At 34.9% G+C, this 119,013-nt stretch overlaps 2 protein-coding genes across 26 annotated transcripts; one reads left to right on the top strand and one right to left on the bottom strand.

Moving 5' to 3' along the window:
• Positions 1 to 58,594: 58,594 nt before the first annotated feature.
• LOC18438190 (alpha/beta-Hydrolases superfamily protein) lies at positions 58,595 to 78,519 on the top strand. Of its 24 annotated transcripts, none has more exons than XR_016057596.1 (14): positions 58,595 to 58,869; positions 59,078 to 59,132; positions 59,510 to 59,565; positions 59,816 to 59,916; positions 60,110 to 60,179; positions 62,476 to 62,545; positions 63,172 to 63,228; positions 63,321 to 63,368; positions 63,475 to 63,555; positions 63,846 to 63,916; positions 64,028 to 64,183; positions 67,808 to 67,960; positions 68,955 to 69,092; positions 78,134 to 78,519. XR_016057596.1 is itself a non-coding variant. In XM_088869561.1 (13 exons), the coding sequence occupies exons 1-13, from the start codon at positions 58,708 to 58,710 to the stop codon at positions 78,212 to 78,214; spliced, it is 1,143 nt and encodes a 380-aa protein (XP_088725687.1). In that variant the 5' UTR covers positions 58,595 to 58,707; the 3' UTR covers positions 78,215 to 78,519. The 24 variants fall into 24 exon arrangements, 4 of the variants coding, with proteins under 4 accessions (XP_088725687.1, XP_088725685.1, XP_088725688.1 ...); XR_016057587.1 differs by having other exon boundaries at positions 63,321 to 63,391; XR_016057589.1 differs by having other exon boundaries at positions 63,321 to 63,391; positions 67,801 to 67,960.
• Positions 78,520 to 96,292: 17,773 nt separating this feature from the next.
• Positions 96,293 to 101,110, bottom strand: PIN5 (Auxin efflux carrier family protein). 2 transcript variants are annotated; one of them, XM_006848377.4, is made up of 5 exons: positions 99,001 to 101,110; positions 98,491 to 98,576; positions 98,022 to 98,179; positions 96,769 to 96,845; positions 96,293 to 96,462 (listed from the first exon to the last, which is right to left on the bottom strand). In XM_006848377.4, exons 1-5 carry the CDS (start codon positions 99,702 to 99,704, stop codon positions 96,390 to 96,392), a joined length of 1,098 nt encoding a protein of 365 aa, XP_006848440.1. In that variant the 5' UTR covers positions 99,705 to 101,110; the 3' UTR covers positions 96,293 to 96,389. The 2 variants fall into 2 exon arrangements, with proteins under 2 accessions (XP_006848440.1, XP_088727048.1); XM_088870922.1 differs by lacking the exon at positions 98,022 to 98,179.
• Positions 101,111 to 119,013: the final 17,903 nt, after the last annotated feature.

The raw sequence follows: 119,013 nt of genomic DNA, 5'->3' as shown, positions 1-119,013 counted from the left end.
TCCATACAATTAACTTTTGACGAAAAAGTCCTAACTTAAGTATAAATTGAAACTAAACTCCTTAATTTTAATAAAAATATCTAAAAAGTCCCTAGAATTCCTAGAAACTAAAGAACCCTATAATTAAATCCTAAAACTAGAACTACTATATACGTCCTTGAAATTGAATAAAAATACAAAATAAGGAGAATTTTGCCTTTCATCATTCTCCCTTTGTTGGAGAAAACTCTTCATCGAGTTTTGAAGTGTGTTAAGATGAACTCAATATTAGAATCACCTTCTTTAACCTTATTTTTATTTATCGGCTCGAATATTATTTGAGGTAAAAAAAATTCCTCAAGAAATAGGTCTTGATATGGAAATTGAGTAATCCATGCAAATTTTTCAAATTTATTTATTCGTGAACTCCCATTGGCAATCATGTAAGTTACTCCAAACTCAAATTTTTGGCCTTCAAAGATTTTCTCAACATTTATTTGATCACTTTCTGAAATTAGGGCCACAATTTGTAGATTCAGAGTCGACCACACTTCCATTGTGCTACTTTGATTCCAATGCTCTAAATCTCCTAGATGCTCCAGATTTTCATATTTTTCTTCATCAAAGGTTGGTTAACCCACGAAATCTTGATCACCATCAAAGATTAGATCTCTTCCAAAATTTTGTTCATCATCTAAGTATGTATCAAAAATTGATGGCAAATCCCAATCTACAACCTTCTGACTATCAATATGACCTACACCAAGATCAACCTCATTCTCCTTCAAATTATGTGGATCAACTAAATCCCATGATTTATTCTCCCATACATGAGGCTCCCAACACGGAGCATGTGCATAGAATGGGTGGTTGAAGGCAGCTTCATCATTCCGCTCCAACTTTCAGTCGAACTCTGATTTGTGGCATTCTCCATAAAAACCCCCACGATTTGGATCTATCCCTGTAGATTCCTCTTCGTTTAGGGCACACTGTTGCTGGCACCCCTTACACAGCAATAGTTATATAACCTTCACAGTCAAGTTGTTGATTCAGTCGGATCAGATCGACATCCCAATGGCTAACACCTTCATGACAAGGCATCGCAATCTCCAGCCATCCTCGAACCATGCTCTGATTCCCCTTGATGTAGAAGAAATTGAGAGAACAATAAAATTAGCAATTAATAAGCCAAACACAATATTTCTCCCTCCTAAGTCTCAACCTTTAGGTTTCCTTTATAAGACAAAGTTTTTCTTTTCTTAAAGATGAATACATGAATGACTCTCCAGCCCATTCATGTTCTTATTTATATTGAAAAGTTATTGCTTTAGACAATAATTTTCCATATAATTAACTTTTGACCAAAAAGTCTTAACTTAAGTATAAGTTGAAACTAAACTCCATAACTTTAATTAAAATATCTAAAATGACTCTAGAATTCTTAGAAAATAAAGAACCTTAGAATTAAACCCTAAAACTAAAACTACAATATACATCTTTGAAATTGAATAAAAATAAAAAATAAGAAGAATTTTTCTCTCCATCAGTACCTATGGGCTTGGGTCATACCCGCCTCCTCTATTATTCGACCTGGGGAGTTATTGCTTTAAAAATACACACAAACAATGATATTTTCAACTTAAGGTAGAAATGTTGAATATATGAGGGACTCGAGTATATGGGATACAAAATGATTAATATCACATTTTGGTCGACTATGACTGGATCCTAGTGATAAACCCTTACTCCTTTTAAATTTATAAGTAGTTTTCCTCATTAAAAGCAAATTCTAGAACAATTTTTTGGAGTTACAAACTTCTATTGGGTGTATTTTTAGTCACCATATGGGGGTAAGTACATTTCGTTAGATGCTTAATAAATTGAAGGTGTAATTATAAGACGAGTGTCTAAGGGATGCTAGATAAATATCTTAAAAGTTAGTGGATAGGATATGTAAGCTCAATTAACATGATTCTTGAAGATAGTTTTTAAAATATGCCCTTAATATGTTATGAATGATATGATATATCCAGGACTCAACATATGAAAACTTACAACCAATGATAACGAGATAACGAGAGGAGTCAAATCAATGATAACGAGAGGGGTCAAATCATCTTAATACGAGACAAGTTCTATAATACATATAGTCATAAGGCTCATATATGCCTGTCCATATTACATTGAAGGAATTTGATATAGTACGATATGCTTTCCAATCTGACGTCAGTTAAGTGTGTTCATCTTGACTAACGATTGATGATAGAAGATATCGAGCCATCTTAATGTGAGACAGATTCTAGGATACATATATTCTTAAGACCCCAATATGCCACTCCACAAGTTATTGAAGGAATTTGATATAGATTGAAACACTTCTTAGTCCATCGTCAGTTACATATGTGTAGCGTGACTAATGATTGATGATAAGAGACCATCAAGCCATTTTAATTTGAGACAGTAGAAAACATATACTCTCATGGCCCATATATGCCTCTCCATATGATATAGGAGGAGTCTTATGCGGTACGATAATCTTTTGAATGCGTCATCGGCCAAGGATAGAGTGCTTGGTTGGCGGAGCATAAGCACAACATCTTCACATGGTATCACGATGTGGTGCATCCTTGCAATATGTTTCATAAGGCCTCATATGCCTCTAATTCCAAAAATTATACAAATTGGGTATTATTTGGAGTTGGGTTAAGCCCAACATCCATACTCATTAGCGGTCAAGACATGCCTTGACTAGAACCCCAAAACGTTATGTTTGGGATTGACTCTAAACTTTCAGGGATATATATTTGAGGTATTAAATCCCTCAACTTGAAGTTTTATATCATTCGGAGTTGGCTTAACCTTAGCATGCGTAGTCATTGGTGGTCAAGAAATGTCTTGATTGATACCCCAAAACTTAATGCTTGGGAGTGGCCTGAAACTTTCAGGGATTTACATTTGAGGCATTATATCCCTTATCCTGAAATTTCACATCATTTAGAGATGGTCTAATCCATCGTCTGTATCCATCAACAGTCAAGAGCATTATGCACTATCTGTTAAAAGCCGAGATGACCTCTGGTCACCAAAATTGAGATTTCTCCCTATCCAAGAGGAATTTTATCATGGCACCAGGACCATTGGATTCTTGTCTTAATACTCTATCACCATTAAAGGTGATGCATTTTATTAATGCCTGTGTTGAACACGGTTAAGCCAGTAATCTCCTTCTCGTGCTGATATAATTTCCAACGGCGATGGGTCGAGTTCGATGAATCATATCTCTCTCATACCTGATCCATTTGAAGCGAGACTTGGATCATTATGTTCGTCTTTGAGTTTTCTATCATCTCTCAAAATTTTAGAATCAAAAGGTTCGTCATTAGGGAGTGGTAGAAACAATACGAATACAGAAAAGAACTGTGTTGTAGCGGTTTGACCACGATGGATAAGAAGTAACATAATCCCTTATTTTTCTCATGCGGTGTTCTTGCTGAATCTTGCAATTGTGAGTTAAAATTTGAACATCAAATGGATAAACATTGACTAGATATGTGATTATCATCAGAATCACCAGTGAGTGTATTTAAATTTAGATGAAGCTAAATGGTTATCATCTCAAGCTAGATCATAAAACATAGAGTATGTGGTCAACAAGTGGATAGACATCACAATATTTTGTGATTATCAACCCGTGGATCATCATATAAGCTTCGTTTCTTGATGAGGAAGGGGTTCGATCAGTAGTTTCCAGTTAGAGAGGAACTAAGACATACACTCTATTCTATATGATATTTGTGTGACAGAGAGAAGATAGTGATTGGAACAACGGCTAGTTAAAGAACAACGCATTGATATTGCTGCTTTCTGAACTACAGTACATGAATATGATAGAGAAAGAAAAACTATTGAATTTAACTCACTTGAGGCCCAATAACAAAGAAGAAGCACGCTATATGGACAATACCCTTCTGAATTGTCAGGTGTATGGGCCCATATTGCTATTGGTAATGATATGTTTTCCGTACCTCTGTATGTTTTCCTTTCTTAAAATCGTATGTATAGGTTTCAAGGCCTGAATTAAGGGTATTTGGAGTAGTTTTTAGGCTGATCTAAACTATAAAAGATGATTAAACTTCTAGACCTCTTTCGTACCCATTAATATATTTAAAAACCTTATGCTTCTACAATGTGAAATGCACATGAGAATTTGGCCTCGATTGTGTTTGCCCTTTGGTTATCCATTTTGGAGTCATTATGTTTTAAACATTTTCCATTAAAACAAGCACATTTTTGGAGCGACGAACTTCAAAGATCAATTTTCAAGGCAAACAACACAAAAAGATAATTCCTTTAAATTTTGTTATTCATTTATACTATTTATTTTTATATTTCACTTATTTTTCTTTTCTCCTAGATTACCTCTTGAGAATATCTGAAATGAGAAAGCTCGTTGAGGAATCATCTTGCCAGAATTACTAAACTAACTATTCACTTATTCAATAATATAAACATAACAAAGTGTGTTTGTCAATTTTTGTTTCGATTTTAGTACAATAATTCTAATCAAGAAAGGAAACCGTCTTGTGCATTACAATTCTCAAATAATAAATGGTATCTCGCTAAACCTATCGCATTTCCACAAAAAAATAATTACATGTTATTTCAAAATAATATGTTCTAAAATCATAGTCTTTTGGAAAGTTTATTTTGTCGTATAATAAACAAGAAAAAAGTGGGTTTTTTATCCTCTGTTGGTGAATGAGAAAGAGAAAATGGTTTTTTGTCATTCACCGATTAATGAAAAAGGGTGAATCAATTTTATAAAGAGATTCACCCTCTTCCTTTGTGTTCATTTAACAAAGGAGATTGAAGTCCTATGTGGAACATGCGATGCTTGCAGCACACAAACACATGTGTGGGCACATGGAATTTGCACTTTGCAATTGCTCTCATTATAGTAGATGCACCCTTAGCTTGTATGTGGGTACAACTCGAATGTACAAAAGTTCTATCTAGGATGGTGCACCATGATAGCTGGAAAATATCATAGAACACTCACGTAATGAAGTCATCTGATAGACATCGTGCACTAAGGTATAGTCAGATTATAGAATTAGTGCTCGGGCGACCGACCAACCAAAGTGAGCAAGCTAGTGCACTATGCATTTAAACATGTATGACAAAACTAAACTTTGAGTTATTGACTTTCGCTTAGGAACTAAAAGGTTAGATGTGAATTGTTGTTTATGATGCAAATCGGAAAGATCTCAAGATAAAAATTGACCAGATCCGAACCACAAACTTATTTTTAAAAGATTTGATAGCAAGTGGGGGGCAATTTGAATCCCAATATGAGCTTAGATATATTTAGAAATGAGCAGATCTGCTATCAGATCAATGGCAGGGACATCATTGATCCCAAGCATGAAATATTAAAATAAACCAAATAAAGAAATCCTAAATCTCATTAAATGACTGAAGGTAAAAGAAAGATAGGGTAAGAAGAATACCAGGTTGGACTAGATGGCCTGGCAAACCCAAGGCCTCGCTCGTATTAAGATCGCGACTGTAATTTCTACCGTAGATCTTTCGTGTCTTTCTTCAAAGTTGACCAAGCCTTGGCTTGATTGAAAGGGGTTTTCTTGGATCTAAGCTTGAAGGTTGTAGGCTAGGGTTTAATGGCCTAGGTTTTTCTAAGGTTTGCCTAGATCTAGGGTTTCTCTTGTCTCACTGTTCTTCTTGGTCTCAAAGTCTCAAGGTTTTCTCTGATTTTCCTAGCTTTTTCTCTCTTTGATTTCCCTGGCTAACAATATCTTACGTTCTAACTCCAAAATGGTTGACTAAAACCTACTTTTAATGGCCAAAATTGGTTGGAACGGGTATATTCTAATAACAAAGAGATATGTCAGGATACTGGATCATAGTATGGAAACCATGGACTACGAAGTTCTATGATTCCAAGATCTTATGGAATAGTATGATACTAAGGGTTGTCTAAAGTTAGAAAAATTATAAAATTTGCTAGTTTTTAAAAATAGGGTGTCTACAACTTTATGTACTGCTGACTATTCATTTGATTAAATCTTTGTGACTAATGAGACGTTTATAACTAGCAGTAGTGAACAAATAAAGAATCACAACTCTTCAATTTTGAAGTACTTCGAATGGTCATGGCATATGAAGTTGGAAGGGCTTATGTATCTACATATGTTAGACTCCATTGCCTCATTCTTGCACACTGTTTTTAAAACCATTACAGACTTTATCTCTCAACAAACAATACATAAGAATGAATTGATCGAGTCTAATCATACAATTCATCAGTGCTCTTACCTGTTGTGCGTGGAAGCTCTAAACCCGATGGGTTATATTAATGCAAATAAAGTACGAGAAATAAAGCGTGAAACGGATACCACAAGAACACAAATATTTACATGATTCACCCCAAAAAGACTACCATCCACGTGCACGGAAAACAGAAATCCACTATACCAATGAAAGTTACATTAATGATTTTGGAACAAACCTCGACAAAAACCTAAGTCGAGCAAACCCATTTAAACCACTCTCCCTTCATTCTCAAACTAAAGTAATATATCAAAGAGTCCTAATCTTTTTGGATTTCAATTTCTTTTAGGAAATTTATCAATATCAATTTAAGTCCTACATAATATGGGAAATATCTCAATCCCACGTAATATGGCATATCAAGTCCTAATCTTTTTCGATTTCTATTTCCTTTAGAAACTTTATCAATATCGTTTCAATCCCACATAATAGGGAAAATATATCAAATTGACATAATATGGGAATATCTCAATCCCACATAATATGGCATTTCTTTATGTGGGTGATTTTGGATAGCACCAAATCCAACAATCTCCACATTGATATCAAAATGACTTGTCAACCATGCCAACATCCATTGGATAGCTTTATGGATTTTTCATCTTTTGCTAAATAAATTTCTTCGTCATTCTTGCTGAAAAATAGTATTTGCCATCAAATTTCTCCACCTCGAATTTTGCATTCGAAACCTTTACCGCCATACTGAAAACCCCAAACTGAGGCTTTGATATCACTTGTTGTGTGCGGAAGCTCTAAACCCGACAGGTTTACTTTTTTGCAAATAAAGTACGAGAAATAAAGCATGAAACACATACACAAGAAAACAAATATTTACATGGTTCACCCCAAAAGGGCTACATCCACGGGCACAAAAAATAGAAATCCACTATACCAATGAAAGTTATATCAAAGATTTTGGAACAAACATCGATAAAAACCCAAGTCGAGTAAACCCCTTTAAACCACTCTCCCTTCCTTCGCTTTACTTCTGGCGATAACACCAGATAGAGATGTGAAAGCAATGCGAAACTGAATTTATCTTTAACTAAAATAGAAAATCACCCAACATCTCCATGAGAACCATTTCTCTATACGAAACAAACCTCTCAATCTTCGAGAGTCTAAAAGACGCATCATCACAATGTTTCTCTCCATTGTAAGTTATCTTCTCTCCAAGAGGAAACCTTGCATCTTATGCACACGAGGCCTTGGCCCCATCTCTCTCTAGTGGAAACTACCTTTCCCATATGGTGACCCAAATAGGGCACACCAATTCTCTGCATTTTCATCTCATATATATAAGGTTATGGATCTATACAAAATAGAAAATTTCCTAAAGATGTTATGTAGTTTCAAATTAAAGAGATATATTCAAGAGTCATAATCTTTTTGGATTTCTATTTTCTTCAGGAAGTTTAACAATATCAATCTCAATCTCATATATTATGAGAAATATCTCAATCTCATATAATATAAGAATATCCTAATCCCACGTAATAAGTGATTTCCGTATGTGGGTGATTTTGGATAGCACCAAATGCATCAATCTCCACTTTGATATCAAAATCACATGTTAATCATGCTAACATCCATTAGATAGCTTTATGAATTTTTCATCGTTTGCCAAATAAATTTTTTCATCATTCTTGCTATAAAATAGACTTTGCCATCAAATTTCTCTGCCTCAAACTTTGCATTCAAAACCTTTACCGCCATACCGAAAACCCCAAACCAAGGCTCTGATACCACTTGTTATGTGTTGAAGCTCTAAACCCCTACAGGTTGATTTTTTAGTAAATAAAGTACGAGAAATAAAGCTTGAAACACATACACAAGAAAACAAATATTTATGTAGTTCACCCCATAATGGCTACATCTACGAGCACGGCAAACAGAAATCTATTATACCAATAAAAATTACATCAAAGATTTTAGAATAAACATCGACAAAAACTCAAGTCGAGCAAACTCTTTTAAACCACTCTCCCTTCCTTCTATTTACTTCTGACAATCATTACTGATAACAGTAGATCGAGATACGAGAACAATGAGAAACTGAAGTTTTTTTTAACTAAACAGGAAAATCACCAAAAATCTCCATGTGAACTGCTTCTCTACAAAAAACAAACATCTCCTGCTTCGGGAGTCTAAAAGAAACATCATCACAATGTTTTTCTCTATAGGAAGCTCTATTCTCTCTAAAGAAGAAGCCTTACATCTTTTTCACATGAGCCTTGCTCCCCTGTCTCTAGAGGAAACCACATTTCCCATATGGTGACGCAAATAGGGGCTAATTCTCTGCACTTTCATTTATATATATATATATATAAATAAGGTTAGGAATCTATACAAAATAGGAAACTGCTTAAATATATTACATATATCTTAAACTAAAGAGATATAGCCAAGAGTCCTAATCTTTTTGGATTTCTATTTGCTTTAAGAAATTTATCAATATTAATCTCACTACTAGGAAATATCTCAATCTCACATAATATGAGAATATATCAATCCCACATAATATGAGATTTCCTTAGGGGGGGGATTTTGGATAGCACCAAATCCAACATTACCAACCCCACATGTATGCTTTAGTTATGGTGGCAAAGGAGAAATAGACATTATCGGAGATTATATCGCACCAAAAGAAATCAAGTAACGGGAGGCTCTCTTGATTTCAAATTTTTTGGACTTCAAATTTATTTAAAATAAGCAAACACCCAATCAAATATATAAGTTACAACTTTGGATAAGTAAATATAAAGGACGTGAAATAAGATTACTCTCATAAAGAAACTACCAAAATAAAATGAAATATAAGAAGATTTGTGTTGATATGATTAAAAAATCACTTCAAATTGAAGTACATAATAGATTTCAAAAGAAAAAAAATGAAAACTTTGATTCACAAGTAACAAGGTACATTCAATCCAAGGCAAAACTTATAGAGCACAAGTGTGACCAAGCTCAAAATAAGAAATCTTCATTTCAGAAGATCCAAAAGCATATTTTTGAGGATAAGTACTTAAGGAGAAATAATGTCAAACAAATACATTTGTGGGAGATCAAGGCATTATTAGGAGTGCCAACGATATTAATACCTCAAAACCAAGCAAAAACGACATAATTACAATGTAAAAACTATTACATACAGGCTATAGAGCATTGGAAAGAGGACATAATTACAAAGCACCAACTGGTAATCGGCGTCCTACAGGCCTAAACCCTAATAGATGAAATTAGAGTCCTTTAAAACCATAACTCTAAAATTCTTATAATACACCAAAAATGGTGTATGAGATATTATGATTAGGGTGAATTAAAAGTCAATTTCAATTGAATTTGCTTCCAAAATCACAAGGCTGATTTTACAACTTTGACACAATAAATGACTCATATCTCACCAAATAAGGCGAGTTTTCAAGCGATTTTTATGCAAAAAATATTTGTAGGATGGAGGCGCATCATTTTCCAATCATGAGGCTTCAAGAAAGTGATAAAAAACAAGCAATATAAAGAAAATGATTTTTGCTGAATTTTGGATTCAAGAACACAAAAAGGTAGGATCTTTGATTATTTAGATGAATTTATTGGAAAAAAGCAGTTAAAGCCTAATCTATGATTCTGCAGTAACCGATCATCTGTTTTGGGAAGAAAAGATGAAAAAAATAAGACCCTCATACCAGCAAGGGATGTGGAACCTCTTGCGCGGACTATAGTGAAATTTTCTACATTGTGAACCTCAATTTTTATTAATTTTTAGTCACACAAAATTGATTATCCACCTACCTTTCGCCCTAAGTATTAATAATCTATTTCTAAAGGGAAAAGTTTATCCAGAGCCGAGGCTCCAAACAATCAAATTTGAGCCTATCTAAAAAATTTCACTAGAAGATGTTGTTTTGATGTCCAAATATCATCAAATTGATCATCTTAACATCAAGATGCATGGACATGAGAAAAAAATGGATTTCAAGTTTTGAAAATAGTGTATTTTGTAATGCATTTTTGGACAGTTAATTTTCAAGATTTTCGAGTTTTCATAGATATATCGATCTACACTATTTTTATAGCTTTAAACTTTATAAATAAAAATGGAAAATATATTTTAAGGCTATTATAAAAAAATTTAATATTAAAATCACATTTCTCGATACTATGTGAAAGTACGCTCTAATTTAATTGTTTAAAGCCTAGGCTCTATACAAACTGCACCATTTCTAAAAGAGGAGAATCTTTTGTGTAGTTTTTGCAACTAAGATGTCTAGAAGCTAGAGTAAGAAACCTTACCCTAAGTTAATGCTCAACACTTAAACCTTAACCCTATAAAGCAAAAATACAATAAATTACCTTGCAACATAGAAACAAGGAAAAATTACATATATATCCGTTATACTTTGTGTTACTACAGATGTACCAAATAGTTTATATTATTACGTGTTTGTTCGTTTTTTACCTTTTATAACATAAATTTTTTAAAAATATGATTTTACCCTTTTTCGGGTGTTGAACAACCGAATTGAAAGATTTTTTGGATGTCTTCAACATCCGAAAATGTGACTGCGAAATTTCAAAAGATTTCTTGAATTTTGCAGTCATATTTTCGGATGTTGGACATCCAAAAATATGACATTTTTGGATGTCCAACATCCAAAAATGTTAAGTTTTCGGTCGTTTAACAACCGAAAACATGTTGTGTATATAAAAGGGGCAGTCACGTTTTCTAACAAGGAAGAGCAAATATGCTCGAGTATATCAAACAACTTCAACATGGGTTGCATCAGGTGGCAATTCCCTAAAATTAGCCATCAACCATGTATGCTTCAGGACAGTCAGGTTGCCATCAGGGACTATACCCAAATTATGATATTTTTGGATGTTGAAAATCCGAAAATGGTTTCGGACGGACATCGAAAAATGTCACATTTTTCGATGTTCAACATCCGAAAATGGGAATATGAATATTAAATTTTTGGGCTATTTTCGAATGTTGAACATTTGAAAAACCCTTCAATTCGATTGTTCAACACCTCAAAAAGGATAAAGTCATCTTTTTAAAAAAAATGTATTGTAAAAAGTAAAAAACGGACAGAAATGTAATAACATAAACTATTTAGTACATCAGTAATAACACAAAATATAACAGATATGTATGTAATTTCCCTAGAAACAAAGTACAAAATTACCCACCCTCCAAAACCCTTTGAAATGCCAAGACACTAAGGTAGCCATGTCCACTCGAAAACAGGTACTTCAAGAGCTACTAGGGGCTAAATTGTCCCCCTTTTTAGATAAATTAGGGTACAATGTCCACTCGAGAACAAATACTTCAGGAACTCCTAGGGGCTAAATTGGCCCCCTTTTTAGATAAATTAGGGTACATTCTAAAGGTCGCTACTAGGGGCTAAATCTCCCCCTTTTTAAATAAATTAGGGTACATTTTAAAGGTCGATTGTCTAGAAAAGTTTGTAACAAAAAAATAGAAAGGTCCTGGAGGGTTCCAAACTGACCGACGGCGTACAAACCCTTTAAATTGTGACATAATTGTCTTGTTTATTTGTATTATTTTACTTGGCACAATGAAGGTGCTTGATTGTGTGCGTACCATTTAACTTTACTTTTCCATAACGTATAGGACCACTACAATTATTTGGGTGGGGACGTAAGAGGAGGAAAATATATTTATTGACAATTTCTTTAAGTACATGAATGTGTACTACCCAATGGTTTCAAAAACGGATCGGTGACCCGGATCGGGCTCCCAAAAAACCGATCCGGATAATCGAATCGGCGATCCGAATAGGGAATCGGGTGAATAGGTCAAAATAAAACTTAAAAAAAATCCAAAAAAATTATTAAAATTCATTATAAATATTTTTTTTTAGGAATTCAATAAGAAATGAAGGTACTCCGTTAAGAATTTTCATGTTTTTGAATGAATATGCGAATATTGATATGTTCTTTCCCTGTATGAACCGCCATTCAGCATTTAATTTACATCACACAAAAGGATAAACATAGAATTATCATGGAATAAGTATATCAATATACATGGGCTACAATAAAGCATAAAATTAGTAACATATGATCTAAAAATAAAATGATAGACGACGTTATTGTTCTTCTTGGTCACGTTGGTACCATTGATTGAATTCGTTTAACAATTCATTGATTCGATCTAAAAACGAATCATCGATATTAGCAGGCGTCTGAATATTTCCAAATCCCTGAGTATTAGTGTTTTGTTGTGTTTCCAATCTAAAATCCCCGAAGATTGCCCATCCTTCATACTCACCTGCACTGTCGTACTCATCCCTACACTGTTGCTGTTGGGACTCGATATGTGAATAATATGGCTGGGATAGGGTAGCCTCAGAATCATCATCTCTCTCATTTTCTCTTTGAATAATATGGATTAAAAAAAAAATAACAAATTTTCAAAAAAATTGATCATGGATTAAAAAAAAAAAATCACAAATTTTCAAAAAATTCTATCATGGATTACAAAAAAAAATTCGATCATGAATTAAAAAAAAAAAAACACAAATTTTCAAAAAATTCTATCATGGATTACAAAAAAAAAATTCAATAATGGATTAAAAAAAAAAATCACAAATTTTCAAAAAATTCAATCATGGATTACAAAAAAATTCGATCATGGATTACATAAAATTCGATCATGGATTACATAAAATTCGATCATGGATTACAAAAAAAACAAACAAAAAAAAACAAAAAATTTGATCGTGGATTACAAAAAAAGAAAAAAACAATTCGATCATGGATTACAAAAAATTCAATCATGGATTACAAAAAACTCTATCATGGGTTACAAAAAAAACAAAAAACAAAAAATTCGATCATAGATTACAAAAAAAAAAACAAACATTTCGATCATGGATTACAAAAAAAAACAAACATTTCGATTATGGATTACAAAACATTCGATCATGGATTACAAAAAATTCTATCATGGGTTACAAAAAAAAAACAAAAAACAAAAAAATCGATCATGGATTACAAGAAAAAAAAACAAACATTTCGATCATGGATTACAAAAATTCGATCATGGATTACAAAAAATTCTATTATGGGTTACAAAAAAAAAAAAAAAAAAAAAATTCGATCATGGATTACAAAAAAAAAACCAATTCGATCATGGATTACAAAAAAATCAATCAAGTATTACAAAAAACTCTATCATGAATTATAAAAAAAAAAAAAAAGCAAAAAAAAAAAAAATCCATACGGGACTCGCCGATTCCGTACAGTGAATCGGCGAGTCACTGTGCAGAATCGTCCGGTTCTCTCTAGAACCGGACGATTCCCGTTTTTTTCGCCGATTCGATCCGTCCATGGCGATTCCCGAGTCGAACCGGGCGAGTCCAGTTTGACTCGGCGTTTTTTTAAACACTGGTACTACCTAAAACATGGGGAAAATTACAACAAACAAAAAACCAATACCACACTTTATATGCAACTTACTTCCGACCTAATGTTTTTTTCACTTTTTTTCCCCAAAACAAACTTCTATGCAAATACCCCCAAGGGAAAAAGATTATTATTTTTAGACGAAAATACCTTTTGCATACACAAAAATCATTTTGGCTAGATTTGACGTTGACTTTTGGACCCCAGTAGCAATTTGCTGGAGCGCACTATCACATTGCAGGAACGCACAAGTACCGAACCACCCTAAGACAACTACCAGACCGAAACTGAGTATTGTCGGACCGCCCTTTACATAGTGCCAGAGCCCTGGAATCCAGTAACATCTACTGTCAGACCGCCCTTTACAACTGTCGGACCGCACTTTACACAGTGCTAGAACCCTACTGTTAAACTGCACTTTACACAGTGTAGGAGCCCTACTCCCAAACCACACTTTATACAGTGTTGGAGCCCTGATGTCCGACCACACTTTACACAGTGTCAGAACCCTGCTGCCTAACCACACTTTATACAGTGCTAGAGCCCCTATTTTGGTAGGATAGAGCAGTGAGACGCGTGGGTAAGGTAAAAGTATGGGAGGGTAGTTTAGGCATTTTGTTAATTTTATTTGGTTGGGGGGTATTTGCATAGAAAGTGTATTTTGGAGAAAAAAAACGAGAAAAGGTTGGGTTGGGGATAAGTTTCATAAAAAGTGTAGTCTTGGGGATTTTTTGTAATTTTTCCTAAAATGATGTTTTTAAAAAGTCAAAAAGCGAATAAAACTAAAGTGGAAAACCAAGACTATATTTGAAATACACTTTTGCCAAAAGGGTATTTGCCCCTGTTTTTTAAGTTACGTGTATTTAATGCTCCATGTTGGAAAACTAGCCCTTAAAATGGGTCAATAAAACTCACGCTCCACTTAATTTATCCCAGCGTACTTCCTATTCCTAAAATTAAAAGAAATACAAAATAAAAATTAAACAATCCTAATTTTATGCTTTTCAACATGAAGCATTAAATGTCACTAGTGTGTTCCACGTGTGTGATATCACACCTCATGTAGATGACATCACATCCCCTCCTAATGATATAAAATGCTCTTATTAAAATATTCCATGTACAATACAAGGATATAGAAATGTCCAAACTTTATTGAGTACAATGATAAATCACTCCATAGTGTGAGCACCCTAACACAACCATTTATTTATTTTCTAAGTGTATTTAAAGGGAAGAAATCCATCATTATAAATAGAGGGAGATTTGAATTGAGTAAAGTTAATTTTGTAAAAATATCTTTTTGGGGTGGACTCTTTTGTACACCTAAAGAGATTGTATATTCTTTCAAACTTTTCTTTTATTTTTATTTTTCTGGTTTATTATTATTTTTCCCTGCATCAGTTGGAATCAGAGCCTTGAAATCAAAGATCCATTCACTATATGGAGTATTTAAATCAATTTAAGCAATTGGATCAACAATTTGGTAGACACATGAAAGACCTGCGCCAGATCAATATAGCAATATCTATAAGATCGACAATTCGATAGAGACATGGAAGACCTTCGCAGATCAATACAACAATATCTACAAGGTTGATTTAGTATATTGCAACAAGAGAAAGAAGAATATGAAGAGGTAGATCTCGATGCAAAAGACAATGTTGATAGCCCAAATGTACAACAAATTTTGAAAATCAATTGTGAAGAAAATGATACGTGCGTTGCAGCTTATGAAATATCACTTTGCAAGCCAGGAGAAATCGAGATTTACGGCAAGGATGCTAATAATACGTCCTTGTCTTTTTTAGAAAATTGGTCTCAAGCGAGTATCTTAGAGTACATAATCAATTTCTTTCTCCTTTCTCTTTCTTGTCTCTTTTCTCACTCTATCTCAATACTTGATCCACCTCTGAGATATGATCTCTCAAAGAGTACTTATATCTAAGAAAGATATGTGAACCCCATTCTCATCTATTCACCTGGCTTTTATAACATTCTTCGGATGATCACGTTTAATATTTTTTTGACAACCACCAAATATCATCTCCATCGTTGATTTCTTGATTATGCTTATCCTCTTCCTCATCTTCATGCTGAATCTTTATTCTGCCCTTATCTTCTACATGAATTCGAATTTGTAAGCTGGTCCTCTAGTTGAAACGAACGGATTTTATGGATTTGGATTTGAACTCAAGGCTTTACACGGATTTAAAACCACAGGTAAATCTCTCAAGCCCGATCTCATTCACACGCAAAATTTGAATTTGTGGTTATCCTTTGCGGTCAACGCTTAATCATACGTGAATTCAAATTCTTGCCTATCTGATGTGGCTAACCATTTCTCTTTTGAATTTTGAATATGCAATCTAATGGATTTGTCGAGTTGCTTAATGAGAAAGACCAGTACATATCTTCCTTGTTTATTACTCGTTGGTTCACCTTTTTGTTCATCCTACTAAATATACTTTTTTCTTCTTGTATTGAACACTCCCACACCTTTTAAGGGTGTTCAGATCAAGGACCCAACGATCTTAATTTCATAGGAGCTTCCTCACATTAAAGGAGAAATTACAACATCAATAGTCGAAAGTTGTTATGCCTGAACGCACGAAACATAGGGCTTTAAAGCTCCAAACGTCGAGCTATCCAACCTTCAACTGATACAAAACTTCAAGGAAAAATGGTTATAGCACTCTGACATGACTTTTTAAGAGTTTCAATTTAGTCTTGAAGGCATCAAGCTTCGAGGTATCGGTTAAGGCATATCTGAACTGACGGTGGATACGGAAATGAGTTAAGCCAGGTCCAAATATCGCCCAACTTATATGACCCTTGGACCTTAAGGCATATGAGGCCTTAATATATATATATATATATATATAGGAATTCACCCAATATATCATGACGATGTTTCTTTTAAGGTCCATCAGTCACAACCCCATTATTTAAACCTACGATGGATTTTTTTAGAGAGTCACACATCTCACTCAAAACTCCTCCAGTATCCAATGGAGAGGCATTTCTTTTAAGGTTCTCTCTGCAAAACTAATTATTAATCTCCTCTTTCTTTCTTTAGAATTAGTGTCTCGAGAGCTCCTCTTTCTCTCTGTAGAGCCAGTGTCTCAAGAGCTCCTCTTTCTCTCTCTAGAATCAGTGTCTTGAGAGCTCATCTTTCTCTCTCTATAATGGTGTAAAAATATTACATTATGACCTGCCACATGAATACGAGAAACAAGATAGGGTTTCCAGTTATCTTGTGTGTCGATGACTGAAAGGGTTTTTAGGGCAGAGTCTTGAGAAGAATCGAAGCCTGAGGGCTTCAGAATTTTACAATCGAAGCATTGTAAAAAGATTGTTTTGAGCTTCGATGAAGCCATCCATGGCTGGCATTTTGCTCTTTCTCAATCTAGCATTTTTGTCGTGGCCTACGTTATCGAATTTCTTTGCCACGGAGTTGCCGCCTTAGAGCACTCTCTGGTCTTATGAAAAGCCCAATAAAACCAGTCTCTCTCCATAAAATCCAATTTTGTTCAATATTTTCCTCACTATCTGCCTTTTCTCTCTCTGTAACTTTCAGAGTTAAACAAACATAGGGCTTCTACTTGTAAATCCCCTTCTTGTTGAGGAAGAGAATCACATAGAGAAAAATAGACTTTAAAACCCAAACAATTTTATAAGAAAAAAAAAGACTTGGTATTTTTTACAATTGTTATTTGAGAAACTGTAATTTTATTGGATAACAATTTCTTTTAATTGATATCCAAACTAGCCCTTAATCTCTGGGCTTCTCAAGTTCTAAAGAGAGAAAATCCAATCTATCAAACCCTAATCAGGGCATATCTCAAAATCAACCCAAGGTTAGTAAAAGAGAGAACATCAAAGCTTCTCCTAACATCCAAAGATACACCGACTTAAGAGATTCCAAACCCATTAAACTTCTATGCATTTATTTGCTTTAATCGAAAGATATTTGTGTTGCTTATTTGATTGTGTTTGCTTGCCTTTATTCTGGAGTCAATTTTATATTAATATTATTACACACATGAAATTCATCAAACACTAATTTGATATTTCAAAATAGTATTTTCCACAATTTCAATTTCAAACTTTCAAAATAGTATTTTCCACTATCTCAATTTTTTTGAAAGTTGTTTTGTCTTATTTTAAAGAAAAATAAAAAGTTTTTTATCCCACATTGGTGAATAAAAAAGAGTAAGCAAATTTTATATCACTCTCTTACTTTGTATCTATTAAGCAAATGGGAGAAAATGTCTATGTCGACCATGGGAAGCATACCATGTGCACACTCGTGGAGTAAAGGAGTTATTTGAAAGACATTTTCCACTTCGCACGCTTTCGTGGTACAAAGGTAAACAATTCCCCGTACCAAGTGGTACAAGCTAGAAACCAAGGCTGCAAGCTTGTGACCAATCAAAGCGTGCTATCTGTTCGAATGTGTATATCTAAGCTGTTCTTTAGAGTGGCCCACAATTTAGCTTAGAAACCCAATGGACAGATGTGAACTATCTACATTATTTACCATCCCATTGCTTCAATCATTTTTATGAGCTTTAAGAGACTCAAAAAAAAAAAAAAACTCAACTTAAGTTTGAAATATTTTGAACTAAGTATGGTTGAAAGATTAGTTACTATATAGAGTAATGATCTTATGGACCTTGTCAAAACGATGGCAAAGGACTTCAACGGATAACTATTGTATTTTGATCTTAATCTCGAGATAAGTTATAAATGTCATCGGCTAACAAGAAAAAACCCCTCTCACTTTCCCTTACCCTCGAGGTACTTTGGAAGTATTTTGAATTACCGTATTCAGTATGGTTAAAAGGGTAGTTTCTATATATTGGGTTTGACTCTATTCTTACACTACTTTTAAGACCGTTACCTCTCCTTTTGAAAACCAAAGCAATTGTGGTGTTTTAGATATAGTTAATCTCGTGCAATTGCAGTGAAAATAATTATAGGATCTTTTAATGTTTTGTATTCAAGGAGAAATTTGTTTAGAGAACTCTTATGTCCGTTAATATAAATGCACCAGCAAAAATGTTGTTCGGAAAATATAATAATTCATGGGGAAATAAGAAATCTTGTGACCTCAAAATGTATGTCAATTGTTTAATTAACTTTCTGCCTTCGTTTCATTCGCCATTCAGCTGGAGTTTCAGTTTAGGTGGAGATATTTTTGAGAGTGAGAGAGAGAAAGAGAGGAGGGAACATGTTGCATGAAGGTGATGGAGAGGGTTGCAACTTGCTTGTGAATTCAGTGATATTTTGAGAGAGAGAGAGAGAGAGAGAGAGAGGCAGAGATGATTCTTGCATGAGAGATAGAGAGAATTGAAGTGGACTTGTAAAGGGGAGCCGTTTATGAGTCGATAAAGTTGGGGCGCGCGTTGTCGCTCAAAAGTTGGAAGGAGGGAACAGCAACATTTGTTGATAATGAAGGGAGGGGACATACAGTCTTTTGTAAGGGCTCGCCACTTTTCTACTTCGTTTCCTGAACCACCCGCTTTCCGAAAGCAACGCCTCTCTCTCTCTCTCGCTCTCTCTGCCCGGAACTAATCTCTCTTTCCCAGTTACCTGCACGTATTAACATTTACGTCGTCCCCTCGGCCCGACTTGTTGACCCGTAGGATCCGGTTCTGGACCTATACAATGTACTTGGCGGGTCGGTTGGGTCAAACCCGACCTAACCTAGTATTTATATGTGTAAAGTACATATAAATATATGATAAAAATATATAAGAAAGTATATAATGAGACTATTTACTTTTAGTATAAGGTGGTCATAATTGAGTTTGATCATTATATATAAAATTAAGTGGCTGCATTTATCTCATTGACCAAGCTTTAAGTTCAAAAGAAGTTCTCTCAAACTTTGTGACCACCCAAGCTATTAGCTTTCAGGTCACATAATTGTAAGTAATTGTGACGTTTTTGTACAAAAAGTCAATGTTCTCATTGTATACAATCCCCTAATGTATTATTAAAACGATATAATATACTTTTTTATATTTGTTATTTGTCAACTTGATGGACTTGACCCACTAGCCTGACCAAATCTGATGGGTCAGGTCCAAGTGCCATTGATTTGGACCCCCGGTTGGGTCCAAATCTAACCTAAACTTAGTTGAGTCATGTCTAGGCCGAGACCCAATCCAACCCATTCCCAGCCTCATTGGCAAATTCCCCCTTTCTCTCTCTCACAATCTCACACACGAACATGGCACTAACACTCAAATGAACTGCCAAACGCAGAGGTGCCGAATTTGCTTGGAATTATATCCAAAATGGGTCCGGATCGGTTCCAAGGCAGTAAAGTTATTTCACGACTTCGGCATCCGGCCGAATTTTTCACTGACTCGCCTGGTTCATTGTTGTGAGCCTAAACGAATCGCCCGAGTCCCAAGTATATCTTAGACTAGGCCGATTCTTGTATGTTCAATTATTGTCTCGCGTTCAATTATTGAACAAAACTTTTTCATTTTCAAAGAAGCACCATCCAAATTTTGGTTTTTTTCTTAAATTTGAGGCATTTTGTCCATCTTTAATTACTCTATTGGATCTGTGTCATATTTTTTGGATCGAATGAAAGCTCGAAGATATTAGAGAGAGAATTTTCAGAGTCTTTTGGGTCCAATCTGCCAATTTACACAGCTTTCTTTCGTTTTTTATCATTGGGGTTGTATACTATGCGACTATTATCTTTGTTAGAAGGAGATCACAATTACGTATAACCATCTGATGTGAAATCTGTTAGCTTGTATGTGTCTTGAAATTTAAAAATAATTATTTTTAAAGTTCGAGCTTAGTCAAGGGAGTACATGTAAGCGAATAATTTCAGTTTAAGATTAATCTTGTCCTCTACGTACCAAATATAAATGGTTTTCTTGTTTACTTTTCGTTCTTTTTTTGTGTTAATCTTGAGGTATATTGTTTGTTTCTCAATTCTCTAGAAAACCTAAAAAAATCTTTTGTGATTTGAGAAAAAAAAAAAAAAAGGCAATCTAAAAATTTATATGATTGTATTGTGGGTATGTTTCCCTTTTTCAGCACCAATCCGTCGTTTTGTCCCCCATTCTCTTTTGATTTGAATAAACTTCAAAAATTCGTTTATTTTAAACCTTTTTCAATTGCTCTATAAGATCTGTATTGGACCTTTTTTATCTAAACTCTCAATTTTCTTTTACAAACGAAAATAGCATGGTTTTTGGAATTTTTTCATGAATTTCCCAAAAAAATTGGAACGCAACACTTAGATGTAACGATCTCATTTGAGCGGATTGGAATGACATGGTCGAATCAATTCAGCCCATTGTTTTTAAAACCCAGCTATTTTTTTATTTGGATAAGAATTAGTCAGAATCAAACTAGTTCCTGAATGGCACGTGTCTTTGCCCCCACTCTCCTTTTAAAACCCTCCTATTATTTTATTTTTTATTTTTTATTTTTTATCTCATGTTATATAAAGTCCTCTTAAATCGCCGTACAATAACCCACCTTTTTAAAAATATATATATTTTTCCATATAACCAATTCGGACCGATCGAAACTTAATCAAGTTGTCAATTCATTAATCGGACACAGATATGTAAGTGCACAGTCCACCCTAGAGATCTAGATTTCGAAATGCTGGCTCACCTAAACCAATTCGGGTCCGACTGTGTCTTTAGCCTTTCTCTCTCAAATCTCCGACACACCGCATCACATCAAGTGGTGAGTGTTTGAGGGGAGAGACATGGTTCGAGCGAAATGAATTTGTCTCGTAGTACCGCAGGGTCCTACTGTACACTTAAAAAGGAAGGCAACCCAATAAATTTGTCAATTTTCACACGTCACACATAGGATAGAGACAACCTCATACAAAAAGTCCTTCACTTTTTGACTAATAAATCTTACAAAAAGCAGGACCTTTTGAAAAGGCTTCTAACCCCAGTCCGCATAACCGACATTGGAAACACCTCTCTTTCTCTCTCTCTAAGAACGAATTTGATGTAAACATCGTCCAAATGATCCCAGCTTAGGCAACTTTGGGACCATTATTTAAAAAACGGATCGGTGATTAGGATAGGGCATCTTGAAAATCGGTTTGGATTGGAGAATAGGCGGTCTGGATCATCGTTTTATTGTATAGAAAAAATAGTGAGCCAACGAAAAAATACATACAAAAACAGTGAGCCGGCCAAATCCGGTTTGAAACGGTGAATCAACATCTTACTGTAACAAAATACCAATTTACTCTAGTAAATCACCAGTTCTCTTCTAAACTTGGACGATTTTCTATATATTGATAGAATTGACAGTGTGACCAATTCCCGGATTGGATCAAACGATTTTGTGCCGACCCAGCATTTTTTAAATTATTATATGTACTATGTTTTAGGACCAATTCCTTTCGGAATGGTATACTTCAACTACATGCTTATGTTTTATAAAAGGTCACAATTAAACCTAGTTGCCAAATGAGAAATTATTCAATTGCTAAGGACTTATCGTAAAGATAGAGGACATTTATCTTCGACTTTGAGCTCGTTAATAGTGTTAAAAAGCAGCACCTTCCTGTCTATGTGTGAATCAAAGAGAAGTTTCTAATTAATTATTTGTATCACCAAACTACAGGCAATAGCATATGTAAATTTTTGGAACTTGAAAATTAACCAATAGACTAAGATTTATGTGAAAAACCTTTGTAAAAAAGGATAGAACCATGGGATGGTGGTGTCAAGTGAATCACACCAAGCAAAAATATAATTATAATGGTTTCTCCTAAGCTGATTGAACTTAGCTTGAAGATGTGAGAAGGAAATCGGTTACCACTGTGAGATCAATTTCCCTATTCTCTTTCGCTTCTCAAGAGAGTGGAAAATACTTTTCTCCAAAGCTCATTGGAGAATACATCACTTCAATGAAAGAGAAGCAAACACCCATGTAAATTTCAACTATCTAAATAAGACCTAGAGTGAGAAAGAAAGCCACGTCTTTTTCTTGTGTTTTCTTGTTTTTGTCCTTTCAGTATCTACCGAAGAATAAAACAATATATTTATAAGGAACTCTAATTATAATTTTTTTCATTTTCTAGTTACTTCTCTTGCAAATTTTTTTTTTCTCCAAAGAAAATGACTTCCACTCTCATTCCAAATATCTCCTAGCAGCCACCATCAACTCAGACACCCCCCAGGAAAAGTACCAAATTTGTGAAAAATTTGGACATACTGCACTAAAGTACTGGCACCGATTCAATCATATATGCCAAGAAAAATACATTTTTCAAGCTCTTGCTGCAGTGACTATAGCAAATTCCCAAAATTCGGAATGGTTTCCAAACATTGGTGCCTCAACGTATATGACAGGAAACCCAGGTAAACTGCAAAACCTTCGATTTTATAGTATTAGAAATACAATCATGATTGGCAATGGTGAAGTGAGCAATGTTGAAATCTGAGGATGAGGTTGTCAGAGCTCTCAAACATCGATTTTGTCGAATCCGTGGGAGCTTGCTGTCCTTAGATTTATGGAAGGTGAGCGATCATAGCTCTTTTTTACAAAAAGAGAATATTTAGATTTGTCTTAGTGGCATTCTTTTGTATGCGTGAAACTTAGAAATCATTAGAAGGATTGTTGGTGTTGTGGGTTGCTACAAAGACCTGGATTGGGATTCTTTCTTAAATCCAGTTTACAGTGGGGTTGGTGTCAAATTTTCCATAGTGAATAGTTTTATTGTCCCTGACCATAGTTGTCTTAAAATTGGTGTTGATTCCTTTGTCATTCGAATACAGTGTGATTCCACACCTTCGGCTATGAAGGCTGATGTTCCTGGTGGACATTCTAAGGATCACCATGTAAGAGAGATGCAGGTGTCGAAGAAACCCCAGTCACCGGCGACGGTAGTTCCCCAAGTCAAAGTTAACCGCCAAGTTGGATCCCGACGAAATCCTAGGGAACTGAAAATTCAAAAAAGGGTAACCCCAAAAATTTCAAAAAGTTGGGTGGCTATGGGGTGTTTCCTGGAATATTCGCAAGGTTTCTCCATTTACTTTCATAACCCCCCAGCACCTACGTTAAGAGATATGGAAGGTTTGAATAGGGTTTTCCCAACTGAGATTTCGAAAAATACAGATTTTATGCCAAAAATGGTGCCTAACGAGTGGATACTTGATGATGCTTCACCGGCACAGTGTGGTCGCTTGGAGACAGTAGCTGATGTTCCATCAAATTTTTTATGCGAATTTGGTGCCAAAGTTTAGGCGGCACCTTTTGCTGATACCTTGTCATGCACGCCTGGGGAAAGATCTTCATGCCATCAGCTCACCTTTGGGAAACAGTCCAAAGTACGGGTGGTTGCTTGTCCCCCGGTTACCATGCCTAAGGAGATTTCTCTTCCTTGTTTGATCAAATAAGATAGCACACCTCACTTTCCTAAGGAGTTCTCCTTGGTTACTGCTCTGGTTTTCCTCTTTGTTCACTGGAAAGGTTTCGGTCGAGCGTGGTATGTGGTGATCGTCTGTGCTATCCTCAACTATAAGATGCATCCTTTGCCTTTCCGGTATGCAATGGCTAAGGGCTATCCCAAGAAGAGTCGCAACCGTTTTGACCCCTTGCTTATTGATCATTTGGCGATTGTGATGGTGGACCCAGATGAACCTCGGCTTTTGTTGGAGTCAAATGAGGTTCATGTTGTATCTCCCCCTGTGGATGCTCCTGCGGACAGTTCTGCGTTGGATGATGCGTCTATTACAACCTCAGACTTGGCCATGGTGATGCTTCCTGAGCTACTACCTTTGGTGGTCCTTCCCTCACCTACTGATGCAAGTAAAGATAAAATGGATGATTCTCCCTTGGTCCAAAAGTTGTTGATCGATATGGGTATGGAGAATGTTCCTTTGGCGATGGTGATGTCTGAGATCCGTAAACACAAGAAAGCTAAAGATGCAGTGAAGGATAAGGATCTTCCCAACCCAACTGGATTGAGCCCTGCTAAAGATTCGGTGATTTGTACCTCGAGTGGAAAGGAATTAGCTTGGGCTAAGGGGAAGAAAAATTTTCATCGTGGTGTTCGTTCCTCGGCTAAGTTGGGGGCTCGGGGCATTCCTAAAAGAGGTGTTCTGAATTCTGGAATTTCTTTCCATGAGCCTGAGTTGGTTGATCTTGGCACATTGTCCTCTTCCTCGCTGTCTGATGATGATGGGTGGGAGGACATGTTCCTGCTTGAAGCTCGCAAATGGGCCAGTCCTTCTGGCCTAGGTTCTTCATCCTCTCCTCCCTCGTTTTAATGAATATTTTATTATGGAATGTTAGGGGCCCAGGTGATCCCAGGCATAAAAAGGATGTTCGATTTTTACTATCTAAGCACAAACCTTTAATTTTGGCTTTACAGGAGAACAAACTTCCTAGTCCTTCTCTTTCTATGGCTAGGGAAGTCTAGGGCTCAGGGGATGTCTATTTTTGTGGTATTGATGTTGTTGAAAATTCTGATGGGATTTGGATTCTTTGGGACCCATTGGTGCTTAGTAACTTTGTTTCAGTTGCTAAAGATAATTTCATACTTCTGTTTTTTCCTTGAAGCGTAATTTTATTGAGGAGATGTCTTCTATGATTAGGGATTTTTCTTTTCCAATTGTTATTGGGGGAGAATTTAATCTTATCAGGTGGCCTGATGATTGTTTAGCAAGCTACCCAATTAATTTCATGATGGGATTTTGTAACAGGTTTATTGTAGATAATTCCTTTTTGGACCCATCGATTATTGGATCAAGATTTACTTGGTATAATGTTGGGAATCTTGCAATGTCCAAATTAAACAAGTTTCTGATTGCAGCAGATTGGGCAGAGGTTTTCCCTCTTGTTTTTGTAAAGTCCTTGGTGCACTTGTCCCCTGACCATCTTCCTATACTCCTAAATACGGGAGTCTTAAGGGTGCCCCAAACCCTTTGGATTCAAATTAAGCTGGTTGGAGAACCAAGAGGTAGTCGATCTTATTAGGAGAATGTGGGCTACCACGGTGGTTTTGGGATCCATGGATTTTCAAATCCACAAAAAGCTACTGAACATAAAGGATAAACTGTTGGAGTGGAGAAAGGAGAACCAGTGAATTTTAAAACCAAGATAGGTGGATTAGTTGCTGAGATTGAATTGTTGGACCATAACATTCAAGAGAGCGGTGTTCTAACTGATTAGTTGGATTCGGAGCGTAGTCTTAAAGTCAAAGACTTGGAGGAGGCGCGGAGAATTGAGGAAATATATTAGAAGCAAGGATCAAGGAACAAATGGTTGAAAGAAGGTGACCTTAACACAAAATTTTTCCATGCAATTGCTAGTGTCAAAAGAAGACAAAATGATATTTCAGATCTTTCTATTCTTGGAATTGATCCGAATGATAGTGAGGCTATAGAAGGATAGGTTATTCAGCATTTTAAGGCTGCTTTTACTAAGGAGGTGTCTTTACAACTTAATTTTGATAATGTCCCTTTCAAAACTCCAGATAGTCGCCAGCTAACCTCATTGGAAAGGAACATCTCTATTGATGAACTTAAATGTGCAGTCTTTGTATTGCATGGAGAAAAAACACCTGGTCTTGATGGCTTCCCTCTAGTCTTTCTCCATAGATTATGGAATTTGGTGAAGGATGATTTATTGGTGACGGTGAAAGGATTTTTCATCAGAGGTCATCTTTTAAAAGGAGTTAATTCCACTTTTTTGGCTTTGATTCCTAAAAACTCAATGATCAGTGGGTTATCTGACATTCGACCTATAATCTTGCTTTCGAGTATTTACAAAATTATTGCTAAAGTCTTAGCTGAGCGGCTTAAAGGGGTCATGCCTTCTCTTATTTCAACATCACAATCTGCTTTTATCAAGGACCGTCAGATTACTAATAGTGTCTTAGTAGCTCAAGAGTGTATTCACTCTCGTATGTTGAGTAAGAGAGCAAAAGTTGTCACGACCCCGCCCCCGGACCCCTACCGTACCACTTCGGAGGGCGACCTCAGGGCACGATCCCGCACTCTGTCGCCCTCCGGCGTGGTATGGTAAGGGTCAGCGGGGGTAGTGCTCCTTAAACTGGATCTAGAAAAAGCTTATGATGAAGTTGAGTGGGGGGTGTTATTAAAAATTATGAAAAAGATGGGGTTTAGACCTCGATGAAGAAGTTGGATCTATGGATGCCTCTCTACGACACATTTCTCTATGCTTTTCAAGGGGAGCCCTGCCGGATTTTTTAATGCTTCAAGAGGGCTTAGGCAAGGTGACCCTCTCTCCCCTTTCTTATTCACCATCGATACTGAATGCTTTAGCCTTATGCTGACCAGGGTTGAGAATTTAGGTAATTTTAAGGGTTTTCAGATTGCAAATTCTGATATTATTGTTTCACATTTACAATATACGGATGATACTATTATTTTATGTGATGCAAATGAGGAACAATTAGGTAATGTTAGAAATATGTGAAGTGGTATTGGGGATCAAGGTGAACTTTCATAAATCATCTCTGGTAGGGATCAATTGTCTCGAGAGGAATGTCCATAATTTGGCTTTAGTAATAGGTTGCAAAGTTGAGTCTTTTCCCATTACCTATCTGAGGATACCAATTTCATATTCAAAGTTTTCTATTGTTGTTTGGGACAAGGTGATTGAGAGGGTACAAGTTAAACTTAACTTGTGGAAGTATAAATACCTATCTTTAAAGGGTAGGTCACTCTTCTAAAATCATGCCTAGCCAATCTTCCTGTATACCAGATTTTCGTGATTGAAATTCTAGTTTTGGTTGCTAAAAAGATTGAGAGAATGATGAGAGAATTTTTATGGGGTTCGCATGGTGAAAACAAGAAATTCCATCTTCTTAGATGGGATAGAGTATATACACCCAAGCGTGAAGGTGGTTTGGGTATCCAGAATCTGAAGAATTTCAATTTTGCCTTGTTATGTAAATGGTGGTGGAGAAGTGTTCATCTGAAGGATCATATGTGATGCTAAGTTTTGATGGCAAAATATGGATTGGAAGAATATGAAGCCTTGCCTGGTGGTGGTAGAGGTATCAAAATCTCTTACATTTGGAAAAGTATTTTTAATTGCAGGCTTATGATCTCTGGTTACTATTAGATGAAATATTGGTAGTGGAAGACAGATTCTATTATGACATTACAAATGGTTAGGGGACTTTCCTCTGAAAGTCGTGTTCCCTGACCTTTTCGGGGTGGTTTCAAACCCAAATATTTTGATTTCTCATGCGAATGAAAGGAGAGGCCATAGGATCTCTTGGAACATTCATCTTATTTATAGACGGCTAAATAATGTAATATTGTCACAATGGTGTGCATTGATGTAAATACTGGACAAGGTCTATGTTGCACAAGATGCTGATGATATGTTGGTTTGGGAAATGGTAAATAATGGTTTCTTTTCAGTTAAATCTTGTTACAACTTATTCTTCCATAACTAGTGGAGATGGTATTCTTCTTTTATTAGTCAAGTCTAGAAATAGCCGATCCCCCATAAAGTGCAAATTTTTGTTTGGTTGGCTGCTCAAAATAAAATCTTAACAATTGATAATCTCCTCAAGAGGGGAAAAATTCTACCAAACATTTGCTTATTGTGTAAACAAGATGGGGAATCAGTCAACCATCTTTTGCTTCATTGTCCCTTTACTTCCAGAATTTGGCACTGGTTGAGGAGTTTGGTTGATGTATCATTGGCTCTTCCGTAAAATGTTCGTAACTGTATTGATCAGTTCTCTCCTCCTTTCTTGCCTAAAGTGGGGAGTGTGATTTGGAAAATAGTAAAAGGAGTGATCCTTTGAGAGGTGTGGAAGGAGAGAAACAAGAGGTATTTTGAAGGGGTTGCTTTGTCTTTTGACAATTTGCTTCACCTAATTAAATTGTCTATCTGGTCAAGTCTTTCAATGTCTAAGGAAGGTTGGGGTATCTCTAAAGTGGATGTTATGATAAACCTTCCTAATTTATTTCTCCTTGATATGCATAAATGTAGGCCAAAAGGTTTATGGGTTTCTCCACCTTTGGGTTGTATTAAGCTGAATTTTGATGGGAGTTTCTTTGGAAACCCAGGCCCTGCCGGAATTGGTCGAGTGTTTCAATATTCCTCTGGTAATATCCTTCTGTCCTATGCAGGTCCAATTGGTGTGGCTATACCTAACTTGGTGGAATTAAATGTTGTGCTTACAGGGGTGGAGATTTTTATGGAAAGGCACATGGGATCCTTGTGTGTGATTGAAGGAGATTCTTTGAATATGATCCAGTGGTATAGAAAGGACCAACAAATTCTATGGGAACTTCATTATTTATGGTTGAAGATTTTGGATGTTACATCTTCTATTTCTGTTTCCTTTTCCCATGTTTATAGAGAGGCTAATGGTATTGTTGATACATTAGCTAAAGGTCGTGTTTCTCTTGCCTCTCTTACTACAGCCAATGATGTAATCTCTTTCTTGTGATCAATAAAATTTTTGGACGTCTTTCAAAAAAAAAAAAAAATAGTGAGCAATTGGCTATTTTATATGTTGGTAATGCAAATATTGATGTTGGATCAGAAAATTTTAAAATTTCTAATGTTCTTTTGGTGCCAAAGATAAAAAAAAATTTACTATCAGTTAGCGCGTTTACAAAAGATTTTCCTTGTATTTTTTAGTTCTCATTAAACGGTTTTCGGATTAAAGAAATGAGCAAAGGGAGAACTCTAGCTAGCGGAAGTAGAAAGGATGGACTTTATGTACTTGAGGATGGGAAGGAAGTTTAATCGAAATAAGAAAACATCTGAAGATGTGTGGCATCAACGACTCGGACATCCTCAAACTAAAGTAGTATGTTACTTAGAATCTAAACAGTTGTCAAATTGGAAAAAGTTGTAAACTCCCATTTAGTAGTACTGATAAGACCTCTACATAACCTATTTTTAAGATTTATGGGGTTTTGCTCTAATTTTATCTGATCAAAGTTATCGCTTTTATGTGGTGTTTGTGGATGATTATACTCTTTTTTTTTTTGAATTTATCCTTTGAAAAGAAAATCTGAATTTTTCTCTACATTTGTGAAATTTCATCATATGGTTGAAAGGAGATTTGATAAACAAAATTGAATTTTTCAATGTGATGGATTTGGTGAATTTACTAAGAAAGAATTCATTGCTCATCTTACTGATAATGGAATTGTGCAGGAGATATCATGTCTGGAAACCCCTCAATAAAATGGAATAGCGGAAAAGAAGCATAGCAATATTGTAGAATCGGGTCTTACAATGATGTTCCATACAGGAATTTCTAAACGTTTTTGGGTTGAAGCTTTCCATGTCACAGTCTTTGCAATAAACAGGATTCCCTCTGCTAATTTGTAATGGATTCACCATATTCTTTGTTGTTTGGTCTCCTACCATATTATTCTTCACTCCAGGTTTTTGGTTGTCGGAGTTTTCCATACCTTCGAGACTATGCTCCAAATAAATTTTGTCTTCGATCTCTTCCAAGTGTATTTTTGGGGTACAATATCCATCATAAGGGTTACATATATCTACGTCCACCCACAGAGCGACTCTATATCTCTAGACATGTTACTTTTTATGAAAATATATATCCTTATACTAACCCCAATTCTTTGTTTGATAGTGCTCAGGTTTAAGAGGAGTTGTTCACCTATGCAAAATGGTCATGAGCCTAACACACAAAGTCCTTCCTCTTCTAATTCATAACCATCACATAAACCACCCATATGGGATGCCTTTGATGTATCTAGTCCCTTAGATATTGCTTTTCCCATCATCAATGATAGTTATCTAACTTCTCTTATAGAAAAAGATGTCACCACTTCAACCCCAATCCAAGATGTCCAGGATGCAACACACAATCATCGTGATGAAAATGTTGCCACTCAAGAACCTCACCAATCTGATTTTTTACCCGACTCTGGGCATTCTCTTCATCACATGATCACAAGATCTCAAGATGGTACTCGAAGACCTCGGATTCTCCCATCCATAGTAGTTGTCTCAAGTGTTTCTACTTTTGAAGCAATCCCTTTTGAACCTAAATCCATTAAGTCTGTATTGGGTCATCAAGGTTGGCATCGTGCAATAGAAGAGGAAATTGAAGCCTTATATGTTAACTCAACTTGGGAGCTAGTTCCACGTCTTCCATGTATGAATATTGTTGGTTGTCGTTGGGTTTATAAGGTTAAAGTAATGTCTAAAGGTAGTCTAAAGAGACTTAAGGTCAGACTAGTTGCTAAATGATACAATCAATTTGTTGGAATTGATTTATTTGAGACATTCAGTCATGTTATTAAGCCTATTAGTATTCGGATTGTGCTCACCATAGCTACTATGCTCTACTGGCCTACCAAACAGCTTGATGTGAAAAATGCTTTCTTGCATGACTTTCTTAAGGAACCTGTATTTATGAAACAAACTCCAGGGTTTATGAGCTCAAAATATCATAATCATATTTACAAATTAAAAAAAGGTTTATGTGGTCTCAAGCAAGCATCATGAGCCTGGTTTGATCGATTTAGTGCATATTTATTATCATTGAGGTTTTATTGCAGCATAGCGGATTTATCTCTATTTGTTTCTCGTACTACTCAAGGCATTATTATCCTTTTCATTTATGTTGATGATATTATTGTTACTAGTGATAATTCGAATCTTCTAGAATGGTTTATTTCCCAACTTCGAAGGGAATTTGTAATGAAAGATCTTGAACCTCTTCACAACTTTCTTGGCATAAAGATATCTTATATTTTAGGTGGAATTTTTCTATCATAAAGCAAATATGCTCGGGATCTTCTAGATTGTGCTTAGATGTTCGGTGCCAAATCTATTTCCACACCAATGACAATGAATAATAAGAATTGTAATTCATTTCCCGATCCATCTCTTTATCAGAGAATTGTTGGTGCACTCCAATACATTACCATAACATGAATTGACCATTCCTATAATGTTAATACAATGTGTCAATTTATGCATGACCCTACAATTGCAAATTTTCAGGCAGTGAAGCGGATTCTTCGTTATCTCAATGGTACACAGTCATATGGTATACGAATCATATCTGATAGTTCCCTTGACTTATATGCTTTCTCTGATGCAGACTGGGCTGGGTGTCCAAACACTCACCGTTCAATCAATGGTTTTTGTTCATATCTTGGCTCCAACTACATATCTTTGAGTGCTAATAAACAATCAATTATGGCTCGTTCAAGTGCTGAAGCAGAATACCGATCAATGACATCCACTACTGCTGAATTGACATGGCTTTCTTTTATTCTTCAGGATATTGTGGTGCCTCTTCCTCAACCACCAACACTTTATTGTGAAAATATTAGTGCTCTTTACATGACAGTTAATCATCTTTTTTATGCCCAGACAAAACACATTGAGTTAGACTATCATTTTGTACGTGAAAAGGTTACTCTTGGAATGCTTATCACTTGATTTGTTTCCTCTCGCAACCAAATAGTTCTTCACCAAGCCTTTACCACGAAATGTTTTTTAAGATCTTTGCTTCAAACTCGAGCTTCAAATGCCTCCTCCGCCGAGTTTGAAGGGGAGTAATAGAAATAAAATTCAAACAAGATAGGAAAGTGACTTACTATTTCCTTTGAGAGAAGAATGTAACAAGATAAGAAAGTGTACATTGCATGTAACAAGATAGGAAAATGTATATTACATCATTGCATTAACATTATCTATACAATGAAAGAACCACCACAAGAATTATGTGGGGCACGAGCACAATTATTTTCTCAAAGAGTTCTTCTCTCTCTAAAATTTCTTTACTCATGGCATTAGACCATTGTAAAAGAAAAAAAGAAAGAAAAAAGAATGTAACAAATGACATGCTTACATCCACCCATTTTCATTCCTAGCTACTAAGGTGGCTTGCCTACATCCACCCAATTTTATTTCTAGTGGTTGTCACATTCTTGTACTAGAAGTAAAGTAAGCAGTTTTATTGTATACTTTTTTATTTCTATTCATCAATTCGATTTCTCTAATTTTTTATTTTTTTTAGAACATTGAATGTAGCATCAACTATTCTATTTACCAAATAACTCCCCTCTTTTGATTGGACATTTTTTATTGTCTGCTCTGCTTGCTCTTTTGACTCATGCTTTCCTTACATGTACTCGCCTTAGATTTTTTTTTTTTGGTTCTTGATTTTCACATAAATTATAGGGGGTTTTAAGAACATATATGATGCTATTTTTAAGATATTGGTCTTATTAGATTTTAATTTTTGAAAAGAGGTTTCTTAACTAGGCATATTAAGAGGGCCAATAGACCAATTTGTCACTCTATGTGATAGAAAATTAAAAGTCCATTTTCTCCCCTTTACGTTTTTTCTTTTTTAATTATTTCTCTCTCTTTCTGTAACATATTCATGCCCTCACATTTTCTCTTTAAAAAAAAACATCTCTCTCTCTCTGTGACAAGTCTGTCACTCTAGATGTTTTTATGCAAAAAACAAAAAACAAAAAACAAAAAAACAAAGGAAGTTTAAGGGCAATACAACACCTGATGACCCAATTGTACTATATGACAAGCCTAACTCTTTTTTTCTCTTATTTTTGTCTCCTCAAACTGATACATTCAAGAGATGCTGAGAAGTAATCAAACCATTCAAAATTAAAAAGTACCCCAAATACAGCACTAAAACCCTAAGTTATCACTACAAATCTATTCCATTGTAGAAAAATCTCAACAAAAACTTTGAAAAGCCTTAGGAAACGAAGGAGGCGCAAGTCCATGTACATAAAGAATTTGTTGCTGCACATTGAAAGCAAAATAAACCTACCTGATTAGGGTTTTTAAGAAATCTATAATCCTAAAGGCTTCTTCTTGTAATCAATTTTAACGTTTTTAAGAAATCTATAAAATAAATAAATAAATTTTAAAAAAAAAAAAAAAAGCATACTTTACAACTTATAATTTCTGCTACTGTAAGCCACCAAAATTTTGGTGATAAGGAGAAAGGAAGATCTATTCATTCAATAGGTAATCCTACAAGGAAGCAGTACGTTCTTCCCCTTCCTTCTTTTGGGCTTAGGAGAGGCCGAAAGTAGTACCAGGACTCTATACAAGGTGTACAAATTTAAAATTTTCAATAATAATTCAATAACTTTTCCAAAATGGCTTATAGAACCTTGGGGAAATCCCCACAATGACTATAAAATGAGAAAATACAATTATAAAGTACTTGCACTAATGAACTTAAATTACAAATTACAAAAATGGAACCACGCTCAAATATATCGTTCATGATTCTCAATACACTAATTCAAATTGTAGATGCCCCCTGCGAAATTTTGGCTAAGGGAATTCCTAAAAACCTTGATTCTAAATCCAAAGGACCATACAAACTTTAGTAGACCATGGTACATCTAAACTATCAGAATTATCTCAAAACTACCCGAAACCAACCCCAAGTCATAATAGGCCTCAAGAGTTTTCCAAGGGTCTAAGAATTGCTTAAATTGGACCTACGGATCAAAGGTATAACCTTTAGAAGTTTTACGGTAAAAATTTACCAAATTACCCTTGGATTTGGGCCGGACCAACTGCACGTCGCGTCGTTTCTTGCCTCGCAAAGCAATTTGCATCGTGTGTCGTGCTTTCGATGGGCCCAAACACAGGCTGGTTGACCCAGGATGCATTTTTACTGGGATTTTATGACCAAAATTCAAAAAAAAAAGAAGAAAATAGCTTAATGCTAATCCTAATTGAACTAGGAGATTAGATCAACAAATTTCAACCCTAGCTGTAGTTGAACCCTATAAATACACCTTCAAGAACTTGGAAAATACCTACAAAAATAGATAGAAAATACATAGAAAATAGCTACAAATTCAAAATTACGAAAATACCCAATAAATACCTAAAAATAGGGAAGTTGGATTTTTCGGGTTCTAGGGAGTGAAGAGTTCCTAGCGGTATTTTCTCTCTCTGGGAATTGTTTCTCTCTCCTCTCTCCTTTAGTCTTGGGTTTGGAATCAAAGCAAAAGAAGACGCTTAAACTCTTAGAATTCTCGAGATCTTCTCATTAATTTTCAGAACTGTCAAGAGTCTCATTACAAATCACTAAATTTTGCTTATACAGGGTAACCCCAAAACATGGGTGGATACTCAAAATCCTCCAAAATTATTGAAAATTACACATTTAATGAATAAAAATATTAATTTCGTTTTTAGAATTAATGACCAAAATGCCCCTAATTACTTTTCATGAAATGACAAAACCATCCCTCTCTGAGGGGTCTTTTGCCATTGTTAGGCCTTGGGAACTTTTTTGGACATTTACAGTGGTAATTCGAACGATCGAGCGCCGTAGAATTGATGCTTGGATTATTACGCACATTTTGAAACTCATTGATCATCTTGGAATGAAGTTTTAAGGAAGAACCCAAAATCCGGCCACGTCCATAAACTTGGGATTCTTCGACCACCAATTCGGCACGATCTGTGATGTCCCGAGACTTCATTTTGATCACAAACTAAAGAGGAAACTATTACGATCATTTTGTGATAAATTTCGCTCATTTTGGTCCCCGTTTGAGCACGTTCCAATTTTGGGAGATCGTTGGAAAATGGAATTCTGGTGACCGAAAAATGTGCCTTCTTCAACCTCATAATTCGATATCATCCAGCCTCCAATCATACTAAAAAATTATATCAAACTAAAGCTTTTCGAAGCACGGTCGCAACGGACTCATACTTATGATGATCCGAAGTTGGAATCTTGAGCTATAGCCTCTCAACATGAGCAAGTTATGAGCATCTGAAATTTTTCCGAAATAAGAAAATACAGCTTCCATTAATGGAAACTAGTTCGCCAAGGCTACACCGCAATAGTGTAAAACACACCATTTTTTGGTAAGTTAGGCCCAAAATGGTCCAAGAGGGTCCGATTGAGCCGAAATTTGGTACCTGAGAGTTTTTTGATGTTATGGATCTAGTGGTAGTGTTTTGATACTCTTTTGAGACCCAGAAAAATCTGGGATATAATTATATGGTCCATTTTCAACATGATAAGAACTGGATTTGAAAACTGAGTTTCATCATGATAGGCCCAGAACTTGTCAGAACGTGATGAAAATTTACAGGTCTCCTTAGGGAGTCTGATACTACCCTCTCATGAAATTTGAGGCCATTCTGCCACTTTTTCATAGGTTTCCCAATATCAAGCTTATGCTACAGTGTTCCCGTGGTCTGGCGGCTTCTTTGGCACTGGTGGGACCAGGTTACTATCGGCTCTCTCCTTATGCATCCCAATGACATAAGTACGTCAAAAATGATGTATAATAGGTTCGTGATGCAATTTTCTAGACTGCCTATCATATGGTCTGTGATGCAAGACCCTAAACTGCCTATCATATGGTCCATGGTGCAAGACCATAAATTGCTTATCATATGGTCCATGATGCAAGACCCTAAATTTCTTATCATATGCATGGTGCAAACCCTAAACTACCTATCATACGACTTTAGTAGGCCCATTAATAGAGATTAATCATATCTTCTCAGATGCGTTGGCATTCCCCTTTTTCTTATTCGAAGTATAGGGTGGGGAAGGAATGAAGAAGATGAGTGATACAAGAAATTCACTATGTGTGAAAAAGTTCCTCCCCTCTTGCTTCAGGAACTAAAGAGAAAGAAAAAATCAAAGTGGATTGAATCTCAGTCGGGTTCGGGATAGAATTAATAAGGGGAGGGCAGTCTGTGATACAAGATCCTGAACTGGCTATCATATAGCCCATGGTGCAAGATTCTAAACTGCCTATCATATGGTTTGTGATGCAAGACCCTAAACTGTGTATCATATGATCTATGATGCATGTCCCTAAACTACCGTTATGAAGTCATGACATACGACCTAAAACATTACCACGTAGTCCTTCTTGTATAACTATAAATTATATGGGCTCTTGGAGTCTTATGACTCCAAGCATCGGCCACCCATACTTTTTCTCAGGGTATGGAAGGCTTCAACATAACACCTATTCACTCTCATGAATACGAGAGACGGGAAAGCATCAATTAGGCTCCCTACACTTTTTAGAAAATATGACTTACAATCGCGGTTATGATTCATTCTTTGTGAAATACCTTCGAGATTTTGAGTGTGATGGATGTTACGAAAGCTAAAGTCTATAGTCTTGAAAAGATGGTTGGTCCATGGTGAAAACATACATCATTGAGCAAACATCACAAAGGAAAGATAAAAAAAGTGAGATATATACATCCAAGAGATGAAATGAGAAATATCAAAAGGTATTAGAATATCTTGTCTATGAAAGAAATAAGAAGAAATGTGTGTCAAAAGTTTCTCAGCAATCTCTGAAGTGACACTACCACTCTATTTTGTGAAGCGTCTCTTTTGTACGCTTCTCGACTCTTTATTACCAACTACCTCTTCAAGCATGTCTTGAGCAGCATTCAGTTCATCAAGATTGGTGTGCGCACAATCGAATTCCTCAGCAACCTTTAATGCTACAGGATGCCCTGCTTGCCGGAAATTCTGAATGTATTCCCATTCGTAATGGAGATCTGTCCTCTGTGCTTCAAAGTTTCGGTTTGGGAAATAATGGGGACTGGAAATGGAACAAAGTTTTGGTTTGGGAAATGGCTAGGAGATACTCCTCTAAAGAGTCAATATTCAGAAGTTTTTCATTGGGCTGATACCAAACATGCGATGATGTCACACCCCAAGGTGACACACTGGGCCTGATAAAACCTTTATCTAATAATTCTTCCAATTGTTGTTTCAGTTCTTTAAGTTCTGCAGGAGCCATTCTGTAAGGTGCCTTAGAAATTGGTGCTACCCCTGGCAATAATTCAATGGAGAATTCAATTTCCCTGTCAGGCGGTAATCTTGGCAATTCTTTAGGAAAAACGTCGGAAAATTCTCGGATAACCGGAGTGGTATCCAAATTTATTTCTTCCTTCCTATCTTCTTTGATATAGGCAAGAAAGCCTTGACACCCTTTTCGAAGGAGGCGATTAGCTCGAATACAAGAGATTAAATATGATGGGGAGTCTTCTTTGACACCATTGAAGTAAAATACTGGTTGATTCGGAATACTAAAGGTAACAATTTTTTTATAACAATCAATACTTGCATGGTATGTAGAGAGCCAATCCATGCCTAAGATTACATCAAAATCTTGAATTTCCAGGAGTATTAAATCAACCAACGGTTCCTTTTCTTCTATCTTTATTACACATGATTTGTACATTATATTGGTGTTAATTGAATCTCCCATCGGTGTGGCTACCTCTAGAATGTATTCTAATTGTTCTGGTTCTACCTTTAAGTGACATGCAAAGTGTTGTGACACAAATGAATGAGTAGATCCAGGATCAATCAAAACATGAGCTACTTTTTGGAAGATAGTAAGAGTACCTTGGATCATTGATTTTGAGGCCTGAGCGCCTTGCTCGGTAATCGAAAATACTCTTCCCTTCATCTGAAGCTTCGGAGCCATCTCTCCCTGCTTTGGAAGCTGTTGTGTCTGTAAGCTAGGACATTGTTTAATCTGGTGTCCCAATTTTCCACATTTAAAACAGGCTCCGGTATTCCAATAACAAGGGCTTGATCCATGATTTTTCCCACATTTTCTACATGGTTCTATTGGGTTTTGAAATGGCGAGGGCCTTGGCTTCTTGTTTGGCCTTTCAAACTGTTGTCGATTAGATGATGTAGGTCTAACATGACTATTCTGATTTTTTGTCTTTTGGTAATCTTCAAAATCTTTTTCGATAATTTGGGCACGATCCACTATTTTAGCATAAGTTCTTAATTTCAAGACTGATATTCTGCTTCTAATAGCTGGCCTGAGACCCCTTTCAAATTTCTTCACCTTTCTTGCCTCATTATTAATCATATGCGGTGCAAACCTGGCCAATTCAGTAAACTTGGCCTCGTACTGTGCTACTGTCTTATTTCCTTGGATTAATTCTAGAAATTTCATTTCTTTTTGGTCTCGAATAAAATCTGGGAAATACTTTTCATTAAATGCCTCTAGAAATACTTCCCAAGTCAAGGTTTTATTTTCTTTGACCAATACTCCTTTTGCCATTCGCCACCAGTGTTGTGCCTCACCTTCTAACATAAAACTGCCAAGGCCACCTTCCTATCATCAGGACATTCTATAACCTCGAATATTTTTTCCAATTGCATAATCCATCCCTCGGCTTCCAGTGGGTTTACAGCACCCTTAAAAGAAGGTGGGTTTAATTTCTTAAATTGTTCGATATTGCTCCCACCATTTCCTGTAACTGACTGCTTGGGTGGATTGTTGTTTTCCATCTGATGTTGCATTAAAGCAACCATATTTTCCAAGGCTTTGTGAATTCCTTCCATATTGGCTTCAGCTATTCTGGATCTTGACTTTATCCCGGTCTGTACACACAATAAATGTGATTTTTAAGTATATTCTTTTTAAATTTCCTAAAGATCTTAAACCTATTGCTCTGATACCATAATTGTCACACCCTAAGAATTTACAGTACTGTTATTCCTGAGATGTGACAGACAAAACATATATACATCTATTGATAGGACAAATTTACAGTGGCGAGGTCTTACAAAGTAAATAAAGAAAGCTAGTACAACAACAATATCTTCCAAGGTTGATCTTGACTATCACTCAAAATGAATCCGCAGTTATCCTGAAAAAATGTTTACCATAGTTTGATGAGTTTGGCTACTCAGTAAGTGATCATCATAATCCTAAAAATAATCATGATTGAAAGATATCAATATTTTCCAAAATGAGATCTATTAACAGAAATGCATCAACAGTTTTACTTTCAATAAATGCATAATTAAGTATAATCCGAGTAATTGAAATGCTTATAACACTTTTAATGGCAGTACATAATTCAAAGGATTTCACAAAATACCCTACTGGCGTCCCAAGTAGGTCACCTATATACCCCATCAGCGTCCTGATGGGTCCACTTAATCCCTATCGGCGTCCCAGATAGGTCCACTTAATCCCTGCAGGTCCACTTATACCTCACCGGCGTACCGGATGAGTCCACTTAAACTCTACCGGCGTCCCAGATAGGTCCACTTATACCTCACCGGCGAACCGGATGAGTCCACTTGCATACTTAAATTATTTTTAAATCTTTTTAAACATTCGAAAGCAGCAATATCATGTACTCAACATTTCACTGAAACCATTAATATGAATTTCACTTAAACCATTAATAACAATCACTCTCTATAACATTTCAAAAATAACCAATCAAATATTTTGGGCTCAAATTTAGAAAGGTAGCAGTTTGTAAAGGCATTCTAGCATAATTGCCAATTTAATATGTATAGAAAAAACTCTTATAAAAATTCAAGAATACGGAATTATCACAATTTATGGAATATCAATTCACAAATAAACATTTTACAACAATACTATAATCAATTGCAAAAATGTCAATTTTTAAATAATACGGCAGTCATTTGCACATGAATTTTACAATGTCTAAATATTCAAAACAGTAGAAAGAAATATCACAATTTTACTAAAAGCAGAATTATCACATTTATTTCTAACAATAGACAAGAAAAATAAATAAATTTATTTTCCTAATTTATAGCATTCAAAATTTCTAACATAGATAAAATATCACAATTTTTATTAAAAAGATTATTTTTCAAGATAATGAGGTCACGTGCGCATAAAATTTATCGCGCCTAAAATTCATGATAATAAGCAGAAATAATTATTTCATTTTATTTTTAAAAAGAATGGATTATTTTTCGAGACAATAAGGTCACTTACACATAAAACTGATAAAATAAAGATCCTAGACGGAAATATCACTATTTATTAAAAATAGACTATTTTTCAGGAAGACGATGTCACTTACCCACAATTATTTGAGAGGGAGCTTCCGATAAAAAATTTCGGTTCGAGAGAGAAGTTCACTGTGTTTAGACCAGAGAGAGAGATCTCAAAATTTTGTTTTAGGGTGGGAGTGCTCACATCCCCTATTTAAATTCTTATAACGTATTATTATATTGTTTTCTTACGCTCTACCTCATACCTGAGGTGTCGCATTAAAAGCAGACTTTTATCGTACGAAAACCACGTCTGCTAAAGGACGCTGCTAGCTGCTAGCAGCAGGAGGCAAAAGCGGGCAAAGGAAAAAAGTAAAGGCAAAGCAAAAGTTAATTCAAAGCAAAAGTTTTTGAAAACAGTGATGGTCCCCAAGGACCATCATACTCAAACAAAATATCACCTATTTATAAGCATATTTTCTCCTTTTTTTTTTTTTTTTGAAATTTTAGGATTGTTACATATGATCTCGGAGATGGTTGAAGGACAATGTCTAAACTGTGTTTGGAAGGTTAATCTAAAGGTTAGAAGGATTGATGAGGCTACGAAAAGACAATTTGTAGCCTTGATGCAGCAGCTTTCTGCATTATGTGTTTTTCCCTTTCAAAGAAGGCTCCATGGTCTGGAAGCTTACACCTAGTGGTTGTTTCTTGGTTAAGTCCCTGTACCAGAAAGTTAGTTATGACTTGATCTTTGACTTGAGCAACAAAAATACTAAGATTTGAATGATTAAGGCTCCTAAAAGGGTCAGAGCTTTCTTACGGTCATTGGAACAAGGTAAGGTGTTGACAGGAGATCAGCTATGGAAAAGAGGTATGATTTTGGTTAATGTATATTTTCTTTGTAATCGAGTAGATGAGGATGGTCATTTCTTATTTCTTCATTGTCCATTTACCACGTTTTTCTGGAATTAGGCTTCTACTATCTCCAATTGGCGGTGAACCATGCCAGGAAATATTCAAGGTTTCTTTGCTTATATTCTCAATCCCCCCTTCTCCAAAGCGAGCATCCGCCTCTAGCGTATTCTTTGTGCTGTTGTGCTCTAGTCTTCATGGAAAGAGAGAAATCTGCTTATTTTTTATGGTGCGTATTCTTTGTGCTGTTGTGCTCTAGTCTTTATGGAAAGAGAGAAATCTGCTTACTTTTTATGGTATCTCTAGCGATAAGGATATTCTCTCTAAGAAAATTATGAGACTCACTGGTCTTTGGGCACAAGCTTATTGGTCTCTAGGCACAAGCTTTTCTATGTCTCAAATATCATCCCAAAGAGTCCCCTTTCACCAATTTTGTGGATATTCTCTATTATCGATAACATATGGTGATCAAGCCTTCCCTTTGGATACGTCTCCTGTGGGGTGGTTGAAGTTAAACTTCGATGGTAGTGTTAGACATGAATCTCATAAGGCTTGCTTTGGTGGGATTCTTAGAAACCATGATGGGGACATTATTTTCTCTTTTTTTGGGCAGTTAGCCTTTGGTGACATTAATGAGGCTGAGCTTAAGGCGGTCAAAAAAAGGGTCTCTCGGCTCACGAGTGATCATAATCATATTATTATTGAGGGTGACTCTGCTAATGTGATCAATTGGTGTTCCCATCCATTCTCCATTCCTTGGCGTTATACCTCTATTTTGGGTGAAATCGGCTTTGCAATCTTGGCTAAAGAGGTCTGCTTCAGTCATATCAACAGAGAAAGAAATGACGATGCTGATGCTCTTGCGAAAATAGGGTCTTCTTAGTGTTTCTTTTCTCCTTCCCTCTCTCTCATTCTCCTTACCTCCCTTTTATGCTTCTTCTCTTATCTTCTGTTTCTCTTTTTGTTTTCTATGTCCTTTTTTATTTCTTTTCTTTGTAATACTTGTTCTCACAATGAAATTACCATTAACGCTCAAAAAAAAAAATCAAAAGACAAATTATAAATTCTCATGATGTGTGAGAGAGTACAAAGCAATGTTTGGATAATATCACAATACACCACAATATTCGAAAGGAAAGGCATGCAATAAGACCATTAACGTTTAATATAAAGTAGTCACCATCATTCATGGCAGTTACATTTAAAATTAATTGGTTACATATGTGTTGCTGATCAAGTTCAATATCTAAAGGAAAAGTTTATCGTGACTCAGCGGGTGCAAGAGCCTGATAAATCTATAAAAAACTGAATTGAAAAATATACCCTTAAAATAGGTTTTAGAAGGGAGCCGCATGTGTACAAATGAGTCTTGCTGACTCATAGAAACCTCATCTATATCCAAAAGAAGATTTCTTAAACTTTGTGACACATCCTATACTAGTAGATTTGACATCTAAAATCTAGTTATGATTGTGACCTCCTTATTATATAAAGAAATAATCTTATAAAATACAATTTTTTTTCCCTTTAATGCATATGCATGCATGTAGTTATAAATATATTTAAAGAAAAAATATCAAAATATCTCTAACTACCATGTTTTAAAGTTTCATTTCTCCACATACCCAAGTTTCAAAACTTATCTTTTAACCCTCTTACCAACTTCATTTTTATTTTATTTTTTACCCCAAACAAATTTAAAAAAAGACATGACTTTCTAAATCCCCCTCGTATCTCTCCCTTCACGTCATTTGACAGGAAGTCGCCCTCACCTCCCAAATTTCGTCCATTCTTCCCAAATTTCGTCTAAACATTTATCTGATTTTGTCTGATATCTCATTGTACCTCAAATTCATCGACTCCCATTTCATCCGAAATGTCTCTCTTTTCGAATTCTGGCTTCATTCCTCTTAAATCGCTGCTTAAAGCTAAAATTCGGCAAACTTTTTCCATTTCTCCTTGAAACCTCACTTTATCACCTTATTCCGTCCATTTCCATCTCTGAAACTCCATTTTAGGAGAAACCTCACTTTATCACCTTATTCCGTCCATTTCCATCTCTAAAACTCCATTTTTCTAGTGAAATGAGCCTGAACATCCTTATAGCTACTATTCTCTTTCACCATGTGATAATTTCATGCTCTTCTCAGTCGCCATCATCCAGCCCATCCCAATTCCCCTAAACCCTTTCCAACTGTTCCAGCAAGTCCTTTGCCGGTTTCTAGCAGCCCCAAAATTCCTCCCATGACTCTCCCAACAAATCTGGCACAGCCAAAACATCTCCGGCAAGTACCCCAGTTTTCGGTAGTCCAAAGATTTATCCGGCTAGTCCACCTTCAATTTTCAGCCGCCCCAAGACTTCTCCAGCGCCTTATCCAAAAGCATCTGGAAGCCCTACGGTGACCCTAGCAGCCTCTCCATAAAGTTCTGAAAGTCCTGCCGCATCTTCTTTGGCAATGGGCATGTGATAGGGTTTCGTCATCGACAGAGTCACTAGTGAAGAGGATAGGTTGGTTGCTTGCCACGCCCATGTAATGGGGGCTTTGTGGGCTCTGTTTTGTGTGGTGTTATAGCTCAAGGAGAGAGAGAAGTGAAAGAAAGACCTATGTGATCTTTTACTAAGGAATACATTTTTTTTTTTTTTTCCTTTCTTTTTGACAAAAGATCACTTACAGGTGGTCTTTATTATAATAAGATAAATTTCAAAATAAAATCAACATAACAATAAAACCAAGATCTTGTCAACTTGATGTCATTGAAATAACTATGCACTATGCTTGAGAATAAAATAGAAGATTGCAAGAAACAAAAGGAAGAGTGCCGGAGATTACTTCAACCGAGCTTATTACATCCCATACCGAGGGACCACCATCCGATGGCACGGGATCAACGGTCTAGCTTCAATCTCGAACCGAGAAAACAAATTTCGACCAAGCCATACCAATAGAACATAAACTCCTTTGATCACAAACTCAAACTCTAGGTGAATTCTCTTAGCAACCTAGTCTGAAATAGATGGATTCTCTTTTTGCTAAACCCTAAAACCCTTAGCCATAAATCCATATTTAAGAGATAGGAGAGAAGAACTTCATAACCTAAACCCTTAGGTTTTTTCACAATGTGAGAGAGAGATAAACTTTCTTAAGAGAGAGAGGTAGAAAGATAAGGTGTAGAGATTTTTTGGTAGAGACATCCTTTTTTATAGGCTTTAAATAAGATTAAGGGTTTTTAGGGTTTTCTTTGGCTTGCCTCTTCTTGTGATATTGAACATAGACCGTCGATCAAGGGTGACTTGTGGGGTGCTATATCTGAGCCATTCATTCTATAGATGGGCCATCACCATTATGGAAGGTGCATGAACCATTATCCCCCTTTCCTAAACCATTTTCCCATCAATATATTTAAATAAAATAAATATCATGCATTCTATAAAATTGCACGATCCATGTCACATATTCCATAAGGATATGTCAAATAATATCTAGTAGATAAATACTACCAAATGTAAATAAGATAAGATCCATATTAATTGAAATTGACCATATATCTGTAAAACAAACTTGCTACAAAATATATAAAGTCATGGTCAATATATCCCTTTCAAGATTTGACCACAAGCCACAAATCAAACTAACTTTATCTTAAAAGAAAACAAGAGAATCTAAAGAGGGTGGGGCATGCCACCCTTTTGTGGCACATGTTGGCCCCAATCCATATGTCACATGGTGAGCCCATGTGCACTATGGGCCCCCATGGAATATTATAAAAGAAATATTATTTTTAAAATTGAATAAAATAATTTAAATATATATTTGAAGTTTTATAACTTTGTAAGGACAATAACTGTATTTTTATAAGTCCAAAAATCACAAATACAATATTGAGAGATTCATAAACATTCAAATAATAAAACTAAAATCATTTCAATAATAAAATGAAAAATTAATATGATAGGAAAAGGATCCATATGGTTTTAGGAACCCAATCTGTAATAACGGGGTACTCCACCTTCAACTGTGGATGACAGACCACACTAGTTTTATCGAACCGACCCAATGTTTCCTATGACCCACAGTCCAATCAGGGGGTCATTAATGGGTCACCAAAGTCAGATCGATGAATCAAAGGGTCGCAATCCCAGTCTATGAATTACAGGTCCTCCCCTGGAGATGAGTCAAGGTCACCACGACCTGATGCGACCACAGCTCTATGGCGCATAAGGGTATCTCTCGCACATGCATGTACTTCACTCAAAGGTGGATATCTGGCTTTCCCGAACAATCTATCAATATGCATACTGTGTGATAGTACATGGATGAGGCTTTGGCCCTCGTTTCTGTAGGCCACCATCACACACAAGGGTCACATAGTCCCTCGGTTCACTCATCCGGGCATGTTCTCCAACCTCATCAAGGGCTAACCCATAAACCCTCATCGGTTCATTCTTCATGCCTAGGTAATATGGGTTTTTTCCAACGACTGGCCTAGATCGTTAAGCATAGATCGGTATCAGCAAACCATCGTTTGTTTAGTATAGTCTACGAGGGACCACACTCCCACTGAGTTCATGTTCCACTATATCATTTCATTTTACTAGCACTCATAAGGCTTTAAAGACCACATAAACCCAACATCTCCCACTTGGCCTTTGAAGGCCTTACATTCTCTCTTCTCACTTTCTCTCATTCCCATTTCTCTCCCAATTACAATATCTCTCAAGCATTTTTACTTGTTCTCTCAATACATTAATCGTAGCTTTTTTCATCAATCCTTTCACAAAAGGATTTATAGAGGCCACACATTTTTCTCTTTGCTGTTCAGATTTCATCTCAAAAATGGTCGTAGCTCATCTTTCACATCGCATCGTTAATCATGGACTTGTTGTCGTAAAAGACCATCACAGACCCTCATCGCATGGGGTCGTATGTTCATGGGCTCAAAAGAGTTCTTCAAATAAGCCGCTCCCTTTTGTAGCCATATAACCAGCACCAAACATTTAGGTTCCATGGGTGAATAATATTATAGTCTGTTGTTCCATTTGGCATGTCAAATAGAAGCAGGTGCTCCCACTGGAATATTTAATTTATATGGATCTCGATCTTTTTCAATCTCACCTCATTCCTCAAGTGATAAAAATATGGTTTTACATGCTTGGAGTTCTTATAGAATCGTGGCTCCTTTGACACGTATATCGTCACTGTGCTGTTGCAGAAAATTCTTACTGTCTCATAACGCACGAGGTGAAAGTCAAGTTGATTAAGAAATTTCTTAATCCATACGGCATCCTCAATCACCAAACAGCACGCCACGTACTCTGCCTTCATGGTGGACAATTTCGTCATATCTTATTTCTTTGATTTCCAAGAAACTGTACCCCTTCCGAGCATGAACACATATCTAGATGTAGACTTCGCATCATCTGGATTTGTGAGATAGCTTGCACCTGTATATCGGAATATTCAAGCAGTTAAAAAAACATGGGGCTGTAGCAGCTCCCACTCAAGTATTGCACATACAACATATACACTCTCAACATTCTTATGCATATATCATAAGGTAGCATATCAAGTCTCATGCAATATGTAATTCAATACACGTTGGTTTCACAACATGCAAAAACCTTCATGAACAACAAAGGTTCAACCACACTAGATATCTTGGTAGTAAATTCATACAAACCAAGTTATCTAATCAACACAAGATGTATTAGGGAAGCCCAGTATGATGGCATTCCTACAACATTCCCTATGATTCAAAGTCTTAGGTAATCGAGGATTCTAAATAACTAGAAACATGGGGCCAAACATATAGGTATTTAAAAAAAATACATGATAGTTTTTCTCCCACTTTTATAAATACCTTCAAGACACAATGTTTTTCTTTTTAATAAAAAAAAAAAAAATTGACTTGGTATATATATATATATGCATCCAATTTAATTTTAAAATAAATGCTTAGCCTTTGTAAATCGTTTTACCGCATTCACCTTTAATTTCCTTCCAAGTCAAGTTCATGACCACAAAAACAAATCATATATATCATCTTATAATTTTATCCAAAATAAAGCATGACTAAATAATGTCTATTAAAGCTTTGACAAAATACTTCCTTTTTGGCAATTATAGAGAATTTATCGAGAGATCATCATCACATGCAACACATCATATTATAGATATTGTTGAGAGGATGGTCACCAAGACCAAGTTCCATCAGAACACTCCATTTGTGCTTACATATTTGAATGAGCCACACCCATCTCTCATGTTTCATCCATAGGGCTCAAAGCCCTTAATCAAATCACATCTCCATGTGTATCACTACATTAAGTAGTTCATACTCAAGCACAAGGAGGCACAAAAATACAAGGTATTCAAAACCGGCACTTTCAAATTTGTTATAGATATTCATATCTTCAATGAAGAACATACCAAATTGTAGAAAATTCAAGATGACCACTCTTCAATACAAAATTTTTATTCCTCTTTTCCCACAGATATTTCTCTTTCAAATAAAAGTTAATTATAAAATGGACTCAGAGTGGAAGTCTAAAAATTTAGTGTGAACCATAAAATGTTCGGTTAAGTATAGAAATAAAATTATGACTTCCAAGTCATAGAAATAGTTTTCGTTGTAGAAAACAACACTTGCACACCCTTTAATAAATTGATCTTATCTTTCAAACCACAAGAATTTATTGATGAAACATTTTTTGCTTGAAAGTAGACTCAATTTTGTAAGTTACAGTATACTTTTAGCAAGAAATAAAATCAAATGATTGATGGGAAAAATTACGGAATTCAATGGACAGTTCCTGAATTTTGCATAATCAGAACTGACACCTTTCATTGTTGAGTCCATAACTTTTAATTCCTATAGGATCTCATACTGAAATTTTACAGGTAGATCCTACTCTTAAATACATAAAATATCACTGAAATATGTAATAGAAAAATACCTCATTATATTCTTCATATCACTACTCCAAAATAGCCCAAAATACTCATTATGCAAAGTGTCTTTTTGATGTTGGAATATTTCAATAATTCTTAACCATGGGTATTTCTTGACCACAAAGGTCATTAGCTATCTTATATCTCATTCCCAAGCTTCATCTAAACTCAATAAAAAGAAAAGAAAATTAATGGCATCAAGTATTAATAGCTCTGATACCAATGAAAGAAAGACCTATGTGATCTTTTATCAAGGAATACATTTTCTTTTCTTTTTTCCCTTTCTTTTTGGCAAAAGATCACTTAAAGGTGGTCTTTATGATAATAAGATAAATTTCAAAATAAAATCAACATAACGATAAAACCAAGATCTTATCAACTTGATGCCATTGAAACAACTATGCACTATGCTTGAGAATAAAAGATAAGATTGCAAGAAACAAAAGGAAGAGTGCCGGAGATTACCTCAACCGGGCTTATTACACGCTACATCAGGGCACCACCATCCGATGGCGCGGGATCAACGGTCTAGCTTCAATCTCGAACCGAGAAAACAAATTTTGGCCAAACCACACCAATGGAAAATGAACTCCTTTGATCACAAACTCAAACCCTGGGTGAATTCTCTTAGCAACCTAGTTTGAGATAGATGGATTCTCTATTTGCTAAACCCTAAAAGCCTTAGCCGTAAATCCATATTTGAGAGATAAGATAGAAGAACTTCATAACCTAAACCCTTAGGTTTTTTCACAATGTGAGAGAGAGATAAACTTTCTTAAGAGAGAGAGGTAGAAAGATAAAGTGTAGAGATTTTTTGATAAAAACAATCTCTTTCTATAAGCTTTGAATATAATTAGGGTTTCTTAGGGTTTTCTTTGGCTTGTCTCTTCTTGTGAGATTGAACATAGACTGTCAATCAATGGTGACTTGCGGAGTGATAGATCTAAGTCATCATTCTATAGATGGGCCATCACCATTATGGAATGTGCATGAACCATTATCGCCCTTTCTTAAACCATTTTCCTATCAATATATTTAAATAAAATAAATATCATGCATTCTATAAAATTGCACGATCCATGTCACTATTCCATAACGATATGTCAAATAATATCAAGTAGATAAATACTACAAAATATAAATAAGATAAGATCCATATCAATTGAAATTGACCATATCTCTTTAAAATAAACTTGCTACAAAATAGATAAAGTCATGGTCAATATATCCCTTTCAAGATTTGACTACATGCCACAAATCAAACTAATCTTATCTTAAAAGAAAACAAGAGAATCCAAAGAGGGTGGGGCGTGCCACCCTTTTGTGGCACATGTGGGCTCCTACCCACATGCCACATGGTGGGCCCATGTGCAATATGGGCCCTTATAGAATATTATAAAAAAAAATATTATTTTTAAAATTGAATAAAATAATTTAAATATATATTTGAATTTTTATAACTTTGTAAGAACAATAACTGTATTTTTATAAGTCCGAAAATCACAAATAAAATATTGAGAGATTCATAAAAATCAAATAATAAAACTAAAATCATTTCAATAATAAAATGAACGCAATTAAATTAATATGATGGGAAAATGATCCTTATGGTTTTAGGAATCCAATCTGTAATAACGGGGTACTCCACCTTCAACTGTGGACTACAGACCACACTAGCTTTATCGAACCGACCAAGTGTTTTTCATGACCCACAGTCCAAGCAGGGGCTCATTAGCGGGTCACCAAAGTCAAGTCGATGAATTAAAGGTTCGCAATACCAGTCTGTGAATTACATGTATTTCTTTAGAGACGAATCAATGTCACCACAACATAATGTGACCACAGCTCTATGGCGCATAAGGGTATCTCTCGCACATGCATGCGCTTCACTCAAAGGTGGATATCTAGCTTTCCCAAACGATCTATCAATATGTATGCCGTGTGATGACACATAGATAAGGCTTTGGCCTTCGTCGCTGTAGGCCACCACCACACACAAGGGTCACACAGTCCCTCGGCTCACTCATCATGGCATGTTTTTCGACCTCATCAAGGGCTAACCCATAAACCCTCATCGGTTTGTTCTTCATGTTTAGGTAACATGGGTTTTTTCCAACCGACTGGCCTAGATCGTTAAGCGCAAATCGGTATCAGCAAATCATCGTTTGCTTAGTATGGTCCACGAGGGACCACACTCCTACTGAGTTCATGTTCCACTATATCATTTCATTTTACAAGCACTCATAAGGCCTTTAAAGACCACATAAACCCAACAAGAAGCTCATGGAAAAACACATGAAGAGAGAGGGCTTTGAAAAAATGTCTTTTTTAAATTTATTTGGGCTAAAAAGATGAAGTAAAATTGGGTAAAATTAGTCCATGAGGTTAAAAGATATAATAGATGGAATCTTTATTCAGTCGGATATGTTTTAAAACCTTGGGTATATGGAGTGATGAAACTTAAAAACAGGACATTTGATGATATTTTCCATAAATTTAATATGTAATTAATTTTTAAATATGTAAAATTAAGAATATTAACTACCAAAAAAATTAATACATATTTGTTATTAACTTATTCTTATATTAATAAGGTGCTAGACTGGCTCAAACGAATATTATCTCTAAATATACTTGTTTTAATTTTTAATAGTTAGATGTATTTTATAATCCAAAATGTAAATTACCTTTGGTTTAGTTTAAACTTTATAGTTGTTTCACGAGGGGTACGCTAGATGCACGCACTCTTGAAAAATGAGAGCACGGGCTTCCACCCCAACATTGAAAGGTGAGGTGCAGGAGCTCACCCCTCTCATCACTTTGTCCGGGCTCGTTATTCTCAAATTTGTCATACCTAAATGAACTTTTTTTATTTTCATTTTTTTCCAAAGGCATATCTAAATGAACTTTATAGAATTTGTGAAAAATATAAAAAAAAAAAATAACTTAAGCAAATAAAAATGACCTAAATACCCATCAAAGTTTTATGATAATTTGTGTATTTTATTTTATTTTATTTTTAATGGCACGTGAAGGCTTGAAAGATGGATGTCCCAACTTTCAATGCATTTAAATGCATATAAAAAATATAGAATTCAAATACATGGACATGCTCTCAACCATTTGATCAGATAAAAAATCACGCAGTTGATATTAATAACCTTTTAGGTAAACAATCGGACTACACCGATAAATATTGGCCTTTTAGTATAGGAAAAAGTTTATATAGAGCCGATGCTCTAAACAATCAAATTTGAGCCTATTTGAAAAATTTCACTAGAAGAGGTTGACTTGATGTCTAAGTATACTCAAATTGATCACCTCAACATCAAGATACATGGACTTAGAAAAAAATTGGATTTCAAGTTTTGGCAATAGTGCATTTTTATAACGCATTTTTTTACAGTCAATTTTCAAGATTTTCAAGTTTTCATAGATCTATCGATCGACACTATTTTTGAGGCTTTAAACTTTATAAATAAATATGAAAATATATTTTAAGGCTATCACAAAGATTTCCAATATTAAAACCACATTTCTCAACACTATTTGAAGGTAGGCTCTAATTTGATTGTTTAGAGCCTAGGCTCTATACAAACCGCACCTTTTAGTATATGGCTCGTTCCTAATGAAAAACTTAGCATTTTAGACAAGAATTTAATCAATAAATAATAAAGCATCTTCATTTTGCATTGATGGGCATGCCTAAATGTGGGGAGGGAGGATACACGCCTTTCCGATAATACAATATATTATTAAGAAAATAATTATAGTCTAATTAATTTCAAATCATAGACGAAGTGGAGATATGTAACTGGAATTTTATGTGATTGTTGCATACCAATGAGGGTGAAGGGCAAATTCTATAGGCTAACGATGAGACCAGTTTTGCTCTATGGGGCAGAATGTTGAGGCGACAAAAAATAATATACCCATAGAATAAGTGTAGCGACGATAAGAATATTAAGATGGATGAGTGGCAAGACAAGAAGGAATAGATATCAAAATAAATCTATTCAATAAAACTTAGGCGTGGCACCAATGGACGATAAAATGAAAGAAAGTAGACTTAGATGGATTGACCAAGCGTGGTATTAACCAAGTACATCACATGTTAGGAGGTACAAGTTAGCTCAAGTGGAATGACTGAAAAGAGCAAGGGGTATGCCTAAAAGAATGTGGTTGGACGTAGTTCGAAAAGATATGGGGATTTATGGCATCACTTGTGATATAACCTTCAATATAGTAGAATTGAGAACCAAAATTCATATAGCCAAACCCAACTAATTGGAAAAGACTAAAATGATGATGATTGATAATTTTAAATATTATAGTTAGAATTCGGCCAGCCTGCTTAATGTAGAAATGCTGGATTGACAATAAATATATATTTTAAATATAATTTGATCCTGATTTTTAGAGAATATACAATTTTTTTCATGGAGATCATGAATATGACATTATTTTTTGAAAACCAAAAATATTAATTATATTAAAAAAACATTTGGATAGTTAGTTACAATTATTTTTAGATGGACCACCTATTTGCATCCCTCATTAAGATGGATGCTTTATACCTCTGGACCGCATATTGTAGAAATACGGTCTAGCCCGCATGAAACAATTGCTCAATTTTTAATAACTAATAAATACAAAAGAATTGGATAATTTCAATATTTTTTCAATAGATAAATTCATGTTTTTCTTTAAAATGTTTTGACTAATCTTAAAAATTAGGAAAAATTAATAAGGACAAAAAACTTTACTAATATTATGATTCGGCCCAGTGTATCTTTCGTGGAGATCTCTCTTTTTCATTTTTTGTTAATTTCAATGTTATCTTTCGTCTAATGTTGTAAGCATCGAGTTGGTTTTTCATTTTATTTTATTGTACTTTTATTATTTTTCAAGCAGTCCAATACCGTGTATATTAAGCTAGCCCATTTTTGGGGTGGTCTAATACTAGAAACATTAAAACGCCCCATTACTCCATATTATATGTTGAATGGGATACTGTGATTTTTATAATTATACGTCATTTTGAAATTAAAAAAATTAAGCATTTATTTTTTTTAGCTAACCACCCAAAATACTAAAAACACATGCTATCTTTCTCTTACTCTCTTTACCGAAAAAGTAATTAAAATCATAACCTTTTTCCAATAAAAAGTAAGGAAATGATCCTGTGTGCTATAGTGCATCAGACTTTTTATAGTGTTTTTTTCAAAAAATTTGTTTTTGCCTTGCTCTTTTTTATTAGGAAAAGTTTATATAAGGATGCTACCTTATAATGTAGAACAACGGATGCCTCTAAAAATTCCATCGGAAAAGGTAATTTTAATGTTGAAAAACCCTTTGATTGATCATCTTGACATTGAGATATATGAATTTGATAAATAAAAAGATTTTAAGTCTCAAAAATAGTGCATTTTACAACATATTATCTGCACTGTCCATTTTCAAGATTTTCATATGTTTATAGATCTACTTGATTTTAACCATTTTTTAAATTTAAAATTTTATAATTAGATATAAAAATAGATTTTGAGATAATCCTAAGAACATTTTACATCAAAATTATGAGAAATGATCTTATAGTACCCTCTCCCACCTATATATGTAGGACCCTAAAAGATCAACATTAAATTTGACATTGATTTATAGAAAAATCAAATCTTACACTCATATGATAATTTTTTAGAGATCCGTGCCAACTTTAATGATGATCATTTGAGTTCCTATACACATGAATAGGAGAGAGTATGGGATCATTACTCCAAAAATACATACCATGATAAAATTTGAAGGTGCAACTTACCTCAACACCTACGGATCCATCCGTATGCGAACACCCTTTGTTGAAAGCTATGTGATTATCTATAGGACCGTTTATTGCATATCTTTGTATTTTTCTATTGCATATGTAAAAGGTTATTTGCATGATCACTTTTCCCATTTATTATTTTGACAAGTGCCATTTTCACTTACTCATTGACCCCTTTTTTATTTTGTTCTTTAATAATTTCTACTTTATCCTTATCCTTATTTAATTAGGATTATTACTATTCAAATGAGAAGATACGTATGTGTGTTAATAGGGGTTATCATTCCCCATGGAAGCCTTTATTACAATATAGATATAAACATTTATGACTAAAGCATTTATGATTTTTTATATCTAAAGCATTTATAGTAAAATGTCTTGAGTTTTTGAAAAACTGAAAACACCACATTTTCGGTGTTTTAAAAACCAAAAATTTGTCGCTTTTTAGTAATTTTTTCACTATGTTACTGGAAAATATCCGATTTTTGATTTTTGAAAAGCCGAAAACACGACAATCTCGGTTTTTCAAAAACTAAAAATTTGTCTCTTTCCAATAAGTTATTGGAAAATGAAAGATAGTATTCCATTTTTGAAAAATCAAAAATACCCAATTTTCGGTTTTTGAAAAATCGAAAACACGACAATTTTGGTTTTTTTAAAACCGAAAATCTATCTCTTTCCACTAAATTTTCCATCAAGTTACTAGAAAATGAAAGATAGTTTTTGGTTTCTAAAAAACTAAATTGGATTACTTTTTGGTTTTTCAAAACCCAAAAAGGGCAGTTCTGTATTTTTTTAAAAAAACTGTTTTGAAGTTGAAAAAACATATATACATATAATAACGGAACATGGTAATTCCGTAACAACACTAAATATAACATATATATACGATATTTTCTCTTTGTATTTTGATAAAGGGAGTGGTTTCTATAAGGTTGAGAGCCTAACCAATCAAAGTTGGCACACCTTCAAATAGTATAAAAAACATACTGTTTTCAGTATCACAAACCTTTGCGACGACCAAGAAATTTATTTTATCTTTAATTAAATAATTTAAAGATTAAAAAATAGTGTAGATCGAATAGATCTGTGAACACTTGAAAATTATTGAAAATTGATGATCTAAATAATACATTACTAGTAGCCAACCCATGAGACATTACAAGATCTTATGCAGCATAACAATTCATGAAATAAAATCCAATAATTCATATAGATATAAAGTCAGTAAATATAAATAAATTACTAAATCATTAAAAATATTTGTATTAATAATTTTTTTTAATGGTATAAATGTATTTATCTGAATAGTAAAAAAGCTGGACACTAATTTTATAATAGTAATGCCATATATTAAATAACGGGATGCAAAATTCATTGAAAAATAATACTCCACATTGATTTGTAATTGAATATCAGTAAAAAAATAATTTAGTAAATAATTTATGTGACATTTTATGAAAACAATTAAAAAATTGATATATAAAAAATTATCATAATACAAACTTATATAATTATCATTACATTATTACCAAAAATTAAGAACAGCTAATTCAAATTTAATAACTATCTATAATTACAATTCCTATTACTAAATCAACAAAAATTGGTCTAAGAAGGGTGATGACCTTAAATTTGCCCTTAACCCATCCCAAGCCTTTAGTTGGTAGGCACCCAACATACAAATTTGCCAAAACTTATCATACTAAAGCAACTAAAATTCATATGGTCATAGTACATGTATATTATATTTGTTGCACTTAGTGTAATTTATATTAGGGTGCGGTTTGTATAGAGCCTAAGCTCTAAACAATCAAATTAGAGCCTACCTTCAAATAATGTCGAAAAATGTCGTTTCAATACTAAGAATCTTTGTGATAGCCTTAAAATATATTTTTATTTTTATTTATAAAGTTTAAAGCTTAAAAAATAATGCAGATCAATAGATCTATGAAAACTTGAAAATCTTGAAAATTGACGGTCCAAAAATGTGTTACAAAATACACCATTTTCAAAACTTAAAATCCATTTTTTTCTCATCTCTTTACATCTTGATTTCAAGATGATCAATTTGACGATATTTTTGCATGAAAACAACCTTTTCTAGTGAAATTTTTGAGGTAGGCTCAAATTTCATTGTTTAAAGCCTCAGCTCTATATAAACTTTTCCCTTTATATTATATTTGTTTGAACTACTATAAAATTAGAATAAATTTAGAACTCATTCTACACTATACAATATATGAAAATGAGGATTATAAATCAGATGGGATTAAGATATTTCCACATGGCAATTATACACACTTTAAAAAAAATTAATCTGAACCTAAGCAAAATAATTTTAAAAATAGTAACACAAAAAATTCCCAAAAAAATTGAAGCTTACCAAGGTAAGCACTAAAAATCATCAAAGTGGATAGAGAGTTTTGCAAAGAGAGTGAAGAGAGAGAGAGGGGGTGATAGAGAGAGGAAAGAGTGGGGAGAGGGGATGAGAAGAAAGAGAGGATGAGAGAGAGTAGAGAAAGGATGAGAAATAGTGAGTAAGGGTCTTTGAGAACAATTGGTAAAAGTTTTTGAAAAATATTAATATCACATACACATTGAAAAATTAATAAAAAAAAAATAAAAATGTATTTTGAAGAAGAAATACCTAGAAAGAGCCCCACTTAGAAGAAGTTGTCACTATATCACGTATAGAGGCTTGTCCTGTGCCTAATAAGAATCAAGACATATTGGAGATCAATCAATAGATGCTCGCATTTTTTAGGGGCTAATTTCCTGCGATTCGATGATTCATGAAAAAAGGCCCCATATTTCTCGACTAACGGTGTGTCGTACTTGGTTTTTGGAAATATCATGACAGAAATGGTAGGTCGCACTTGGTTTTTTGAAATGTCATGAAAGAAAAAATATAACTTTATATGAGAGAAAAAGAGAGATGTTGAGGATGAAGAATTCTACCGTTTGAGGTTTCAATGTTGTTTGGAGAAGCAGGACGATAGGAGGGAGGATCTATAGAGGCTGGCCATGAGAAAGAGGTCTTGAAGGTAGGTTAGAGAGAGAGAGAGACGGGTCTTCTGGGTTAAAAACCACATTAAATAGTGTTATATATGGTTTTAGAGCAGGAGTGAGATGGGACATAAAAGGAGAACGCGTAACATGAGGGATGGGTGAATTTTTTTGGAGTTGCACCTTTCCAAATATTAGGAGAGTAAAATTTGGAACTCAAAAGAGAGAGAAAAAAGAAAAAGATAGTGAGCAGTTATAGGAACAAGATAAAGAAAATTTTTTTTAGGAGAGAGATGGGAAGGGTGCCTTACATTTAGATGAAAGAGTTTTGAGGAGTTGTATCTTTTCAAATATGGGTGCAGTTGGCATACGGATGCATCCGTAGGTAAGAGGTAAGGTTTTTTGGTATTGAAACAAACCTCTTATAGTGAATTTTTGAGGAGCGCCTTAATTTGATCGTCTATGGCCATTCCCTTATAAAAACTTTTCTCCAGTGTTTTTAGATTTTCTTTGTAGCTTTCTTCAGTTTGGTTGAAAAATGAAGCAATTTGATGTTTTAAAAAATTTAATATAAATAAAAAAAAACTTTATACAAGGTTGCAACCTTACCTCTACAGCTACATATGCACCTCAAAAGATTGAAAAAGATAGTTTTAATGTTGAAAAACCATTTGATTGATCATCTCGACATCGAGATGTATGACCATGAAAAATAAAATGATTTTAAGTCTAAAAAACAATGCATTTTACAACATATTATCTATACTGTCCATTTTCAAGATTTTCATATGTTTATAGATCTACTTGATTTTAACTATTTTTGAAATTTAGAATTTTATAATTAGATATAAAAATAGATTTTGAGATAATCCTAAGAATATTTTACCTCAAAATTATTTACCATAATAAAATTTGAAGTTGCATCTTACCTCTATAGCTACAGATGCATCCGTATGCCAACTGCACCCTATAAATAAAGTATATATTACTAGGTAAATGATATTGTGACACCTTTCTACATTCATGTGTGTAGAAACCTATAAGATCACCATTAAATTTGGTATAGTTCTCTAGAAAAATTAAATCTCACACCTTGTGATAACTTTCTAGAGATCTGTGTAAAATTTAATAGTGATCATTTGGGTTATTACACACATGGGTGTGAGAGGTCTCTATGATCATTACTTATATTAATATATAAAAATATATTCAAATAATAAAAATTTTAAAAATAGAAATTCAAAAATTAGAAACGAAAATCGAATGCTACTGTTTTTTTATTTTTTAAAATGAAAATCAAATGCTATTATTATATCCGGCGTATGCCCGTTGGCGTGAGAGGAAGATGCCTGCATGGGGTAGCAGTGGCGGGAACTCCACCATACAAAACCTATCCTCTCTCTCTCTCTCTCTCTCTCTCTCTCTCTCTCCTCTGCATCCCCCTCATCGCCATGGAAGGTGTCATCTCATCTACTTTTTCACTTCTGTCTCCTTTTCCCCTCATTAATCATACTGCCAAGTATTCATCCCTTCACATTTCTCCTTCGAGATTTCGGAACATCTTAGCAAAAAGATGCAACTTCAATACAAGGGCAACTGGAGAAGAAGATGAGGTCTTCTCCATTTTTCGATCAATAAAACCACAATTTTGCAGGGATTGAAGAATTACATGAATCTACTTGATTGAATGAATTTCAGTTGCGAGGATTCTGAAATTATTTTGTTAGCTTTGGTTTTCGTTTGGGAAAATGAGGCTTGAATTTATGAAATTTTGGATGTATTTTCATGCTATTTAGTCTGTTAATTGCTTTTTATTCACAGGGATACTTGATAGATGCTCCTGTTTCTGTCGGTGATGGTTTCTCTTTTAGCGGAGGTATGTCGCCTCTCACAACATGGGCTTTTCGGATTAGAAGAAAATGGCTATCTTTTTCTTTTTTGGGGAGTATCTTTTACTTTCAAAGTTTTAATGGTCTTGTTATTTTAGTAAAATTGAATGTCATTTGCATTGAATTGGTTTATTTGATGATATTAAGTAATGTTTGACTTGTGTTCTTCTTGTTCTTCTTCAGTAATAGGTATGTTACTCTGTATTTAGCATGCATGTGATTCCCCTCCTCCTCGTTCTTCTTCTTCTTTTAATTCTTTTTCGGTTTTTTTTTTCTTGCTCTTCTGCTTCTCTAATTAACACCATGATTTGTTTTCTTATTGAAATTATAAGCGCTTATCTTGAATCTGTTAGTTTTGCATCAGGAAAGTATTCGGATGCGCCGAGCCTCTCAGATGAATGGTTTAAGCAAGGGAAGATTGTAAGTGTAGTTTTTGCCTTGAGTTATGATTTTTATGTTATTTACCGACTGAAAAAGTGGAGAAACTAATTCATTCTTGCAAGCATGTGTAGCATCTTATCAAGTTAATGATGATTTTGATGCCCCTGTTTCAATGCTTTTCATGTTTTGAACCAGTAGTACATGGCACTGAAGTTTCATTTATACTATTTATTTTTGAAGTCGTTTGTTTTTTCATAATATTATTGGATAACTCTTTTGTTTTTTTTAGGTTAAAGCTCATCCTGTTCTTGGCACTGGTGAGAAGGCAAAGGATCCGATATTTGGTCTTACAATGGGTGTGGGTTCTCAGGCCTCTTCTGATGTTTTCAGGTGAATCAATGATTTAGGACTCTATATGCAAGATCTGGCTCTTTTTTGAAGTTTTAATCAGGAATTCTATAGGTGAGATATGGAATTATAACTGAATTACTTGTATTGATGGTGGATTTCTTTCTATTTTGGATGAGGGTTTTGGACTTTGCCAGCTGATGCATGTTTTATATGTTTTGGTTTTGCGTAATAGATGGTTCTCTGTTGAGAGTGGAAGAACGGGCAAGCATCTGGTTATATTGATTCATGGTTTCCCATCACAGGTGACATTTTTGTACAACATGTCAACCCAACTGAAACTTTGAGATACACTGGAGAGTGTATCTGTGTGTGCATGAAGCTTGATATTCTTATGAACCCCTAATTATTATTTTCGTAAATAATTGGAACGCTATGAAGTGGTATAATTTTAATGATGATAGTCTTGGGACTTTGTTATGCATTTGTGACCTACTAGTATATAAAATACAATCCTAAAATAGTCTCACGCAAATCCAACTGGACTTTTGATCTATGTCGAGGGAAGTCCTCTATGGTCTCTCCAGCAACACGGGGAATGACGCTGATATTCTTAACTCCCATTTCAACCTCCATAAAAGGCTTTCTGAATTATCGTTTGCAGGGATGCCTATAAACAGTTAACATAAGGTCGAGTCCCTGTCATGGAGTTGCCTTTCCTCATTATGTTAGGCTTCCCATGATATTGAAAGGTAAAGGTGGACAGGGATCTTTCCCAAGGCACCTGGAACTTCTAAACTAGACCTCTCAAGTACATTAATGATGAAAGAGAATAAAATATTGCTTGAATCAAATGCTCCTGAAATGACAAGAACCTAAGCACATTAAAAAGTTACAAGCAAAGTGATATTGTACATTGTTACAATCAACTTATAAACAACAAACTTATATTGTGCCATTAATCAATTGGCTTGTGCAAAAATGAAGCCTCATTTAAATTCTATCTACTTTTACACAATCTACTTGACCTGGAAATATAATGGTTAGAATAATATCCCTCAACCTCCTTATTATAACTTTACTGATACATTTATAAATCGCACCAACTACACTTTTTAGAATGAAATTCTTGACGTCAACCATTGAAATTCTTGATGTCAACCATTCCATCCATAAGAGGTGTGGCATTAATCCTAGATGTCATCTTGCACCTATGAAACTCCTCAGAGACATCATTCCTAATAATATCCTTAAAGTACGCTTAACTAGAATGACCTATATGGGATTGGGCTATGTGCTCGAATCTTGGGTGCTGACAATTGCAGCATCATATTTCTTGTTCATATCCACCGACTACCTACTCAAAAAGAAAAGTTTTTGCGTTCCATGCAATAATTTTTCTAACCAAATTGCTGTCCCCCAAATTGATTTCTTAGAAACATTCTGGGTCACAAAGGACCCTCTTGGATTGCATTTAATGGTATAGAAAACTTAATAAGAAATCTTATAATTTCCAGTATTGCTTTCTTTTCTTTTCTTTTGTATTGTTATACTATAACAAAATATAATTGCACTTTGTTTTGGGGTTGCTTTCCTTCTAGTTGATGATTTATGCTTACCATTGCGAACATAAAAAAAGTTCCAATTGTAAGTTGTGCTTAAATACTTGATTGTTAACCACCAGATTAGCACCTCTAATGAAAATCAACTTGAGTAAAAACACTAGATTGTTAGGCTAAAAGTTTAGTACTACTTTACTTCAATACCATTGGAAACAAGTCCTGGCATCGTATTCTAGATAGTACCTTGTCTGGATGCAAGGCAAATGCCCCTTTGTGAGTCATCCCCCTAAGTCGCAGTTGGATTCACTCTTCTGTGTAAATAAAGATACAGTTGTCTGAGCAGGCTTAGGTCTTTCAACATCTCCTTCTAAGTGGTCTTTGGAGTGATTCAATAGCCTGTCTAGAAATGCCGGCTGTATGGGTAAAGAAACAATTGCATGCAATTCATCTATCAGCTTGATTTCTTATGAACCATAGTTAAAATTTTGCTGTTGCTTTGTGTCGGATTTGTATTGAGTGCCTAACATGGGGAGGTGTTCGTAGGCTGTACATCAAAGCACTTACTCTTCTAGAGGGATTTGCTAGTTGCCTATATTGCCTTCTTAAGAGCGAAGTTAAGCAGTTGCTTCTTATTCATTGTCAGTCCTTGTTCCCCCTGGCCTAATGCAAAAAGCTTTTGCATTGATATGTGCCTCTCCATTTTCTACTCTTATCATGTGCCACACTTGGTATGGCCCATTTAATTTAGAAGAGCCTCCCTATATATTTTTTGGGGTGAACACCTCTCCAGTTTCTACTCTAGTCATGTGCCACGCTTGGTATGGCCCGTTTAATTTAGAAATGCCTCCCTATATAGTTTTTGGAGTGAACGATTTTTGGATAATAAATAATGATTCATTTTAATCCCTTTTATATGTTGTCTTGCTCTATGTTGCAATTATTTACCATTAAGTGTTTTTTAAAATTAGTGGGCAACCAATGGAAATAACTGTAGTGAGATAGTCATGTTAATTAGTGTGATTTTAATTTGGTTTGACAGGCATACTCTTATCGAAAAGTTATTCCTATCCTTGCTGTTGACTATCATGTCGTTGCTTTTGATTGGCTTGGTGAGTTTTTAATCATTTAGTTAAAAATGGGTTGGGTCCCCTACCTCATGTGGTTAATGCCTAATTGCAGACTTCATCTTAAATGATTGCTGTTCTTTTCTATGATTGTTTTATTTTATTTTTCTTGGGTCAATATGCTCTGTATTTCTTGGTTGAATGTTTTGAAGGAGTTAACACATTCTACTATATATAGCTGCTTGGTTGCCAATGTGATAATGGTTACCAATAATTCATGTTTTTAACATTTAGTTTGCCCAGTCTTTCATGGAAATAGTGAGATTGCATGGTGATATGTGTGTTGATGTCTAAGGCGTTAGCAAAATAATTTCCTTTTGATAAATTTGTGAACCAAAGCAGAGCATATCCTTCGCTCTCTCAAAATCCCACAAATGGGTTTAGTCTCTTTTTGAGTAAGGATACCTGCTTTGGTTATCTTGATCTTGCTGGAAAGCAAGGTATTAGGGGTGGTTTCTCTTGAAGTAACCTTCAAAAGCATTTGATTTGCTTTTTCCACAAGCTATGTGGTTTTGTGCTGCATCCTAGTATATAATGATAACCTCATTTTCTCCTGTCTGCCGTTTGATCTTGTTTGTCACAATACTTTAACGGAAGATTCTTTATTTCAGGATTTGGATTTTCAGACAAGCCTCAACCAAAATATGGTTTTGATTACACTTTGAATGGTAGCTTGCGTTCTTGAGTTTTATCTACATTATATTATTATCTCATGAATCATGATTTGCGTTTGGTGCTTAGTATTGGCATTATGCTTTAGCAGAATATGTTGATTCACTGGATTCTCTTCTAAGTGAATTTGTTGCAGGTAATGTTTCACTGGTCGTCCAGGTAAATATTGAGAGTTTTCTGTTTATCTATGATATATCTAGTGCAGCATGTGGCTGAAAAACCCACTATTTTGATACTTGCAGGGATACTTTGCTCCAGTTGTTGTCAAATATGTTTATTCCCATCAAGAAAATGTGAAGAATCTCATACTTGTTAATCCTCCGGTAAATTTTTACTTGAATGACAATGAAAATGCTCGACATCTAAAGATTCAGTGCTTAGTTAGATGTTATACTCTTAATGAATTTAGATTTTCTTATCATTGTTTCACTTATTCGGATATCACGGTTTGGGAATACCATATGCTATTATGTTAAAGTTAATTTTTTGCTCTCGTCATTTTTTAATTATTGTATTAGCACGCAAAATGAATTTGTTTGTCTTTCTAAACTCAAGAGCATTTGTGTCTTAGACATGGAAGTTACTAAGTTTTTGGTTGCCATAAAGCTGACAGATAAACATGCCAAATTGCCATCGACCTTGTCATCATTCAGCAATTTTTTGTTGGGTGAAATCTTTTCCCAGGTTTGAGATTTCAGAGTTTTATGGTGCTAACTCATTCATAGTCTAATAATTGCCTGTTTGAGGTTTGTAAATTGGGGTCTGATGGTGGAAGAATTTCTTCCGTCTCTTCAGGATCCTCTTAGAGCGAGTGATAAGCCCTTGACCAACTGTGGGCCTTATGCAATGAAAGAAGAGGATGCTATGGTTTACAGGAGACCTTACCTTACATCCGGTTCTTCTGGTTTTGCACTAACTGCATTAAGTAGGTCCATGAAGAAGGAGTTGAAGGTATATCTCTTTTTTACTATTTTAAAGCTCATCTTCTTCCTTCAGTGATATCTGTGTATACATGATATCATATATTGTAGTATCTGGAAACAACTAAACTGGAAATCCAATCCTGCTAATATTTGCATTGAGAAACAAGACTTCTGGGATTTGGAAATGAGACTTTATTTATGGACGTCTAAGAGAATATTGTAAATGATTTGGCATTTTGGTCTCTAAAAGCTTGGCTTTTCAAAAATCTCTTGGACACAGATCACAATGTATGGGAACTTGTGTTCAGTTCTGTTGAACGCTAGTCCCATGGAATAAAATTTATTTTTTACTATTTTAAAGCTTGACTTTCTAGAAAGCAACTGTTATTTCCATGTTGTTATGGGAAGAGATTGAACAGAACCAAACACAAGTCCCATGGTATACAAGTAAACTAGATATAGTAGCTTTTACAGCACAGAACTTGCTGTGTTGCTTCTCCATAATTACCTTAGATGTAGGTTGCTGAAACTGGAAGAAGATAGTGAAGATAAAAACCTTCTTAAAGGGGATGTAATGGAACATTGCTTTTTGCTGGAGTGTAGTCACCATTGAGAGGCAGGTGCTTTATTCATTTTTTTGACATATTAATTCATGACTCTGGGATGAGGTGCTGAAGATGCATGGCATAGTGTGGGGTAAATGAAATGTGTAACGAGAGCATGAAACTAAGCATAAATCCTCTTTTTGATTATGTACCTGGAATGGGGCATCATAAAAAAACACCCAAACACAAAACACTTAGGAAGATATCTTGCTGTATAGGCTGATACAGATATGCTCACTGGTCTACATATGTAGTCAATATGTGTTTGGCAAATTATCAATTTGGAAGAGATACGAAATATGATCTCTGGTGTTTTTTCTTTGCAGTAATGTATCATTACATGTGGCCACTGTTCATAATCATGAAATGTGGTACCTGCGATTCCTTGAAAGTGATGTTTTTTACTCCTTTTATCATTGCAAGAAATTCAAGAGCAATTTCAGCCCCATTTAACATCTTTTAATTAAGATCTATGTAAATCTAGATTTTTGCAGAAATCATGTTTACATTCGATTTCACGTCTGTGAGGCTTGAGAATCATTTGCGACTTATTGCAATAAATGCGCATTCACCACATTGACCCTATGCCAGAATTGGGAGATGTTTGGGTTTGTTTGTGAAGAGAGAATGATTATTCCCAGTTAAATGGTTGATCTAGATTGAATTTTGTGGAGTTCTTTCACATGCATGCAACTTTGACAGGATTTGAAACACCACCTAAATATTTTACCCTTTCCATGCACAACTTCGACATGTTCAAAAACACGGAGGCGGCTGCCTAGGCATTTTGGGTCCTGGCCACCTAGGTGGCCAGAAACAACTTCGGGTTGGCCCCCCCATGGGGCTGTTTGGAGTTGGCGGGGCATCTGTTTGTGTGTGTGTGTGTTATATATTTATGAGTCCGTGTGTGTTAAGGATATGTTCTTCTTTTTCTTGTTTTTATATGTAGAGACAGAGCATGAGTTTTTTTTTTATGGCGGGGGGTGGGGGGGGGGAAGCCTTACATCAAACCCTTAGAGTTCACCTTCTTCTTGCCCTTCTTCTTATATGTAGAGCGAGAGCATATGGGTCCATATGCGTGTTTGTATATGTGTGTGATTGTGTTAGAGAGGTCTCGCATCCAACCATTGGAGGGCATCTTCTTTCTCATACTTCTTCATTTCTTCTTGCACGTAGAGAGAGAGAGAGAGAGAGAGAGAGAGAGAGAGAGAGAGAGAGAGAGAATGGCCTTAAGCCCTTAGCGATTTTAATAGGTCTTAACGCTTTTTTTTTTTTAAGGGCGTTTGCACCTTTTTTTTGGGTGGTAATAGGCGCATAGGGGTTTGGGGGCTAGATTTGCCCCCCAAAACCTTTTCCCCCCCTTTTAAGGGGGAAAATTACTTTGTTTGCCCTTGGCCAAGGACCTTTTTCCACCTTCGGCCAAGTTGCCCTTAGCCACCTAGGCAGGCACCTAGGAGCAATTACGCTCAGGGCACCCGCCTAGCCGTTTTGTCCTCCCTGCCTCCTAGGCATCCAGGTGGCCAAATTTTCGAACAATTTAGCTCATACAAAGATTCAATGGATTGGATTAATAGTGTTTCATGTGGAGGTAATTGTCAATAAGTTTTATATGCAACCAATCTAAAGTCCGTAGCATTTCTAACTTTCGGCTTGCTGGTTCTCAAAATTATTAATATTGTGATCTTTCTATTCTTATGTCTTCTACTATTGAGCATTCCTGGTGAAACTTTCTTGGAGAATTGATATATAATGCAATTTAGTTCTCACTTTGTTCAAATAAAGATCTCTTTGGGTTTGAAAATTTTTGTGATGTGATTTGCTATTTTGGGCTTGTTCGTTTTGGAGAAAAGCCAAAAGATATTAGCATCAATATATATATATATATATATATATATATATTTATTTATTTATTTATTTATTTATTTATATTATAGTTGTCCTTCTCCTGCGAGTGGATGAACAACCATGAAATGAATAGGGGTGGCAATGGGCCAGATGGCCCTGCCCCCTAGGTCCGCCCAACCCTAAAAAATTAGGACCTAGGCGACGAAATGTGATATGAGGGCTGGGCCAAGGCGTAGCCACCATGGCCCGAGGGCTGGGCCGGGCTGGTCTTGGGTGATGGCCAAGACATGGCCGGCCTAGTTCGGGCCTGCTTGGCTGGTATTTCTTTATATTTTTTTAGCTTTGTTCCTATTAATTTTAGGGGAAATTTCGCATAGAACCCTAATTCCTCATATTATTTCATGGTAGACCCTCCGTCCGTTTTTCTTTTAAGTGGCATAAGAAAACCCCTAAAGATTTCACCATACCCCCTCATCTCTTATCCCTCTCTTTTATTGACTTTTGATCATAAAAATTAGCCCCAACAAATTTTTTTATACCATTTCAACCCAAAAACGTTTTTAATGGGTGGAAAGGGAAAAAGAGGGTTAAATTTTTTTTTGGATGAAATGGTATCAAAAGGTTTGTTGGGGCTAATTTTTATGGTCAAAAGTGGGAGATAAGAGATGAGGGAGTACGGCGAAATCGTTAGGGATTTTCTTATGCTGCTTGAAAGAAAAATAGAAAGAGGGTCTATCATGAAATAATACAAGGAATTAATGTTCTATACGAAATTTTCCCTTAATTTTATTTAGCCTGGCCTGGATAGGGCTAGGCCAGGCCCTCAGTGGAACAGGGCCAAGGCTAGGGCCTCGGCTGCCCCAGCCTATGCCTCGCCTGTTGCTAGCCCTAGAAATGAAAAGCCATGTTAGCATGTTGCAATAAACAAAAAGACCATGTGCAACATATTTAGATGGCTGTAAGTGTATATGTATTTTGACATGGAAGAATAAATAAAATTTCATGGCATTTTTCTTCGTGCCCAGATATACCCTAGTAAAATATCTTACTAAGTGTAAATGTGTCATGGAAGCCAGAGAGCACTTTTCCACTTTTTAATTTATGTGAAGTATATTTTACTATAGCAAAAAAACCACGTGTCATTCGTTCCCTTGCCTAAGTATGCTACTCAGTTTGTCTTATTGACCTTTTGGAGTTTGTAGGCCTATGTTGAAGAAACGAGAAGAATATTATCAAGCCAAACATGGATGGTTAATACAACAATATGTTGGGGTAGGCGTGACCGATGGTTGAGTTATGATGGAGTTCAAGACTTTTGCAACCTTTCAAACCATAAACTGGTGGAACTTCCAATGGTAAGCTATCATGCTTTGCAACCTTTGGAAACTATCATGCTATATTGTACATTTGCAATAGTCGTTCTTAATTATTCTTTGCATTGTTGGATTAAGTATTTTAACTTATATATATATACATTTACATTGAGTTGAGCGAGGTTTGATTCACATATGTGCCAAGTACCATCACTATTCCCTTGTCTAGCAGTGTATGCATTTTTAATTAGGTAAGGGATATGATGTTGCCGGGGTGAATCTTATGTTGAGAATCAGTTTGAGAGTGAAAGGGTTTACCGAGCATGAAAAAGTTTACTGATACCTTACCTTTTGTTCATTAGGATTCGGTATGTCCTTGAAGGCAGTTCTCATTCATTAGATTTCTTCCTCTTGGCATTGACTAGATATCCTTTTGAGGGAATTTTCAAAATTAAAGATGCAGAAAAACAAAACATTCCCTTAGTGACCATTTAAATATAAGTGAGAAAAGTACCTTGTTATAAGAATTGAACATTAAATGGACAATACATCAAAAAAAAAAGAAGCGCAATTCATAATTCATGAATGTTGTTCATGCTTACTATTTCTGTTGGTAAATTGGAGGAATATCCTTGGTTGCCAAGTTTGACATGTCTAACACCTTGGTGACTTCTTGGACTTTCGACACTTTTTTGTTGACCTGCAACAGTGATCTACTCAGAAATGAATGTTGGACAACTGGTTCTTATTCATGAGATTCGAAATCAGTATGTGGGGCTAAAAGTTGGCTGGTTCCACCATGGAAAAATTGGACCCATTTGGAAACTGAACGTTTTGTCCTTTGTTATTAACAACAAAGTTATAACATTAAATAGTGAAATGAACGCAAAATATGCTCGAGTCATTACAGTCATTGTGCTTCATAAAGTCACCCTAAATCCGATAGTAGATGAGCATCTGCGATCCTTTTGGCATTTAGCCTACTTCTCAATTATTCATTGCTTTTATGTTAAGACGGTTTAGCATTTTTGGGCAGCATGAGTTGGATAAAAGAGGAAGCAAAATCAGATGTGGGAGAAAATCAGTAATAGAATGATTAGTGTAGGCAGTGAATGGGGAGTCCGGTTTTAGGATAAAAGCTGGACGGTGGGTCACATACAGAGCTCCATTCGAGGTATAACCCCCCTGCAACTATGATATATCTTATTTGTATGCATAGTTTGTTTTTCCTAGTTGACTTTTGGTTGAATTTCAATTTTGACTTACTTTGCTTTCTCTTTGAACCCATTTGGTTCTCTATAAATGGGTATGTCCTGGTGAGATGCCTCTCCTGAAATTGGTATCTCTTGGAATTGGCATCTCCTGGACTATGGGTGTTTGTAGTTTGGATAGCATTTGATAAGAGACTTCGATGATACCAATCCATGATTTGGATTGTATTAATGTTGTATTATAAAAATATTATTAATATAGTATTATTGTATAATGATATAATGCAATAGAGCAGAATGGTGGAACATGATTGGTGTAGCCGACCCCAATTAATTGAGAAAAGGCTTTGACGATGATAATGAATAGTATAATGTAGGATTATAAATATTATTTATATAGTAACTAAATAATAATGTATGTTATAATATTATATGTATGATTATGTATCATAACATAGTAACTATATAATTATTATATATCTAATTAATATGTTAATATATATTAATTATTATAATTATTATATATTAATTATCATATACAGTAATATATTAAGGGTGTGGTTTCTATAAGGTTGCAACCTTAAACAATCCAATTAAGGCGCACCTTAAAATTTTATTATAACATGTAATTTTGTTGTAAAAAATACTTAGTATTATCTTAAAATCTATTTTCATACCTAATTAAAAAATTTTAAATTCCAAAAATGGTTAAAATCAAGTAGATCTATAAATATATGAAAATCTTGAAAATAGACGGTTTAGATAATGTGTTGCAAGATGCACTATTTTAGGGACTCAAAAACGTTTTTTTCATATTCATACATCTCGATGTTGAGATGATCGATAAGAGGGTTTTTTCAACATTAAAACAGCATTTCCGATAGATTTTTGAGGTGCATATGTGATTCTACATTTTAAGGTTGCAACCTTATATAAAATTTTCCCATATATTAATTATTATATTATTATTTTGGTATAATAAACATCTCCATGTTTTTCCACCTTTTTGGTAGAATATGGATTTCCACGTTTTGGCCTTAAAACGGGGGTACAAATATTCAAGTGGAGACTAAATTCCCATCTATGAACCGCATCTAAATTGTGGAAATGTCTAGTATCTCCTAGCAACCCATTTCCATTATGAAACGGGCTCGAAAGGAAGATTCATCCTTATAAGGGCCATCTTTTTCAACTTTTTCCTTTGTTTGTCAGGAAAATAATCTCATTATAGTTAAAGAAGTTCACACAAATACATTAACAATGAAATAGCATGATGACATCTCATTGATTAATAATCTTTCCACTGAAATTCAATAGAGTAATGTCTCACTCTTGGCATTTGGCAAGTGCATACATCATATCATTTGCAACCCAATTGTCCATCATTTCTGACATTTTGATCTTATTATGCCCTTCTCATGTTTATGGTGGGTGGCCATATAATTAGAATTTAGAGGGAATTCCTGCAGAGTGAGGTAATGGAAAACACTTGTTGAAGATTGATGTCTTGTATTTTAAGGAAATATATCTGCCAAAGGTGAAGTCAAAGAGACGACTCTAGAGGGCCGAAGGAAATTTTTGTATCCGTACATGGGGTATTTCGATAATTTGTACCATCTATCTGGGACTCGATATATATTGTTGCGATATGGGGGTTTTTTAGGGTTAAAGGAAAAATGCAAATTTCTTTATAATTAGAGAGAACAGAGAGGCGTGAGGAAGATAACTATTGTAACTTTATTATCCATTGTCAGTAAAGAAGCTCTCATCTCCCTGTGGACATAGGCACGTTGCCGAACCACGTATATCTTTGCATTGTGGTTGCTTGTCTTTTTCTTTTGTGTTTGTTTATTCTTTCTTATTTTTGTGGATTGCTTTTAGGGTTGTCTACAAATTGGTATCAGAGCCTACCAGGTTATTCCGTTTTCTGGGGTTTGCTACCACGATGACAGGAAAGGGCTTAAGCATCAATTACGACATTGAGAAGTTCAATGGAAAGAACAACTTCACTCTTTACCGACAAAGGATGAAGGATCTTCTGATACAGCAAGGTCTGGCTAAGGCTTTGCTAGGGAAATCGAAGAAACCAGCAAAGATAGACGATGAAGAGTGGCAAGAGATTTGAGGAAAAGGCGGTAAGCCCGATTCATCTGAATTTATCAGATGATGCCTTGCGTTATGTGGTGGACCTCGAAACTGCTCTAGAGGTTTGGACAAAACTCGAGAGTAGACGAAATCTCTGACGAACAAGTTGTTCTTGAAGAAGCAGTTGTGTTCTCTTCAGATAGAAGAAGGCATGGATCTGCTTGAACATCTCAGCGAGTTCAACCAGATCATAAGCCAGTTAGCAAGCCTTGAGGTCGAAATCGAGGATGAAGACAAGGCCCTACTTTTGTTGGCTTCACTTCCAGGATCATTGGATCACTTGGTTACGACTCTACTGTACGGGAAGGAGACTTTTGAGACGGACGAAGTCACTGCTACACTTTTGTCAAATGAGACAAGGAAGAAGACTAGCAATATTAAATCTCAAGGGGAAGGTTTCTTTGGAAAATACAAAGAGAGTCATGAAAGGGTCAGATCAAATCAAAAGAGATCTGGAAGTAGAAGTCGATCAAAATCGAAGGGGAAGGGCAAGTTTATTTGCTATTACTGTAAAAAAGAAGGTCATATGAAGAGAGATTGTACGAAAAGAAAGGAGGATATAAAGATGATAGAAACAGGAAAAACATCGGATGAAGCTAGCATGGCTGATAGCTCTGACAGAGAAGATAGGGATCTTTCTCTATATATTCAAGTAAGAATCAATTTACTGATTCTTGGATTTTTTATTCTTGATGTTCTTTTCATATGTGTCCAAATAGAAACTGGTTCGAAACCTACAAATCATATAGTGGTGGGTTTGTTCTAATGGGGAATGATGCGGTATGCAAGACCATTGGAATAAGAACTATCAAAATCAAAATGTTTGATGGGATAGTATGAACCTTATCAGATGTGAGGCATGTTCCACAATTAAAGAAAAACTTAATATCCGTGGGGGCCCTTGATTCGAATGGTTGCAAGTATACAGTAACAGGTGGAGTCTTCAAAGTTAATAAGGGATCTATAGTTGTCATGAAAGGTCAGATGACTGGGAACCTATACAGGTTGATAGGGAATACAGTTACAGGCGGATCTTCTATAACCACAGATGTAGAGTCCAGCACAAATGACACAAAATTGTGGCATATGCGTTTAGGGCATATGAGTGAACGAGATAAGATGGAACTTCATAAAAGAAAATTGCTGAAGGGTGTCAGAGCCTGTAAACTGGATTTCTGTAAGTACTGTGTTTTCGGTAAACAGTGCAAGATTAAATTCAGAACTGCAAATCATACGAGCAAGGATATACTAGACTATGTACACATTGATGTATGACGGCCTTCACCAATCAAATCCAAGGGTGGGGCAGAATACTTCATTACCTTCATTGACGATTACTCAAGAAAGGTTTGGGTCTACTTCATGAAACACAAAAGTGAAGCATTCACAAAGTTTAACTAATGGAAAGTAGAGGTAGAAAGGAAGACATGAAAGAAACTGAAATGCTTGAGATCAGATAATGGAGGGGAGTACAAGTCTAGAGAATTTCAAGAATTTTGTAAAGAAGAGGGATTTTCTGTCACTTTATCACACCAGAAACTCCTCAACAAAATGGTATGGCTGAGAGGATGAACACGACTCTTCTGGAAAGAGCTCGCAGTATGAGATTGAATGCAGATTTGAAAAAACTTTTCTGGGTAGAAGCAGTTAACATGGCCTGTTTCATCGTAACAGGTCACCATCTACTGCAATTGATTGCAAAATTCCAGAGGAGTTGTGGACATGAAAGCTGGTAGAGTATTCTCTGCTGAGGATCTTCGGATGTCTTGCCTATGTCCATGTGCAGAGTGGGCAATGTTCCAAGTTAGACTCTAAGTCTAAGCAGTGCATTTTTCTCAGTTATGAGAAGGGAGTGAAAGAATTCAAGCTTTGAGATCCTACTTCACATAAGTTTGTGCTTAGCAGGGATGTTGTGTTTGATGAATCTCACATGGTGAAGTCAATCAACATGCAAGATGAAAGAGTGCAAGTAGATGAAAGTGATGGAGAAAGATTGGCAGTCTAGGTGGAGAGTTTGAAATACCAGAAAAAGAAGACTCCTCTAGCAGCATACCAGAAGAGCAGCAACCACATGGTGAAACCTACAATCTGGCAAAAGGTAGAAAAAAATGTGCTCATAAAGCCCCTTTGAGATACAGCTTTGAGGACATGGTAGTTTTTGCTCTAACAGTTGGTATTGGGGAAATCGACTCTTTCGAATATGCTCTAAGTGATGCACAGAATGATAAATGGATGATAGCCATGATGGAGGAGATGGAGTCTCTGAAAAAGAACAAGAATTGAGAGCTTGTCAAGAGGCCCAAGAGAAGAAAAGTGATTGGGTGCAGGTGAATCTTTCAGAAGAAAGAGGCAGCAACAGAAAAAGAATGTGAGAGATTCAAGGCTAGGCTCGTAGCAAAGGGCTACACTCAGAAGGAGGGAGTGCACTACAATGAAATATTCTCTCCGATTGTCAAGCACACTTCAATAAGGCTATTACTTGCTTTAGTAGCCATGTTTGATTTGGAGCTAGAACAACTTGATGTGAAGACAACGTTTCTTCATTGTGATTTGGAGGAACAAATCTTTACGGAACAACCTGAAGGCTTCAAGGTGATGGAAAGGAAGATCAAGTTTGCTTGCTCAAGATATCGATTTATGGTCTTAAGCAATCTTCCAGGCAGTGGTACAAGCTCTTTGACTCTTTCATGGTTTGGATTGACTATTCAAGGAGTGAGTATGATTTTTGTGTTTATTTTAAAGTTCTTGATGATAATTTCCTTATTCTCTTGATGCTTTATGTTGATGACATGCTCATCGCTGCCAAGAATGCATATGACATAACTTTTCTCAAGTCTATGTTAAGTTTTGAATTTGATATGAAGGATCTAGGGGCTACTAATAGGATCCTTAGTATGGAGATTCATAGAGACAGAAGTGCAGGTAAACTCTGGGTAACTCAAAAAATGTATGTTGAACAGGTGCTAGAGCGTTTCAACATAGAAAAGGCCAAGTCAGTTAGCACTCTATTTGCGAGTCATTTCAAGTTATCTAAACGGCAGTGTCCCACGACGGATGAGTAGATAAAATAGGTGTCTCTGGTGCCCTATGCTAGCGCAGTCGGAAGCCTCATGTATGCTATGGTTTGTAGCAAGCCGGATTTATCTCATGCTGTCAGTATTGTTAGTCGATGTATGAGTAATCATGGCAGGGAGCATTAGAATGCTATTAAGAGGATTTTCAGATATCTGAGCGGGACGTCAAATCTCGAAATTATGTTCAGAAGGAAGAGAAGCTCTACAGAACTAGTGGGATATATCGATTTCGACTATGCTAGTGATTTAGACAAGTAAAAGTCTACTACAGGGTATGCTTTTATACTAGCAGGTGGACCTATTTCATGGAAGGCAATGCTTCAACCCAAGATTGCCTTGTCTACGACAGAGGCAGAGTACATGGTAGCAGTTGAGGCTGCAAATGAGGCGATCTGGTCGACTGGTTTGGCTTTTGATTTGGGGGTGGAGCAAGATGAGACTGTGTTGCATTGTGATAGTCAAAGTGCCATAAATCTTGCAAAGAAGTCAAGTGTTTCATACAAGAACAAAATATATTGATGTGAGATATCACAAGATCAGGGAGCTTGTATCAGAAGGAATCATACACCTGAAGAAAATTCATACGAAGGAATCATTCACCTGAAGAAAATTCATACAAAGTTCAAGCTTTGCTTGGACTTGCTTAATGTCACTCATTTTTGAGAGTGTGGGAAGCACCCCATGGCAGGTGGCGGTGCAGTCGCGTACCTTTATGGAGGTACGGGGGTGAAGACATCTTCAGGTTATCTTCAGGGTGGCTCAACAGAATTCAAGCTAAGTTGGAGATTGTTGAGGATTAATGTCTTGTATTCTGAGGAAATATATTTACCAAAGGTGGAGTCAAAGAGACAACTTCGAAGGGCCGTTAAAAGCTCGAAGGGCCGAAGGAAATTTTTGTATCCGTACATGGGGGCGGCAGCCCTCAAGGGAAATTTTTGTATCCGTACATAGGGTATTTTAGTAATTTGTACTATCTATCTAGGACTCGATATATATTGTTGCGATGGGGGGTTTTTTTAGGGTTAAAAGAAAAACGCAGATTTCTTTGTAATCAAAGAGAACAGAGAGGCATGAGGAAGAGAGCTATTGTAACCCTATTCTCCATTGTCAGTAAAGAAGCTCTCATCTCCCCGTGGAAGTAGGCAAGTTGCCGAACCACGTATATCTTTGCGTTGTGGTTGATTATCTCTTTCTTTTGTGTTTTTTTATTCCTTCTTGTTTTTGTGGATTGCTTTTAGGGTTTTCTACAACACTGAGTATCGTTGGTCACATAAAAGGATATATACAAGCCTAAGGTCACATGTGTTATGGGGATCAGGAGAGTGGCACTGATGTATTGCCACATGAGCCTAAGGCCTTTGGTCTAAAGTAATGTATGGCCTGTTCACTAGGATTATAGTACTGAGGAGAACTAACAAAATTTCATGGGGCTGAAGACAGATCTTTCTTGTTGGAGTAGATATCAAGGAGGCATTCTGTTTGGGATAACGAATTGGTATAGAGATCGTCTATAAATGAATTTATGGTGCAGAGCGAAGGCTCTAAACACCCGTTTCTGAGGTCTGGCTAGCTAGCTTATCTTCTATTATTGAGGCACAAATTGTGGATTTATGAAGAGGAGAGATGTAGGGGGGGGGGTCGGGTCTGGGTCAATCCTGTCCCAACTTGACGAGGTGCTAGTTGGACCCAGAGCTGGGTGCCCAGGTCATTGGACCGAGAGCCCACCTGCAGGAGGGCCCAAATGAAAAAAGATATGTACTCTTCTGTTCTAGTATTTGTTCCAGTAGGGGACCTGGGTCGGCTTGACCGACCCAATTACCACCCCTAGATAGATGATGAAAGAGAAAGGATTGAGGTTCTCTATGGAGGTGCCTTTCAAAATAGTTTATCATTGATTGAGATCATTGCAAGATATTGTGAAATCAAATGTGCTTTTCAAATCCATTTTAAGGGTAAAGGCAGTACGATTCCTCAGGGCACTTCATACAAGTGTTCCATGTCTCCTTGTGCTTAGAGCTAAGGGGAAGGGGTTATGCTTGCTTTTTAATTTGAACATAAGTGTGGATGCCCAGGTTATGCATGAATTTGCAATGGTTCTAATGGGTCCTTTGTTTTTTATGCATTTTCATGTAAGAGGTTTTATTATTCTGGATTATGTGCCTCCTATCTTTTTGGGCTATATGGAAGGAACAAACAACTGCTGAAATGCATCATGTTGGAGACTTAGGAAATGCGTGAAAGGTTTTCTGATTTGTAGGTAGAAAGAGTTATTTGTTTTCAGAGTTGAGACTTGGTCCATGGAAAAAATTCGGTTGCCTGTAGTCACTTCTGGACACCAATCTGGGCTTTTAAGAGCTAAGCTACAGGTTGGTTTTATAAAACTCGATGTCTGCTCTTCCAAGAGCCTAAAGCTAGTTGTACTGAGAGATAAATGTGATAGTAATCTGTAAATTCTTTTGGGGTCATTTGTTTGTACTATTCTATTGAGGTGGAAGCAACAGTGTGCTTGTAGCCAGCGATACAGTCTTCTTCCATTTCTTGCTGAGTCCTTTGATATTTGATAGTGATTCACTTAATCTTCTTTTGTGTAACTGCAGAGGAATAGATTATATCTGGAAATTAGTGTATCATACGGTACATTGATTTTCGAGACCAAGGATTTGTCTTCTTTGATATGCTTATTAGCTTACCATAAGGTAGTGCCTTCACCGAGAAGTGGTGAAGGGTCACTCTATCCATTAGGAAATCATTTTCTTCTCCTTGACCTTTTTTATTCTGTTTGTATTTTTCTTTACTTTCCCTTTTTGCCAGTTACTTCTTGTTTCTTGCATTTCTCATGCAATCTGACATAACATCTCTTTTTATGTTAATTTGCATAAAACAATAAAAAAGAAAAAGAAAAAGAAGAAGAAACTTGTTCGCCATGCGAGGGACATGCTGTGAAGAAATAAGTAGTTCTTTACATCTTGTAGAAAATTATGAAGAATAGGTACCGCTATTAGTTCCATACATGCCTTAGTTGCTTTGGTCAATATTTATTGGAGCCCAATGTTCATTGGATGTTTGATATCTTGGCTACCGTAGTGCGTTTGACATGATCAGATGATGCTGAATTTTTAATGAAAAATGTTTCATCTATGATGTTCTAACCAGTGATTAAAAATCGGCTCAAGCAACCGAATCGATGACCTGCTGGCTCCTAGTTAGCTAGGTGAACCAGGCCAACCTGGATTGCTTTGCCTGGTTTGGCCGTAATGAGCCCGTAAAATTTTTTGAGGAAATAGCCAAAAAAATTTAAAAGTTGAAATATGAAGGTTTGTGAAAAGGATTGATAAACATATTACTTCATTTGACGAAATTATGGAAGAAATATAATGTTTTAACTCTAGTTCTTGTCTGAGTGTCACACAGTCATTGCATAGTCTAAAATGCAATAAATGTCAATGGTGACATTTCAATGCCAACCTCAAAAAACATTTTTACAAAAATACACAATATTTGTGAAAAATGATTAATACAGTAAGAATTCTTTGTGATGTTGTGAACTATACATTGTTTATATTGTACAGTTATTTTTGAGGTGTGCTTTACTTGTTAAGTATAAGGGGGACACATTATATAAAATTTTCCTTTCCAATTGTTCTCATTTTATAGCATAATGAACCAAGCTTCCTACAAATTTTTCATTTTTGAATAGGTTTTTTATTTTCCCTGTTCTTTTTGTTCTTTTTTGCAATGTCAGTTTTGTTAATACTTAACTATTTGCGCCTTTGTTGAAATTCCAGGCTGGTCATCATGCTCAAGAGGATTGTGGGGAAGAACTTGGTGGGATCATTGCTGGCCTTCTTCGCAACAAGAGAACCTAAGCTAGGAATCAGGCTTGGGCTTGAGTGGTTAGCCGCTGACAGTTAGCAGCGATATCTCAAGTTCGATTCCTACTGCTAAACTACCCAAAAAAACCAAAAAAAAAAAAAAAAAAGGAGAGCATAAGCTGTTGTGTTATCTGCTTTGCCAGACAGTGAAAGGAGTATTATGAAAATATGTGAAGCAGGCCTTTTTGGGTGACTGAACCAGGCCGATATTGACATATTGTGTTTGATGTATAAGATTTTATATTTGAACCCTTGGAGAAATCTTTGATTGATTGTAATTAGTTTGTTTGTTGGTTGCATTTTCTTCCCATCTCAAAAGAACCGTATATCTTCCCTGAAAATGAAATTTGCATGCATATTGGCACTTACACACGATTGCATGCATGCATGCACACTTGCTCTATTATTTGCAAATAAATATTGGCCCAAACGTTACATAATATTTGCAACTGACTTTTGACAGGCATAAACCACCTTGCCAACCTTTTTTTTTTTTTTGACAATAACCTTGCCCACTATTTTAGCTAGAATCCCTTTCAAGTCCAAAATATCTTGCCCATTTGAGAACTATATTAATTTTTGGGATTGTATAGTATAAGACCATTTATTTTTAATATAAGAAAGTCACAATAACTACTAGCTATTAGATCTCGAATTGGATTGTGACTTTGTTGTATTTAAAAGTAAATTGTCTCTTTGTATACTTTTTTTTAATTTTATTATCCTATTTCTTTGCATTTGAGTATTATTGTACTTGGCAAATTTTGATTTCATTTGTAACAAAAAAAAGGAAAAGAAATCTCAGTTATTCTCTTGGAATTCCCATAATATTCATTTAGTTGGAAAGTTGTGAGGTGTATAACTAATATGCAGTTATATACATTTTTTTGTTTCCCATTTAAGTTTGAACTTTCCTCGTTTCATTTTGAAGAAAATATTTTTAACATTTATTTGCATGAACTAGCCCCTCTTAGGTAGTGGAATTGATGAACCAGCCACGCTTAGGTGGTGGAATTGATTAATCGTTCCCTCCGAAAAAATTGAGCCTGTAAAAGTGGACAACTGCTCACTATCCTTAGATATTGACAATAGATGTTAGTTATGAGTACCTTATTTGTTAAGGTCTACGAGCTTGGTATAGGTACATAGCATCATCAACATGTATGGGAAGTGTAGATGCGGTATCTCGTATTTTATGGTAAGTGTTAGTATATATTGGTAAAATATCCTATTATTATGGTAAATGCTAGTATAATATAGGTGTTCATAATTTATTTCCATTCCCACTATTCATTAGATTTATAGGGGAAGGGTAGATGCAGTATCTCGTATTTTATGGTAAGTGTTAGTATATATTGGTGAAATATCCTTTTATTATGGTAAATGCTAGTATAATATAGGTGTTCATAATTTATTTCCATTCTCACTATTCATTAGATTTATGTACATAAAGGTTGCATATTTTTGACAAGTATAAGGGTTGCATATTCCAAAGATAAATCAATATAAAGTAAGGAAAATTGTTAAAAACCCTCAAAAATATACTTTTTAGACATTCTACCCCTACCTTAAATTTTTCTTACTTATTTTTTTCAAAAACTATCTTTATAACTAATACCCCCAACTCAAAAAGTTATGTTTTTTTTGACAAAAATACCCTCCATTCACATGACAAATCATTTTCGGATCCCAATAAAAAGAAACCACTCATTCTAACAAAAAAAAATCGCCACACCGCCGGTTCAAAATGCTGAACTGCCCTCTCTAACAAAAATAATTTGTTATGTGAAAAAAAGGTATTTTCGTCCAAAATAAATAAACTTTTTGTGTAAGGGGTATTAGCTAGAAAACATCAGTTTTTGTAGGGGAGTTGCTGGAAAAAGTTAGCTGGGATGTAAAGTAGGTAAAAAGTCTATCTTGGGGGTTTTAGCAATTTCCCTATAAAGTAAGCTTTTTACATAAAACCTGATACTCTATCTTGGTATTAGAGGTTGAGTTCAACTTCGGCTTGTCCTATTCATGTATGATCGAGTCTTCCATCTATTCTTTTATGCAAGCGGTTTTTTAATCAACTTGCTAAATCTATTTCAGGTTTGCACCATCAACAACCAGTTGTGTTGGCTTCAGCTGAGTCTATTGTTTTTCTTTTTGCAAAGAAGACACAAGTTTTTGTCCACTGCTCAAGTCTATTGATTTGATGTTGCTCGATCCTGCCATGTCCTTCAAGCTTGGATCTACCATTACTCGAGCATGCCCTATTCTTACCTTTTGTCCCTAAGGCTTGGGACTGCTATTGCTCGAGCCTACCTTGATGTTGCCTTTTTATTCCTAAGGGTTGCTTATCAATCTTGGATCTTAACAGTCTAAGCTCCGGTTCTACTCAACATCTCATGATCAATGCTAAGCCACGTTAATTCGTTGCTAATAAATTACTCTCTCTCACAAACATATATATAGCAATGATTTCATGTAACTGTTGTATTGTAATATGATGCAACAACCTTAAAAATCCAAATTTTGAAATACACATTCTTTTCATTCCAATGAACAATCATAAATTGGAGGGGACTCATTTTGACTATCAAATTGAACTTTTTTTTTGGGGGATTGATTATTGAGATGAAGAGAGTGTGTGTGCAAATTTGGGATAATACAAATACTACAAATATGGTTTTCTAGAAGTGTCATTGCATTATACTATGATACAATCGTTGCATTGGATCATTGCTCATATATATATATATATATATATATATATATATATATATATATATATATATATATATATATATATAAGTTTATATAAGGTTGCAACCTTAAAATGTAGAATCACAGATGCACCTCAAAACTCCACCGAAAAAGGTTGTTTTAATGTTGAAAAACTCTCTAATTGACTATGTCGATATCGAGATATATGGATATGAAAAAAAGAAGAAGATTTTGAGTCCCAAAAATAGTGCATCTTGCAACACATTATCTAGACTGTCTATTTTCAAGATTTTCATTTATTTATAGATCTATTTGATTTTAACCATTTTTAGAGTTTAAACTTTTATAATTAGATATAAAAATAGGTTTTCATATAATCCTAAGATTTTTTACACCACAATCGCATGTTATGATAAATTTGGAGGTGTGCCTGAATTGGATTGTAAAGGTTGCAACCTTATAGAAACCACACACACACACACACACACACACACACACACACACACACACACACACACACACACACACACACACACACACACACACACACACACATATATATATATATATATATATATATATATATATATATATATATATATATATATATATATATATATATATATATATATATATATATATATATATATATATATATATATATATATTGATTGCCATTAAAGATTCTTAATTTAAAAACATATATCGAAGGGAAAAGTTTATATAAGGTTGCAACCATGTAGAACTATAGATGCACCCCAAAAATCCATCGGTAAAGGTTCTTTTAATTTTGAAAAGCCCTCTAATTGATTATCTTGACATCGAGATGTATAACCATGAAAAAAAAAAAAATTTGAGTCTTAGAAATAGTGCATCTTATAACACATTATCTAGACCGTCCATATTCAAGATCTTGACACGTCTATAAATCTATTTGATTTTAATCATTTTTTGAGTTTAAAATTTTATTATTAGAATTGAAAATAGATTTTGAGATGATCTTAAGAATATTTTACCACAAAATTATATATTATGATAAAATTTGACGGTACGCCTTAAATGGTTTGTTTAAGGTTGCAACCTTATGAAAACCACACCCTATATCAAAACTTATATACAAAGTTGTAAAAGAATACATTGTATTAAAAAGTCTGAAAATTGTTAAAAGTACTTTTTAGCAGCATAAAAGTTATTGAAAATATTAATCTAACTAAGTAATCTAAATAAGAAGAAGCTACGATTTTGTGCATGCTAATTTTTAGGTAAAGTTAACATGATTTTCTAAAGCATTCTAAAAGTTCATTACACGCAATTAGAAATTGGTAACAAATAGTTTCCCGATTATAAAATTTTTGATAAAAAGCAAGATTAATTTTCTATGTATCAGAAGTAATTAAAGAACAAGTCATAAATCAAATTAACGAACGTTCAAAATTCAAAACTGAATAAATATAAAATGGGTCATAAATCAAAATAATAAATGTTTAAAATTCAAAACTAAATAATATAAAATATATTAAGGGCCCGTTTGGCTCATTGGATTCATATTTCCAAGAGTCACTTGTCCTAGAAAAGCTAGGCCAATCGTGTTTGGTTCACTTAGAATTTGACATTTCCATTAGAATTGAGAGTTATGTGGGATTCCTCAATGCTCACTTTAAGCCAAGATTTGAAAATCTCAATTCCACCAAAATAGGTGGAATTGATATTTCATAAAAATGATCCATTTTGCTATTGAAGAGCCAAAAAACATATTAAAATTTTAGAGAGAGAAACTATATCAAATTCTAAAGAGAGAAAACATATTAAAATTTTATAGAGGAAAACTATATTAAATTTTAGAGAGAGAGAGTAGAAAAAAAATTAGAGAGAGAAAATATGCAAATTTTTTTAGAGAGAGAAACTATCTCAAATTTTTAGATAGAAAAAGTATCTCAGATTTAAAGTTTTAAGGATACCATATTAAAATTTTAGAGAGAAAAATTATCTCAAATTTTAAATTTTAGAGAGAGAGAAACTACATTAAATTTTAGAGGGGAACAAAATTTTTTTTAGAGAGAAACTTCTCAAAACATTTCGAGAGAAATAATCTCAAATTTTAAATTTTAGAGAGAATATATTAAAATTTTAGAGATTAAAAACTATATCAAATTTTAGATAGAGAAACTACTAGAAAAATTTTAGAGAGAGAAACTATCGCAAATTTTAAGTTTTAGAGAGACAAAGCATCTTAAAACTTTAGAGAAAGAAACTATATCAAATTTTAGATCAATAAAGTACTTGAAATATTTAGAGAGAAAAGTTATTTAAAAAACTTTCGATAGAGAAACTAACTTAAATTTTAAGTTTTAATGAGAGACAACATATTAAAATTTTAGAGAGAAAAACTACTTGAAAATTTTAGAGTGAGAAACTATATTAAATTTTAAGTTTTATAGAGAGAAAAAAATCTTAAAACTTTAGAGAGACAAACTATATCAAATTTTTGATAGAGAAAGTACTTAAAATATTTAGAGAGAGAAGTTATTTAAAAATTTTTCGATAGAGAAACTATCTCAAATTTTAAGTTTTAGTGTGAGAAAGCATATTAAAATTTTAGAGAGAAAAACTACTTGAAAATTTTAGAGTGAAAAACTATATCAAATTTTAACTTTTTGATAGAGAAAGCATCTTAAAACTTTAGAGAGAGGAACTATATCAAATTTTAGATAGAAAAGTACCTAAATTTTTTGGAGAGAGAAACTATTTGAAAAGTTTCAGATAGAGAAACTATCTCAAATTTTAAGTTTTAGAGGGAAAGTATATTAAAATTTTAGAGAGAGAAAGTATCTCAAATTTAAGTTTTAAAGAGAGAAAGCATCTTAAAATTTTAGAGAGTCACTGTATCAAATTTTAGAGTGAGAAAGTACCTAAAATTTCATAGAAAGAGAAACTATCTTAAAAATATTAGAAAGAAACTATCTCAAATTTTAAGTTTTAGATGGAGAAAGTACCTTAAAATTTTAAAAAGAAAAACTATATCATATTTTAGATAGAAAAACTGCCTTAAATTGTTTAGAGAGAGAAACTATCTCAAAAATTTTATAGACCAAAACTATCTCAAATTTTAAGTTTTAGAGAGAAAGTATCTCAAAATTTTAGAGAGCAAAACTATATCAAAGTTTAGAGAGAGAAAGTATATAAAATTTTTAGAGAGAAAATTATCTCAAAATTTTTAGAGAGATAAACTATTTCAAATTTTTAGTTTTTGAAAGAGAGTGTATTAAAATTTAGAGAAAGAAACTATCTAAAAAATTTTAGAGAGAGAGAAATGATTTGCATTTCCAAAAAAATGATATTCCAGGCAATCCAAACAAGGAATTTCCATTTCCGTGATTTATACCAGATGCGATCCAAGTAGTATACACCATATTAAACAAAATATCCAGTAAATTTCAATTCTAGGATTGACTTTTTCAATGATTGATAAATCCAGGAATCCAAATCGGGACCTAAGTCTTTAGGACAAATGTTAATATAATTAAATGGGTGCGGTTTGTATAGAGCCTAGGCTCTAAACAATCAAATTAGACCCTATCTTCAATTAGTGTCGAGACATGTGGTTTCAATATTGAAAATCTTTGTGATAGCCTTAATATATTTTTATATTTATTGTGTAGATCGACAGATTTATGAAAACTTGAAAATCTTGAAAATTGACAGTCCAAAAATGCATACAAAATACACTATTTTCAAAACTTTAAATCCATTTTTTTTTCTCATATTCATGCTTCTTGATGTCGAGATGATCAATTTGAAGATATTTGAACATCAAAACAACCTCTTATAATGAAATTTTTGAGGTAGGCTCAAATTTGATTGTTTAGAGCCTCGGCTCTATATAAACTTTTCCCTAATTAAATATACTTAAACTTCGAAAAAAAAATAAAACATTCAAAATAAAAAATTCTCTTTTTATGAAAGTTAAGGAGATCAAATAAAAAATATTACAAGAACAAACTAATTGGCTTTTTTTTTATGCCAATGTATAAGATTTCAATTTTCTAAAAGTTTAAACCAAAGAGTTACATTTGGATTTCAACTCCTATCGATTATGAATGTGAGAGTTACAAAAGAAATGTGTCCTTGCATAAAGAGGTTAACTCAAGAAATAATAGAGATAAAAGGATAGAGAAAGATGAAAAAGAGATATGCAAGGTGAATGAGATTTACCAAAGGGAACTCTCAAGATTGTCGGTCACTGGATGATTTGGTCTATAGGATTTGGTATGAAACTTTAAATCCCTTATGTGATTTAAGGACATATCCGTGTAAGTTGTATATTGATTGATTTATTTAGTATTTTTTGGGATATTATTTCTGGTGTTATTTGTTTTTGTGTTGGGACTAACAAAATCCTCATTCAAGCATGAGAATGCATTATAGCTTTAGTTTAGTTTAGTTTTTATTTTTGTTCTACTTTTTTATTTTTTATTTTATTTATATATTGTCATTTTCTAATTGTTTTTCTTGTATTTTATTTTCTTCAATGATTCTTCATTATAAAAAAGGAAATCCTTGAAACATTCATCTCTATTTCAGGCGAACTAAACAGGACGAAGAGGAAGAACGACATTGTTTTTTATTTTGGTATAGGTTGTATTTTAGTTGTTCAATGCTCTATTTTGGACTATGTATTGATATCCATGATGATTGTAAGCTCTTTTTTCTAATTATGTGAATATAATAATCAACAAACATCCAGATAGGGGAGCAACTTCTTAATATCCACAAATACTGAAAGTACAGAATGCACAACCCCCACATGTTTTTGGGAAACTCAAAGAACATTATTTTTAAAGCTTTTTATTTATTTTTTGATGCCGAAACTAGTGGAGCTGACCGCTTTTTCAATCTGGATTGCTGATCCACCGATCCAACATGGTTTTTGGGGTGGTCGATCTGGGATACTGATTCATTTTTTAAAACCTTGCTAAAAAAAAAGAAAGTTATAGAAGCACACTATTAGCCCCAACGCCATTTATTTTTGTATCCACCCCCAATTAAAAAATTGACTTTTATGGAATGTAATGCTCTCATTTTAAACCATGTTTCCCACTTTCTTGTGCCAAACTGACTCAACATGAATGTAGAAGCTAGTTCGGCAAATTTTCAATATAAACTGGTCCAACACATTTTGTGCCAAACTGACATAATTTGAATATCATAAGCCGTTCCGACACATATTGTGTTGAGCCCTACTATTTTTGTCAGAAGCCATTTTGGAACATTTTGTGTTGGAAAGAGAGATGACAAAGAAGCTAGGCGAGGATGATGGGTTTTTTGTACCAGTGGTGGTGGTGAGTTATGATTTAATAGGGGGATTGCTTTCGGATGCTAACTTTTCAATAGTTGGTTCTTTTTCTCCCCCTGCAAATGATATTTTTGGCCTAAGTGATTGGACCGGTTCTTTTTCTCCCCTTGCAAATGATATTTTTGGCCTAAGTGATTGAGCCAAAAGGGGATGAGGTTTATCCTATGTACTGGAAATAAATGTCTTGGGGAAGAATAAGATAGTGTTCTTAGTGCGGGCTAAGGAAAAAGCTTTGGCAGCATTACAAAACAATTTCGTTTGAGTTGGAGGCAAGCTTTTATCTTTGGACCTTTGGAAACCAGCCATGCATTTTTCTTACTTGCATAAGAAAAGCCAGTGGATCAGGATGTCGGGCATCAAATTGCATGCTTGGAAGGTGGATATTCTTGAGAAGTTGGCTAATAGTAGTGGTAAATTTTGTGATGTGGATCGGGATTCTTTCAATGGTGGTGATCTGAAGTATGTGAGAGTCAAAATTTGGAAGATGTTTGGGCTCTGATGCCAAAATCAATGAGATTGTAGGTGGGCCAAGAATCTTTTTCCATCATGGTTTCTTTAGAGCCAAAGGAGATGGTGAAGCCTATTCCAGTTTTAGGAAATCACTCTAGATGTCGGTTGGAGGAGAATAAGAAGAAGATGGTCTCTCAGAAGTGAAGGTCCAAACAACAATTGAAAAAGGAAATCCGACCGTTGACCGTCGAGAAAGACCTAGCTAGCGCAGACGCCGTAAAAGCCAAGGTCAGTTAGAGAAAAATAAAATTCAAAATTTAAAAATTTAAAAATTCAAAAAAGTTGATCAAAACTAATATTTGACTGGTTTTGACGAGTTGAATGAGTCAATTTTAGCCATTTTGATACGGTAAATGAAGTTGAAAATTTTATTTTAAAACATAACTTTGATACGGTAAATGAAGCTAGAAATGTTTTTTTAAAACATATCATGTTTATCTATGTTTGTGGCAAATTTGATCCTGTTCAACACCACCGGGACAAATCATCTGAATACAATACAAATCATCTTACCAAAGGAAAAGGTAACAAGGTGGTTTCAAGCTTACCATGCCGGTAAAGGCGGTTTTAGGAATGGGCTGGTATTCGTGCATGACCCAGCTAGTTTTGTCTTCCTTTAGTGCTCTTTCTTTATAAAATACAGGAGTTTTTTTTATGCTAGCTAATTCAGAGGTGGTGACCCTATATATATATATATATATATATATATATATATATATATATATATATATATATATATATATATATATATATATATATATATATATATATATATATATCATAAGATGCTTATCTATTCTATTAGTCAAGATAAGTATTGGATAGGTGAATTCAATTTTCATCTTTCTAGAAAGAAATTGTCTATCCCATACTTGTTAACTATGGTTACCCATAACCACTTGAAAAATACTCACCATATCCATAGCAGAGAACCAGAGAATGTTTTGGTAGAAGAGAAATAAAAATAGAAGTAGAAATTTCATAAAATGGGAAAAAGATATTGAACTTTCTAAAAAAAAAAAGAGAGTATATTAATAGAAAAGTTGTTTTGAAATAATTTTTTCAAATTTTGAAAAAGTCACGTTTTAAACTTCTTCCTAAAAAGATCGCGTATTTTTACTGATCTATTCAAAAAGTCATAGATTAAATTGTTTTTAAAAAAAGCACCACTTTTTTGAAAAAGTCGTGATTAAAGCGGTGACTTGCTAACTATGAGCCAGACCCCCAAAATCAGCCAAAACCATATCAGCCAATGCCAGGTTCAGATTTGGCTAGCTGGTTCCAAGTTAGACCGACCGAGTTTGCGAACAATGCTGTTGACTTAACAAAATTAAACCGATATCTTTTCTAAATTCATCGGCTTAGGACTTTATTGAAAGATGATTTGCTTTTGACGGTTAATAAGTTTTTAGAGATGGGTGTTTTAAATAGAGAGATTAATTTGACATTTGTTGCTTTAATCCCAAAAAGATCTTCTATTCCGGCGATTATTGACATTAGTCTTATTAGTTTGTTGGCCAACCTCTATAAAATCATTTTTAAGGTGTTGGCTGAAAGATTAAAAAAGGTTCTACATTTGTTGGTTTCGGGAACTCAATCGGCAATCATAAGTGGGAGGAATTATGGATGAGGTATTAATTGCTCAAGAATGTATCCACGCTAGGATACAAAGTTCTGAGCCACGTATTCTTATCAAGCTAGATATGGGGAAGGCGTATGATCGAATAGGGTGGAAAGTGTTGGATGAAATTTTAAGACAGATGGGTTTTGGGATCTTATGACGAAAATGGATGGCTGGTTATTTGCCTTTGACATATTTTTCAATCTTAGTGAATCGGAGCCCTAAAGGTTTTCTTTCAGGCTTCAAAGGGTATTAGACAAGGTGACCCTTTTTTCTCCTTTCGTTTTACTCTGGTGAGGGAAGCTTTTAGTCTCATGGTTAGAAATGTGGAAAATATGAATTGGTTTTGTAGCTTTCAGTTTAATTCGGAAGGCATGCCTATATCACATTTACAATATGTTGATAATACTATTATTTTTTGTGGGGCTCAGTTGAATCCAATTGTATTCATCATGAGGTTTTTGAGATGTTGTAGAGTAGCTTTGGGTCTAAAAGTTAATTTTGGGAAGACTTCAATTATCGGGGTGGCACGTGATTCCGACTTATTGAATTATTTCGCTGGGGTTATGAATTGTAGAGTGGAGTCGTTCCCTTTCACGTATCTGAGTATGCCTATTTCAGATTCTGCATGAGAATCAAATCAAGCTTCACATTTGCTAGCCATCCACAAATCAAGCTACACATTTGCTAGCCATCCACAATTCAAGGAAGCCACAATTGCTCCTAGATGAGAAATCTACTCCTCGATAAAATCTGACAAATGGGGTGTGAAACAAAGTTCAGAAAATTTTCCATAGGATTTTGTACGTGGTCAATAATACACCTCTAATTGCAAAATTTCGCATCTAAGAGCTGAAAATGATTGTGATCTTTTTATATTAAAAATAAGTAGTTTTATTATGTATGTTTTCAAACATATTTTTCTTTCCTCTCTTTTCTTTTGGATTGTCCATGGAACTCTTTTGTTGGTGGGGCCCAAAGCTGCCTCAAGAGGTTCTAGAAGCTTCTAGAAACTGAGTCCTAACCACCCATGACAATTGCCCAATAAGGCTCTAGCTCCACGTATAGGGTGCGTGGGTTCACTTGGTGAAATCGGCTATTGCCTGTGGGTTCTAGTCCCGTGCCGACGAGAATCTCCCCTCCTGCTAAAAGGGAGGACACAGTGTCCATTGCTATTGGCTGTTGGTGGTTCCACACGACCGGCACAGGCGGTAACGCAGCCTGTCGGCTAGTGTTGTTGGGATTTAGCCCTTGGAATGCTAACTGCGGTGGAGCCTGTAACATGAGCCTAGTTAACTCTGTTATCTCATCGTTATGGCTCATGTTGAATCCCCTTCTTGTGCTGGTGTGTCTATTTGCATGGAATGTTCTGCCCATGCCGGCATGGGCCCATATCGAGGTCGTAGGGATTCGGGTGTTGGCGGCTCAGGGTATACTTCTTCCCACTGGTATTCTTCTGAAAGATCCGACAAACCACCCATTCATCCTGTTAAATCGAAGTGTTGATTCTCTTCTAGTAGAGCAAAAAAGGGAAAGTTTAAGGCTTACGTTACATATTTTTGTTGACAGAGAAAAAACATTATTTTAAGGGAAATATCATTAAAGGGGTCAAAACTTTTACCAAATCATTATGGGGCTCAAAAGATATCAATTAATTTTTATTTTATGAGGAACTAAAGAAAATTAAGAAGTAAACCTTTTATTTTTGACATCTTGCAAGAGGTTTTAATCCAAGTTTCCGCAAGTTAAGACCGGACTGGACCGGTGGTTCGACCAGTCGAATCGCTGATTGGTGCCTTAGCTGGGTTTGGTCCAAGGTAAGAACTGAGTTTGGTAGAAAGTTGGTCAAAACCAATATTTGATTGGTTTTAACGAGTAGAATGAGTCAATTTTAGCCATTTTGATATGGTAAATGAAGTTGGAAATTTTTTATTTTAAAACATATTATGTTTATCTATGTTTGTGGCAAATTCGATCATGTTCAACACTACAGGGACAAATCATCTTAATACAATGCGAATCATCTTACCAAAGGAAAAGGTAACAAGGCGGTTTCAGGCTTACCATGCCGGTTTTAAAGGCGGTTTTAAGAATGATCCAGTATTCCTGCAGGACCCAGCTAGTTTTCTCTCCCTTTGGTGCTCTTCCTTTATAAATACAAGAGTGTTTTTCATACCAGCTAATTCAGAGGTGGTGGCCTTGAAAGCCTCTTTGTCTTTTCCGGTGGTTTTCCAATAAATTATGGTTAAGGAAACTCCTATAAACCTTGATTATGAGCCAATTGACCACACAAACTTTAGTAGACCATAGAAAACCTGCCCAAAAACCTATCCCAAATCAAAGTAGATCCCAAGAGCTTTCCAGCAGCCCAAGAATCGTCTGAATCAGACCTATGGATAAAAGGATCTAGAAAATGACCAAGAATTCCCTGCCTAATGGGCCCAAGGTGACCCGCCCGACGTGGAGTGGGTCAGGCAACCCGACACGTGGCGTGTCGGGCATGCCCCCAAAGCCAGTAACGGGTCCAGTCAGGCCTGATGACACAGTAAAAGGGCATTTTCTTGAGGATAAAGCCAAAAAATTATATATAAACTCAAAAAATTCTAAAAAAAAAAAAAAAAAATAAGAAAAATCGCAAACTGAGCTCTATGAATACCCCCCTCCAGAACCAAAAGGGGAGATGAAGAAAATCCTGAGAAAGTATCGAAATTGGAAAAATAGCCTAGAAAATACCAGAAAATAGGTAAACTCCTTAGAAAATTCCAAACAAATTAGGAAACATCCCAAAAAATCTCCAAAAATCCCAGTAAATCAAAAAATTCATATTTAAGCTTAGAAGCCTCCAAAAACCTTAGAAAACTAAGGAAAACTCTCTTAAACCCTCAGAAAAACCTAGGTAGACATTACAAAAAATTCTGAGCTTTTCCCCTGGCCTCAGGAACCTTAGATCTAGGTAAAAATTCTTTAGATCTATTGATTCCAGCAAGCATAGGCATCTAAAAGGAGATGATGGCGTAAATCAGAAGTGCGGCCTGATCCATGCCCGAAACTCCAGGTTCCGCAACCCCAGAGGTAAGTCCCCTTTCCTTCTTCAAATTTAGTTAATTTTCTCATCTAATTTTGTTCTATTTATTTATTTATAAAATTTTTCAAAGAGTTTTTAAAGCAAATTACACAGATCTGGAAGCTAACATTGCCAGTGGACTCAAGAAAAGATCAGATATAAATGAATCTATGTCATTCTTGGGCCCATAATTTGAGCAACCCCACTCTCTCTATTTTTCACAAAATTAACAAAAATTTTGCTAAGATTTGTGTAGATCTCTTACCAAGATGGGTGCAGATCAGAGCGTAAACAAGTTCACTTTAGACAAGAAGACACCGAACAAAGGAGGAAAATCGGTGACAGGTAAAGGCTCAGTCAAGGCAACAAGGTATTCAACAAGACTTATGGCTCGTGGTGTTCTTTCAAGTGGTGGTGTTGTTAAAGGACTTGTTATTTTGAAGGATACTGTTATGGAAATCGATAGTGGAACTTCTGTGTCTTCAGAGTCGTTTGCTATGGAGGATGCCATCGATGAGGCGATGGAGGAAGTTATAATGTTAGAGGAAGTCTACTTTGGAACTAGGAGGGATGGTCCACGTTCCTCTTCCTCTACATCTCTTGAAATGTAAGGGGTGGTTTGGGTGACCCCAGATGTAAGAAAGACATCATTTTTTTGGTTAGTAAGTTTAAGCCGCCAGTGCTCATTTTGCAGGAGATCAAACTTCCAAGCCCCAATCTTTTAGGGGTGAGGGAAGTTTGGGGCTCTGGGGCAGTAGACTTTGTGGGGGCTTTTGGGGGGCTGGGGATCTTGAGGGATCTGACATTTTTACAGTCTTTTCTTTCGATGATCAAGGATAACTTTTTGGTTATTGGTTTTGTGTGGTCCACTCTAGGATGTCAATGGGGCTTGATGAATGTTTATGGGCCTTAATCGTTTGCTCTTAAAGAAGTATTAATTAATGATTTATGTCAGATTTGTTTCTTAATTTTAATCACCCTATTTGTTTAGGGGGTGATTTCAATTTTATTCGATGACCAGATGAGAGTAGTTATGGAGGGCCTACTACCTTAGCTATGACCTTGTTTAACAGGTTTGTCGAGACCCAGTCTTTGATCGATCTTCCTATTTCAGGTATTGTTTTTATCTGAACCAATGTAATTAACTCTAATATGTCAATGTCCAAACTTGATAGATTTATGGTATCTGGGGATTGGTTGGAATCCTTTCCCCTTGTTACGGTTAAAGCCTTATCCCGTTTATCCTTTGACCATACTCCTATAATGTTATACTTTAAAAATGTCTTAGAGGGATTAAAACCTTTTAGGTTTGAAATTGGATGTCTACAAGATAAGGAAGTGGTTGAGATTATCAAAAGCACTTGAAAGAATACCATTGCTTTTGGCTCTCTTGATTTCTAAAGTTCAGATTTCCTCTAACCTTTTTCCAAAAAATTTTGGGATTTGATTTGCATAGAGTTATTGGAAATAGTTAGGGGTTTTTTTTAGAAGAGGTAAATTATTTAGAGGGGTTAATTCTACCTTTATTACATTGATTCCTCAGAAGTCCATTATAGCTAGTCTGGGGGACATCAGTCCCATTAGCTTTCTTACGAGTTTTTACAAAATTGTGGCCAAGGTGTTGGCTAAAAGACTGAAGGTTGTGTTACCATTGATTATCTCAGGAGCCTAATATGCTTTTATCAAAGATCGTCTGATTACAGACATTGTATTAGTTGCTCAGGAGTGCATCCACTCAAGAATTTTGAGTGTTAGTCAGGGGGTAGTGATCAAGCTTGTTATGGAAAAGGCTTAAGATAGGGTTGAATAGGAAATTTTGTTGGAAATCATGAAAAATATGGGCTTTGGAGAGAAGTAAAGAAATTGGATATATGGCTGCTTGTACTCTACGCACTTTACCATTCTTTACAAGGGGAGCCTATGGGGATTCTTTAGTGCTTCACGGGGTTTACGACAAGGTGGTCCTCTGTCTCTTTTTTTATTTACTATTTATGCAGAGTGTTTTAGTCTTCTTGTGGGGAATGTAGAAAGCAATTGTCATTTTTTAGGGTTTCAAATGCCGAATAAGGGGTCGTGAATTACTCACTTACAATATCCTGATGATACCCTGATTTTTTGTGGGGCTAAGGTTAACCAAGTTAGTAATATAGCAAATTTTTTGTGATATTGTGAGGTGGCTTTGGGGCTCAAGGTTAACTTTAATAAAATCTCAGTGATTGGGATCAATTGTGATGATTATGTGGTCCTTGAGCTTGCTGAGACTTTGGGATGTAAGGTGGATCACTTTCAATCACACATCTCAGAATGCCGATCTCTGATGGTAGGCTTCTGTTGGCTATTTGGGATAAAGTAATTCATAGGATTCAATTTAAGTTGGATCTTTGAAAATATAAATACTTATCTCTAGGAAGTAGGATCACCTTGGTGAGAGCGTGTCTGTTGAACTTACCTATATATCAAATGCATATTCTGTAGATTCCTTCATCGGTAGCTAGGAAAATAGAAGGAATGATGAGGAATTTTTTGTGGGCTCAATTGATGTATCGAGAAAAGTCCCCCTCCTAAAATGGGATAGGGTGTGCACACCGAAAAGTGAGGGTGGATTGGGGTTAAGGAAAATCAAACTGGTTAACCAAGCTTTACTATGCAAATGGTGGTAGAGAAGTTTGCATTTAACTGATCAGTTACAATATCTAGTTATTGCTGCTAAGTATAGAATTGATAGATATGGAATGTGGATTGGCTTTGGAGATCGATTAGTCTGTGCAAACCTCTAATTCATCGGGATATTAGTTGGAATTTGGCTAATGGCAACATATATACTTTTGGCATCATAAATGGCTAGGCACATCACCCTTGAAATATGTTTTGCTTGATAATTTTGCAAAGGATGGATAACTCCAATGCTTCGGTTGTAGATATGTTTGAGATTAGGGGAAATTAGGTGGTTTGGAATCTAAACCTTCCTTATAATAGGATATCAGATGAGTTCTTTTCTCAGATTTCTTCTCTTTTGGAGATGTTGAACAATGTTATATCCCTCAAGAAACAATTCACGAGGTAGTTGGGAGGTTGACAAAGATGGAATTTTTTCGGTCAAATCTATGTATCGCTTACTTTTCCATGATCGATGGAGATGGTCGATGCTTGAAGTTGCTAAACTTTGGAAGTGGCCATTACCGCACAAAGTTCAAGCTTTTGTGTGGCTAGCGGTACAAAATAAGTTGTTGAGGTTGATAATTTGATGAAGATAGGGAAGATTTTGCTTAATATTTGCCTATTATATAAAGATGTTTGTGAAACAGGTGCTTACTTGTTACTTCATTGTCCTTTCAGTTATGGAATCTAATGCTGGTTTTTCTCTCAGGTCGGGATAAGGATGGTGTTTCCTCACGATGATTTTGGGATAATTTCAATCCTTTCTCTTTTTTTCTTGCCGCAAACAGGAAATGTGATTTGGCAAATTGCTAGAGGTGTGATTATGTGGGAGATGTGGAAAGAAAGAAATAACAGACCTTTGATGTGATAGGTTTTCCTTTTGATAGGATCATGGATAAGATAGTGCACTACCTCTGGATGTGGTTATCTGTTACTAAAGTTGGGTAAGATATTTCAGAAGTAGATGTGAGGATGAATTTACCGAATGTGTTTCATATGGGTTTTATCAAATTTAGACCTAAAGGTCGATGGGTTCCGCCATTAGTGGGAGTTTTCAAACTCAACTTTGACGGTAGTTCTTTGGAAAATCCGGGGTTGGCTGGGTATGGAGGAGTTGTGAGGAATTGGGAAGCATATGCTGGTCCACTTGGGGAGAAAACAACTCCTGCAATTTGTGACTAGAAATTTGGGATCTTACTTTGTGGTTGAAGGCAATTCCTTGAATGTAATTAAATGATGCAAAGGCGAGCATAAGATGCTTTGGGAGTTCAGGTCTTTATTATTGCTCCTTGAATGTAATTAAATGGTGCAAAGGCGAGCATAAGATGTCTTGGGATTTCAGGTCTTTATTACTACAGGTTTTAGACTTATCTAGATCATTTCGTTCTCCTTTATGCATGTATATAGGGAAGCCAATGGATCTGTAGACTCAATACTGAAAGGGGTGTTGTTGTAGCGGAGGCAATTGTCTCTGATGATATAATTTCTTTATAGTTATCTTTTAATAAAGTTAGAGAACAATTAAAAAAAAAAGAAGAAATGTTATGTTAGACCGGCACGTAGGTCATCACATTTGAAAATTGGTCGTCACGTTCGAAAATTCAGGTTAAAATGAGGTACAATTTGGTGCAAGTAATAAACTTCTCTTCTCTTCTTGATACGCGTAAATTGCGATTCTAACTTTGTTCAATCCATAAGACTCAAATGGGTAGAAAGAGAAAGAAGTGCGATTTATTTGGTTTGGACTAAATTGAATTTTATAGATTAAACAGGGTTGGAAATGTAATTTTTATGTGCCAAATGTGGAGTGTGGGCATCGCGACTAATAAATTGTGATGGTGAATCCGAGGATTTATTTGGCAATAAATTTGGGACTTAATTTTCCCAAAAACAGAGCGAAAAGCATATCCTCCAATGGCTGCCAAAACACCGGTCCCCTCATCAACGTTCGTTGAAACGATGAGTGCTGATGTAGAGGGAAAAGGCCCATAACAATCTTTTTTCTTTCTTTCTTTCTTCCCTTAATAAATTGCAAGAAAAATTGCAAGATTTGTACGCACAATCTAAAGGTTATACAAATTAGGAGGAGTCTCTTAAACACTTGGGGGAAAAGTATAATTAAAATCTCAAAAGGTCATACAAATTTGGAGAAGTCTCTTAAACACCTAGGGGAAAGGAATAATTAAAATTTCAGAAGAATTTCCTAATAATTGCCTTTGCATTAGAGAATAAGACTCGTTGCTTTTCCCCATAATCATCTCAAAAGCTCGAGGACAACGTAGTATGCGATCAGCACCGGAAGGGAAACTAGCATCCCAAATATAACCCTGTAAAATCAACATATTAACTTCATATTAACCATAGAATCAACATATTAACTTCATATTAACCTTTGATCTAGATGTAAAATCAACATATTGACTTCATATTAACCTTTGATCTAGATGTAAAATCAACATATTAACTTCATATTAACCTTTGATATAGATATAAAATCAGCATATTAACTTCATATTAACCATAAAATCAACATATTAACTTCATATTAACCATAAAATCAACATATTAACTTCATATTAACCTTTGATCTAGAGAGAGAGAAAGAGAGGAGAGAGAGAGAGAGAGGGGCGTACGCTGTACTGAGAACTTCTGCATGGAGACCATATTCTCTTGCATAGATGAATGAGGTTATGGACTGTGGCAAAGCGGCCTGCAACACCACAATGTACTTATTTTATCAAACATATAATGGAGACTCTCTCTCTCTCTCTCATTTAACTCCTGAAAAGAGTATGAAGCACCAAGGGGAGTAATACGTTGCATGGACTGTTCCTACATGCAACACAGGACCCAATCCAAAACTTAAAAACCAAATAAGATTAATTTATTTAAGGACACTAAATCCATAGGAAAATACGGAAAGTCATTTTTTTCTTGAAAATTGCGCTGAAGGTTGGCCCCCCTGTGGTTTTTTTTGTTTTTGCCCATTGCATCACTGTTGCCTAAGGCCAACGACAAAACAGTACGAGGTTTGAGACCTCAATCTATTATTGATGTGGCTTAAGGCCACAAATAGAGCAGTTCGAGGTTTGGGACCTCGAACCGGTGTCAATGTGGCCTAAGGCCACAAATGGAGAAGTCTGAAGCCCTGGACCTCATACAGTGTTTATGTGATTAGACCAAATGGTCCCAGGTTTTGGACCTGGGATGGGTGTCAAAGATGGAAAAAAATAAAATAGAAAAGTTAAAAACACTCCATATGTATCACATCGGATTGAGGTGCAAACTGAAGGAAAAAGGAAAAAGAAAAAAAAGGACTTTCAAAATATTTTTTTTTAAAATTGGCTCATTTGATATTTTCCTATTCTCTTAGCGTCTCTACATATATTGATCAAAAAATAAATAGAACGATTTACATACAGACCCTAAATGTTTTTGTAAAATACGAAATGCTCCATTTATTGTTAGAAATTTCAAAGAAGGCCAGTCAACCTTCTTTTTTTCTTTTCTTTTTCTCCAAATTGCTCCTCGATTTGAGGATGGAATCCTCGGTCCAAATTTTAATCATTTTTTTTAGTTTTTTCATTAGTAGAGCAATGGCTACTAAAAAAAAAAAATTAAAAAACTAAAATAAAATTCGGTCCGAGGATGTCCTTGGACTGAGGGGCAGTTTTGAAAAATTAAAAAACATGAGGTTCAACGGCTTTTTTTGTAATTTCCACTTATAAATAGAAAATTTTGTATTTTTAGAAAAATTTCAAGGTCCGCATGTGAATCACCCTAAATATAATTGATTACCATTTACTCAGCCACAGACGGAGAGAGATGTCTTTTATATATATATATAGAGTTGGAGTGAGATATCTTGGAGAGAGAGATGCATTACTTGAATGATGGCTATATGGAGGACGTCTCCATGCAATCCGACGGCGATGGAGGCAACGGCCATGGCTGCTGGGCCCGCCAAGAACCTCAACACCATACTCAACACCGTAAGGCTCGGCCCGCACCCTATCAGCTTCTCTTGTGATGCCATAAACAAACCTACCCACGTATGTTTTACATTACACAAAACTCAATGCCTCTTTAAATAATCTCCAATGTTATTCATGAGTAATAGTAATAGTAAATCAATAACTCGACGCTGGTCCCAAGTCGGATAAAGGAGGAAGGTTGTATTAGGTAGGACAGTTAACGTAAAACTTTGCATATCTTTTCATGAATCCTGAACCTATAAAACAAAATTTATATAGCCGATCCCAAATATTTGGAATAAGGTTTGGATAATGATAATAAGTAATAGTAAACCAATAATTCAAAAGCAGCTAGATAAAATCATAAAGAACTCTTCTTACCCATGCTGAACATGGCCATGCCTGATCCAGCTTTGGCCATCATGCTCACTGAGTTCTCCATCAACAATGGCATTGAGAAATGCCACCTGTTCTCCAAATTTGCATACACCATCAGTTGGTATTTTCATAAATATTATGAGTACTGCCTCATTTTAATGAAAAGATAGGATGATATCCCCATACTATAAGTAACGAGATTGTATACATAAGATCATATATTTTTAATACAAGGAGGTCATATTTTTTTTTAGCCATCTGATATGATATTTATTATATTGAAGTGTGTTGTAACATTCGAGAGATTTTATTTTGAATATTGTGCCAATCAATGACATATCCCCAACCATCCGATTTCATAATTGTAAACCAAAAGTGCCCTTATTGTCATATTCATTGAAAAAGAAACTCCTAGATTACTAGCCATTTTGAATTTTTTTTTTTTTTTTTGAGATAATTAGAGAACAAAAAAAGTAATAATCTCAAGAAATATAGGCTTCTTACAGCTAATACCTTGAAGAAATGAAAGCCCATATAACGCCAACAATACTAGCATAAGAATTAGGATTTAGAGCAAGCTTCCTCCACACCACCTTCATCAAGGATCCAAGAGAAGGCCTCTTATGCACTTGTACAACCTTCACCCCAGTGTCAGTCCCTGCAACATCCACAGCCACATGGCTACCTTCATTTCCTACAGTCTCAGAGGCCACCACCACGCCACCATTGATACACGACGATCGGCACTCGAGCACAAACAATAGAATACTCAGCCACACAATTGCCTGAATAACTGAAACTTGAACCACTAGATCTTGAGCAATACCACCATACATTGCTTTCAATAGAGGGACACCAACCACAAGTGTGTTTGTTAGGGTGGAGAGGGAGAAACCTGTAATAGCCCAAGAGCAAGCTGGGCCTTTACAGCATGTCCCTCGAGTTTTAGCCCAAAGTGCGACTGCGGCAACTACGAAGACTTTTGAGAGGGCATCCGCTCCTAAGAATCGAAAATTCATGGTGAAGGGGTCAATGCTTGCAGTGAAATTGAAGGTGAACAGAGGGAGGGTGAAGAGGGCGACGACTCGGTTTATGCCATTGCAGTGCTCGGGGTTTAAGACACCCCACCACCGCACCGAGCCGTAGCCAAGGCCTAGAGGTATGTAGAGTGGCACCATGGCTGAGAGCACCAGGTAGACATCCCTCAACCCTATCATCTCCCTCTCTCTCTCTCTTGTGAGTGTGGGGGGTTCTAAGTTGGGACTGTTGGACTGAAACCCTTGAAACTAAGTTTTGTTTTTAGGCTTTTACATCACTACTGCCATGAAAGAGATTGAACCCCATTCCTCTCTCTCTCTCTGCCCCCCTTTGGTACTGTTTGAATTGGGGCGAGCGAGGGTGTGGAAAAAGGGATCAGGGGTCATTTATAGTTAGGAAAGGGAATTATGTTTTTTTTTTTCATACAATTCTTGTTTTTGGTTTGATTTGATGGGTCGTTAATGGAGTTGTGGTGAGTGCATGAGGTTCGTTCGATTATTGGGGATGATTCTGAGCCAATTGGGGCCATGGGAGGCAAGAGGTAGTGCTGCTGCTTTCATATCTTTGTTTGATGGTCTATTTATTATCACTCAGGAATAAGAATTAATTTCAATCCTTATTCCCTATTCTGTAAGGTATGGCTCCGACTAAGAATTACATTCAGTCCTTATTCACCATTCTCTAAGGTATGGCTCCCAGATAGTTCGACTAATTTAATTAAGGATAATTACACACGGATATGAAAACAAGGACACGGTTTCTATGAGTCCTCGTAGAAATGAGTTCCTCTTAGAAATTTACTGTTGACATGGTGGAACCCAATTTTTAAGGATATATAGTCTCGGACGTGGAGGTCATGAATATGAAAAAATTAATAAATTTTAAAAATTAAGATAATAATTTTATAATGAAAACTTTTGGAAATCAGTTTCAACCAATGGTTTAAAAAGCGGATCGGTGACCGGATTGGGCACCTCAAAAACCGATCCGGATCGACGAATCGGCGATCCGGATCGGGAATCGGCTGAATCGGTCAGATTAAAGCTTTAAAAAAATCCAAAAAAATTATTAAAATTCATTATAAATATTGTTTTTTAGGAATTCAATAAGAAATGAGAGTACTCCATTAAGAATTTTCATTTCTTTATATGAATATACGAATATTGATATGTTCTTTCCCTCATGAACTACTATTTACCATTTAATTTACATCACACAAAAGGATAAACATAGAATTATCATGGAATAAGTTCTATCAACATGCAATTTTTTCAACAAAAACTTTAACAATAAAAATTAAAATATGGTTTAATACCTCATGATAATCAAAACCTGTTCACTATTTTCACATCTTTTCGAAAAATCACAATTTTTCAAAAAAATTAATCATATACTAAAAAAAAAACAAAAATAAAAACAATTCTTCACAAAACCACCTAACATCAGTCATTCCAACTCAAAAATGCATTAACAACAAATTAAAAAAATACTGTTTTGCATTAAAAATATAATAACATGCATTTTTTTGCGTAAATAATCTATCAACATACAATTTTTTCAACAAAAACTTTAACAATAAAAATTAAAAATATGATTTAATACCTCATGATAATCAAAACCTGGTCACTATTTTTACATCTTTTCGGAAAATCATGATTTTTCAAAAAAAAAATCGATCATGTATTAAAATAAAATAAAAAAAAAACAATTCTTCACAGAGCCACCTAACATCAATCATTCCAACTCAAAAAATTCATTAACAACAAATTTAAAAAGTACGGTTTCGTATTAAAAATATAATAACATGCATTTTTTTGCATAAATAATCTATCAACATACAATTTTTCAACAAAAACTTTAACAATAAAAATTAAAAATATGGTTTAATACCTCATAATAATCAAAACGTGGTCACGATTTTTACATCTTTAGGAAAATCATCATTTTTCAAAAAATTCGATCATAGATAAAAAAAAAAAAAAGTACAGCAAACTCAAACAATAAAAATTAAAAATATGGTTTAATTCCTCATGATAATCAAAACCGTGTCACGATTTTCACATCTTTTCGAAAAATCACAAATTTTCAAAAAATTCGATCATGGATTACAAAAGATAAAAATAAAAAAATAAAAAAATCTGTTGTTCACAGAGCCACCTTTCATCAGCCATTTCAACTCAAAAGTCCACCTCCACATGAATAAATTTCATCCAATTGAGTACATGTTTTCATAAACAACACTATAAGGAATCAAAACCCTAAATTATGAACACATTATCATCAATAAATTAAATCAAATCGATTAAATTGAGCAAAAAAAAAAAAACACGTAATTTTTCACAGACAACAGTCATTGAATCTAAAAATGAAGCTCAAATTGAATAAATCAGCTCAAATTGAATAAATCAGATCAAATTGAATACTTCTGATTATAAACAAGACTATAACGATTTAAAACCCTAGAAATCTAACACATTATTTGTAATATATCGTGAACAATAGATCGAAAGGCGGAAAACAAAAAAAAAACAGCAGAATTTTTTTTTTCATAGACATCACTGCGTTCTTCTAAAAACTCAGGCTATAATTGAGTAAATTAAATAAAATTGAATATGGTAATGATAAAAGACACAATAAAGATTTAAAACCCTATAAATTTAATTGATTATTTTTAAAATATGGACTGAAATTGATCAAATGGAGGGAAAAAAGAAGAAGCAAAGTTCTTACCTGGTTTTGTGAACCCGTGGCTTCAATCTCCAAATTAATCTGTTTTTCTCAAAGATAATCACAAATTCGTAACAGAAATTTCTAATGAACACATTTACGATCAATATGCCTCAAACTTTTCTCAGACTCATGCCCTATTTGGCATGAAACAAAACGAAAAGCGGCAACCCTAAACCCGCAACTTTCATGATCAAAAAAATTGAAATTTTTCCACCATTCAATGCATGAAAAGGCTGAAAAAAGCTGCATAAAGCCTGAATATTCAATCACATGGAAAAAAGAATAAGAAAAATGATAAAAAAAAGACAAAATTTGAAGAAACCCGTGAAAAACACTGTGCAGCCTGTGTTCTTCACGAGACTTACCGATTCGGTATAGTGAATCGGCGATTCACTATACAGAATCGCCCCGTTCTTTCTGGAATCGGGCAATTCCGTGTAAAATACCAGAACCGGCATGGACTGTGCCGATTCCCGAGTCGAACAGGGCGAGTCCGGTTCGACTCGACGTTTTTTAAAACATTGGTTTCAACTATTTTTAGATGGACCCCCTTTGCGTTCGTCTTTAAAATGGATGTTTTATACCTCGGGGGATGCAAGTGTAGAAATGGGTCCCCGGACTCATGAAACAAGCCTCTTAAAAACAAATAGAGAATACATAATGATATATATATTTTCCCAAAAATTACATGGAGGGGAGATCCTCTTGTGTTTTGTTTTATTTTCCCAGTTTGGCCTTTAGTTTGATGTTTGCCAATATTGGACTGGTTTTATTTTATTTTATTTTATTTTTTTTGTTTTCTTAAACATAGGAATTATGTCCTGTGGTTTTGGTCACTTTGGACCAGTACGATGTCCAAATTATCGGACATATTGGAACTTAGGTCTTATGCCACAATGACACCAATCCAAGGTCCCAAAACTCCGAGACCTTAAGCTATTTTAACACCAGTCCAAGGTCCCAAACCTTGGACCGCATAATAGATTGGGAACTTCCAGACTGGTTCGATGTATACAATATTAGACTGCCCATTTTAGGGCAGTCCGATAATTTAACTATCCTAGACACAACCTTACATTTGAATAATAAAAAAAAAAGGTGTGATGTTGGCAACATTGGACCAAGAGGCAAACTAGAAAAATAAAAAAATTCATCGGGGACTGACCTTCTGTATTATTTTTAAGAAATAAGGATATTTTCATAGTTTCCCTTCATTTTTAGTGTCTGTATATAATTTTTACATTAATTAATTTATGTTCAACTAGAGAAAATATCTGTACTCTTCTCATTACCATAAAAAATTACCAATGTACCTTGGTCATATCTATACTATATTATTAAGTGAGAGTTAAGGGGTACACACGTGTCACGAAAATAAGAAGAGACCTTATTTCTATAGAGGTGCTAGGACACATTCCTAACTCTAAGGGAAGAGAGAGAAATAGAATAGAGATTACTAGGTGCTAAGAATTGGGAAAGAGAAAGAGAGAAAGCAATCTCCTAAATTTACTATTCCTAACTCTAACGGAAAAGAGAGACACAAAGGGAGATATAGAGACGAGTATAGTACGTGCTAAGGGAAGAGAGAGAGAGTACATGTGTATTTTAGCCTCTCCAAGGGAAGAGAGAGAGTATACATATATTTTAGCCTCTTTAAGGGAAGAGAGAGAAAATACATCTCAAAAATATGAGAGAGAGAGAAAGAGAGAGATGCATTTTTATTTTGGGACAATGTTCTATGTTCCTTCTACAATATAAAAGTTCTATCCTCCCCCTTATCTCACCGTCTATTTTTTAATGTAGGCTTAAGATTGCCCCAATCACAATATCACGTCTGTACACTATTTAATTTTTATTTTTTTCTATAAATTATTTTGACACCAAATTTTGGACATTCATTCCTCTATTAAACTCACACTAACAAGAAATATAAAAAACATATTTTTAATAAAATAAAATGACCAAAATACCCTTGAAAGATTCAAGGGGTATTTGGTCACTATATTTTATCAAAAAATTATTGTTAATATTTTTTTATAGGTGCGCCGCAATGAGAAAATGGCATTTACCCATTTTATATTCAGAAAAATTGTATTAAAAAAGCTAAAAGTAAAATACTTTGAGACGTCGGATCTAAGATCAAACAGTAAGTGACTCTCTTGATAGAAAATAGACGGCTGGATGGTAAGGGGAGGATAGAATTTCTATGTTGTAGGAGAAACATAAAAAGGTTTCCCTTTTATTTTTCCCCACTAAAAGTCTCTCTCCCCCTCCCCCATCCTCCATCAAAATCTCTCCTAGATTTCCTATTTCTCTCTCCTAGATTTCCTATTTCTCTCTCCCACCCACCCTAATATTCTACAATCTCTAATGCATATCATAATATTCCTACTTACTATTTCCTCTCCCAAAATCTCTCTCCCTCCTAAAACTAAATACCACGTCTTCGTATTTCACTCTCACCTATTTTAATATAATAAACTATCTCACCTATATCTTAAAATATATACTTACTATTTCATAACGGTAAGGGAAGAGAGAGAGATAGACGAGGGTAGTACATGCTAAAGGAAGAGAGAGATGGAGAGCATGTATATATTTTAGAGGAAAGAGAGAGAAGCAATCTATATCTCACTTATATCTTAAAATATATACTTACTATTTTCTTATCTAAAATATCTCTCTCATGCTAAGAGAGAAAGAGCGAGTTTCTATATCTTAATTAGAGAGAGAGATATGTGCATGCATATTTTACAGAGAGAGATATGCGCATGCATATTTTAGAGAGAGAGAGAGAGCAATCTATATCTAGATAGGTGCGTCTGACCTAAAATATCTCTCTCATGTTAAAAGAGAGAGAACAATCTATATCTAGATAGGTGCGTGCATAATTTACGGAAAGAAGGTGAGAGCACTCTATATCTTAAAATCTATACGTACTAAATCCTTACTTAAAATATCTCTTTCATGTTAAGAGAAAAAGATTCTATATTCTAATGGGAGAGAAAGAGAGATAGATAGGTGAGTACATATTTTAGAGAAAGACGGAGAGAGAGAGCAATCTATATCCTACCTATATCTTGAAAATATGTACTTACCATTTTCTCAATTAAAATATCTCTTATGCTAAGAGAGAGAGAGATAAATTCTATATCCTAGTTAGATTCATAAGTATTATACATAGGTTTAGAAGCCTTCACGTACCCCTCTCAACCTCTCATATTAAAAAATAGGCATGTTATTTTTTACTTTTCATGCAACCACCCTAAAATATGTACGTTATTCTCTTTGTTTCATCATTTTTATTTTTCATACAATTTTATCTTTTTTCTTTTATTTTATTTGTCATGCTTTATGGTTTTGTTATTTTCAGTTTCGTTAAATTTTATGTTTAGAAGTACTCTACAATGTTGGTTATCTTTTGTTCTTTGTTTATTCTTTTTTATTTTTCATACAATTTCATCCTTATGCTTTTATTTTATTTGTCATGCTTTGTGGTTTCGTTATTCTCAGTTTCGTTAAATTTTGTATTTAGAAGTGCTAGGCAATGTTGGTTATCTTTTGTTTTTAATGTATAATTTCACTAACCAAGAAAAAAAAGGTATAATTTCTCCTCGCAAAAAAGAGAAGGGCAAAAGTGAATGCGCTTTCTCCTGATTTCTATACAAACAAGACCAAGTAGCCACTAGTGTGTCCCAGATCCGCAGCTGGATGGCTATGGACCGTTCACTAAATCAGTCTTGGAAAATTGATAGTTTGAAAGAGGTTTGTGTATTGCATGTTCCTGAGCATAAGTTTTGGTGAATCATGGACTTAGTAGATAAAGACATATAATTTTTTTTTTTTTTTTTTTTTTTCTAGAGCCAAAAACTTATTTCAAAATATTGTTTAGGAAAAATTCCAAACAAGGATAATTTGGTGGAGGCCCACATGGATTTGAGTGGGCATAAGGTGGCCACGTGGCAGCCACCACATCCTCCTCTATATGATGATGTCATCATGACATGATATTAAGGTGAACCTTGTCCTCCTTTGGAAATTTCATTTTGTTTACTTATGTGATTTTTAAAAGAAATAAGATCAAATTGATTTTATGAGTTTTTTTTTTTTTGGTGACATGTGCTAAGACATGAGGATAATCATGATATTTTGGACCTAAACCTAATCCATAAGGGAAATGGAAATTGGAGTAGCTCTTTGTTTGCCCTTATCTTATTGGCTTAGGCCATGCGAAGTATGTGAAATGGCACGGTTAGGATTGGTGCATTTATGGGATATTTCTTAGTTAAAATTTCATTTCCAAATGGCCATAAGGGCATACCCCGGTCCGTGTGATGCTTTGTTATTTTCAAAAAGATATTTGGTAAATTATAAAAAAGTCAAAAGGGCAGATGAGGAAAAACTGTACGGGACAATGTCATTTTGGTAAAATGGCTAATCTAAGGTGTTTATGGAGTGATAATGATGTGCAAATCATATCCCTTGATCCTGATGGCTAGATAAGGATATGTGATTAGAATAAAAGCCCTCTCATGTGTCATAAATGAAAAACATTGAGAGTTTAAATTGCTTCACTCACAACCACCTAACTATAAATTCAAAATATAGGTTCTTCAAACCCTAATCCATCTCATTTGATATCATGGTATGAGAAAGAGAGAGAGAGAGAGAGAGAGAGAAAATTAGGAGACCTCCACGCACCACAATTGTGAGCCTTAGATTATTATCAAAGCTTGGGGTGTAAGCTTCCATGGTGTCTATATCATCTCTTGATGAGTTGTTAGTTGTATGCTCCATATTCAAGGTAATCAAGAGGCTCATATTTCTGTCAGTTCCCCCACAAATTGGTATTTGAATTTTTCTGATATTTAAGAGAAAATTTATTTGATTCGGTGCGTTTTTCATCATATTTGAGAGCCATGGGAAAGAGTACTTGCATAAGTGTTTGAAAGATTGCCCATATATTGGCCTACACCATGATCATATTTGTGCTTCTTTCGTTTAAGCCGATCGGTCCCTATCTCTCTAGATTATTTTTTAACTTTAAAAGTTTGTATCTCTCTCTCATTTTGAACCTATTGAAGTAGTAAATTAGTAAGTACATACTTCCCATAATTTGAGTGAAGTACCTTTGAGTATATTAAGTCATTCATGCTTTCGTCTATAGGATAAAACTAAATCTCTGACCATTGGTTTTCCATTTGAATTATTGACAACATATTATTGTTTTGGTTTCATATAAGTGGCAAGTTATTTATCTTCGAGTTTGTGGAGTTAATGTAATGTATTTGGTGATCGAAATGTAATATGTGCAATCCATGTAAAAGTGATCGTATAACGTGACAGTTTATATGTATGAAGAGTTTGAGATTTTTTTTGGGGACTCTATTGAGTTGTAATTTTATATTTTTCAAGTGATACTCAGTCAAAGGCTGCTGTAATTTGTGGATGAAACGGTTATGAATGTATATTTGCACTTGCATGTGCTTATGTTGGTTGAAATTTTTTAATATTCTTTCACAAGTCAATTACTATGTATAAGAGCATTCTTACTCTATATCAAAACAATTAGTATCAGAACAAGGCCTCTTTGGTAGTCGCCTTGGTCTCTTTTTGCGTCTTAGATTGAGTTTTTAGAGTGCCAAATTGGAAGCCATGGTTACAAGGTCCATTTTTGCCAAATTGTTCAAAGAAGAAAGATTCAGTGGTTTGAACTATCCTGAATGGAGAAAGAAGATAGGGTATGTTTTCTATGATTATGATTTGACTCCGCTTGAGTTAACACCCTCCTAACCCACTAGACCGAAATGCTTTTCAAGAAATTAATGATGCCTATGATACTTGACATCGAAAGAATAGAAGTGCCATAAATATTTGTTCTGGCCACCATGAATAAAACTTATATCAAAGAATATGAGGATTATGGCAACGTGAGGCAAATTTTGGACGAGATGGGTAAAAACCCCATTTTTTGAAATTGGTTAATCTTTTTCGAATTCTTGAACCCTAGGGACCACAACAGCTTAGTAAACCCTAATTAACTTTTTAAATATAAAACCCAAACTTTAGACCTATTCAAGCCCTAAAGTAATCATCCTATATAGTCCCAAGCCCAATAAACATAGGAAACCAACTCGGATATCGATTTGACACCCTAGGACCTATAATCGATACCCAAACGTCCTATCCCTTTAGACCCCACTAAAATAAACTAAATTTGGTTAAATATGATTCTAAATTGAAAAAAAATATCATAAGCTTTCCAACTATTTAAGAATTGCCTTAATCGGATTTATCATTTGAGAGTTATGGTCCAAATAATATTGTTTATCAAAAATTTCAAAATGATCCCTGTAGAAATTCCAAAACACCCCAGATTTATTGGATGCTTCTCAAAACTATTGTGGGGGGTTTTGACTTTAGATAAGCATTTGTTTGACCCAAATTTGACTATCTGATAAGTGTGTTTGATCCAAATTTCTCTAAGATAAATATAAATATTTTTGGGATAACTACAACCATTTTTTTAAAAAAATAGAATTATCCTTAACTTACTCCTATTTAAATCCCTTAGGAAATACCAAATGGATCCAAGAAAATTATCTAAAATAAATTCTGAAAATTCCAAAAAAATCAAAAGAAGAAAAAAAAAAAAACAAAGATTAAAAACTACTCTAAAATTTTAGTAAAATCATAAAAAATCCCCTAGGTTAGCAAAAACCTCTAAAACCCTAACCTTCTAGATACCCTAGCAATTCAAACTAGTAATTCACGTACCAAATTTTCATAGTTAAACTCAACCTTCTGGATCTAAGAAACCCTAGCAATTCAAATACTTAATTTTAATGGTTAAACTCAAGCCCTAGGAAGCCTGGGCATCTTAAGGTAAACAACCCACTGTCCTGATATAGGCCCCCAATTCCAGGTTTTTGAGGTAATTGCTCTAACTCTCTTTTTTATTTTTATTTAGTTAGTTTTATATTTTATTTCATTTTTTTGGAGTTCATTTATTTTTATATTCAATTAAATTTTAGAAAGTTTTTTAAAAGTCTAATATATAGATGCTGCCAATAGACTTAAAAAAGTACCATATCTGTGAGGTTTCTAAAACCATAGTTTGAGTGTTCCTACTTTTTTTACCATTCATATAATTAACTCATTTTGCATTGATATTTGAGTTGATATCTCTTGGAGATTGGCACAAATCTATGTGTCCACGAGCTTCAAATCTGTAACTTTAACCATAAAAAGCATCTTAAATTTTTCAGATTTTATATTTCATAAAAAAGAAAATAAAAATAAAAAAACTAAAAACAATCCCATATCTCCTTTTCAAGAGCAAATTTTTAGGAAAACAAATAGAGAAAAAAAAAAGAAAAAAGAATTGAAACATATGCAAAATTCTTTTGCGAATTGTGTTTTCAAAACGAAGTTGCAAACCGGGGCCTTTAATTTTGAGAACTAGTAATAATGCAAATCTTGTCCTTGTTTATTTATTTATTATTTTTAAAAAAAAAAAAATCAAAGAGTGGGTACACCTTTCCTTTATTCTTTCAAAACAAGAGAAATTTTTCCCTCTTTTGCTAGGCTCTACACAAAAACCATGTGGAAGTTTAACCTAGGGCTTTAAAACGAGAGGGATTGGAGAAAGAAAATTGCAACGGGTGGCAGGCATTAACAACGTGATAGAAGCGAGTGATTAGGCCATCTGTAAAAACCTTACTCGGTTAAAAATAATCAAGTAATAAGAGACAAAAGCTTTTCTTCGATTCGTTACCAACCATCACATAGTTGTAGGTTAAATAAGTTTCTGCTTCTGTTTTTCCTACTGAGTTTGTTCTTTTCTTTTTTTTCTGTATTTTACTGTTCCCATCTGAAAAAAAAAAAAAAAAAAAGACGGTTTCTTCCTTTGTAGCTTCAAATTTTAGGTACTTCGATAATTCATTTTGTGTAGATTGTCTTTAATTTTTTTTTTGTTTTTTGCTGCATCTTTCCTTCTTCTTTCTCTTAAACCACTAAAAAAAATTCCTTTTTTTTTTCTTCTTTTTAAGGCCTCTTCCTCTTCACTAAATAAAAAAAGAAAAAGAAAAAGAAAAAGAATCACATTTTCTGTAGAAAAAAAAAAGCTTTTAAGGTCGTTTTATCCCACAAAAGAATTCACTTAAAAAAAAAAAAAAAAAACGATAACATTTTTTTTTTAAAAAAAAGCCAACCAATTCTCAAAAAAGCAAAAATCCCAACTCTTCCAAAAAAAAAAAAAAAAAAAAAAGATTTTCCTTTCTAAGATTTTATAGCTTTAAAAAAAAAAAAAAACAAACAAAATAGGAAGACCATTCTTCAAACAAACAAATAAATAAATAAAAAGACAACCTCCACCTTTTCTATTTTTGGGTAATTCCCGTTTTCTTTTTTTCAACGCTACCCGTTTTTTTCTTTCAATGCTATTTTTGGGTAATTTAGTGGAAAAGACCATTCTTCAAACGAACAAACAAAATAAGATTTTATAGCTTTCACAAAAAAACCAACAAACAAAATAGAAAGACCATTTTTCAAACAAACAAATAAATAAATAAATATAAAGACAACTTCCACCTTTTCTATTTTTGAGTAATTCAGTGGAAAAGTCAACGCTAACTGTTTTTCTTTTTCAATAGAATAGCGAGTTACATTTTGTGGTAGGAATGGATACTAAGATGTGGTAGCTGTGTGTGGGAATGCTACCACTACAACCCCAGCCCCTTTCCTAACTTCTACCTTTTCTTGTTAATAAAAAATTGCATTTTAAAGTCTTTTCAATTTTTTTTTTTAAAAATAATATTTCTTTTAAAGTAAAAAGCACTTTTCAAAGTCCATTTTTTATTTAAATAAAAGAAAGAAAGTAAAAGTCATTTTCCTGAGAAATAAATTTTTTAAGCCCATCTTGCTTTAAAAGAAAAAGGATTTTTTTAAGGCCCTTCTCATTTTCTAAAGAAAATTTGCCTTGCAAGAGCCAGAAAAGGACAAATAATTCTTTTGAGGCCATATTTTGATTACAAAAATAGAAAATCTTCAATACAAAAAGAAAAATATACATCAGTGGGCCATTTTATTTTTTTTAAAAAAAAGAAAAGAAAAGATGGAATCTCTTCTTTAAAGAACTAAATCATATTTTTAAAAGCCATCAAGTTTTCAAAAAAATGAATAATCCCTTGTCTTTCAAAAAAAAAAACAAAGATTGATTTCTTATCTTGTAATTCACCACTTCTCTAAGAATTGTTTTTAAAAAATTCACTTTTGAGGCCATTTTGATTCAAACTATATATATATATATATATAGAAAGAAAGAACTAAAAAAATAAAAAATAAAAAAAATCTCTTTGTTTCAAAAAGGATAAAAAAAACTCTTTTCCTAAAAAGAAAAAAGTTTATTTTAAGCGATTTGATTTTAAAGAAAAGAAAGAAAAAGATAGTCTCATTATTTCCCTTTTTGGATTGTATTCTTATCCTTTTTTCTTTGTCTCATCTTCTTTGAATTAGTTATTCTTTAATTCCTTTATCATATTCATCATTTTTAGTATTAGATTTCTTTTTATTCTTTGCATTATCTGTTTGCTTGTCGACTTGCTTGCTCGACACACATCTTGCACCCACGTGCACTTGCATGCTCTTTTACACACTACTTGCACACAACAGACCGGGGAAGCCCAGAAAACCAACAAATATTTTTAAAAACCTCCAAAATCTGGCATTAAAGTCATGAGGGGCATCTAGCCTTGAAAGTCGAGGCGGTTGGGAATTGCGTAACTTTAATTGTGAACACCCCTCTATAATCATCTGCCTCAAAGCAACTCTACACATAGTAGGACTTGGTTGATCCCTTTAACAGGTGACCAAGACCTACATGGTGACCTATAAAACGTAGCCCCTTTCAAGTTTCCAATAGTTAGGAACCCACTAAAACCCGGCCTACCCATAGTCTACGACAAAAATCCTCAAACATTTTCGAGTGTATTGTTGTACTTACATTATGTTGGTTAGTCTGAGTCCTAGCTCTGGTCTATACTCGGTCTGAAATTGAGTCCTTCTGGGTCCTAGCCTAGGCTTTTGCCAACCTACCCTAGGTTCAAATCAGATTCGCATATAGGTCCGAATTGAGGCCCTCTTGGTTAGAGCTAGGCTCGCACCCAACTGGACCTAGATCTCTGCATGGGTCTGAACCTAGTCTAAAATCGAGTCCTTCTAGGTCAATGCCTAGGCTTGTGCTTAGCTTGATCTAGATCCTAGTCTAGGTCCTAGCGTAGGTCTTAGAGTTGTTTCTAGATTAGGTTCACCTTAGTTCAGGGCTCAAACCTAAGCTCATTAAGTCTAAACAAGTCCAAGTCTAGATCAGATCCTAAGTCTAGATTCAAAGATAAAGTTAGGAGGAGTCGCTATGTCTATCACCCAAGGTGACCATGATGATTATTGCACCTTTGACTTTAAACGTCGTTTACCCAAACCTAGGGACAAGTATGTCGTAATCTCATGGGATTAGGGTCCGAACCTGAGTCCATTCATAGTTCGGCACCCTAGTCTCCAAATAGAGGGAGAATCTCAATTGTAAGAGCCGAAATTTGTGCAGTCCGAAATACCTTAAATAGTTAGGGAATCCAACCCAGAATCATCCTGTAGGGGCTCTTAGGATCTCGAAATCGAAGTCGAATAAGGGAAGATGTTCATGTATTATCAAATTCTCCTTCACATCACTCAAAACCATAGTATGGCAGCCTCGAGATCCTAACAATTAGAACCCACCAAAGTCTAAGGATTCAAACCCAACCTCGAGCCACCATAGCATCGCTCGAGATAAACAACTTAATGCAATAGGAGGTGAAGGTCTACACCCAAACCACTCCCTTGATGACTCATGAGTCCAGGTGGCCCTCCAAAGTCTAGTTGACTGGGGCTATATTGTTCACGCTCCAGCACATGGCTTAGTCCCCAACCAGCTCAGCGCCATACGACAACTCTTAGGACAACCGAATTAACCAATTCTTCAATCGGTAACAATAGTCTGTCATGTCCAACAGTTATCTCAACCTCCTCAGCCGTGGTGGCACCGATGGGGCAAAATCCCCCTTAGACCCATGTCTATCAAATCACCCTGATGATTGCGGCTTACTAACCTGAGGCCCACGCAGCTCAACACATACCCCAAGCACCGACTCATCAGTCCATGCTTAGAAACTTGCCAACTAGTAGGTTTATTGTTATACCGAACACCCAATATGCCACCATAGAAGGAACTATAAAGGCGATGTAGGACACGCTCATGAGAATGGGCATTCATGAAGTACTACCTCTGAAGACTTATGTCCATGAGGCCCTTAGCGACATGAGGATCTTCCCGTCAGATTCATAATACTAAAATTATGAAATTAATTCAATGGGAAAAGTAATCCCGATACCCATGTCAATGAGTATCTCCTCTCCGTCTTAGCTTTGCGAGATGTGCCATGTGGTGAAAATCTGAAAAGGGGACCATGGGTAAAAAAAAACGAATGATGAAAGCAAACCTCCAAGAAGAGGCCCTAATCCAAAACTTCAAGTACAAAATAGATATTTGCAACAATATTGCATAAGAAAACTCTGAGGATACTCCCCATATGTTCTTAACAAAACTACCCTTGGGATGATATTGGAAAGTAACATGGTTTGGAGATCCAAGAGACTTCAACGTACCCTAAGGAGAAGGTAAAACCCTCTCTAAGAAAGGAAGTCCAGCAAAAACTCAAAAAATCACTCATGACTCTGCAAAACACAAGATAGGAGCTCCAAAGACCAAGGGAAATTTCAAGTCTCACAAGCCCTTATGACTTGACAAGAGAATTTGTTTCATCATCTTCAATAAGTAATAAAAAGAAGATAATGAAAATGACCACCAAAGGAGCCATAAATGGCAAAACCTGTAAGGCTCATCCCTCTTTCGAAAATACTTTCGAAGTGATATTTTCATCTTCTCATCAGAAAAAAAAAAAAAAAAAAAAAAATCATTTTACAAAATCTTTTTTAAAAAATAAAATAGAATTCCCTCCATCACTACAAGAGGTTAAATTGTTAGTCAATCTGGCTTCAACCTGCCAAAGAGAGTGACACAAAGTGTGTTGCCCAGCTGCCAAATTCTGACACCAAGTGTGTCGCCCAAATAAAATGATCCAAAAAGCCCATGTTCAGCATCTCAAAGGCCTTCAGCGGACTAGAACAACCATAAGTATGTGTTTTACTTTAGAGAACCAGAACAACCACATGTATGCGTTTATTTTAGACAAGGCTGAGATTTTTAAATGATTTTCATAAACCTCAAGACTTGACCAGTCTAGAGAGAAGTTAAAAAACAATAAAAAAATACTCTTTGGAGGCACGAGCCTAAATCGCTTACAACTTTCAAATAAAAAAATAATTTTCATTCAAAATGTCTATCCCCGTATGACGTAAAATGTTGGGTGTATTCAGTTCAAAGTGTTCAGCCCTGCATGACGTATAGGGTCAGGTGTATCTAGTTCAAAATATCTAGCCTCGTATGACCAAAAAGTTCAGGTACACTTCTGGAAAACATCTAGCCTTGTATGATGTAAAAGACCAAGTGTATCCAAAACGTCCGCCATGACATGACGTCAAACTGTCGGGTCGATTATGTCCATCTCTGCATGACATTAACCTGCCTAGAGGGCTCCATGGTTACGTGAGCTAAAACTGCTAGCTAATTTCATTTTTCAAAATACCTTCCCCTTTTTAAAATTTTCCTTATATGTTGTGTTTTGGAAAATTTTAATTTTATTTTTAAAATCGTATGCCCGAATTCCAATTTTATTTCTAGAATTTATCTCTAATTTCAAAAGTTTTAAAAATATTTTCTAAAATGAAGGAGTTGGACAGCCTATCCATAATGTCACTGTGTTGCCATCTTCAAAAACTTATTGAAGAATAAGATGAACCCTGCAAATTCTAGACAAACCTTCCTGTTAAATTGCCATTCTAGGTAGGGCCTTAAGCCTAAACACATAGTTCTAGAAGAACCCAAAGGAACATGAAACTATGGAAAGATAGCCAAGTTTAGATTTCAAAAATTTTCATTATTGACAGCCTAAAATCAAGTGGCATGGCTAGAAAATCCAATTCGGAGTTCTAACTAGCATGAGAAAAACATCCCAAGAAAATTTTAGGCTGAAAAGACAAGGGGCAAACTTGCACTAAGTGGATGAGTGAGATGAACACGATGTCTTATTTTATAGCTCCAGACCACGAGCTAGTACGCCCTCTAACCATTTGATATTTTGAGACATTGAGAAATTTTCTACATGTGTCTACTTCTTTTTCGTCCACTTTCCTTGAATAATAGGGTGCGCGCCAAAGAGGGGCAACTGTTGACACCCAAATTTTGGAAATGATTAATCTTTCCTGAATTCTTGACCCCTAGGGACCACGACAGCCTAGTAGATCCTAGTCGCCTTTTTCGACATAAAACCCAAACTTCAGACCTATTCAAGCCTTGAAATAATCATCTTAGATAGTCCCTAGCCCAATCAAGATAGGATACCAACCCAAATATCGATCTGACACCTTGAGAGCTGGAATCGACTCCCAAAATCCCTATCCCTTTAGACCTCTTAAAAATCAACCACATTAGTTTAAATATGATTATATATTGAAGAAGATAGGAAAATATTTCTAAAGGTCCAAGAATCACTTGAATCTGATTTACCGTTTGAGAGTCAAGGTCCGAACAATATTGTTTACCAAAATTTTCGGAATAGTCCTTACAAAAATTCCAAAATACCGTAGAAGCTTCTGGAAGCTATTGTTGTGGGTTTTAACTTTTGATACGCATATATTTGACCCATATTTCTCTAAGATAAATATAAATATATGTAAGATAATTACAATCATTTTTAGAATTTTTTAGAAGTTATCATTTACCAACTCCTATTTAAACCCCCATAGCAAATACCAAATGGATTCTAGAAAATTACCAAAAATAAATTCCAAAAATTTCCAAAAAATCAAAAAAAAAAAAAAAAAAAAAAAAACCAAAGATTAAAAGCAACCATAAAATCTAAGGAAAATCAACAAAAATCGCCTAGGTTACAAAAAACTCTCAAAGTCTAGCCTTCTAAATCTAAGAAATCCTAGCGATTCAATTCCCTAAATTTCATTGTTAAACCCCCTAGGAAGCTAAACCTAGGCATCTTCAAGAAAAAAAGTGAAGGAGTATGGTGTAAAACAACATAGTCCTAATACGGACCCCCAACTCTAGGTTTCTCAGGTAAGTGCTCTTTCTCTTTCTTTTATATGTTTTTATTTATTCCTTTAAGTTTTTGTTTTATTTTATTTTTCTAGAAATTCATTTATTCTTAAATTTAATTAAATTTTAGGAAGTTTTTTTAATGGTTTAATAGACGGATTTGGAGTTGGCATTGCCAATAGACTAAAAAACAGACCATATCTGTATAGATATGTGATGTTTCTGAGCCCAAAATTTGAGGAATCTCACTGTCTACTATTCATAAAATTAACTCATTTCACATGGTATTTGAGTCTATATCTCTCTGAGATTGGCGCAAATCTGAGTGTAAACAAGATGAAAATTAAGTATGATGTACCAAATAAAGCTATCCGGATTGTTATGATGAGAAGCTTCTTAACTTGTAAGATGGATGATCACAAGTAAGTGATCACTTGATAAATTTCAAACAATACATGAAAGAAAGTGAGAAATTTGGAACTCCATTTGACCAAAGAACTCTGAAGACCCACATCATTCTCTTTATATCTCCCTCATGGGAGACATTTTGTAGCTAACGTAATGGCAAATAACGCTCTAAAGTAAAGAGAGCAACGGATCATTTAGATAAAATACATTATGACATTTGTAGCATGTTTAATGGGATGGCTGGTGATAGTTTCTATTATTTTATCACATTTATAGATGATTACTCTCACGACGAGTATGTATACCTATTCTCACATAAATCTCAAATGAAAATAGATTGCTTTCATTATTTTATATTAGAGGTTGAAAATTAGTTGGATAGAAGAATTAAGGTTTTTCACTCTAATCAAGGGTGATAATATTTATTTGATCTATTTAGGAAACTTGGTAAGGATGAGGGAATCCGTAGTCAAGAGACATTGTCATACACTCTACAACAAAATGATGTTGTAAAAAGAATGAATCGTACTCTGTTGAATGTGGTGAGGTCTATAATGGCTCACACCAATATCCCAATATCATTTTTGGGATATGCACTCTTTATTGCGATGTATATCCTAAACGGTGCCAAAAAAATCCATTCCCAATACTGGCAATGAGTTATAGATAGGGAGTGGACGATGAGACATTCTCCGTGGTGGCGAGAATGACCTCGATTTGTGTAATCCTTGTAATCGTTATGTATATAAACCTGGAACTCTTCCAAATGAATGTGAATACTGCTTTTCTAAATGGTGGCTTAATGGAAGAGATCTATATAGAGTAACCCAAAAGTTTTATAGCCCTTGGCCTTGAGAGCAAAATGTGCAAGCTTAAAAAATCCATATATAGTCTCAAGCAGTTATCAAGACAATGGTATATCAAATTTCTTAGGGCCATAATGACTTATGGCTTTGAAATACTTCAAGAAGATTATTGTGTATACATTAAATAATACAAGAAAAACATTTAGATATTGTCTTTGTATGTTTACGATATTTTATTAGCTGGGAATGACCTGTAGCAACTTGTTGCCATAAAGGAGTGGTTGTCCTCCAAATTTGAGATGAAGGACATGAGTGAGCCAAGTTACATAATCAGTGTTAAGATACATCGTGACTGCTCTCAGAGGTTTCTTACTGTCATAAGAAACATATATCAAAATTATTCTTGAGTGATTTTGTATACAAGACTTAAAACCCATAGATACTCCAATTGCGCAAGGGCATACTATTAGTCTCGATATGTATCTGCAATGAGAGGAACAAAATGTCTCATGTTCCATATACAAGTGCGGTTGGTAGTTTAATGTATGTGATGTTATGCAAACAATCAGATATCACTTATGTTGTGGGATTTATTAGCGGGTAGTAGAGTAATCCTAAACAAGGTCACATGGACAAGTAGAGTTAACTCATATTCCTACAATTGAAATGGTGGCAGTTCCCTTGTTTAAGGTAATTGTCAAGGCATTGCATCAGACTCAAGAAAGAACTATGAGCCTTAAGACCCTATGAGTGTAAATCACACTATAGGATCTTGATGACCTGTTATAATGAAATATAGATATTTTGAGTTATGATGGATGGTTTGTACACATTAATACAAAAAAATGCACGATAACATGAGATTATCATTTAATTTGTCCGAAAACTATAACTCACTACTCACACAAGTTACCCTCAATATCCAAGATATTGGAAGATGACATATACACAATGTGTTTATCACCTCGACCAAGGGTTTGAGATGAGATTCCATAAAGTAATTGATTTGAGCTATTCAAATAGGCGTCCCTAATATAATGTAGCATGTAAGTAGCCAGGGGAACATTAGTGTTGTGGGGTACAAAGTGTAGACCGGTTCCATGGCTACGAAGATACTATAACCTGCAGGGTGTGGATTTCAACACACATTTGATGTGATCCACTATAATGTATCATTCATACCACGCATGCTATATTAGCAACCAAAACACCTACTAGAGTGCAAAAGGGTGTTTCATGTTCCTTTTTGTTACTATGTAAAGTAGACGACCCATGATCCCCTCA

The sequence above is a fragment of the Amborella trichopoda genome, chromosome 6 (genome assembly GCF_054954075.1).
Source record: "Amborella trichopoda isolate Santa Cruz 75 chromosome 6, AtrichopodaSantaCruz75HAP2 v2.0, whole genome shotgun sequence".
Classification (NCBI taxonomy): Eukaryota; Viridiplantae; Streptophyta; class Magnoliopsida; order Amborellales; family Amborellaceae; genus Amborella; species Amborella trichopoda.
This window is presented reverse-complemented; position numbering and strand designations above follow the sequence as displayed.

Bases quoted from the DNA above. Each gene is read 5' to 3' on its own strand.
- LOC18438190 (XM_088869559.1), top strand. From the start codon at position 58,708: ATGGAAGGTGTCATCTCATCTACTTTTTCACTTCTGTCTCCTTTTCCC. The intron at 58,870-59,077 runs GTCTTCTCCATT...TTTTATTCACAG, and splicing joins CAACTGGAGAAGAAGATGAG to GGATACTTGATAGATGCTCC. The intron at 59,133-59,509 runs GTATGTCGCCTC...GTTTTGCATCAG, and splicing joins TGGTTTCTCTTTTAGCGGAG to GAAAGTATTCGGATGCGCCG.
- PIN5 (XM_006848377.4), bottom strand. From the start codon at position 99,704: ATGATAGGGTTGAGGGATGTCTACCTGGTGCTCTCAGCCATGGTGCCA. The intron at 96,846-98,021 runs GTAATGCATCTC...GTGGTGTTGCAG, and splicing joins TCCATATAGCCATCATTCAA to GCCGCTTTGCCACAGTCCAT. The intron at 96,463-96,768 runs GTACGCCCCTCT...TTGATTTTACAG, and splicing joins GCAGAAGTTCTCAGTACAGC to GGTTATATTTGGGATGCTAG.